Source organism: Opisthocomus hoazin, chromosome 14 (assembly GCF_030867145.1).
Source record: "Opisthocomus hoazin isolate bOpiHoa1 chromosome 14, bOpiHoa1.hap1, whole genome shotgun sequence".
Lineage (NCBI taxonomy): Eukaryota > Metazoa > Chordata > Aves > Opisthocomiformes > Opisthocomidae > Opisthocomus > Opisthocomus hoazin.
Window position 1 is genome coordinate 17,754,017 of NC_134427.1, and position 144,179 is coordinate 17,898,195.

The following is a 144,179-nucleotide window of genomic DNA, read 5'->3' on the forward strand; positions in this document are numbered from 1 at the left end:
CAGGGTGCTAACCGGTCACCAGTGTGACCTGAAGACTTCCAGACCTGACAACTGCTTACGCAGGTGAACACCCAAGGCTGTGGTCTCAGTGACATACCATGCTCCGTCAGAAGCCAGGCAGAGTCCCCTTTCTGTCAGGCATTGATCTAACCTGGTCAAACTAAACTGAGATGCTTTCACACCACTCAAAGCCAGCCACACTGAGTAACTCACCCCGTGTGTCTGACCAGCAAGCACATACTGAGGGCTCAGAAGCAAAGACAGAGAACACCCTCCCACAATTCCAACCAAGATCAAGTCTTCATAACAATACGTAAAGCAATAAAGTGACCACACAGAGAATGATTTACGACCCATTGAGAAAACTATTGTTTATTTAGAAAAAAAGTTACACTGGTAGAATTCAGCAGATAAAAAAATTCTTTTTTTTTTTTTTTTAAAAATGTCATTGTGAAACTTTTCAGACTAAAGTTCAGCAATACAAAGCTCCTGTAGCTGTAATTGAAATTTAATTTATTTCGGTTTTGAAGAGAGCATTTCCAATCAATCTAAAAACAACATGACAAACAAAAGGTGTGGCAAGGGACAACTGAGCACAGGTTTAGGTTGGGATGGAGGGGACAGGGTTCATTCTTTGTTTCTTTGAACAAGTCAGCGTTGTACACATAATATACAAATAATCCCTAAGCATTGCATGAAAACAGTGCTCCCACTTGACTTCTTTTTTTAGTCACTGATATTAAAAACAGGCCAAGTAATAAATAAAAACTGAGTTTAAATGAGGTAAATCCAAAAAGGTTCAATAACTGTTTATTTGTGGTTTTCAAACAACTAAAAGAATGCATTTCAGATTGAAAGAATTACTAAACTCAGGCAGTATTTTCGACAACCTAAAGTGGAACTCTGTACACATGAAACCTCATTTGCACTATGGCAACTGTTTGTTTGCAGCACATTGTGCTAAAATATGGAATAGGTAACACTTTCAGCCAGGTACTGAAAATAAATGTGTAAGAAACTAAGCAACAAGTTAAAATACAGTAATGTACAACTCAACAATTAAATCCTCAGCATGGGGAAATAAAGCAGAGAACTGAATAATTTAAGGAGATGCAGATGGGTCCTCTTCATTCACAAACTTCTGTGCAAGCTATACTCTGGAAAATACGTTTCTGGTCACAGCTGGATATCTTCCCATTTCAATCTCACCTGCAATGAAGGCATACATAACAGGAATTACATGTTGTTCAAATGAATACTGATCTCACAGCATTCTATTCCATTCACAATTCAGAGAATGAGTGGGAAAAGAAGACTATTTTCATTAGTCATTCATTCCCTAACTCTAGTTCAATCCACAGCAAGAACTATATTAATATGAGCACTGTATTGTAAGTAGTAAAACACTAACCTGAGGATACAAATAAGAAACAAGTGGTCACCTGTGAAGGTAAAAACTCTTTTAGAAGTACAATCCCCTCAAAATGCTACTATCTTGAAATTAGACAAGAAATAAAACGCAGTCAATCAGACATTGGACATGAGGATGAATGTTACAGAAGATTTAACAAACAGGAGCATAGGATTAGATTCCACAACTGTGTTGCTATAAAAAGCATGCAGACGACGGGGTGTTGTCAGTATTCTAGGCCAAGTGCTCCAGTTTAGCCCCCTACATAGCTGGATGTGAATTTTACTGTGCAACTGACATTTACCTAAGCACTTGTTGCTTAAATCATGATGTCGCCATAAAAACCCAGTTGGGCTTTTTTAGTTGATGACATTCCTCACCTTATAGTGAATTTCTGGTCAAGATGAAATTTCACATTTTATTATTAAAAAAGCTGCAAGTCCTCAGTAGTGAACTTCATCTACCAAGTTTGCCTTTTTATTTTTTTAAAGCAACATTTAAAGAAATGGAAAAAAACCCTGGGATCCATCCACAGTGCTCAGACAACAATGGCTATGAAGGACAAAGAGCTAAAAAATTCCATCAAATTCTTTCCAAAGAGTGCTCATAATTTTCAGTTTGGAAGCTATTCAGAGAAATATCTTCTATTATTTAAGAAAATAAAACAAAAAGAAATAGCACTACGAAGCAATAACCTGAACTCCTCTTCTTTTTTCTACCAACACTCTCTTAAAGAGCACCCGGTATCAGCATGAGCTTTTTTTACCCAAAACCCCTCCCACAGACTTGCCCTCAGCTGCCAGCAGCTGAATGAGCAATGTCACCAAATAAAACTCGAGACCCTTTTTCTGATAATGCCACCTTTGTTCTTTGAGGCCACAATCTACACGTGGAAAATTTTTTCAGAAGACACGTCGGGATGATCGAAAGATTTCAGAATTCAAATTTTAGTTTCTGTTTGTTTTGTTGGACCCTCATCAAAACACTCCTCTGCAAGTGTTATATAAGCCATCCTCCAGTCCTTAGGCGTCTTGGAAAAGAAATCCCAACAGCAAAGCATTTACACCTTTCACATTTGGTCTCTGTTGTTTCAGTTAGAGGCAAACAGAAGAACCTGGGACTATGTCATAGTCTTGCTCTGACACCTAAAGCAAGTACAGCCACACAAGGAGCAATGTTAATTTGAAAGTCCACAGCCAATAAATCTCTCCAGTAAGTTTTGCCATATAACTTCCCCTTAAGTATTCTCAAATGTGACACCCATATAATTGAATTCAAAACAATGAGGCTGCAGGGACCTCGGAAGACTGTCCAGTCCAACAGCCTTGCTCAGAACACAGAATTCACTACAGCAGGTTACTCAGGGCTGTGGCCTGACCAGTTAGGTTTTGAACGCCTTAAGGATGGCAGCTCCACCACGCCGCTGGGCAAACTGTTACAGGTTTTGACCATCCTCTCAGTAAAAAGCTCCCCCTCCCATATCTTTATATGGAATTCAGAACAAATTGTTTGTGAAAGGTAGCACCACTTTCTAGACCACACAAGACAGTCATGGAAACAAGACAGATTTTAAGCCTCACCAATCCTTATTCAAAATCAGATACAAAGAAGGACTCGTGCTTTTAAAAATGTTGTCTCCCCACTCTGTAATAGTATCAGTTTATCCGATAAAAAGGAAAACTCTCCCTTATATGTTGTTCAGTAGTCAGAACAAAATTACTCCATCAAAGCAAGTAATCTCAAACCATGAAAAACTGGTGACTGAATAAAAAAATTGTTTCTACTTCATTTCTGCTTGTGTTCACTTTGGGTGCTCACAGAATCTACAAACAAAGTTTTATGAGAAACAATTCATCAATTCTAAATAGAGAACAAATATCAGAACTACAAGGCACTTGGACAATTTGTGAACAGAAGCCATATTCTTTGATATTTGTTGAATACTACCAGTTATTTTCACGTTTACCCAACATATACACTTTTTAAAATGTAAAACTGTCCACTGCTTTACGCAGAAAGATTGGTAGTACTGTGTGACTCAAGTTGGGTAGGTCAGGTGAACGTATTTTAAGTTCACTGGGACACTTTCCTTCCCAAATAACTGAAAATGAAATATTCCGAGACTCTTAAAATGGCCAGATGCAAAGAGGCAATAAAAGCCTCACTCTCATACCCCTAAAACCAAATTTAAGTTTCTACATATCTGCATAGGTTTGAACAAAAATTCAGAATACTGTCAGCATCAAAGAACAATTTATTTTTCTAAAAGCTCAAGTCTGAATGTGTTACTTGAAATACTCTGAAGTTTCTTTTCTTTGTGCAAGTAGTCAATGCCTCCACACAAAAGTCTTCCTTTGGCTTTTTCCTCCTCAGATCTGATCAGATAAAACCAAATTGCTATGCAGTGTAGTAAGTCAGTTCATTATCTCTGCTTCATCTTTTAAAGCTAGTGCTTGTAAGAGCAGGATACAAAACCGGAGTTTCCAACACACTAGGCAAAATACTCTTAATTAACAGGTAGATTATCAAGACTGATGACTACCAGGATCACATGGATTCACCTTTGGTTTTATACGGCAACCTTTCTTGGAAAAAGTGCCAAACATGCAACTACACCAAACACTGCTGACTTTCCCACACCAACATGCCCCCCCCGCCTCTTTTTTTTGCCAAAAAAAATTTAAACCTCTATACAATCTCTAGGCTGAAGATGGGGAAAGTTCTTTCCATGGGATAGAATAAAACCGCAAAAAAAACAACCAAATAAAACACCAACCACCCCCCCAAAAATCCCCCCAAAACAATCAAAAATCCCAAGACCCCACCCTGGGTAATTTCAGCCCTTTCATGCTCAGGCTGTTTTGTCTGTGTATCTGTTACCATTCAAAAGAAGCCACAGGAGATACCAAGTCAAACAGAGGAAATCAAAAATTTTTACCTTGACTGGAACAATTGTCATTATCTGTGCTTGTCTGAAGATTTATGAGTAGATTCAACGTTAAGGAAAAAAGATATTTTACTATATATAATAAAAGGAAGCTAATTTTCTGTATTTTTCTGAAATGTTAATGTGTAAAAGGATATTGTTTCTTTTCTTCTTTCCCTCCAGTACTGTCTCTTTTTTCTTTCTTTTCTGCTTTTTCTTTATCATGTCTTGATTCCTTTAAACAATATACATATAGGAAATAGTTTATTATAGTATACATTGTACAGTCAGATTAGAAGCATTATACACATTTAAAGTTATAACTGGCCACGCTAAAACAAAAGATCAGTCAGAATGACAGTAAACAGCTTCTGTGATTTCTGAGATCATTCTAACCAACAGTTCTATAACCGCTGCCACGAAAGTGTTACAACTGGGAACTACTGTTCGATGTTTTACAAATATGAGTACAAAATACTTACTTGTTTTCACAAAAAAATAACTGAACACCAAACAGCTGTGCTGACACATGCACTTGAAAATCTGAATACAAGCAGACTAGTTTATATGTAAATAAACCTGCTTTCACACATTTGTTCACCAAACCAGTCTGCAAATATTCTAGATTATTCAAAGCCTAACATATAAGTTCTGAATTTTCCTGGCTACTGCCAAAATGAACTCTTCCTCCAATTTACCCTGCCAGGAGAGCTGAAATATTTAGAGCTACAAGATACCACAGTTTCCAGAAGCATTTTCCTACACACTCACAGCATATCTTTTTCATTTAGGCCAGAGAGCAGCAATAAAATTTAGGAGATAATCTGCTTGTTCTGTCAACAACAACAAAAAAATCAAACCAACAAAATGGGAACAGCTTGTTTTACCTTTTTGCTACCAGAGGAGCTCTTCTCCATCTTCTCTGCTTTAATTGAATCACCTTTCTCTTTTCCTGAAGATTTTGATTTGTTCTTCTCCTTCTCCTTTTCATTTAAGCGAGGGGAATCAGAAGGACTCTCACTTTTACTATGTTTCGAAGAACCAGCTAAAAACACAACAGAAAGTTGTAATTCACAGTAAGTAAAAGCCTAATACACATACACAAAATAAAATACGTACTTGTCCCATTTTCCTCTTTGCGTCGTTTAGTCGAATCCTGGGGTGCCTCTCTGTCACTGTTTGAATGATCCTGGCACCAAATACAATTATGCAGATATTAGCAGATTAAAACGTACTCTCGAAGTAGCGCCTGCTCATAATGTTATTTTGGAGAACTAATTTTTGAATACTTCAAATGTAACTGAGTTCTTACATCTTGTGTAAAGTTTCTTGAGATCGGTTTTGAAGGGAAAGAGTTCTGAATACATTACTATAAACCGACCTTTGGAAAAAGTAACAGAATAAAAGAAAAACAATACTGATATGGATCACTTCTGCTTGGATAGACTATACAACCAATTTATTAACTGCAGTGTCGCTGAACAGAAAGCTTTCTATGTATATACCAACTTTCTGAACTAGTTCACAAAAATTTCACCAACCCTTTTTCGATCTTTCCTGTCCTTTTCATCTTTCTTCTCTCTCTCTCTGGATCTTTCCCTTGACTTGTCCAAATCTTTCTTGTCCACTTCTCTCTCCTTACTCTTGGACAGTGTTGGAGTAGTGTGGTTAATGTAGTGCTGTTAAATTAAGGCAATACGACCAAAATATTAATATGTATTCCTAGATGCATAGATAAAAAGTCTTACTCTAACATAACAGATCTAGCTCAAAGAGTAAAATTAAACTTTAATACTCTACTAGCAAAAAAAAGTCATGGAAGACACTTTGAAACTTGTCACCTATAATTTAACCTATAGCTTTGTTTTCTCAACACTGGAAATTCAAGAACACTTTCTCTTCACTGAAACACTTACATTAAATACACACAATGTTGTTCACCAGTATTGTTTGATACATCAAAACATACCAGACAGCGGTACAACTGAAACAGGATATGCGGATTCCTGGACTGACTTAACACGTGCAATCTTGCCTGGAATGAATGAATGGAGTCAGCTGCTTAAACAGGTTCTAATTAATTTTTAAAGAATAATCTTAATCCACAAAGTATTTAAGCCAATACTTTGAATAATGTGTTTGTTCATCTCAAGTAATACAAAACTCCACTTTAAGTCTAAACTTCAAATGATAAAAGCAGCTGAATGTAGAAAAAAAAATAGTTTTGCTCTGTAATGCACAGGTTATTATTCCACTCTCTTAAAACCTATTTTTATAAGCTCTGTAAAACATACTAGTTTCACAAAGCTGAATATTTTTAATATAAACTGGAGTTGCAGGGGAGGAAAACAGAAAGTAAGTCACAATAACATGAAGTATAACACTTGACAAAGTTCAAATGCTACTGTGTGTGTATATATATATATAATGTAGCACATGTATTACATAAGTACTGATGCACTACAGTAACTAATTATTTTTAAATACAATGATGTAGTTAGATCTTTCTAAGAATATTTTTTCATAAAATACCAATAGGAGCACATGTTAAATTTAAAACAACTTAGTATTTTACATATGTAGGTTCAGCAACACACAGATTTAAATCTGTATACTTTAATCTTTCCAGATTTCGATACGCTATCAGTTTTATTTGGGGGGGAAAAAAATTAGTACTTTTCATTAAAATGCTCTCTCTATTTCTTTTGAGACAGCTTACTTAAAGGGACACCAAAGAAAGAGGTAAGTGGAAGACTAGTTTAGAACAAATCTAGAAATCCCTTAAACCAAACCAAGAACCATTTAAAATAATTTTATTCTGTTAATTAAATTAATCCAGTCCTCCTCCAGCTCTAGTAAATGTTTAACTTACCAAAACTTGATGTTACTGGTCCTATGTTAAAAGTGACACTGACAATGTCAGGTCTCTCCTCCTTTTACTACTTAACTGGAATTTCATTATCCTCCTAGGCCAGAGACTGACTTCAATACTCCTTTCACTGGATACTCTTCTTTCTGCTCTTTTCCCCTTACTCCTCTTTTCTTGTTCCGTTTCCTACATTGTCACTCCGCAAGTAAATTTATCCTTGCTCCCCCTTTTTACTGTCAACTTTTAACACTGACTTGCAAATACGTTTTTTCTACACAGCCCCCTTCAGTTGACTCCCAGAGATGCCCTCCATATGAGAAAGCAAATAGTAGCTCTGCTTTCTCCTACTCCATTTCATCAGTTCACATCGTTGTTCACAACAGATTTCACTGTTCTTCCACCACTCCAATGCAGACTTTTGGAAAACTGTATCCCTCCCCTCCCCCTTTACAAGAAAAGGCTGGATTTCGCTCATGAGGCTTCACCAACTTGCTTCTAGAAATGATGCTAGCTGAAACCACTGTTGTATGTCATGTCACTTGAGCAAAGGCCAAAGCAAGAGTAAACACAAACCTAACTCAAGTCTGCCACCATTTATTTTATAACCTGCAATGTAAATTGGCATTTCAGTGGTCTGGCCCCAGAAATTGAGTAAAATCAGGAACAAAGAAAGCCTGTAAGCACACAACAGCACTATACTTCTACTAACTTTCAGTGGAAGTTGAACTCTTAAATCTTACAGGCTTCTGAATATCCCATCCTTTCCCCAAGCAAGCACGTGGCAGTGAAGAGCAGTGTTTAACTTGTCTTTCACCACGTATCGGGAACATTGTCAAGTAGTGCCTTAAGTCTGTTAGAAGGGCACTGAGGAATGAAAGTTAGTTCATTAAGTGAGAAAGATTTGAAAACAGCATTTAGATGCAGAAGGAAAGGGTTAGATGCCCCTCATCCCCCGAGCACTTAAACAATAAATCCATTAAAAACTCACACAACTGCAACACACTTCCAGCTAAGTCTATACAAACAGATTATAGTTAATTCTAAAATTTAACTTTTCAAATTGACTAGAATAAAGCTGTTCATTGATCATTCAATTACAAATAGCTCCACTGCCTGCTTGATTACCACATGAACGTGTTAATAAGTAAAATAAATAGTTTTAAATAAAAATTTAGCTTAACTAATGAAAACTTCAGTGAAGTTTCAATTAACCAGTTGAACCCTGACTAATAGAATGAGGGAGGGAAAAGCGAGATTACTATACAGACTACTGTATACCACACTTCACATAGATGTGAGCTATTCCAGTTCTCTAATTTCAAAAAAATCAAATATAAAAGATACTGTGACAATGATTTGTAAATCATTTTTTGACAGTATATGGATTCAATCTATAGACACTATAATTTCATCAATTGTAAGAATCGAAGGATGCTTCCTATATACACTCTCCCTTAAGTAGGTATGGTTGGTACTGGAAAGATTCAACTAAAAACCCCATCAGCAAGCATTCATTATAAAAACAGAGCTATTTTAAATTAAAACATATCAAGTGTTCTGCACACTTTGTTTATACAAAGAGAGATACAAGTAAAACAGCAATGCAAATACAGAATTGGAAGTGATAATCCATTATGCATTTTTAAATTAAGTTAGTATAACCTGTAACTTATCCAGAAAGTCCAAATAGTCAGCATTTTCCAAGTGATAAACATTTATGCTATGTAGTTACACACTGATACTGACTGCATAATTAAAAATCTTTATAGCAACTTTAGAGGATTTGATCCATTTCCTATTAGCCACATACCTTAATATACCAGCAAGTTGATAGCATTTGTGACTATTACTATGTAAGTTGCTGAGTTTAAAAAAAAAAGGCAACATAATAGTTGCAGAATCTGTCTTAAGTACAATATTCCAACTCATCTCCTACTCTACTGAGTGCCTCTCAGGCCACATCTGGAATACCGTGTCCAGTTCTGGTCTCCACTACCCAAAAAAGCTGTAGACAGGCTGGAGAGGGTCCGGAGAAGGGCCAAAAAGATGATCAAGGGACTGGGAAGTCTGCCACATGAGGAAAGGCTGAGAGAACCAGGTTTGTTCAGCCTTGAGAAAAGAAGGGTTAGGGGAGACTTCATCACCATGTTCCAGTATTTGAAAAGTGGCTATAAAGAAGACAGAGCCTCCCCTTTTTACAAGGGGTCACACAGCAAAAAGGTAATGGGTGCAAGTTACTTCTGGGGAGATTCTGGTTGAACACAACAGGATATTTTTTCACAGTGAGAACAATTAGGCATTGGAATAATCTCCCCAGGGAAGTGGTGGATTCCGCAATATTGGACACTTCAGATTTGGCTGGACAGGGTGCTGAGCCATCTTGTCTACACCATGCTTCTGCGAAGAAAGGCTGGACCAGATGATCCTTGAGGTCCCTTCCAACCTGGTATTCTATGGTTCTATGAACTCTTGAAAGCATTCTTTAGCATACAATCTCATAAGATACTGAAGTGCGTTTACAGGAAGCAAACACACAAAGATGATCATTTAGTAGGTTGTATGTGATCCTCAGAAATATAGTACTATAGCACTAAAACATGAATACAACAGTAGTCAGGGGAAAGAGTATGGATATTCCAGAGATATGTCTCAAATATTTTTGGTTTTAAATCACTACTGTTTTTTAATTGGTACCAAAAAAGGAAATAACTATTCTATTTTAACTATTCTGTTACCTCTTCAGCCAAATAAATGGCTTAATCATAAGGACATTTCTACAAATTTACAAGTTTCAGAGAGGACCAGGAAAGATACTAACTCATAAAATTTCTTAAAAACACTGACAGAATGGTAAATTCAGGGAATTTCCATTATGTTGCTTCAACATAACTATCCCTCTCTCCTGTACAGAGGTTCTATGTAGCAGACTGAAAAAATTCCTCTGTTCTAGCATTTACAGGAAAGGAATTAGAATTTTCTGACAGGGTTCGCCACGAGACCAAAAGTTAAGTTCTCTCTGCAACATAACGTGATAGTAAACTTTGGTGATGTCTAAAAGATTCAAACCTTTGCTGAAGAGTCCTTGAGTTCGTTGAGGTTGTCCTGTAGAAAATGAATGGAGATGACACGTAAGCTGGAATAGTTTTCAGAAACCAGAGGAACTTTGGGAAGCATGGCCGTACCCTTGAAACAAAAACCAGCTCTCCTTCTGGAATAAATCTTATGTTAATACGGTACACTGAACAAAGCTAGGAACCAAAATACTTTTTAAAAAGAAAGAAGAAAGGGGGAAAAAAAAAAAAAAAAAAAAAGAGACAGTCATATCTATTCTCTAGACCCAATTATTAATTAAACTACAAAATAAGTTTATATCTAATTCTTCATAAAACAGTGAAAAACAGTCTCCCGCCAAGATAAATTATAAAGAAAAAATAGTCTTAACTCTAAATACAGCTGAACCACAGGTGAAACAGGTTTAACATTTCAGCCTGTATCTTCTCCACATTCAGTTAAGTGTGGTAGAAGTCACTCTAGAACAACTTCACTTTGCCATTTACAAAAAACAGGCAAGAAAAACTTCATTTTGCGTAGTTATTGCTGTCACCTGCTTCCTCAAAACTAGTAACAGCTATTCACGTTCTCCAAAACTAGCCAAAATCTTTCAAGTAAATCTTACATAGAAAAATATATACTCTTTGAAAAACCAGAAAAAAAGAAAAGCTTGTTCTAAAGTTGGTAAGATGGTGAAGTTTAAAGGCCCACATAATCGATCACAGTGCTCTTGACGAAGTATTAGTAACTTACAGTTTCAAATGTTCAACGTACTGCAAATTCAAAGATTCCATGAACACAGATGGTATAGAAATAAAACAAATATGGAGCAAGGAATGGCTACCCTGAGTCTTCAAGTAGGCTACGCCCATGGTTTTGTGCTGCGCTTGAATGCTTGGGGTTTCTCTTTGCTGGGTAGCAGGCTTGGTTGCCACATCTGGTTTTATCGTAACGCAGGGCTCAACATGGTGGGAACCCATTGGAAATAAACAAACCTCGAAGGGAAGGTACAACAGAAGCTGCATGCGCACTGAATATACACAACTACAGGAGAACTGATCACCAAGGAGACTTTAAAATGGAACTCCTTTCAAGACTCCTCCTTAGAAGGCACATATCGGTATGATGCTCATCAAGAAGCCTGATGAATTCAGAGGTATCGTACATCCCATATCATCCAGGAATCTTCAGTGCTATAGATTCTTCAATAGAAGTGCAGAAAAATACGCTCCACTCTGCTGCAAAGACTCATTTGCTTGTAGCTACCATTGCACTCCAAAAAAACTGACTGCTTAAAACAGTGAGGCACTTCTGTGTAAAAATTCTCTTGCAATTTCCAAACACTATTTACAAAACTTGTGCTAGGTCCTTGAAGCATTATTTTGGTTAATCAAAAATATTTTTATAGAAAAAAACAGTCCGCCAATAAAGAAAAGGAATGCATTTTCTAATGCAACATAAAACCTCCAGTGGTTCCAGTGTATACTTGGCACAAAACTTGAAGGAAGTCGAACATTGGCATCCCAAACTTGTGAGCCTAACATGGGTGCTGCCCTCCTCAGGCTATACTAACCTTTACTGTTGAGGAATGTGATGGAGAAGAATGTGTATCAACTTTGCGGCGTTTTTGTTCTGAGGAAAGAAAAGAACAATAGCATTATTAACGTACATTTAAAAGAGGAGAATCCAGTAATATGACCTGAAGTACCGAAATACTTTAAGCTAGAACTCAAATTTTACCACCATGTAAATTTTCATTTTCGTAAGCTAAAGCTACCAGCATGCCTTGACCCTTTTTATGAAAGCTTGCGGTAAAAGTGTAATGTGAACAAACCGCTGCAAAACTACACTCGCTCCAAGCTTCCACGTTATTTTAGTCTGCATCTCAATTTCAGAGTTGCTCCAAATACCCTGAAAAGGTGAACCCAATGAAAAGCATAACAACCCTCCTTTACTTGGTTTGCCTTAAGCAATGCAAGTATAAAACTCAACATCAGCCTCAGATTATAAGAACTTAAAATACCAGCATTAAGAACTGATAAAGCTTACTTCGTCCTTCTTAAGGACACAGAGGTCTACATCTTCCATATCGCATGTTTTCTTTCAATTCAAAGGTTACGATGAAACCCTTGCAGTTTTTGTGTTAAATTTTTGCAAAACTTGCAAGGCCACAGTCATACAAACACATTTTAATAAAAGATCATTTAGACTTATACCGAAAAGGCTTTATGAAAATGAGCACTTGCTGAAGACATGTGAAGTTCACACATACACACAGTTTCCCTTTTGGAGACACCCTGACTACTCACTTTGAGTGCTAGCCACACTTAAAAACCAATGTCAAAATGTATTGCTATTATGTAGCAAGTTGTTCTCTCCACCTCCAGCACTTCTTGACATTCCGTGATTTTCCAGTGACCCATTCTGTTTTTCTAGACAAGAACAGAAGTTAAATACACAAACTTACCCCTTTCAGATTCTGATGTTTCTGATCGGGGAACAGGTGACTTCAAGGACCCAGCTACTGGCATCTTTTCTCCTCCTTTAGCATTTTCCTTGGATTTCATTTCCTTCGCTACATCTCGTTCTCTGGACGGTTCCTTTTCTCTCTCCTTATCTGCAGTTGACTTCGACTCAACGATGGTAACAACTGTCTTGGATTTTTCTTCTTTTGAAGCTTTTTCTTCTTTCTTGACCTTTTCCTTCTCTTTGTCAGCTTTTGGCGTTTTCTCCTTGATCTCTCTTGCTTTATCATCTTTATTTGCCCTTTCTTCCTTTGGTTTATCTTTCCCATCCTTCCCAAGTGCCTTCATCTCTGGAGTGGCAGCTGGAGTCTTCTCTTTCTTTTCTTTATCTTTTTCCTTCCCACTTTTTTCTTTCTCATCTTTCTCTTTAATAATTTTGCTGCATCAAAAATAAAAAGGCCTATTAGCATGCATAAAAACCCAGCTCTAGTTTTGTCACGAAAGTTTTACTTCTGATGGTTTGATAGAACCTCCTAAAGCAGTCACTGTCAGATTTCAGATTTGCAGTCTCTTTATCAGAACAGCAGCAAGCAAATGTTCTCATTTGTTTTATCTTTATTTAGCTAAAACTGAATGCATTTAACAAGAGTGTCAGATCACTCTTGTTGTCACATCACTCTGATGAATTCAGAGGTATCATACATCCCATATCATCCAGGAATCTTCAGTGCTATAGATTCTTCAATAGAAGTGCAGAAAAATAGCTGCATATGTTGGAAGAAATAATTTCGTTTAGCAAACTTTAAAGAAATGGAAACAATTTATATGGAACCTCAAAGTAAAAAACAAAAGGCAGGTCACTGTAAAGTATAATTCTATGGTTTGGAAGGAAGAAAATAGAGAATGTCAAAGAGCAGTTTTTCTCACCTATTAGAAGCACTGTTTCCATTGCTTGTTGTCACCTTTGGTGTAGCATTGACAGCTTTATTAACAACTTTCACCACACCCTGAGACTTCTCCTTTAGTTTATCTGTTCAAAAAACAGACAACAGCTCTATTTCAACAAGTTAATATAAATCCTACTGGTTAAAATAAAACAAGTACCTAAGCATACCTAAGCATACCTAAGCATATTCACGTAAGATCATGTGTAGCTACCCCTTAAAATAGGTAATTAAACACAGAACACCCTCTCCCAAAATCAACTAAAAATAAAGAACACACACTGACCCTATTTAGCATCACATTTAGATTTTTTTCCTTTCAGTTTAATGAGCCAAACAGAAAGAAGCCTCTAATGCTGGAAAAATTCTACTAAAAGAAAAAAAAAAATAATAATCATAGGTTTGTTTACCAGTCTCCTCAGTAGTGCCTTCTTCCAGTCTAACCGTATTTATTGTGAGAGATGTAGGCATCCCAGCACCACCTGGCCCATTTTGTACTGTTGCAGCTACAGCATTCCTGGCAGGTGGGTCTTTGTGGTGGAATTCATTTTCAGGTATCATGAAAGGCTTCCTACTTTTCAACTGCCCAGAATAGCTGTAAGTCGCACAGATTGTTAAATATGCACAAACATTAAGCAAAACATGGGTTGAATTTTAAATGAGGATCTAATCTAACAGTTCATCTGTTATTTATTTCACAGTTTTTCCTAACTGATATGCAGTTTCTTTCCCCTTTATCGATGAGCTCAAAAGACAAAAACACCAGAACAACAAACAAAAAACCAGTAGACACAGAAGCAGCCCTACCTCCTCACCCTCTTCACCACCACGCACACACACCTGCCAAACACACAGGAGAAACAGCCTACTGACAAAACTTCAAACTTAGAGCAACCTGAATTGCTCCTCAAGCATACATGGATGATTCTGCATTCATCACAGAAAGATGTAAAACATAACTAAGCATTTTAGAATTATATAAACTTCCAAAATCTAAACAGTCTTGCATCAATAGCCCTTGGCTCTCTTCATTTTACTCTCCCTCCTACCCACTTGCCACTACACTATTTCTCTAAAATTAAGCTATGCTCTCGTGAGTGGAAATCGTTACTATTCAAAGTGTTTTACGAGTCTTGTAATTAGCGATCGTCCAGCACAAAATGAAAGTTTTCATTCACACTGCCAGCCCTGAGATGCAGGATAGCAAAATCTTCTGCGATAAGGTAAAAATCAAATGTTAGGACTGCAACAGTTCCGAGTCTTTAGAAGCCTTTCATGATCCACTTTTAACCACTTTCTTAAAGTAAGTTGTTGTTACCCCATAGCCAATGCATATAGATCAGGTCTCTTCTCTTTCTCTTCCTGACATATCTTATGTACTCTTCTTTCCAAGGCTTGGCCCAGGTTCAGCACTTTTGGATACCATGGAAGGATTTTGGTCAGCACAATCAGGATATTTCTGATGTGTGTATATTCACCTGTTTCAAGGCAGTGCACAGAAGCCTAGAACACAAGTTAAATCTAATTAAGTTGGCTTTTTTAACTAAAGCTTCCAAAACCCTAAATTTTTCAGCATCTTTACTTACCTTAGTCAATTTATAGTGCCATTTGTGTACCACATGTCTAAAATTCTCATAATCCAACTGATCAGCCTTATTTCCACCATCAAATCCAGTTGCCCGTAATATAGTTAAGAAGCCTGGATAGTTGCCACATTCCTACAAGCACATTAAAAAAATATTTTTTCAGGAAACTGAAGCACTTTCTCACTGATTCTGCTAAAAACTTAGACACTATCACATCTTATAAGACTTACACATACTTTTTTTAAAAAAAGCTTATTTACACTGAAACCTTAGTTCTAGGTGAATAAAAAGATTATTAGTAATTTAACTAGCTTTTGCAAGGAGTATTATGAGTCTCCATAGGCTCCCTAAATTCTCTTCAGGACAAGCTATGAGGAAATCAGATATGTAATTTTTTTTAGCCATTGTATTTTTTTGACACCACACAAAATTAATTCTTTTACAACTACATGAATTACAGAAACTTAATTCTAAGATTATGCCATCATAAAAATTCAATCACACAGTGTTTCAAATCTAACAATTTCACTAAATCCATTTTTATTGGGCAAATTACACAGGTGGCCATTATATATTCTCAGGAGCAAACTTGTTTCAATAACTTCAACATACCTTTTCATATATGACTCTGTCACTGTGCCATCTAGTCACAGTCTCCAGCATACAGCATAAAAACCTGCCATATCTACTAGCTTCATTTTCAGTGCAACTTGCAACTGTATATATAATATCAGAGAAAACCTGTGAACAGCAGTAATAAAAAGTTACAATGACTTTACTGAATTATAAAAGGAACAAGAACCAACAAGAATTTCAAATTTCTCTTATCTAAACTATCATTGATCTGGTATCTAAATATAACTCTCAAAATACACTGTTTGTTTTCTTTATTACCCAACTGCTGGTCCTTCACACCTACCCCAGATTCTAAGCACTGCATATAGCTGCTGCTGACACAGTTTTCCAGAGTTAAAGTGTACCTTCATTGGCATATAACTGTTTTGTTTTCAAATTAATGATATATCTGAGCAGGCAGAAGTAAACACCTAGCCAAACTGATGCAAAAAGATTTTTTTTTTTTTTTATTTACTGTCCTGCACAGGTTCATCAGATAGGGCTCATGCAGCTGCCTACTTTTGTCACCTAGAACATGGACTGAATGTTTGAGTAAGAACGCTCTTCTGGACCCATGAAATCAAGGTAGATACCTACTTAAAATGTCTCATCTCAAAGGACACCAGACAATCTTAATTGATTGTCTACATGAAAATAATTTTCACCATGATTTTTTTACATTATAGCCCCATACACATCCTTTCAAAATCAAAGGTCATGGTCAAATCTGTTATAACTGTACAGATGTTACACTAATATGTAATTTGATTTCTTATAGCAGTAAGTGCCAGAATGGTTCTGATACCCTGGAACAGTACAGTCAGCTGGTACTGTTGGAGCTGAATGCATCCTGCAAGATTCTTCCACCTATGTTCTCCACCTTCTTCCTTCACAGGAGAAAAAGAACGGCTATATGAACAGTGAGGACAGCCAGAACAAATGTCTTCTCCAACTGTCCTGTTCGACCCAGAAAGTCAGGCTGCTACTGCTATCAAGAGTACTTCCCATGTCACCACTGGAGTCCCTTCCCACATCTCAGCAGTGACACAAACTGTCCACTGTCTGCAGTACCATTCACCAGGATCAGAAGTGTCCTAAGGACGCTGCCTGTGGGGGACGAGCATAAGCAAGTTGATACTACAGCAGTAGGGCACACACAGTTAAAACGCGAGGGTTAGATGAGGCCGTAGAAGTGCAGACCACTGGAAGGCTGTAAAGCCTGAATGCAACCCCCTACAACTGCTAACGACTTTGGCTCTGAAACTAGTCTCATTAGGATAAATCAAAAACAAAATGTCTTGAAAATAAACCCCTGAAGCTCTAGGAAAGCTTGGTTTGTAGAATCTGAAGTACAAAAGGGAAATTTCAATTGTCACAGATTCTAGAATTAAACATAGGCAACGATTTTGTTTACCTCTTCTTGGAGGCAGGGGCGATACCAGTTCTGCATCCTCATAATAGTAAATAAGTACATACATAGACAGCATTCTAGCTACTTACTCTGTCATAGCAGAGAAGTGTGGAGAAGTTGGGTGTTTTCTGTTGATGCACAAGTTCCACAAAGTGAGCACAATAAACTGCATCGATTGCCGAAAAAATGCATCGAGGAAATATACATAACTGCAGAAATTTTGTGATAGTCTCGTTTTTGGTAGACTCTTCAAAAACAAAGAAGTTGAGAGAAAAAAAGGAAGAAGAAAGGTAATGGGTTAACACTTAACTACTCTTTTCCCAAGAAGTTCAGTATCACACATCCTTATTCGCGACTTTGTACATTAGGCCACTTGTATTCCAGACATATCATTGGTACTGCTCACAAAAAGTCAAAATAAGCTTAACTGTTTGAGGATGCAGGAGAGTGAGGGAGAGTGTAGAAGGGTGGTTGTAGCAAATCTTTATTTTCTCTTGGGAAAATTCTTCCACTACACAATGGGGGGGGGGGGGGACGACAGACTCAGAAAAAAGCTTCAGTAAACTTCTCAAAATTCTGCATATTAGCCAAAGGAACCAGATCTGCTATTTCTCTAGAACACTTGTTTTCTCCTTTCTAGATGGGACTGACTTTCAGCTCGATTTCTTTAGAAACAGATGATGCTGTCTATATATAATCCCTTAACAATCATTTTTTGAATTAACCAATTATAATAATCATAGAGGAACAGTCTTCAGTAAACCACCGTCCCAATCCATACACGCTTTATGAAAGTTTCATTGAACCACCGAGTCAGAGATTGCACTGTGTGCTCAACAGCTACTTGTTCCGTTTGACCAGCCGCTGGTTGGTAAACACAATGGCCAAACACATACGCAAACCAGTCCCATGGCAGCTCTTGCCCAGTTAACAAGGGGCATAAAACAAGCTCAGAGGGATATACAGCACAAAACAAAGGAAATAAACATACGGATGAAAGCACAGAACTGAAGACTCCAAGTGGATGCCTTCAGAGGAAGAACAGTCATGATCCTCATGAGGGTAACTGGTGTTTTTGCATGAGGATTCTTGCATGAGCTGCAGGGCACAAGCCATAAGACCCAGGATTTACCTGCCTCCATTCTGTGATGCTCATGGAATAAACTTGTTCAAAAAGGACCGTCAGCTTTTACTTAACTAAAAATTTTATGTTGACTTTCATTTTAGTATCTACCCTTCAAAGGCTATAACAAGCCTCTGACACTTACAAAATAAAAATAAACCAAGAGAATCATAGCTCACAGAACAATCAAATGTGTAAGTTTTACTTCAAAGGAGTAAAAGTAAACCAAGTAAGCAGCCAGGCAGAATAGCTAGTTTCCGACTGTTAAAACTACCAGCCTCCTTATGCTGCAAAAAATCAACTTACTCTTAACAAATCAACCACTCTATCAAAAGTATCTACACAAGCAGCCAGTCTTTTTCTAAAAAAAGTTAATAATTTAAAAAAATAGTAATAAAAAAATACTACTACAGTGAATGTGGTGTTCAGTTTCCTCAAACAGCACAATTACAGATAATTTCTTCTAATGGGGAAACTGCTGAAAAAGTTCAGTTTGTCTTCAGATGCCATGCTGAGAAAGTTCTTGCAGCTGAAGTCTGAGCACTCAAGAGCCAACAATAAGCTATTCCCTGTATCCAACAAATGCCTGCATTATTGAGAGTACATGTTTACATACAGATCATATCTACACAAACAATTTTCTACACACTTTTGGGTACTTCCTAAAGCAGACAAATTTATCAGTCAGCTCTACACCGTGCTTCAGTCAGGTAGTAATCTTTCAACCAGTAATTTCATGTAGCTAATGAAGTGTCTGTACCAGTACATTAAATATTTATAGGGGAAAAAACCTTTCTTGATTTGACTGTCAATCTTTCTTCATTAAATCAGCTGGGTGTATCTTACATGAGTCAGACAATAAAACGCTTTTCCACTGAATTATACTAGGCTCCTTCGGACAGATGAACAACTACCTCCAGTTACAAACTGAAAGTTTTTCCAGAGAAGAAAACTGACCAGAGAAATACCCTGGAATAGGGTTTATGGTAACATAAACCCTATTCCAGGGACAAGAGAAGTACTGTGCCAGCATGTAGATGTTTCAGGAGGCAGAACTGATCTTTTTCTCTGGTAAAGGCTCTGTGATGTTTTGTATTGATTGTGAACTCTACTAGTATGGTTAATCTGTAGATTTACAGATGTAAACATCTACATGCTGGCACAATACTTCTCTTGTCCCTGGAATAGGGTTTATGTTGCCGCCCTAACAGCGGCATATTGTTCCTAATCACAGGACTCAAAGTTAGTTAACTTAAACCACTCATCCAGAGTTAGTGCAATAGTTAATAAGGTCTTGATATTGCAAGAACCAAAACAAAACACCTCCCCTGAAAGCCAACTATTCAGCATTTGTAGCGAAGACACATTACATTCCAATTAAAAGTTTACCTTGCTCTCAGACCTCAAAATATGAAGAGGTCACATCTTAAAAGTCAACATTAAGTGTATTAGTGCAAGCAGAACTTCCAGTTCTGGGGACAACGATTACTAAAAAACATCCAGAGTGTTTCCCCTACACACACTTACTTGCCAGAAGCCAGTTATCCTTCTCTAGTTTCAGCCTCTGTAGAACCCTCTGCACATGCTCCAACTGCTTCTTCTCCTCTTCAAGGAGCTTGTCCTGAAGAGCTGTGCAACGTTCTTTTTCTTTCTTCTTTTTATTTGGAGGCTACAAAATGTCAATGCAACTCCCTTAGTATTCTAATAACACTTGCTATAGATAGAACAATTAATTCCTGATAATGTTAAAGAATACTTGAAAAGTTTTCAATTTCACTAAATAATGTTCTACTTTAGTAATCTGATTTTATGAACACTGGTTAACTAAAAGTAAGACAAAAGTGAACAGCTAAGCCACAGATACAGGTGTCAAAGATTGCCTTCTGAAACACAGATTCTCCAGTAGTTTTCGCTTAGTGAAGTCACTGGTACCTTTAACGTGGGAATTATAAGGAAGAGTCAATCCAAATTATGCGAGTGTGACAAAACAGAATGGATGAACTGGGTGACAAAACCTCTCAGTTCTAAATGACCCTAATATAAGATCTCACAAAAAGAAAAGCCTTTCAAGGTCAGAAAGTTTAAACTGGACCATAAAATGATATAAACATACCATTTCCTGATTGTCATCTATGGCTTTCATCTGGACTTTCAGTTTATTGACTTCTCTGTCATAGCTACTATGTGGGACAGCAAGGTCATACATTGTCAAAGACCAGAACGTAGCATAAAACTGAGGACTGATGTCATCCCAAACCTTGGGAAGGTGCAGAGAAATCACAGCATCATGAACAGGAGCCATCACCAGCTCACATGATGTAATGTATTTGTGAACTTTGTGCTGCTGTTTATTTCCCTTCTCGGCTTTTTTTAGTTCATCATACTTTGACTGTGAATAAAAAAATAGGCAAAATGAAAAATTTAAAATGTTTGTACACAAACAATATAATTTCGCTTTTCCCAAAAACCTAACGTTAAAAAACATTTATACACACGAAATATCATTTATGTGCATAAAGCACTGAAGAACATCGCACAGAACTTTTAGTATTCACCCATAGTGGGTGGATTTATCCTTCTTCCCTGAGGCTGCTACCTGCTGTTGTAGTAACACATCATACTACACCTAGTAAAAATTGCTCTTGATATTTAACATTTTAGATGCAGAGACAAATTTATTCCTGACACTTCCCCAGATACCACACCTTTTGGCAGCTGCAACATTTTCCTCCACAGCAAAAATCCATCTAGAACACGGGAAGAACATGCTTCTGATCACCCATTAGCTACAACTTCTGTCAGCTGTGCGAAAGCTAACACATAGGCCATATTTTCTATGAAGATAAAGGATAACCTGTTCCAGGCCACAGCTTCTCTCTACCTCATCTCATTAAGCTTCTGCAAGTTTTTTTTTTAGCAAACTTAAACTTTAGCAGGAACCTAACACGTGTTGATAACATGTAATGCTGCAGCACTAACAGCAGGCAAACAGAAGAGCTCTACTTACTGAAATATGGTGTGCATACATGGGTCTTGAGAGGAAAAATGCAGCGTCATGAGGGGTGTGAAACTCATTGCAGAGAACATCAATAGAAGGCACTCGCTTAATGTAATCCTCTGTGCTTAGATTGGATGCTAAAAACCCACCAAATTGTACCAGGGTGTCATGGCACTACATGTGAAAGATACAAAACATTAGGAAACAGTAGTATTCTGTTCAAAACTGAAGTTAGGGAGAGGTTTAAATCATCTTTTTTCTTTTAAAAAAGTTAAAAACACATAGTACAGCAAGAATTTTCTCAGGGGGAAAGAGATGCTAAATTTTCTGTGCCACACAGAGTTGAGTCAGCACTGAGTGAGAAAACTATCTGCACCTCAAAAAAAAAAGGGGGGGGGGGGGGGGGACACGGACGGACGGGGAACTCAACCCTACAAAAGCCAGCAGAACTGTAAGAGCATTCTGTTCTACCAGAACGAAATTAAACTAGTTTCTACTGCCTAAGGCAGCAAAAGAATTCAGGCTTCTTATTTAAAGAAAAGAAAGTTCCTTTAACAAAGTAAGATCAGAAAAACGTAATACTCAGCTTAGGAAATAAGAACTTAAATTTTTATGACAAAGGATGTTTTAATGTTTCACTCAGAAGTCACTTGTCAATACAGTATATATTTAATACACCCATATATTTTAATAATGAGATCACTGCAACTAATTTTGAAATTCTTACATTCATGTTTGTTGGGCTGAGTTCTTATATATTCTTATTTACTTGCTGAATTCTTACATATTGTGCTGATACACTAGAAGTTATCAAAGTGGCATTCTTATAAATGCAAGTGTTTTTACTTGCCTGATCATACAGTTTTCCCACCAGCTTCAGATGTTTTTCCCCTCCCTCTTGAAAGATCACACCATTTCTCTGTTGAGCCATAAGCAGGCACAGTGGAAGGGCAAGATCGTGGTCCAATAATGCCTCTTTTAATCTCTGAGAAGATTTTTTTGTGTTCCTGATTTGGCCAAAGTATCCACCCTGTGTAGTACAGAAAAAGTTGCCCAAATTTAGCAATAGTGCATCACAAATGGAAACAACGTGTGCTCCTGACTGCAGAAATACTGATGAATTAACATAAACAGTTTCTGGTCCAGCAATAAAACTCTCTCTCTGTATCCTATACCGCAATGTATGTATATAAGAATCAGAAACAAACTAGTCTTGCATGCCATTAATTAGTTACAAAGAGTCACATTTCATCTCAGGCATCATGACACTGCATTTTAGACCTAGGTCTGCTGTGATCTGCTCTAAGTCTCTTCTTTGTTCAATAGAGGAATTTCGTATTTTAGTTCTGATTATAGCAACTACAGAGTTGAGTTTAGGTCAGACTCAACTAGGTCTTTGACGCCAAGGCTGCAACAGTTTTAAGTGTTAAAATGGTTTGTGATGTTACTCCACCGGGAGCTGCCACCCCCAGAGCAAGGCTGAAACAGGGCTGCACAACGTACAAGCTCCCTGACTGCTATAACTTGCAGGTCCATCATATAACACCGGATAATGAAGGCTGCTTTCATTAATACGAGATGCTGTGAAGCATAACAATTAGGGCTCATGCACACACAGCCTTGGCAGCCAGGCTGCAAGTCTCATAAGCTCAGTGGAGTGGGAAGCTCTCTGATGTAAGCAGTAACACCTTTCTCAGCTATGCTGCCAGAGTTCATGAATCAGAGTCTTTAGATCCACCATTGATAAGCAATACCTATTATTAATTAAATTTAACATGAACACACCTCAGCTTTTAGTTGTTCTCCACCAGTCATGGCTTCCAATTGTTCCATTGTCATTTCTTCTGTTATTTCTATCCCTGCCATTTTCTGTACTACTTCTTTTAAAATAAGCAAATCAAAGCTGCACAAAAAACAGAAAAGTGGAGTAAAACCAAGAAAATTTGTTTAAGAAATGGAAGCTATGCACATTAAAAAAAAAACATTTTAATTATTTTTTGAAGAAGAAACTAGTACACTGAGCAGACAAGGATTTCTCTATTGCAAGCAAAAAAGAACTTATAAGCAATGCAGGCATTCAACAGCTCGGTTTCATGAACACTTCAAAACAATTTCACTGTTTTTCAAAATAATAGCAACTATGGTGCTATTAAATTGTAATTATGAACAAACTAATCGCAAAGCTTCTTGCTCCCTTTTGTTGTTTTACATGCTTCACGCTGTACCTATACAGTTATTTCACAAGCATGGAATATTTTAAATTTTATTACAAATTTCTACAATAGTAAACAGCCTTAGAAATTTACTAACAAAATTAGTCTGGAGAGGTTATTTGGAACATGGAAAACATTTTTTACTTAAAACACAGAACATACAAAACACTCCAATAATCGTCCCATCCAGAGACTAGGCTTTACTTCCTGCTCTGAATTCTGTAAGGCCAATGACTTTTCCTCAACAGAAGTATAGTAAATTGTATTACGATCATTCAAATCAGCAACATTTTCTAGTAACTTCTGAAGTTTGTGTGACCTCTTTCTAAAAAGAGTTACCTATGCCCTCCAAAACAAAATTTTACATTTAAATAAATTATATTGTTTATATTTTTGTTTGCTTTTCCAACCATACGTATACATTTTTTGTCTAGGAACTATGCCATAGCAGCATATACTCCAGTTCAAGTACTTGAATACTACAGCCCTATAGAACTGGTCATAGTGGTAAATCCATTTTATTTCTACAATTCCAAATACTAAACCAAATATGAATTTTATTTTTTCTTCAGAACACTTACAGTCTTAACAATACTTCATTCTGGGGAAAGACAGGAATCATTACTTACCCCTCCTCTGTAGCTCAATGTGATTGTACCATCACCAGAACACAAAACAAATTGGGGATAGGGGAGCACATGAGACTGAGTGTCTACATTGCAGGGAAGGGAAAAAACTAGACTTCTCAACACAAATATCCTAAAAACGCAGCATGTTATATCTCCACTGGTAAGCTGTCTTTCAATAAGCATATGGGGATTCGTAATAGAAAAAAGTTGATACTCACCTATGTGATAAAAATAACACATTAAAATTAAATAAATATATGAAACAATACTACTAAATGATTATGACGGAAGGACAAAAGGAAAAGAAGATTCAAATTGCAAGCCTTGTTTAAAAAAATCTTGAGTTATGATTAACATTGACATATCAAAAAGCAATTCAACTGCCATCAAATAAATTGGACAAAGTGTTTAAAATAATATTAAACTGTCAAGAGCCATCCCTGCAGAGAAGACATTATGAGAAACAAAAAACTAAAACTGTAACAGTCACGCTCTCTTAAATCACACTTCTTTTTTAAATAATGTACAATAATTTCCACTACAGTATTACAGACCAGCAGGGTTTTTTCCCCCTGTCTGGTTAGTTGTTCAGAAAACTGTATTAAAATAAGCTACAGATGAAAAATCAGTACTTCAAAAAACAGTATGTCACACCTATACAATTTGAGGTAAAATAATGTACTAAAGAGGGTATTATTCTTTCTGCTATTTAAATTTCTTAACCCTCTTGGTATTACGATTGGAGTTTTACTACTACTACTACTACTAGAGTAACTACTACATTGAGTGCAATATCAGCAAACACCCAAATAATACATTGTAAAAATTTAATTCATAAAAGATCAGTTGTGCAAGACTTGCCTTTTCCCAGCTTTCAGTTGGTTGGCTACATATTGAAGTAGACCAGCAAGTTCAATTGGGTATTTTCGGAAAACTGCACCACAAAAGCTAGCCAGACCTAAAGCAAGGAGAAACAGCTGTGACTGCACCTCAGGAGATACTAACCATTAAAGAAGCATTAATGAAGTATATGTGGAATGTTAGCAATATATGTATTACAAAGAAAAAATATTTTCCTGTTGATTAAGCTTCCCAAATCTGTTTTGTTTAAAAAAAAAAAAAAGTAGCTGGTGGATCCAAGTGAAATATCGATCATAATGATCAATAGTATGATAGATCACAGAGAAGGTGAAGTATTTTAAACATTGATGTAATAAATAAGACAAGAATACTAACTCTGCAGCCAGCTCGAGATTGTAGTGTCATCATGCTTCATTCTCTCCTTCTCAGGGTTTGCCAGAGCTTCAATGATACAGTCTTCAGTGGTGTTAAAGAGAATATTTTTCCCCTCATTTTGTAAAAACAAAAGTTACAGTGACCTGCTTTTCCAGCTCCACAATTTGTAATAAATGGACACAATATGCAAGTATAACAACCATGATATACGGGATCCATTAACACAGTTATGGTATAAAATAATAAAATCATGAAAGAAATGGTAACTTAAAAAGCAGTATTTACCTCACTATCTACAGGATCACTATGACGTCAAGAACAGAGTGAAAGTAGTAAAAAAAAAAAAATCATTGAAAATACAGTATAATTTTCACAGTGTGAAAGAACGAATAGAGAGGGTTCTGTAACCCACTAAAGAGTATAAAGGTATTTACAAATTTTTCAGAAATTTGCAGCAAAACCCACCAAGAACAGAAAACAACAGAAGATAATAATTACTCACAGACCACAGATTTAATCTGGCTACAACTGCAACTTTATCAGTACATAAAAGGATACATGCCAGAACATCGTAGTTCAGTGAAGTGAGGTATTTCAGTGAATCAACAACTGGAGTTATTAAGTTATCGTATTTCTGTATTTGTGATAAAATCTGAAAGTTACAAAAGACATTCAGCTGAACAGGAACAGTATTCCTTTTCTTTCACACAACAAGTCAAAACCATTTAACAATGCTTGTCTTCAAAACCTACACAAAACATCCTTTGGAAGTCATTTTTCAGAAGGTCCTAAGCCAGTTTCAAAGTAATAGGTCATCTCATTAATTTATGTAGTACCTTAGAGACGAGTGAAACATGTCTCTAACATGCAAGAACAATTTTGTATTATTTTTCTTTTCAATTATCAGAAAATAAAACCGCAAAAACATTCCACTCATTTTTTTCCTAAGATCTCTAAAGAATCCTAAACATTAGCAGTCAGAGTTTCTATGGCTACTTATAATAATAAACGGCTATTAAACAAATGAACCTAGGTCATAAACGAATACAAGTAAACTGTATTAATCAAATTTTAGCCTGTTCTCCTTGATACCTGATGCATGCATGTGTGTGTATTGCAGTATTAATTTCTTCAAGTACAATCTAAAAACTGGTAATCAACAATCAGAAGTCACACTTGTGAATAAGACGGAAGTCCATCAACATACTTTTACACCTCTCAAGCATTCTATAATCTTAAAAATCCTCCCCACCTCCATAGGTGTATTTCATACTTCAAAGCTTTATGTTTTCTTCTAATTGGCCCTGATGCAACTTCAACACACACACATACAACTGCCCAGAGCAACCTAACTTCTGCATAACCTGCTCAGCACATCCCTGTACCTCTGAGACCCACCTCAGCTATCTCAAATTAAACACTTGACTCCTATAAATAACTGGACATAATTCTCTGTGCAGTTGTGGTTATTCAAGAACTACTATCATATTTAATATCTCAGACCTGTGCACTACTAGCAAATTGTCATATTTTAAAATCTGCACCAAAAGTAAAAGATAATGAAATTGGAACTGCCCTCTCACTAAGACGGCAGGGTCCCTTCCTATATTTTAATATCTATTGTTAGGATGAAGTAGTGTTCAAATACATGTAACTACATACATAATCAAACAAAATTGTAGGATTGCTGTGGCTGAGCTTCCCAATTTGTCTTCCAGAGGGTTTCACATTTTCCTTAGTTAAACGCCTGTAGAAAAGAACATATTTTATTGCAATAGACAAGCTAAAAGAATACTAAACCAACAGGTTAGTTCCAGTGAAGAAACACCTTTATTAGTCACAGGGACTAAATTTTCACTGGCAGACACGTTTTTAAGAAATCTAAGCATACAAATATTACTCCTCTAGGAATCTGAAATTTATAATCCCACAAGGTGCACAGAGTACAAACAAATCAATTGCCCGTATATTACTATGGACTGCATTCTAGTTTCAACTCTGAGCACTTTGTATCTGGAAGTTGTCAGTGGGACCTATACAGCATGTAAAAATAGCACACGATGCTGTTAATCTCTCCCGCAAATTTAATTTAGCCACAGATCAGTCATTTTGCACTTCTTGCATGCTGTTCATTGAAAAACAAGACTAATTTCATTGTGTTGCACTTCCACAGCATACCCTACTGAAGACAGGAGCCTAATATGAAACCTGAAGTTGATACGTGAAACTAAATTGTACATGTAGCACCCTCAACAACTGACAGTACTGTGGCTCATCTGCACAACTGAAATCCACTGTGCAAGAGAAGGGATGTAAAGTTTTATGCTCTATGCTAGCTATGCAGCAAGTCAGAGGAGAATCAAAATCCTTGTTTCTAGCTTTCATAGCCTTTTACACAGTAACAGTTATTCTGTCTTGCCTATGTAGAAAGGTTCTAACTATTCACATTATAAAACCATAGCTTTGCTTTTGGCAACAACAAATGGGAAACCCAAATCCCTGGCAATGATGTCAGAGACATTAAATTTGAGATAAATCTGAAATTGCTGTGAGCCTGCTTGAAGACGAGAATAAATCTCAGAATGAATCATTCCATTCAATTCAACCTGCCCTACTTTCAAACCTACAGGAACTGTGACAAGATTTTTGGGACTCTTCAGTTTAAAGAGTCTCCATACCTAAAGAAAATACTTTGCACTCTGACATTTCCATAAGCAAAGCAATTTATCAAACAACAGCATACCCATGGAAAAGGTTTTAAAGAATTTAATGGGACATTTCTCACAGATGAAATACCCTTTTTGGTGACGAATTTGTCTGTATCCTTACTTATTTGACAGATTTTAATCACAGTACGTTAAATACTTCATGAACAAGCATTATCAGTGAAATTACTAAGTCATTAGGAAGAGAATGTATTTGTCAAGTTTTTTTTTTCTTCAGTTGGTGGCACACGGTATGTCGTACCACAGTTAGCAAATCATTTATGGAATTAAGACAACTTACTTCATTATATATTTGGCTCGGTCTATGGTTTGAGCTTTAACTTTCACTAGAAGTGGGTGACTATTGTATGTTTCATTCTTCCACTGCCCATAAAGACGGTACCTTGAAAGATTATAAAGGAAAACGATGTTTAGTACTGACAATTCAAGAGACCGCTTTCAAAGAATGGAAACAAATTATTCTACTCACCGGTACTGGTACGGAAAAGTTTTGAACATTCCCCATAATTCTTCAGACATGCACGCATTGCAGTCCATCAAAGAAAGAGATGGAAGTAAGACTTGATCGGTAATACTCAACAAACAGCTAAACAGTATCTCCTGAGATAAAGAGAAAAAACTCAAGGTAACCATCAGCCATCATCACAAGCAGTGCTATGCAGATATGCACAAATTGCACATCTGAGTAGACTGATAAAATACAAGTTTGCCACAACATTAAGACTTCCTAAACAAAAACAAAACCCTAAAAGAACTTAAGATCTCCCATCATAAATCTTTTGTTAGATAATTCATGGACCATATATACTGTCAATATTTTATTTGGCTATATAAGATATTCGAGCAAAGCTGCTGAAGTTTTCAGCAAGTTGCACTCACATTTTCAAATCAAATAAACCATTTAGAAATAGATATACTGTGGACTTGCACGAAGTACAACAGGAGGAAATAGATTTTGGCAACTGCTTTCAATTTATTAAGGTATTCCTTCCCACTACTTCCATTTTCAAAATCTCAGATTAAAACCTGAAAGCATTATATGTCTTCCCAAGTCACAGTATCAACTTCCACATTTTCATTATCCAATCCTCCCCCTTTCTTAAACTCTCTTCCCCACTGAGCTATGTTAGAATAACCGTAGCAGGTGGAAAAAAAAAAAAACCAACCAACAAAACACAAGAGACTAATTTTCTCTGCAATGATTCAGGAAGTCAGGAAATTGCAACAAGTGAGAAACAGGCATAATAAGTAATAATGAATGTAATAATGAAAACTGTGCAAACTTGTTGCGATTGGACAAGGGCTAATGGCTTTAAGCTAAAAGAGGGTAGATTTAGACTGGATATAAGGAAAGTATTTTTTACAGTGAGGGTGGTGAAACCCTGGCACAGGTTTCCCAGAGAGGTGGCCGATGCCCCATCCCTGGAAACGTTCAAGGCCGGGTTGAACAGGGCTCTGAGCAACCTGATCCAGTTGAAGATGACCCTGCTCACTGCAGAGGGGTTGCACTAGATGACCCTTAAAGGCCCCTTCCAACCCAAACTATTCCATGACTTTACAATTCATATTGCAAACTTGCTTGTTGATGTAAACCAAACAAACTTATTTTCATAAGTTAGATCTCAAAATGACACCTGGGTTTCATTGTGACCAAACTTGACAATATATAATAAATTAGAAAATTTAGAAAGATATGTTAGCCAATAATTAGCCAGTTATACTGTTAAACACTTCTCCTACTTCTAATTTCTCCTTTTCTCTATGCTTTTCCCCAGTAAATTCTTTAAGATACAAGGTGCCACCATGAAAAGTGTATTTATAGAATGAATAGCTGGAGGTACTCCAGCTGATTCTGAGAAAATACACAGTAGAACACACTTGACTAAACAAACAAGATTAGGTTTGAAGAACGCAGAAGAGAACAAAAAAAGAGAAAAGGACAGGAATACAAAAAAAAAACAGATTAAACCCCTGTGACTGGCTCAAACTTGGCTACAGAGATCAAGACAAATCTATAATGTGCACTTATTAAAACGCAGAACTCTAGAGAAAAAGAAGAGTTGTACAGTTATGAAGCAGTCGGTCTCATGACAATCTCGCATAAAAACACCTTCCTCTAAAATAAACTCACCATTTTCTCTTTATCTTCTTGTTTGCTTCCATCAGACTGAAACTATAACAAAGACAATCATGTTAATTGTAGCATAATTAACGTAACAGTTACAGAACAAGGCTACCTCAGCAAAAGCATAAACCTGAAAGGCCACATGCCTAGTACATGTTTTAATTTTCCAGATCTGTCAGCATTAAAATGTTTTTGAGCAGAAATTCAAACGCACAGATGAAATGCATTGCTTACATATTTAAGGGCTCTGTACACTTTTGTTCAAAAAGAGGTACTAACAGAAGTATCAAGGACACTCATTATTCTATATGAAATACTGAATATTCTTACTGAACAGAGGGGGGAAAAAAAAATGCCCTGAGCATTCACCTTTTACCTAAAAAAAACCCCAGGACTTCCAACCCAATTAGCCACAGATTATTTTTCCCATCTTTCTCCCACAATAATACCCTCTTCAGCTTTTAGTGTTCGTTACCAAATTACTTTCTTTTCTCTCTTCTTGTTCCAGTCACCATGAAAAGCATACTAAGCTATCACACCAGTAAGTGCACAATTATTTTGAAGGTACACTTGAGCATGAAAGCTGCAGTGCAATGTTAGTAGTCTAACTTCCAAACTACTGTATGGGTTAACTTGCAGTCAAATCACCTCCAGTTATAAGTATCTCTACTGCGTGTTAAATGTAGTTTCACAACTAGAACATGCTGATGGCAATAGTGCATTAAAAATAACTTTCCCTATGTTACCTTAACCACTCTGTCACTGACGAATTTCTTCACAGTTCCAACCTAGAGCAAATAGCTACAATGTTGCTCATTCTTGTCAGAAATACATTAAACTATTATATTCATATATTTACAGTAAAACTGCAGGAGAGATTCCTATAAGCAAGTAATCTCCATTAAACTGTACACACCCACAAAGAAACAAGGGCTTTCTAACAAACCTTCAGTACTCAAAAGTAGTCCTAATAATCTGCAGAGTTCTTAGCTCTGCATCATCAAGTACAGCTGGACATGAAAGCTTCCCCTCAGGTGGCACATAAATTTTGAACATTCCAAAATTTGTTAGTTGTAGTTGAAATAAAAAATGCTTTTAAGGAAAAAAAAAAAAGTCATAGAACTGGCAATCTCCCAGTACCATTTAAATCAACCAACCTCTCCAACTTTTGGTTTTAAGTTAAAATAAAAAGCTAGGTTAAAAAAACACTGTTTTTTAAGGGGGAGGAGGGGATGTAGACTGTAATAACAAGTTTAAAAAGTTATTTCAACAACTATGAGCTCCAAAGTTTTCTCTGAGCTGCTGTTTTTAAAAAAAAAAAAAAAAATTTAAAACCATCTGTTGTTGACTTGAAAACAAAACAAAAATTGCTAGTCCAATAGTGAACTGCCAGAAAAGCAGCAAAAGAAATCACTAGCCTCAGTCTGAGCTACCAAGTACACTCCAAGGGAGTTCAGAATATAAATTCAACTTGCAGCCTTTTAAAACAGGTCATACTACCAAACTTTCATATATACGTGGTAAAGATATGGTCAAAAGACAACAACAAATCTCAAGAGGCCATCATATTTCTGACGTTGCTGATGTAAGGCTTTATAAGATGTTTTAGATCTCCACATTGAACTCATTCTTAGTGGCAGCCAGAGATTTATCACTGACACAAGTTCAGGAATAGCTATGTTTTAACTTGCAGAACAGAGGAACACCCCACTAACTGGTAAGATGCAACATCTTCTACTCCCCAAGTAACCCAAAAGGCGGAACAGAAAGTACTATTCTGGGTACTGGATGTGTATTAGGTTATTGTTCCCCATTGTCTACACTGTTGCTCTAATAATGTAAAAGCTTCCATGCAATTAGTATTGTATGTCTGGGCTTTTTTTTCTTTTTAAATACCCATACACCGATAATGTTTTAAAACATGAAGACCATAATGAGAAAGCAGTCATCACTAAATATTCCTGGTTATAAACCTAAACTGCCTTAAGTTCATAAAAATTTTTATATTTATTGATCATAAAAATGATCAAGAACTAAGATAACACTCTCCAAATGTGTCCTTAGTCAAAGAAATTTTTTGTTTCAGTATTTGAATATATACACAATTAATAAGACTTGAACACTTCCTCACATCAGAGGAATTTGTATTTTTCAAGTTTAGACAAGCTGTTCTGTCACACCAACCTCTTTCATAAAGGCTTTTCCAAGGCGCACCACTTTTGCAAATAAAATGGGATCATGGGATAGATGAGGACCAAGGTAACAAAGCATGTTGAATACTTCCTTTCTCAAGTCCTCGAAGCTGTCTGCTTGTTTTGGTGCTCTCTTGTTTGGCAAAGGAGAAATTGGTGACCCTTTAGCTCCTTTAGGTACACCAACTCTGAAATATGAGAAATGCAGCATTTCACATGAAACAGAACTGAAAATTTTAGAAATGTATCAATACAGTTAGGCTCATTAGTGAACTCACGCTTATAAATAAACACTAGTTTTCCCCTATGTAGCAACAGAATTCTACTTTTCACTTTACCTGCGGTACAGAGGTTCAATTGTCACATGTACAAGCTGGCAAAGGGCAATTGCAATAGGCTTGTGTGAAGTAGCATAAAACGGAGGCATCTGATCCATAATACTTTGTGCATGCTGCCAATCACCAATTTTCAATAAGGCTTCCAATAAGCCAAGCTTCTGATTATCAGGAGGCTGCAAGATAACAATCAACTAATGAAAAAGCATATTCATAAAGTCTTCTTATTATTTCTCCTTAAGCAGTATGCAGCTGTAATCCACAGCTAGAGAAAAAAAAAACTAGTATTTCAACTATGTTCTAAAAAAAAATATGTAAAATAGAATTCAGCTAGACAACAAGCACACTTCAAAAGCAACAATAAACCAGTCCACACAGAACCTAACAACTGGATCAAAGAAAAAAAGTTTAAAATTAAGTTAAAAACAGAAGTTTATAAAGTTGTCTGACATATGTCTGATTAGGTATTTCTCAAAACGTCACAATCTATTGCAGCTTATTTCTTTACATGACAATTCAAGAAGAATGCAAGCATTTAAGAATCCTTTGCAGCTTATTTCTTTACATGACAATTCAAGAAGAATGCAAGCATTTAAGAATCCTTTGCATTGTGTGTTGTTCTGGATTTAAAAGCACAAATTTCTCTTGCAAAATCAGATTATGTAAAAAAACAAAAACCAACACAAAAAAGTCAAACCAAACCCAAAGCCTTTACCTGTCTCTTAGTTTGTCTGTATCGTAAGTTTCACATTAGCATCTACTCTAGGAGAGTCTAGTTTTAAGTCCAAGTCTCCAGGAAGTTTTCCTAATATCCCACTTCAAAATATAGGCATAAAAGGAAATAGGAGGTTACAATTAAGATCATGCCTTGAAGCATTTTTACATCGGCATGATATCGATAGATATTATAAACTGGTTGTCTCTGGTCCCCAACGTTGAAGTCTTACTAAATGACTAACAGTGAGGAACAGTCACTGCACACTAGCTGTACGTAACTATAATCTTAAGATGATGCCTCCACTGAGGGAGGGAAGATCACCAGTTTAGGACAAATAATTTAACCATTTTTAAGGCAAAAAACCCTCATTTTACTTCAATCATGCAAACAGACAAGACAGACTGACAAGAACAAAAGTTAGTTACAAAGCAGACACTTCTGTGGTTCTATAGTTTGCATGGATTTTTATGTTTTTTTCCTTTTTGAAACTTCTTTGTAACACTGCCAACTATTTTTCTGATAGTTTTGAAAATAGAAAACAGTCCAGAACACAATAACATGCAGAGGAAAGTTTCAGAACGAAACAAAATGCACAGATCTCTTCTATATTCATGTTGAACTGATTTAGTAATGAAATTTTAGCCTTCCCTTTAGGTGGAAGGGGAAAGAAGTATCTCTGCACATCAGAACAAGATGAACCTCTGAAAGACTAAAAACATGTATGCGCAATTAGAAACGCAGACACTAATGTTATTTTGCCATGTAACTCCTTCAGCTTCCTTCGGTGCCAAGGATTGTCATTTTAAGTCAATATGCACTACGTTAACAAAAGGGTACGCTGATGCTTTACTGAAGTGTTTGCAAACTTTATTTGTGCAGTCCATGCAGAAAGCTTGAAACCCAAGATCAATACAATAGACTTCTTAATTTAAAAGTCCTATTATTATTAAAAAAGAAATCATAAAACAGTTACTTAATTGGTATGAACATACCAGTTAAAGTTTGATACTAAACACCAAATTTTTGGCAATTTCTAACTATATTAGAATCCACGTTTCTACTCACACAGTCTTTCTAGGCTTTACAAGTTAGTATGCTGTTTCACTTCCAGAGCAGTCACTGCTCACATATATGCCTGCTACTTTACTGGGTCTCTCTTTAGGTAAGCATGCTCTTACAAAACACACTTTCTAACAGCGAAAGCATGCAAGGCAGTGTGCAGAGTCACAGAAACAGTTTTTGTTAAGCACAGCTCTCCATTTTCCCATCACACAGGCTCAGATGTTGTTGTCACTGTAATCCTTCAGAAAAATGTTGCAGTTTCTGCTAGAGGTTAAAATTCTCTAGTTCTTAATTCCAAAGCTTAGCCATAAAAACTGTCTTAGTGCTACCAACACCACTTGCCATATATACACTCCCCATGTCCCATCAAGAGTTTAGTCTTCCATCAGAACGTGGTGACATGCACGCTTCAGAGAATACCAGGCAGCCTCACCTGACTTCAGAGAAGATAAATCAAAGCAAATGTGGTATAATTAAAAGGCATATTGAAATAATGAATGGGAGGGAGGTCAGAAACTTAAAGCTAGTGAAAGGAAACAGTTTAAGCAGCAGATACGGCTGCAGACACGAGCCAGAGAGCAGTGACTGTATCAGCTGCCTGAGGGAAGAAAATGAAATTAAATTTTTTCAAGCTAGGCAAGAAAAATGGAAGGGGCAAGGAAGGTCAGAGATGTACACAATCAAGGTGGGGTAGAACAAATAGGAATAACTAGATAAAACAGATTGACATAATGTATCCAGGAGGATACATAAAATTAAGAACAGAAGCTGTCAAGACTGATGCACTCCTCTCCCCCTCTCCAGTACTCCACTTATAAAATGCAAATATCAAGCTTTTATTTTACTTTTTTTGTTTTAAATAAGATGGTTGAGCAGTACGTAGACACTCAAATGGAGATCCCAACAGAAAGGCTACTAAGAGATTAACCAATTCTAGACCTAGAGCAACATGAACAATACATGACATAGTAGCACCTTAAATAAAAAGTATACATTTACACATACAGAGATACAGATCTAATGGAAAGCACAGCAGACAGTTACAATTAAAAGTGTTCAATTAAAACCTTTGTCTACAACGCAGGATAATTATACCAGCATTCATAAGTCTGGTAATTCTTTGTGTTCCAATTCTTAATTCAGAAAAATAAGGAATTAACTCTTACTAATATCCTTGTTTTTAAGGAATCAGCTAGGATTATACTATCACAGGTTCTACAAAACACAGTTGTTAAAGACCATGAAGTACATGAGTGCTGGGACATACTCAGTGGAGCTGATATAACAAAAAGGAAGGAAAGAAATTCATTGGCTATTGCACCAAGAACATTAAACCTAGAGAAATCCAGAACAACCCCCGAACCATGCATTTTTGCACATTTACTACAACGGAAGTGCAATCGGAGGATAGACAGAAGCCTTCCAAGAAGTACGTACCTGTCTGTTTCAAATAAAATGTTTTCAACAACTATTATGTTTACTTTAAAGTAATTTAAATTAGTTTTCTTGGAAAGGAAACTATTCACAACATTCACACCTTTTCAGTTTTCTCCTCCTCTTTTTCTTTTTCCTTCTCCTTTTCTTCAGTCTTTTCAGAGGATAAGACGACCATTGTAAGTTTTCTGACGATTTGCTTAGCTTCCACTATCTCTCGCTTGTGTTCCTCAATGATGGTATTATCCCCTGGAAGCAGCTAAAAAAAAAAGGCAGAACAAGTATTGTAACTGAAAACTTAAGTGACCTGCTGCTAGTTTTGATCACTGGAGCTCGAAAAAGTTTGTCCTTCCTTGCTACTAATCAGATAAACTTACTCCCTGGAAGAGTCTTTTCCTTGGTACCATCATCCCAACAAGGAAGTGTACTATCAGCAGGCTATTCTGAAATCAAGGACTCATGAGAAATAATACAGTTCTACAACCATTAGTTGTGTAACTTCCCCTTTCCCTCTCTAAATTACCACTCAGCTGTATTTATATGGTGACAATTACACACATACTTGAGAACATTTACAAAATTCAGTGCCGTAAAACAAAGTGAGTATTCAAAAACATAAACTTTCACTTGCTCATCTAAAGGCAAAAAAAAAAAATACATCACCAAGGAAAACCAGGTAACCTACCTACACACACATTTTGACTGTATTTTATTTTAAAGGAATACTATTTAAAGCTTACCGAATTTCCTATTTATCAGTCACGTGGATTAAACATGTAACATCTGCTCCTTAAAAACCATCTTACATTAAGAGATACCTAGTACGATAAAGCCTCAGCACAGTCTTGTACTTGAGAATGATCAGGGTGAGGGGAAGATATCCCTACACTCGCAAATTAAAAGGTCAAGTTGTGAGACAGAAGAAAAGCTCTTCTGACAAAGCCAAACTTCAATTTGATTCCTAAAATCACGCTCAAAATTGAACTTCAAATAAGTAATCAAGACTTAGTAGAGTCATGACCTCTTTGATACAGTAATCTTTTCTTCTATTGCTTTTAATACGGGAAGATTTTACTGTCTTTTCTCCTCTCAAACTGACAGAAAAAGTAAAGACTAAGAATCACCTTCTTCAGAGACAAGACAGCAGAATTCCTTGATTTCACAGAAAATTGAGGAAGAAAGAATCCCGCTTGGAAAGGTACAAGGTTTAAAGAGCTACACTTTTCCCATTTGAAAACACAAGGAACCTACTAAGATTCACCAAGAAATACCTAGCGTGGAATTTCAATGGGTAAATCATATCTTCAGGACACAATACATACTTTATATGGTTGTGTGCATTTATACACAAATAGAAAGCAGTTCTTACAAGCTTGGAAGGGGAAGGGGGAGCAGTGGGGAAAGAACATTCTTTATATGAACGATAATTCTGACAGATGCTATTGTACAGGAGCCACACAATACATACCACTTAAGACTCAACACCTACACGCTAGTTATTTTCTTGAAACTCTCATAGCAAGTTAAATTAAACCTGAACTAAAAAGAGGAAAAAAATGCCATCCCAAACATGCAAAGACAGACAGGCAAGAGAGATTCTGAAATGAAAGTAGGTTAAAAACGAGACTGAGAATCAACATGACAAAGGTGAACAGTATAAATGAACGCAGGGACCATTCTAGCTGTGAGGCTGTCAGAAAGCATGCCCATACCTACACAGGTCTGAGCTGAGATTGCACAGGCCACTAATTTCGAGTCTAAGCATTTGTTTTGTAAGCTTACAAACATTCCTTAAGAAACCAGCATTACTATCATGCATCCCTCGCTCCACACCAATTATCTGAGACATGCACTCCTACTCTGCTCCACCCAACACATTTGTGGCCAAAATACTGTTCTGAAGCCAAAGAGAGTTCAGATTGTGACTAATGCTGCTAACTGCCACACAAATTAATGGCAGGACGGCATTCCAAAGCTTCCATAGCTGTAACTAGAGCTCGTTTCCTCGATTTCAGTGGAAGAGTTAAGAGTCTTAAAATATCTACGGATATTTTGAAATTAGAAACTGGTGTATAATATAAACTTCTTTTGACAACTGTAACAATCTGTGTACCAGCTGTGAAACCGGTATGTTGGTTGGTTGGTAAGACCTTCAGACTGAGGATGATAAGTCTCTCTGAGCATATAACTCCCTTTTCCTCATTCAACCTAACAAACGGTCAGAATTCTTCTAGACGGAATGAGAGGCCTATTCAGGAATATGCAAGAGTTTAAAAAAAAAAAAACAACCCTACTAGTAAACTAAACAACGAATGTTAGGAGTTGATTGTCCTACTACTTTTTTCAAAAATTGATCTTGTAAAGCAAAACACTCAAAGGGTTGAATTCTTAAGGAAGGTTACTTGGGCATTTACCTCCTATCTCCTATTCAGGCAGGAGGTAAACAATCTGGAGGATGCTACACCGTAATTCAAAAAAAGTGTTACAGCATTCACATTTCAGTGTGTGTCTATTTGAATCTGCAGCATTAGAAAGTGCTGGAAATTTTACATTACATTAAAACTGTACAAATTCAGGTATTACACTGTGTGTCCTAAATCTGAAGCTTTAGGAATAAATATCTGGCTTGATTTTTAAAATTTTCTTAGTTTTAGCATTTGACAGAGTAGCACTGTCACTCACATGAACATAAAGATCCTCCAAATCTATGAGATTATGTTGCAAAAGGACAGCAGCAACTCTGTATAAGGAGGAAGGTGTCTCACCACTCGGATCCTAAAAAAGACAAGATTGGAAATTTAAGAAAAAAGCAAACAGACCACTGCAGAAGGTCATGAAACAGAGCAGAAATTACTTCAAGTTCAGAAGAAACATATTAACACACTGTTCTCTTTGGTATCATGTTACTTAACTGCTATTACTCCAAAGCCACTAGAATTAACTGCAATACACAATCGGAATTTTCAGAAGCAAAAGACATTCAATTCTAGTCACACCTTATGGTGCTTGTATGCAATTTCTAACCACCTAACCACACATTTTCAAAAACCTTGAATATTTTATCAAGTATCAACCACGACAGCCATGCCCACATGCTCTTCACTGCTGGGGACAAGTCTTTTGCTTATAAGGCACAATATCTTCGTTAATGCCAGTCTTTACATAACTATACGTTCCATTTGAATTTCTATCAGGACTGTTTTCATCTGTCTGTCTTGGAGAATGCTAAGCACTCTTCTCTAAAACACATCAGAGACTTCCACACAAACAATGAAATTGCTTTTAACACCAGAATTTTACAACTTAGAAATTAATTTCTATGTAAAAAAAAAAAACTTGCAGCAAAAATCTGTTATCACTGACTGCAGTTCAACATCAAGTACAACCAATCACCAAACACAAAAATTAAGAATAGAAATGCATTACCTGATAAAATTTGAATTTGAACCCAAGGATATGGCATAGAGTCTGAGGTTCACACATGTACATATAAGACTCTATCAGTGGTACAAAGAAGTCGTCATACTCAGGCCTGCATTCATAGACTTCTAAGATAATATCCAAAACTCTGTTAGGGTCAAGGTTAAAACATCCTAGTGGAGAACAACAGAGTAGAAAATCTTAACATCGCTACTTTTCATCTTCATTCTGTTACTAAATCACAAATGCATTAGTTTTTAAAGTTAATTCCCTTCAGTCACCATTGAGCATGGATTTATCTACAGAAAAATAATCTGGATCACCTGTAAATACAGCATCAATCATTTTGACATGTGTTGAACATTGAACTAGGCAAAGATGCTACACAGGACTTTCACTTCAGATTACAGAAGAGCTAGGAGTTACCATCTTAAGGTGAACATTTAATAACTAAAAACCTACCTCACTAATACCAGAGTGCGAGCAAAAGGCATGGGCTGCTTCGTCTCCCCTTGTGGTAGCACACATATTCATCCAGTCACACAAATCAGCCAGCTATAAATCGTTCTACGCCCTAAAAATTGTTCTGGTTTGAGCTAGATCCTGATTCACCTGGCTGCACTATCCTGTCAATTCAGTATTATTGCTACCATTTGGGATAATAGTTTATTTCGAGGGGAGCAAGAGCAAGGATATAGATCAGCTTAAGCCAATGCTGTAATCATACCTGTATTTCACTATTTAAAACTCTTCCACCAAAACTCCAGGAGGCATGGTCGAGACAGAAATACTACTTAAACCAAAAGAATCCACACCTAGACTATTTTCTTCATTGTGCCATGAGAAGTTTCATCCAGGCACATCCACTATGCAGATACATAATTGCATCAGTCTTTCCTTCCCAAAAGCCATTTCCATTACACCGGGACATACTGCAAGTCAGTACTTTAAAAAGAACTGACAATTTCTAGGAAGTCTATTTGCAATTCCTAAAGGAAAAAATTCCAGAAGACAGAAAAATGTTTTGTTACAAAATACCTGAAACTGAGTGTGTACTTTTTACTGTAATAACTAGCAAAACCATCCTCTTCTCTAGCTCTCTTCTAAAACAAGTAATATTATTACAGGAATTTGACGGTCTCAGGCAAAATTCTATGCAGGATGAAAAACTGTCTTTCACAAAATAGTAGCATAGCCTGTTGACCATTACTGCACTGGCACCCTATGAAGCAGGCACTGGGGCAAACACCTATGTATTGCATAAAACTCTTTATTCAAAAAGGAAGTATAAAACATGGGGAATTACAGACATTTCCTGCTTTTAATGTATTTTGCACTTTGACTGTGACACTCTCACCAAGACTCAACTTAGATATACGGACAAACAACACTAGATAAAGGAAGAACATTCACTACTTTTAATTTCTCTTCATAAGGAATCACTTGTTCAACTTCTTCAATACTAAAAAAATATTCACGCATTTAATTGAGTACCTTAAAATAGCAAAATGCATTACTTCGTTATGCTCCAATGTGCCTGCTAAGAGATGACAAGCACATCCTCAAAAAATACTGCTGAAATCAATCAAGACCATAGCATGCATATTTGAGGCTGTACCTTAATTAACTACCTAACATTGCCAAAATTAATTTTGCCACGGAAACAGGAACTTCCAAATGTCACAACTCTATACAAGGTGATCTACCAATACGTGTTACTATCCCACTGCATGCCTGCATAACATTATTTCATCTGCAGATGATCTCAAACAGTAGTCTAAAGTCACTCTCCGTAGTCACAAGACCATGCAGGAAAAGCAGTGCCAATATTCCTTGAACAAATTCCTTACCTATTAAAGATTTGATATTTTCAAGGATTAAATCACTAGTGATATTTCCAGACAATTCTTGCCCAAGTTCTGCAATGAGCTTTGCATAACCTTCATTCTCCTCTCTTAGCAAATTAAACTTCTGTTGCTTGTAACTGCAAATAAACAGAAATGAAACACTATTGTGTCACACATGTCCACAGTGAAGTTTATTCATGCTCTTATCAACATTACATTTGTTATACAAAATGCTAATTTTGAACACATTTTTAAGAACCTGTAGTTTACTGAGCTACTCCAAAAATCATAGTAATTATAGTACACAGCACAACGAACATCTGCAAGGTAGCGAGCATTCTGCAAACAAATCCATCTCTCCTTTTATTTCAAATGCAGACCATTTAAAAGCAAGATTATGCTTATACTTAACAGTAAAGCTTGTTCTTACGCACTATGCTGGAGAACTGCTGCGTAACAGTCTGTGCTTAAGCACCTATTCTAGTTTCAAGTGGTGGTCTTTGAGATTGAGACTGAAAAATCAGATACAGAGACAAAAAACAAACATACACCCACAAAAATATATCCTGTGTTGCCAAAACTAACGTAACTACATTTGCCTATTTATGAAAACAACTGTCTATGCTTAACTGATGCAACTCCAAGAATTAGTTTTCTTACTTTATAAGTTCACATTTGTCACAAATAAAATTAAATATTAATTATGTAAGCTACACATGTGGAATCACTGTAGCAAAGCCATAGCAATAGGTGACATTAAAAAAGATTTTACATTTCTTAAGAGTTTGATAACTGAGGGCTAACAAGGTTCTTCTGCCAATGAGAAGTTAAAGTGCAACAAAACACATTTCCTAAAGAAAACTGAGCATTTTATTAAAAGAAACAGTACGTTGTTAGAAAACGTTGTTACCAGACTAATTACCATTGCCCCTCCCCAAACAACCCTTGCCCTAAAACTTACAATAGTTTTGTCTTTATTTTAACAGATTTCTGGTTGAACTGTTGAGACTGCTTGATAAGTCCTAATGACTCCAGTGTCTCTGGATCTAAACGCTCCTTTAGGACAGTATCAGAAACAAGATACTGAAAAACACCAAAACATACATCAAGTTAGTCAATTAAAGACCTAGGAACCATACGATTGTTACTTTAGGTTACATATGCATTTTGATTACAAAAAAAAAAAATTTCAAATATCATGCTATACCATGATACCAAATGCATTCCGCTTCAAACATATAGTGGACAAAACTGAGAAACTATTTATCTGAAATAAGAATTTTACAGTGGTAGATGTTATATTCAAGAGCATCTTGAACAAACAAGACCTAGCGACTAATTGCTGGTTACAAAGTATACCCTGCATAGCATCTATGGATATTATTACCAAGAACCGGATATTTACAAAGCTTACACTCATTCTCTCCCATATTCTGAGAGGAAAGCCTTATTTTCGTATGCCGAATTTTCCTACATATCAAGTTTATTCCATGTGGTTAGAAATGCCACTTCTAAAGAGAGAGGAGGCTGCATAAAGGAGAAGTCCAACTTAAAACATACTTCAGAAGCAAAATTTCTGTTACACAGTGAGGAAAAATTAAGTTCTCTCAAAATTCTTTAAAGAATTCAATGGACAACTATACTATAACACTCTACCATAACACTTTGAATATGGAAATTTGTTAAAACATTCTAATAGTCTTTTACTAATCAAAGGCAAAAAAAACCCCTAAACAGCTAGCTTCAAAACTCTGATTCTTCTTGTCAGATTTCGGCATACACTTTTACCAAAAGACCTTCTAAATGCAACTTACCAAACAGGCTAATACCAATTGGGTAAAATGATCCCTCTTACTCTTTTCTTCTAAACAGCTTGTTTCAATATCTAGTATAAAAGAAGATGGAAAAAAAGGAAAAAAATACATCATTACTTCTGGAATTTGTAAGAGTTTCTTCTTTTTATAACTATTCAGATAAATGCTAATAACACAATGCAAAGCAACTCATTTATAGCATGCTAGCTTCTTGCCACTTTCCACCTACTCATCCACCTTGAGGTCCACATAATATTTTGATGATGATTCTCACACATCCACAAATCTCATGAAAAGGTAAAACAGAAACCAGGAATGCCATAGTAATTCTTCTTGCTCTCTTCTCTGTTGCAATAAAGTTTATGGCAAGCATTAAGAAACAATAATAAGCACAAAAAAGAGAAATACGAATCGCTGAAAAAGAACTGCATGATCCTAGCCTTGATGTAAGAAAGTCAGTCTCTTTCCCTGTGTCTTCAGAGTAACTACAATTTATCGCTTGGTCTGCAGTCTTTTACTAGCTACGATTCTGTATTTCCATCCTCTTCTTTTGCATTGTCCACTACTGAATAGAATCCATAAATTCTCTGCTACAGGAAGACAGGCCACAAAACAATGGCCAACAAAGCATACCTGCCTAAAGTAGTTAAAAAATGCACATCACTACAGGAAGCAAGGAGCTGCACATGAAGCGGAAAACTCCATAGAAGAACGCAAGGCATGCATTACAAAAAACAATTAACAAAACCACCAACAAAAAACTCCACACACATACACACAGAAAAACTGGACCCAAAGAGAAAACCTCAACCACAAAAATCCACAGCAGCAGCCCCCAGACAGACTGAAACCCAATGATGCCATTCTCCCTCAGTATATGGAACAGATCAGGATCTGTGATAAGCAGACTGGCAAAAGAATTTCCTGAAATTTTTTGAGAAAAACAGAGACACAGAACAAGATAGAAACTGCCAGCAGTTAAAACTACAATCTGGAAAGCAGTATACAGGATTAAAATGCTAAAAACATGAGAGAAACAGCTTTGGATCAATATTACAACATAAAAATCCAGAAGTTATTACCAGAATAAGAAGTAAACACCTTTAAAGCCTGCCCAGTTGGCACATAGTAACTTTGCAAATGATGTCATTTGCCTTTAGATTTCTAGACAATTAGTCAATCAGTACAGGCTCCATTTCATTAACCGTGACTGTACAGATAAAGATATTTACAGAGCACATACTGAGAACAGAGGATCTACCTACCCGTAATTCAACTTTTATTTAAAATACTTATAAGAATGATAAAAACACTAAGTCACTGATTCCATTAGCTAACATCCAAAATTCTTAGAAGCTAGCTTCTTTAACTATTCTTGGCAGATCAGTTTCCACTGCCTTTAATAGGTAAACTTCTGGAAACTGTAACAGAACAAAGCAGAATGAAAAGACATTAACAACTGAGATACAGATACACTGAGGAAGAATCAACACATATTATGTAGAGCAGTCAGGCTTTACAGATTTAACGGAACTTCCTGAAGAAGTCAACAAGCAAACACACAAAGCATGTATTTCTCCAAATCTGTCACAATGCTGAAAGGAAGGGGACCCAACTTACCTAATATGCAGAATACATCAGCTAGGACAGAAGGCATGTCTTCCCTAAATTCCTAAAAATAAAACAGATCGCACTTAGTGAATACAGAAATTCCAATATGTACACTTAGAAAAACTCTTTTTCCATTACATAAAACAACACTTCATCATAAAGTTCGGATTCATTAATAATGCAGATCATTATTACTAATTATATTAATAATTCAGATGAATTAATAATGAAGAGGCTCAATTATTGACTAGTATCTAACTTAACTGCTGTAATAATTATCAATGCATAACAAAATAACATACTCTTCAATTACATGAAAATGTAACCTAGCAGCCAGGGACAAAAACCTCTGGTTACTGCCTCCATCTCTCCAGCACAATGGAATTCCCTGTCGGAAGAACAGCACCAGCCTGTACAGTCAGCTACACTTTCTCAGGCACCAAACAAGTTACAATTTCCTACAGTAACTCCACATCAAACATTATCACATGCTATCCTAACAGCAAGGTGCACTTCAGCCTTGACTTCTCTCAAACCCAATGCAGAAATTTAAAAACCTAAAATGGTTATCCTAGACTAAATTGCTGTAAAATGGTTTTGGTTTTTTGTTTCTTTGTTTTTTTTAATGTTCTATACATGTTAAAACAGCAATCTAAGAACTTACAAAGAATAAGAAATCATTTTCAGAAGATTTATTTAAATAGCTTTTTTTTTTTTTTTTTGAACACCAGCATCTGGTAACCTTAGAAGTTTAGAGAAAAATACTCTTCTCCCTGCTTTCTCTATTTATTCAAACTACTGTAAGAAAAACCTTTTTCAAACAAAAAGTAAGTCTAATGCATTATTTTAAAGGCAGTCACAGAACTCAGACATCTCAACAGTAAAATGGCAGACAGGCACATTGCTACACTGTAAGAAAGATGTGAATTATAAAAACCAGTAGGTGGCATTACAGACTCGCTGCATAAGCAAGTGAAATCTTTTTTTAGCATTTATTAAAAACTTCATTCTTCATATGCCCTTAAAAATTTACTTGATTTTTAATTTACGCTAAAATTAATATATCTATTCCTCACCACAAAAAGTACGGGAAAAAGTGACCCCCTGACAGACTACATATATTTCAAGTACACACAAACGAAGAAAAAGGACTTGACAAGAACAACTTTTTAGACACAGAAAAATAAGTCTGTTGAATATTATCCTGCTTGATTTTCATTCGGACTTTTATAACAAACTAAAAATTTAATAAGTATGCAATTATTACAAATATATACTTACTATGACATCACCAAGAACATTAGAAGCTTGATCATGCTTTAAGTTTCCTCTGACAACATGGTATGCAAGCTCATACAAAGCCTGCTGGATGTCTGCTGAAAGAAAACATGATTAAGAAACATATTAGGTAATCCTTGGTTTAACTTTTAAAGCAATGTTTACAATAATGCTGTAGACTTCAGACACCCTGCAAGTAAACAGGATATGCTTCTCTTACCAATGAGGGGGAATTACTTTATTACTGCTGATAGATTAAATTTGAGCATCAATATGTAAGACTTCAGTCAAGCAGACAGTAAGAGATGATCCACTTTCCCTACAGAGTTTATGGAATAACAGTGAAATTCAGAAGAAAAACTACAGTCCTGCACGTACTAACTTCAGTCATGGCAGCCGATTTAACAGAGATACCTTGAACTTATAGTTCACATAAATATCATATCATACATACATATACATAAAAATATAATACATAGAAAATATTCCAGTACTTTTTCTTAATCATCTCATCACAGATATGCTTTCAAAAACCATTTCTCTAGGAGAAAGTAAAATTTAATTGGAGAAAAAATGGTTCACAAGGATTTTTTTTTTTTTTTGAAGGAAAGTCTCCCATAACTGAAGAATGCTGTTTTACAAAAACTTGTATTAAGCTGAAACACTAAACAGAGGTACTGCATTTGAGAAACATCTTGCAGTGTTAAACATGGTGGTTGCAAAAACAGCTATGGTAAACTTGTAAGGAATTGTTCTTAAATATACAATTTATATTGTATGAATAAATGAATAAAACCCCACGCTTCCACCTTGCACTTGCACCATGTGGTTTGCTCAGTGAACAATATTCGCAATGGGTATACAAGTTACAGAACTTAACGACTTAAACTAAGTACTCAATAACTTGGTGACCACTCTTGATGCGGCTGGAGTGGTCTGTAGATTTATTAATTTTTTCAAATGGACCACTTAATTTTACCTACCACTGTGCTTTTGGCAAAGAACACTAACTGCTAAAGACCTGAATACAGCAGAACTGGTTTAGACATCAATTCTACATAAAACACAACTCTACTACTTTGAAGGCCAATTCAAGAGGACAGTTGGGTGCAGTCCCCAATTTAATAGTTTATGATGAAGCCAAACTAGCCATACGCATAGCCTCAGACATGCCTCTGCAAGTAACTCCCCCACATTGCGGAGAATTTGTTAGGCAGGTACACCGCACAATCTGACCTGTCTCCATAGGCCTGTGGTATATTGGACTTCATTAAATGTCTTTCTGGAACCAAAGGGGAAAATGCAAGAGCAATTTTCAGAACTGGGTCCAGGTCATGTGGACTCCAACAAATTCTTAGCAGTCCAGCATCTCTATATCGCGTGCTAGATTACCCACATTTTCAGGGTTTTTTCCATCACCAGGACTCCAACTATTTCTACTGTCTATTAATTCCTCCAACATAGCCACTGCATATATTTATCTAGTCATTCCCACTGGATCTTTTAGATCCTGACAGCAAGGACAGAGAAAAAGAAAACAGCGTACAGAAACTGTTAAACTATGTCTAGAACACAGAACATCTGGTAGCCTTTCTTCAAAAACTTAGGAATAGTGATTTTGCTTTGTTGAACAATAAATTCTTCTTACTCCATAACATTACTTATAATTTACATTGAAATGTTTTGGTTTATCTTTTCTTCTATTACAATTGCCCATTATGACTATTTTAGCAAGAACCCAAAACACAATCTGAACAGCATAGCACATTTATGGTCTTAGTAATATGGGACCTTTTCTTCCAACAGATTCTGTGAAACAAACAAAAATTTAATTTTTCTTTACACACCAAAGATTTCTTACTGTGAGAATTTAAAACTTGAAGACAGCAGTGTCTTTCACTAAGAAAGGAGAAAAAGTCTGTAATTCTGGTACTGCTGTAAAAATTACTTTCCTCTGTATACATTCACACTCGCATGCATTAGTGTTCATATATTTAACTTTCAGAATAAAATCTAATTGTATGTTGAGTTTTCAAAACCATGTTCCATCTTCTACAGCATATACCAATACCAGACAACCTTGCCACCACTTACTGCTGTCCAATTAACCTCTCACCTGGACATCTGAAGACAAACCTAGTTGTGGATGTTTTTACTGCCTTACTATCTGTAGTATTCACCTTTAGCATGCATTAATGGCCACCATATATGAATGTTCCAGGCAGACATATGCAGAGGTACCACGATCAAGTGTTTCCAGGCTTTTTTTATTTCTCCTTTAATTATAAACAACAAAAACCACACACAACTTACCTCTGAAAACCATATTATCATGGCTTTTGTTTTCACTGAGAGCGCGACACAGTTGCACACTGAAATAAAAGAAATATAAAAAAATGAAAAGAAACCAAAAATAGTTAGTTAATAACATACACAAATGTTTTGGAGCTCTGTTGTTGTTCTGGTAGAGCATTTTAAATGGCTGACTACATTTTAATTTTCATAGGGTAAACACTAATTCACAGAAGTTACACAGCCAAGGAATACAAGATTCCCAATAGATCTCATACACATATATACTATATACTTATAAAAATATAGTATGTGAAAGGAAGCATGGAAGTGCTAGCATTAACCTACTGTTGTCACCCAATGAGGAAACGCTTCTCAGAAATACTATGACTATGGTTGTTTTCAAATTGTTCTGTAAAAAAATTTTAACATTAAGTTATGTGCATGATTTCCTGATGCAATTTTTTTCTCTATGGTGAGACAGAATTTTACCTACTCTAGTCACTATGAGAATCCACTATGGGATGCAAAGACCTGTCACATTACATCATCTTTAGTCACTCAACTAAATCAGCCGTAAGTAAAAAGTACACCAAATACTGTATAGACTATTCCATGAAATAAAATAATAGTTCTGTGTGTTATAAAATAAACGCTTGAAGAGCAGGCTTCTCCACTAGACTGATGGTTTAGAAACAGACGTGCTTTCAAGGCACAAGGATTTTCCCTCTCCTCTACCGCTACTTTCACCCCAGCATGCAGCTTCAAACGTGGTTTCACATGTCAAAGCAACAGTATTTTTAAAAAGGTAGTGATTTACCTATAACAGACACCAATCAATATCTTAAGAACTTTCTTCACACTTGCAAATTTTCAACCAAAAGTTTCACACATTTTTCATCATAGTCTTTCATGTGCAGAAATTTAAGTATCAGAGCTACTCTGTATTCTTATGTAAGATGGCAAAACCACAGTTTCCTGTAAGAGCGGATTTTTAAGCATGTTCTCAAACAAGGCAGCTAGATACAATTACTACAGAGGCTTATCCTGAAAAATAAACAGTAAAAAACGGGTTCTGTAGCAATCCACTACTCACTCTATTTGCATCCTATACAGATTATTACCTCTCCAGCAGGACTAAACAGCTGTTCCACCAACCAAAGAATTATAACTAGCAAATACAAGGTATATGCACCCTTTAAAGACAACTGGAAAATGGGTAGTTTCACATATAATGTAATCAGCAGAACCACACAAGCTCAGCAAAAAACAGTGGTATGGCTAAGATGTTCTAAATGCTACTGAAGAGACTGCAATATATTTTGAAATAATCAGAACAGAGACAGCAAATTAGGGGAATAGGTAATATATTTTATTTTTCATGAAAAGTAAAATGTACTTTTGTTATTTAAAGAAGCAAGAGATTATTTTTTTTTTCCCCAGCTGTCCCAAAAGAGTGCATCAATCTGATCCAAGTTAGATTTTCTTAGATTTTAATTACTACTCCTCCATAAATAAGTTACCCTATAAGGACAAATTTCCAAGCTCTGTATATAAATAACCGTAAAGTGAAACATCTGATTCCAAAAAATTATCTACTGAGACGCACACTTTAACCCCTGTCACATCATGATATCATCAACCAGGTTGCATGAGCAACAACCCCATCTGCTTGGACTGAAGAGTTCACTTCAGTGTATCTTAATACAAAATAAGAGTTTTAACCTCCTACAATTCCCTTTCCAGCAATACAAAAATAGTACTATCAACTTCACGTTACTTTAAGACACAAACCTATCTGATCTATGTAACAAGAAACCGTATTAAAGATCAGCCTATCAAACAGCTTGCTTTCTATTTGTAATTAAAATCCCTTGAATTATTAAATTGGAAAAAAAAGTAAAAATATTCACTCTGTGAAAGTATATACAGGAAAAATTTTGTAATAGAAAAGAAGATGTTGGTGTTACTCTTTGGATCTAAATTAATAATGGTGCTTACATTCTTTCATACAGGTACTCTGTCTCCAAAGGAGGATGACCTTTTCTGAAGGTGTTGGCAGGCAGTACAGCTGAGCTGATTTAATGGCTTGTTGCTGCAGAACTGGTCACATTCATGGATACTTCTTCCCTTCTTGGCCACATAGCTCTAGCCCTCATATCAGTTAAATCAGTTAAATAAACTGATAAACCCGTCAGAAAACTGGTCAAAAAACAAGTCTTAAGCCAATTTTGCAAGTTGCAGCAGCTTACCAGTAGGTCAGATAAGCACCAGTGTAGAGAGCGCCCTGGTGAATGCAGACAAGGCAGAAGCCCTCCCTTCCGGTACCAACACTCTGTGAGATTAGTTCCATCCAGTTTCAACTAAGTGCATCATAAATTAAATCAAAATAGTTGCGTGTTCGCAACAAGAAAAATGTCAATATTAGCATAATTAATCAACTCAGAAAAAAAACACAATAATACTTTCCCACTTAAATTTCCGTTGTCCTGGGCATTGTTTATCAGATACAATTTTCAGTTCAACTGACCCAAACTGTCCGTTGTCTGTTAAGAGATCATTTGAAACTTTTCTTACTCTGATCTTGTAGTTCATTGCAGCAAGTTTAGGATGGACAACTTCCTTACTCTACTAAAACCTACATCCCTTCACCCAAAGATAAAACTGTATAATGCACGCAAAATACAACTAAAAAAACAGGATAACCTAGAAAGTAAAATCAGTTTAAGAACAAAAAAAAAAAAAAAAAAAATCACAAAATCACTTCTGAAAACCAAAGTTTCAAAACCAAATTTCTTTTAGACTAAATTGGGACAGATTTGCTTAAACAAATTCTGAAGCAGTGTTGAGCACCTATGAAACCGGTTTGTACAGCAGAGGCAGCAACTGAACCTAAGCCTCCCAATTCACATGCAACGCCCTCTACCCTCAAGCACACTCCCACACATAGTATATGGCAGTAATTATCACAAAGTGCATGCACACGCAAACATTTAAGTATATGCATAACTTACCTGACATGGATAATTCTTCAGTTGTGATAAAGTACAATCAATGGCATCTTTGAGTCAGGATGGCAAAACTACCACTAAACTCTGTTCTACCACCTCTCAGCCCTTTAATGCAACACTGTCACTCCTCACCCAAGCAGAGTAACAAACATGCTGGGAATGCTTGAAAGATCGAGTCTCAAAATTTCACATTCACAGAATGTTAAGCTTCTTCAGTTTATCTTGAAGCTTAATATATTGCATAAGCTGCCAGCGAAGTACATTATTAAAGCCTTATTTGCCCACTAAAGGGTCCTTGATGTGTTTAATTATCACAAAACAGGGTATCAGTCTAATAATAGTAGGTGCTTGCCATTGGATGTGTATTATAAACGTCCACATTGTCTACAGTCATAGACCAGCATCTTACTGCAGAAGATACTATACAAAACAATACAATTTCACTACAAAGGACAGTATATATACGCACAAGTAGGTCTACAAGGAGTTTAGACTGGTCAGCGTAATAAGCAGTCACACAGAGATTCCAACTCAATCTCTACAGTATTGATGTGGCAGCAGCAAAACAAATGCACATAATTTAGTAAACTGTATTTAGACAGAGAAGAGTCTGAACAAAACAGAAAATGACAGATAAGATGACCACATCCTGACCAATTTATAGTTCTGGCAGCTAAGATCACTTGAAACTACCATGTGATGTACATTTATGTATTTGTATTAGATATGATCACACATCAGTAGCTGGATTAATTAAAATTCAAAGTAGGCAGAGTTTTGAACAAGGTCTCCAAATAATTTCTAGCAAGTGAACATTAACTGTTACCTAAGCTCTGCGATGCTGCCTTACTAATTAACATTATGACAGCCTAAGACACAAACAAAATCCTTACCTTCTGGGTTTTGGATATTACTGTCATATCATGACAAATTGATCACACCAGCAAAAATAAAGTTCATTATTTTTTACAGCAAAAGATCAGTCAGTTTAAAACTGATTTCCTTACTGGATTTCTTTAAAACATCCCTATATTTTGTTTTCTTTATAAAACAATCAAACTTTTTATTTCCCACACACACTTCCTCCCTGCCCCAACAATAGCATCTCCCCCAGACCCCAGCAATATTACAAATCCTGTCTGTTTTCAAGCACAGGCAGACCACCACACCACTCAAAGAAAATATACAGCAATCACCTTAAGCATCCATTATCAACCACAGAAGCTGAAATGCCAAACAAAACCAAATCATTTATTCCTCTCAGTAAAGTTTCATACATCCCCAAAACATAAAATTGTGGTTCTATCTAGGTAATTAGTAGCTGTCAAAATACGATATTGGGCTGATCTAGTCAGACCATGTAAGCCATTTCAGGCTCCAGCAAATTAATATTTTTTCCCGTAAAACCTAATCTTTTCTTTCTGCTAATTATGAGGGCTTCTTTTCCTGTAATCCTCGCTTTAACAAAGTTGGTACGTGTCTCCCTGTGAATAAGCCCACCACTTTGTTTAAAAACAAAACAAACCCCTCCATACAAGAGCGAATGTTCTCTGACTTCATGCACAGACTTTATTAGACCAGGCTTCCATAGACTAAAAAACCAACCAACCAACTTTCTAAAATTTCCCTAAATCCTGTATTTGCTAGAATTGTCAGTTTTGTCCTTCTGCAGTATCCTTCTCCTCCTTGCTTTTCTAACTTGTTTATCCATATATGGCATTGTCTTAACTTTGAACCACAAACGATGAGACTTGAATCATGGTCTAGACTTAGGCCTAGACCTATTTTATATTCCTGGGCATGTTTATATTAGATAAATAATTCGATAAAAATAAGAAGTATCATGACATTTATCCCACTCTTACTTTAAGTAATATTTAAAATTATTTCATGTTCTTCATTTCAGAAAAAGAGCATCATAATTTTATTTCCCTCCAGTAAAACAAGAGATACAAAGTTTTGGAAGAAGAAACGAAAAGTTACACACTGAAGATTCCCCCAGTAAGTTAGTTTCCTAAAAAGTTCTGTAGATGTTAGCTACAAATACATTCTTTTGCCTCTAAAATATATATATATCTCATATATATTCCACATGCTTATAGATCTATCACTGCAGAAACTGAAAACTGTTATCCAGACACAATCACATTTCTTTTAAACTGTACAGCCTCTTTTGCAAGCTACTCATTAAATCATGCCTGGAACTGCATTCAAGCAGTATTCCGAATGAAGTGTAAATGTCACAAATACAGCAATTTCACCTATAATTTTGTTTTATTGGTCCCACAGCACATCAGCAGTTTCTTCTCACCATGGTCAAGAAGTACCGTTCTAGGGGCAGGGGAGAATCACAAAAGGTTTTACCATGGTCAAAAGGTAAGGTAACTTGCCTCTTGCACTGTTACAAGTTCTGAGAAGTCCATGCAAACAATGCCACTGCCATTATATGATGAACTATGAAATTTCTGTCCGCATGCAAACTCCATTCAATCTCAGTGATCATAACCGGGTTACAAAAATCATAATCATATGTGACTACCTCATGCAAAAATGACTTAACAACCATTACAGAAAAGATAGCAAGCACACCTACATGTGTATAATGTTATGTATAAAAACACAATCTGTTTTATTAATTCATGCATTTTTGAAAGGTATCAGTATACATGCACACATTTTACTCTGTTATTCATAAAGAAGTTTCTAAACACTTAAGTTCAATAAAAAGGTCTCTGTGCTTACTGCATAAATATTGCTATGCTGGATTTAAATTCAGCTATTGCCATAAAATCTTAAGCAGGAGATTACAAAAGCAATGCAAACCCCACCATTGTTTGGGGGCTCCTGAACACTTTCATTATTGTTGGAAATGCAAGTACAGAAGAGATTTTTCACTGGCCTTATATCATTCATATCACACCATGTTAAACTTACATGCTAATGCCTAGCACAAATCAAAGCCAAAAAGGACATGACTATAAAGGGGGGCCCCTCCACCACAAAATGGAGGTTCTGGGGAGAACAGCGTGTTGTGCAGGGAGCCTCTATGTCCTCTATTCCCTACTGCACTACCTTTTTCTGCATGCACAAGGAAGATCATGACCATAGCTTCACAACCTGTTATAACTGATGAACAAAAGAAAATAACAAAAAGAGTGACTACCAAGAAGCATTTCTCAAAGTGATCCCCCAAACACCCACGTTTGAAACTGTGGGGGTTTTCAGTTACAACAAAAAAAACAGAAGTGCATAGGAGAATTAAGTGCATTTAAAAACACATAGTACAGAAGACACTCTTGCCCAAGCTAACATAGTAACATGAAACAGACAAACTGGCCAATAACCCCTGAGCAGTTGGACTCCTGAAACACAGCAGGCAGCGCAGTCAGTGAACCTGTCAAGCTATGATTGCTTAAATCAGCTACACATACGGCCCTGAACGGGAACGCTCCTGGCACACCTGGACTGATTTAGGAAGCTGCAACCAGGTCCCTCAGCACACAGAGGCTGCCCCGTAGGACGGAAAGGAACGACTAAGCTGATCCTGCCTCACCCGAGCCAAAGCACACAGTGCTAGGCACCTTGCAACAGGCAGAAAGGTGGGAACGGGGGCCGAGACCCCTGCCAGAAAGGTCACCGCCGTGGAGCCAGCGAAGCACGGAGGCTGCAGGCTCCCCATCCCCCCGGGGGGGCGGCTAACGAGGAGCCCGACCCCCGGTAAACCCGGCCCCGAGGCAGGAAGGGGGCGCTCAGGGCCGGGCAGCGGGCGGCAGCAGAGCTAGGCCCAGCTCCGCGGGAAGAGTCTCGGCGCAGGGCGCCAGCAATCGCCAGAGGAGGCCGCGCCGGAAAGGAAGGCGGCCAGAGCCTTCCGCCCGAGCGGGGCTTCGTCCCTAAGTCCCGGCAGCAAGGACACAGCCCCGAGCGACGTCCTCCCCGCCCGCTCCCACCTCCCCGCCGCCCCCCCGCCAGCCTCCCTCGGCCGCTGAGGCCCAGGCCCTCCCCCCCTCCCGCAGGCCGGCGGCCCGCAGCGCCCCACCGCCTTCCCGCGTGAAGACCCCCGCACTCACAACTCGCTCTTGCCCCCCTTCTCCCAGTTCTTTATCCACTCGGCGGGGAGCAGCGTCGCCATCTTCCCCGTGTGCCGCCGAGAGCCCGAATGGTGGAGCAGCGGGCCCGGGTCAGAACGGACGCAAGGGCCGCGAGGCACGACGGTACGCGAGCTGAGAGCGGAGCGGAGCGCACCGCGCCTGCGCACTAGCGCGCCCCAGCCCCGCCCTCCCCTCAGCGCGGCTGCCTACGCGACGCTCGGCAGCCCTAAGTGCCGGCGGTGGGTCCCTCCGCCCCGCCGGCCTCGGGTACCCCTGCAGCCGGCCAACACCGGGGACCCGGGTGGGGAGGCCCAGAGGGGCGCGGAGATTCCCGTGGGTCGGGGGAATTGCGTTGCCGTGAGCGCGGAGCCAGGTGCCGCGCGTGGAAAGGTGCTGGGGCCAGGGCGTGCACAAGTGCGTGCTGTGGAAACGCCGTTCGGGAAACCCCCGAGACAGCGCGAGTGTGTGAAACGCGTTTAACGCCTGTGTGAGGTGAAACGGCCTGCGTGAGTTTCGTTTCGATCCCTGAGAAGACAGCTGAGAACAGTTAAAACCCTGCTGTTAGTTTTCAAGTCTTGAGCTTGCAGCTCAGACCCCAGCACCACCACTGGAAAATGGCAGGAGGTTTTCTTTTTTTAAAAAAAGCAGATTCTGTAATGGGAAAAAAACCTCTGCTGTTCCCCAAAACCTCACGGTGCTTGGCGTTGCTGTTCCCCATGCCACCGTAGAACCGTCAGCTGCGGGTAACTGGGATAACCGGGGTAACCAGGGCTCCGGCCGAGGCCGGGAGTCGGCCTGCAGCACAAGCAGGCAGCACACGCATGGCCTCTGTTGATCTACCACCCCTCTAATAAAGAAAATAAACTCTTTGTGGACGTTGCCTTCGCATGTAAGCAACTTCTTCCTCTACTTCACAGTGCGTAAGCGGCGTGTAGCTTCGTACAGGCGTGGGAGCAGCCGCCACAGAAGCAGCAGAGCCAGCGTTAGACTGACTCGCCAACAGAGAGCTAACACACCAAACTAGGGTTTAAAGAAAAGAGTTTGAGAGAAATGAAGAAGATGGTATGGTTTTCAGAACATCATGTGCCTGAAGCTCCTGTGGGCCTCAACCAGTCCCTTCAGGCATTTAACTTGTTGTCAAGCTCCACGCATTTGGAAAGCATTAAGCAAAACAGTGCATGGTGGGGGGTGTGCACGCATGTGTTCAGTTGTTCTGACTCTCTGGAAGTCTGGCAGATACAACCCTAGTTGCTCAAAATCCAGAGACCCCTGTCCGTGATGATGAACTACCTCAGCATCCCCCGCAAACCACGCTGCAAGATGAAGAGGCTTTCTCTTTCAAAACAAAAAGCAGATTTTCTTCATCTTTTGTCACAGCATATTTACCAATAAACTATGAAATTGGCTTGTCAATAGCAATTTAGGTAGTATTTTGAAAATTAAAACATTTTTCATTACCTCCTGACAAGTTAGTATTTAATAAATTATGTTATTTATTGAAGTTATTACATTTAGTAAATTCAGGAAATTCTTTTAATAAAAATTGTAAAAAGTTTTATGTAAAAATTATGAAAAATCTAAACTCTCTAATTATATTTTAACCTTTATTGGACATTTTTAATACAGTCACACTAATGTAACATCTTTGTGAGGTAATTTTTTTATAAATAAGATACAGTATTTAACCCTAAACCTGCAAGTACACATTTATTTAATTGATTATATTGCATTATTTATTCTGTTACAGCCTTCAACAGAAATTCAGGGTATCAGTCGTACTTCTTACTGTGTTTGAAATTTGATCGCTTTGCAGATGGTACATCATCTTCATTATGGGTATAAGCACTTATCTCCAACAACTATATGGATGTCTTCTGGTTACCATCCCTAATACATGTGCCCATTTTCTTGCATGTTACTCATCTCTGTAAGTCTCTCCAAGCTGTTCTCAATTTCCTTCAGTTGCTTATCAGGATATATGAGTTAACAAATACTTCATTTGGTCAGGCAGCACATGTTTCTAGTCTTTCTAGAAATTCCTCTTGCCTGTCAAGAAGTGTGTATTTCATCTGCCTTCCCAGTCTTGTACATGCTTCCTCCTCTATTGAAGCTTAAATCATTCCACACATATGATGAAACTGAAGAAAATTGAGAATTTGAAATTTAAAAGATAAAAAGAAAAAAAAAGATGAAGCCTAAGTGCACTTGTGCCTGTTTTGGTGCTAGCACTGCTGTCTTTCTCTGCTGCATGCTGTATTCTCCGCATTTAACAGAAACATACAGCATACAAGCGCTTTGTGTAAAAGTGTTGTTCTGCTCTGAAATTAGCCCTGATCAGAAAGTCTGTAGAATTTCAGCAAATCCATGTAACTGCTAACTGAGAGAGGAAATTGCGTTGTTTTAATTATTGTTCACAGCCAGTCCCTGTGCAAGCTGTATGCTGTACAGAATGCTGCTGTTCTTGATCTGTATGTGCAACACCTACTGCAAAGGGACCCATTACAGCCCCTAAACTCTGCAGTAACACACGTAATGAAGAAGGACACAGATTCTCTGCCTCCAGCACTTAGATTTTAAATTAGACACAAACTACATTTCAGGCATATAGTATGCAATGCAATAAAAGATAAGCTCAGTTTATAAGTGCCTAATACATTTATGATGGGTTTTTTTTATATGTTTCATGAAATAAATATATTCAAAACAGACATGTGAATGATAGAGGCGCAGAATTGCAAGCCTAAGGAATAACATGAGAAGGTATTGGACGAGAGTGTAATAGGTCTATTTAGAAGACAAGCCTAAGAGACGCATGAACAGAAAACAAGAAGTTAGCAAAAGGTATTAGGAACAAGGATTTACACAGGCGCAGAGCTACGCAAGGGCTGAATGTGAACATGTGAGTTTTGCCTTCATGATGAGGATGAAAGGACACTCATGGAGAAATACAGAAGAATAAAGGCATCGTTGCAGGACCAAAAGATGAGATCCCAAGTTTCTTCAAGGAAAGTGAACCACTTCTTCTGTGGAGTATATTGGTTACAGACTGGAATGGGCTGAAAATAAAGAGAACTATTACATGCAATGTAGAAATATATGTGACAGAAACAATTTGAAAATGTAATTGAGCATAGGCTAATAGTAATAGCTATCAAATCTGTGCGGCGCATGTACTTTTACTTGCTATGTTTCTTGCTAGAAGACAATCACTTCAAGATAAAGGTCATTGCTTACAAGTTCTAAGTGTAAGAAGAGTCATTTCAGGTCGATATAGCAACTTTATGTTTCTTTTCATTGTACCACAGGGATGTTTGTGTCTTCATGTGCTAATGCAAACAACATGACAGCAGTGTCACAACTATAAACTGCAAAACTCCAACTTCTCTTTTACTTGGATTTTGTAGTTCAACAATAGAAAAACCTAACACAGACTAATTATTGTAAACTGAAGTATGGGCTTACATAAATTAATTTTGTTTTAAAGTGGACAAGTTAGTTGTGGAAAAGACACAAATGTTCAGTGTTTCACCTCCTTGCAAAATACTGACTGCTTCTGCAAACGCTTGGATCCCTCGACCATCGTTGAGAGCAATTTCGCTAAAAATACTGCCTTTGTTCTCTCTTGGCTACAGCGCCAAACTTCTATTTAAAGATCCTAAATGTTGTGTTTTTTAAATGTTGACTTCACACCGTGCCAATACCAACACCAATACCAATGCCAGTTTTCACTGTTTCAAAGTCTGTGATTTTTGTAGCAAGTGCCTGTGGTGTGGGTCTGTGACAGCAGCAGAGTGCAATGTAGCCCTAATAAAGAAGTAATATTCTATAGCATTCACATTTTAGTTAGCAACCGCAATAATTAATGACATGAGAGCAGATTTTTCAAAGGTGCTAAAGATGCAGTTGGGACCGTAAAAAGATTTTGCAAACGTAGGTCAGATGCCTGGCTCCTGTGGCTTTCAGTGGGTGTCCCGGAACTCCCCGGTTTCAGTACATTTATCTCACAGGCACTCAGTTGCAACTTTAAACCTACAAATACATTGGGATATCTGAATCTTAGAATATATGCACTTTAAGTATGTATCATTAAGGTGTGATACAGCTTTTAAAGGACAAGAGGTTTAAGTGGTTTCATGGTTTCTAAAGCTTCACAAAGGGAACATTGTATTAACAAACAAGGAGGGACTGGTGGAGGATGTGAAGGTCGGAGGTAGACTCGGTTGCAGTGACCATGAAATGGTCGAGTTCAGGATCCTGCGTGGAGGAAGCAGGGCGATAAGCAGGATCAAAACCCTGGACCTCAGGACGGCTAACTTTGGCCTCTTCAAGGAGCTACTGGGAGGAATCCCGTGGGCCAGGGCTCTCAAAGGCAGGGGGGTCCAAGAGTGCTGGTCGCTCTTTAAATGTCACTTCCTCCATGCTCAGGAGCAATGCATCCCCCTGAGAAAGAAATCTAGCAAAGGAGGCAGGAGACCTGGATGGTTAAACAAGGAGCTTCTAGCGGAGATCAGGCAGAAGAGAAAGGTCCATGGAATGTGGAAAGAGGGGCAGGCCACTTGGGAAGAGTACAGAAACGTGGTGAGAGCATGCAGGGATGCGACGAGGAAGGCCAAGGCTCACCTGGAATTGAAGCTGGCAAGGGATGTCAAAAACAACAAGAAGGGCTTCTTCAACTACATCAGCAGCAAAAGGAAGGCTAGGGACAACGTGGGGCCGCTGCTGAATGAGGCGGGTGTCCTGGTGACGGAGGATGCGGAGAAGGCAGAGCTACTGAATGCCTTCTTTGCTTCAGTCTTCAGTGCTAAGACTGGCCCTCAGGAATCCCAGGCCCCGGAGGTAAGAGAAGAAGCCTACAAAGAGGACGACTTTCCCTTGGTCGAGGAGGACTGTGTGAGGGATCACTTAAGTGATCTGGATGTCCACAAATCCATGGGCCCCGATGGAATGCACCCACGAGTGCTGAGAGAGCTGGCGAATGTCATTGCTGAGCCACTCTCCATCATCTTTGAGAGGTCCTGGAGGACAGAAGAGGTGCCCGAGGACTGGAGAAAGGCCAATGTCACTCCAATCTTCAAAAAGGGCAAGAAGGAGGACCCAGGGAACTACAGGCCGGTCAGCCTCACCTCCATCCCGGGAAAGACGATGGAGCAGCTTATCCTGGAGGCCATCATGAAGCAAGTGGAAGAAAAGAAGGTTATCAGGAGTAGTCAGCATGGATTCACCAAGGGGAAATCATGCCTGACCAATCTGATAACTTTCTACGATGACATGACTGGCTGGGTAGACGAAGGGAGAGCCGTGGATGTTGTCTACCTTGACTTCAGCAAGGCTTTCGACACAGTCTCCCATGATATCCTCCTAGGGAAGCTGAGGAAGTGTGGGCTGAATGAGTGGTCGGTGAAGTGGATTGAGAACTGGCTGAATGGCAGAACTCAGAGGGTTGGCATCAGCGGCGCTGAGTCTAGTTGGAGGCTGGTAACAAGTGGTGTCCCCCAGGGGTCAGTACTGGGCCCAGTCTTGTTTAACTTCTTCATCAACGACCTGGATGAAGAGTTAGAATGTACCCTCAGCAAGTTTGCTGATGACACCAAACTGGGAGGTGTGGTAGATACACCAGAAGGCTGTGCTGCCATTCAGCGTGACCTGGATAGGCTGGAAAGCTGGGCAGAGAGGAACCTGATGAGGTTCAACAAAGCCAAATGCAGGGTCCTGCACCTGGGGAGGAACAACCTCATGCACCAGTACAGGCTTGGGGTGGACCTGCTGGAGAGCAGCTCTGTGGAGAGGGACCTGGGCGTCCTGGTGGATGACAGGTTAACCATGAGCCAGCAGTGTGCCCTGGCTGCCAAGAAAGCCAATGGAATCCTGGGGTGCATCAAGAAGAGTGTGGCCAGCAGGACGAGGGAGGTTCTCCTTCCCCTCTACACTGCCCTAGTGAGGCCTCATCTAGAGTACTGTGTCCAGTTCTGGGCTCCCCAGTTCAAGAAAGATGAAGAGCTACTGGAGAGAGTCCAGCGGAGGGCTACAAGGATGGTGAGGGGACTGGAACATCTCCCCTACAAGGAGAGGTTGAGGGAACTGGGCTTGTTCAGCCTGGAGAAGAGAAGGCCGCGAGGGGACCTTATAAATGCTTACAAATATCTCAAGGGTGGGTGTCAGGAGGATGGGGCCAAGCTCTTCTCAGTGGTGCCCAGTGACAGGACAAGGGGCAATGGGCACAAACTGAGGCACAGGAAGTTCCGTCTGAACATGAGGAAGAACTTCTTCCCTCTGAGGGTGACGGAGCACTGGAACAGGCTGCCCAGGGAGGTTGTGGGGTCTCCTTCTCTGGAGATATTCAAGACCCGCCTGGACAAGGTCCTGTGCAGCTTGCTGTAGGTGGCCCTGCTTCGGCAGGAGGGTTGGACTAGATGACCCACAGAGGTCACTTCCAACCCCTACTATTCTGTGATTCTGTGATTCTGTGATTCTGTAACATCACTGAAAAGAATTTTAGAAAACCTGTCAGTGTTGTAGATCCACCATTCGACAGTGACTCAGTAAAAGAGTATTTTGTTATTGTAAGGGTTGGGCTATTAATGATACAGCTTATTAAATACTTAAATAATTATGGAATAATTAGGCCTGGGATTAAAGTACAGTCAATTATTGTCAGACAATTTTACCAAATCAGTATTACTACATTTTCTATATTTTCTGTACATTTCATTTATGATAACTAAATGGTATAGTGAAATTGTGGTAAATAGTATAACTTCTATAGTAACTGAAATGCATTAGCTGCGGGTGCTGATATGCTGCAATTCCTTTGTGTGGTAGGTACTTTGTAAGTTATTTACAATCCATTTAGAGCCTATTCTTGTGAACATTTATTCTGATGAGTAATTTTACCTGCCAAGACTTGCACGGACTAGACATGAGTAAAGTTTCCCTCTTATATAAAGGTTTGCGAAGTCGTGTCCTATTATATTACATTTTTTTCATGTGTAAATATATCGATTTGTAGCTCAGAATTACTTACACTTTTCAACACATTGCAATTCTCTGTTCCAAGTTATTCTTTTCAGGTTTTTAATTAAAATAATTAAGATTACTAAATGAGCATAGGTAGTGAAACAGTTTTCTTATAAATCCACATAACATGAAGTCTTTTCTCAGAAATTGTCATCAAATGAAAGACCACATATTGCCAATTTCATATTTAGAACTGCAACATAGCAGAAATGAAAAGCATATATAAAAGTGTAACTACAAATGAAATGTACTGGGGTTTTAGAGACATATTTTTTCTAGACTCAATTTGCTTGCCATTTTTCCATTAACTCTACTGACACAGTTTAAGATAGATATGGAGGGGAAAACAGATATAGATCTTTATAAAGGACCTAAAAGAAGTTATTTAGCATTTGGCTAAAATGTGTTTTAGTAATTCTCTTGTAGATAGTTGAGCTACTACACATTTCCTAATAGCTATTATATATATATATATATAAAACATACATTTACATCAGCCATTTACATTTTTTATGGCTTTTACAGTCACAGAATCATAGAATATTTTTAGGCTGGAAGGGACTTCTAGTGGCCACCCGCTCTAAAGCCCTGCTTGAAGCAGAGCCTGAAAAGTTCTGTCAGGTTGCTCAGTGCCTTATCTCACAGAGCTGTGGATACTTTCAAGGAGGTGATTTCACTGTCCCAGTGTTTGAGCACCAAAGCATTTTTTCCTTGAGTCAAACTGGAATTTTCCTTGCTGCAACCTGTGCCTACTCTGAGAAGAGTCTTATTCCACAATATTTGTATAGCACTATAGAAAGCATTTTGTGATAGGATTTATATAAAATATGCTCCATTAAACAAAAATGCATGATATATAACCTCTAAAACATGGACACTCATACATTTTAATAAGTTAATACAGACAAAGCAAAATATTTTGAAAGTAAGTATGTACCAATTCCTCTTCAGATTATTATATTATTGACACAGAGTAGTCTTCACTCCTAGGCTACAAAAGCATATTTGATTTTGTCTTATCCTTGCTTATATGGTGGACATCTTTCTTAGTACTACCTGGTGTTATTTGAATGATGAGGAATTCCTAGGTTAAAAAAGTAAGAGCTGTACTTTACTTCTATAAAACCACCTTTATAGTTTATTCTCCATCTTTTAATGAGGCTTTTGTGTGCTAGAAAACATGCCATGGGCATCCTAAGATTCCTGTAAATGAGTCAGAGACCCTTGTTAGAATCTAGGACAGCTTTTCGTTCACTTCTGTTATTTCTAGAGGTTGGCATTTACCTTACTAACTATTAGGATAAAATAAAATTTTGAAAAGAAGGAAAAATGGTGATAACTGCAAAGGCATGGCATGTCAGACAGCAGTCTTAAGTCACCTACTGTGCTTCCTGCCTGAATAAAGAAGCAATCTGAATGTTTTGTCCCAACTACAGTAAAGAAAATGCCTGTGCTGGGCACTATGGTAACAGATGGATAGCAGGAGGAAGTTATTGAGCTTAATGGCAAACACAAGGGTTTCGAGGGTGTAGTATATTATCCCGCAAACACAAAAAAATGTTTTTATTCTTGGTTTTCTAAATAAATACTACTGACACCAATTAGGAGAGCTGAAAATGTACAAAAGCATAGAAATAAAACATCCAACAGCTTATCTCCTCTGTATTAACCCACTCCATGAATTTGTGTGACAAGGCATAACTTTATTATCTGCTCTGAGAGTGCTTTGCTTTTCTTGCATAGACTTTTAAAAATGACTGTTTGGAGTAAAATGTCCTTTATTATTTGGATTTTATATCATGTCCATGTAAGAACTAATTGCTCTAAATTCCTGATTTTTTTTAAATCATTGTTTGGCAATTGTTCCTGTTCTTTTTCTGGGGACATTTCCTAAATTCTCACGCAGAAAAAACATGGCACAAAGAAGGCATGCTTCCACATTTTTCATTTGATTTCCATTTGGTAAATGCTGTTTAGGCAAACAAGAATCCTAAAGATTATCTGGTACCAACTGTTTCTATTCAGCTGGGCAACTGAAAGGAGAAACATTCTCAGACAGTGATTGTCAAACAGATCTTACAACTTTGGGGTTTTTTTCGTAGCTAAACTCAGCATCACTTCATCATCCTGAGCTATAAAAATGTACCAGTTTTAAATAGGATCAGTGGATGTGGAGGAACACACTGTTTGGGTAAGGTTTGCTTGTTTTGAGCTCACAGAAAGCTGGGTTGTTTCAGTAAGAGTTGTTTGTTGTTTGCCTTTCTTACCCACTCTCCAGCGCAGGCAAGAGCCAACCTTAGATTTAGGTTCCGTTCCCAAATCCTATTGGCGTGGAAGTCTTCTGGTCAAGGTGTTGGAACAGTTGCATTCATCTTCTTAACTTGACGGTTCTGTGTACATTCATGCACCTGCTGGTGAAGAATGGAAAGCAGAAAGACTAATTAAGCTCTTCCACACAATGCATGTAAAGAAGGGGCTTTGTTTGTTAAAAACAGTGCTGGGAGCAATGCCTGGAGCAATTGGAACTGCTTTGGTAGGCAGCAGACTAGTTATTTGCTTGACAATATATTTCACTCTACTTCAACGTGTATTTTTTTCTGATCAGAGTATATTGCTTTGAAGAGTGCTGTTTGCTTTTTTTTTGATTAGCATGAACAAGGAAAGACAAAAAGCCCCCAACACCCCCTGGTTCAGCAATGGCTTTCAACAATGGAGAAGTACAGGAAAGAAGAGTATTGTTTCTTTAATCACAGTCTCACCAAATGGCAAAATATTAGTCCAGAAGTGGAGATCTGCAAGTCAGGTGCTGCTGGGATTTGTCTGAAGGATGGAGATGAGCTGTTGTTAAGGGGCTTTGGTCCCAGCCTGTGCTGGAACCATTGCATGGACAATTCCAGTTTGCCTGCTCTGAAGAATGAAGGCTCAATGAAAAACCAATAAATGAATTAAGAAACATTTTGTCTTCCAGTAAATACACCTTCCTAGAAAGTGCTGTATCAAGGTCAATTATTGGAATCTCAAGTTAATAGTATGTGAAGTCTGAGCAGTGGCAGTATCGCTGGCAATGCAATTTAGAGTCTTGCAGCATTACCTGAATTCACTAATGCAGAAAGGCAGAGTACAACTTGTAAAGCAGCTATTCCTGAGCTCAGTTCATTGCTCACTCGTTCGTCTAATAGCTGGATATTCTTCAGGATGGGCCTGGATCACTGCACCTCTTGGATTACATACATCCCACAGAAAGCGGTATTTGACTTGCTGCACTCTGCTGACAAATCTCTTTGCTAGCTTCAGCCCGTAATTAGCCCACAGTCACGCATACGAAGGGGCTGGCACAGCAGCTCCGTGGCAGTAGCAGTGGCTGTTCAGCAGCAGGAGAGCCAGGCGGCGATGCTGGTGTCCAAGCAGCTGTGCAGCATGTGCTTACAGCTTGTTCTCCTGCCACTCTCCTCCAGGATGTGTCCATAGAAACTCCAGGTGACTGGAGTATCTGCAGAGGGTTGGCTGGGTGCTGGGGATGCAGGAAGCGTAGGGAGCCAAAGTTTGCAAACAACAGTCACCGCTTCTCAGTGGGTGGGCAGTAGCTGCAGCTTGCCAGAGTTGATTGGCATGGCTGTTCGCAAGCACTTACCCTACGGCATATGTGAGAAAAAATGGTTTGAACGCCATAGGTATCTCGTGCTGGTTTATTGTGAGAGGTAAGAGTATCAGTCCTTTGAGAGAATATGGAAGTTTGAGTGTAAAACCTCAATTTGGTAAGTCAAACTCGTACCGACATGGTCCACACCCTTGTTTGGGTTGCATAGCTCAGATACCAGATATGTTAAAATGAAAGTGTGTCTGTGGCTAATGATAATCACATAAGAGAAAACCTGAATCCCCACCTAAACTTGGGGTTTGCAGACTGTTAGGAGTCAAGGAAGCTATTTCTGAAGCTGTCAGTCCTGATTCCTCATTCTTGATCCAACCTGGAAGGCAGTCTGGCAGCACTTTGTCCATCGTTCTCTGGTCTGCTGCTGCTTCTCCTTCTGGTACTTTGATTCTGAGAGAGTCTGAAGTCGGAATAGGCTTGATTAAACACACCTGCCTTTGACATGTGACAAATATCTTTTTTTAAGCTTCTGCTTAAGCAGCAATATAAAGCACTTAAGAACTGAAGAAAAGTTTGCCCAGCTAAGGTGCGGATGGTCATTCTGAATTTCTCCTGTGTGTAATAGTTTTCACACGTTGTCAACGGAATGTGGGGAAAATGAATGACCAAAGTGATCAGTTAAAATGGACGTGTTTGTTAACTGTAACGTTCTTCTTCACTCCTCTCTACCTCTTTTCTCCCATCAAGATAACATGTGGAAGCATGCAGGGAATAGGCAAGCATTGCCTTGAACTTGGCATTTTTCTATTTATTATATCACTGACTTACACAGTACCTGTGTGCCAGCACTAATATTGCAGCACGAAGGTATTATGAATAGAAAACCATGTATGTGGTCATATGCCACATGCTTGCTAAGTCCAAAGTCCCAGCTCTAGATAATTATTTCTCACATTAATCAGTTCAAACAGAATGAAAATAAATCACTAGTTGCATGTTTACCATTTTCCTCTTTATTTAGCATTTATCTTTGCTCGCCTGCTCAGTGAGTTGTGAAAGAAAGTAAACACTGCGTTTGGCCCTGATTTGACACCATGTGCAAGTGAAGTTAGAAGTAGTTTCAGCTAGCAGTATACCAAAACATCAAAAGAAGATTGGGTTTTCACATGCTTAAATGCTAACTTTTCCACAGGGCTTGTATTATCGGGTTCAGCACTGCCGCCATTATTTGGTGCTTTTAATTTTAATGAGAAGGTATTTTATTGCGTTGTCTGATCAGCAATGGATTTAAGAGTTATGGGAAAGTTTGTCCTGCCTAAGATTTAATTGCTGAAACTGAAAAGGCTCATCATGTTTTCTCAACTTTTCCTATTTCTGTACTATGATGATACCTCTAATTATCTCTAACTTCCCTTCAGACTTTTCCATTACCTTCACTAAAATGTAATGAGAATGATGTTTATCACCTGCTTGCAACGAAAGGAGATGAAGAATGTGCTGTGATAATAAGTGCTGTGCATAAAGGGAATGGGTATCATACTCTTTTGGAAGAGAGAATCAGATTTGATTTTCTATGCACCAGCATACAAATGCGAGGCTTTCCTATTCCCATCAAACAATTGCATCTCTTCTTCCAATGGTAGCAAGAACATTGGATGTAGTTCAAGGGAAAAACACAGCTTTCAGGCATCTGTTACTTATCAGTTATTCAATTTTCTATTGTCATATTCATGAGAAAATGTTCCTAGTTAAGGCACTGTTTTGTCATTTTTCTGCATTTGATTTTCTTTCTCTGCTGCACCTCTGAAATTCCAGCTCTGGATAGCATAGCTTTTTTCACTCCATTCATTAACCTGATAGTAATGGACTGATTAATGAGTCAATGAGATCAGTAGGAAACAAGCAATTACATTAATTTCTTAGGGAATATATCAACAGTTTCCCATATGAACCTCTGTGACTCATGACCTGTTATTGATTAAACTGTTTGTGTCAAGGAACTGTTTGCTAAGTCTGATTTATATTTATCTGACTCAAACAGCTTGGAAATGATTGAAATTTTTAACATGATTGTGTAAAAAAAGTTTCAAAGAGACCATACTTTTGCTATGATCTGATTTTTCAGTTTTGTATGGTTTGTTATATTTTTGAATCATAGACTCATCAAATAATTCAAGTTGTAAAGGATCTCAGGAGGCAATCTAGTCCAACCTCCTGCAGGGTCATCCATGAGGTCAGATCAAGTTGCTCAGGGCTTTACCCAGTCTGGTCATGAAGCCCTCCAAGGATGGGGACTGCTTGACTGTCCTCATGGTGGGAAAGCCTTTGCTTATACCCACTCAGAACCTCTTGTTTCCATTTATGCACATTGTCCCTTGCGCATCCACCACACACCACTGTGAAGAGCCTGTCTCCATCTTCTTGGTAGCCCCAATATAAGTACAACAAGGTTGCTGTTAGGTCCCCCAAAGTCATACCTTCTCCAGACTGAACAAGTCCTCCCTCTTCTCTTGGCCACCCCTGACCATCCTGGTGGTCCAGGAGCGCTGACCTTGCCCCAGTTGATCAGGGTTTTTCTTGTACTGGCATCCCTAAAATGGATGCAGTATTCTAGAAGTGTTCTAATGAGCGTTGAGTGAAGGGGGTAATGACTCCTGTAGATCAGCAGGTCCTGCGGTCCTGTTCATTCCATCCACCATGCTCCTGGCCACCGTTGCTGCCAGGGCACACTGCTGGTTCATGTCTACCAAGATCCCCAGGTCCTTTTCTGCAGAGCTGCTCCCCAGGCAGGCGGTCCCCAGCAGTTATCATCACAAGAGGTTATTCCTTTCCAGATGCGGGAGTTTGCATTTGTCCTTGTTGAATTTCATGAAGTTTTGTATGATGTGATTAAAAATCTCTACATTACACCAAAATATGTATTTAAAGATTGCAAATAGTAATTTTAAAAGAAATTTTTATTTAATTGTACTAGCAATGTTGTAGAAGGTACATTAAAAAGAAAGTAAAGTAAAAGTAGAAAATGTTACCAGTTCCTCCCCCAGAAGATGTTAAAAGATCATCTTTGCATGAAACAATTCGAAATATTTGGAAATTGTCCAATCTGAAAATTGTCCAAGCTATGAAATGTTCATGTTTCACCAAAAGAAAAAGAAAATCCAAACAAACCCTCCAGAACTCCCAAGCAGAAGGACATTGAAAGATCTCTCATTTAGGAGAAAATTCCCCCCCAATCCACCTGCTGGACTTCCCTCATTCAGACATAGGCAGCGGTTGGAAGCTCCCCTTTATGCCTCCAAATACTGCCCCTTCATTAAGCAAATGTGCCTTTTCAAATGACCTGCAGCCAAAACCACCATTCCCAGACACTGCAGATTCCTCAGCTGATTTGTGCTTACTTTTTAAAATGACATTCTAAATGAAAAACAGCATTTTAAATCAACCCTATGTAACAATATGTACGGTAAGTTTCTTCCCAGGGTAGAAGAAACGAATAGGATTCCAGCGTGCTGTGCAGTACTGGGCTTGGGAGAACAGTGAGTAACTATCACCATCTATGTTATAGAGCATCTACTTTTCAAGCTGCCTGGCTCGTTTCTTTGCATATTTATAGCATAAATTACATGAGCTGAAAAAAATACAATATGGTACATCATGTAGGGACACAGCACTATAGAAACCACGTTGTGCACATGCACATGTACACTTCTACACAGTAAGATGATTTTCCCTATCCATTCATTATAATTTAATGAAGCATATAAATCAGATTGAGAGGCATTTTGTTATCTCACTAAAGGTTCTTTTCATCTCTGTAAAATTTCAGGGTTTTTTTTTTCTTTTTTTTTCAATTTATCTGAGAATAAAATGCAAGACTAAGCCAAAGATACTCAAAAGTATGGAATTGCTCTATGGCCAGTTAAGGTCTATCAAGTAGTGGCTACAACTCCTTCCACAAAAAAGCAGACAGGAAAGCTGAGTGAAGCTACATCTATATGAAGTCAGTAAACTAAATTTTTTGTTTGTTTTAATACAGACTGTTCAACAAATTTTACTAACATTTCAAATGAAAGTGGGAATACAGCAAATATGAATATTTGTCTACGGTCAGTTTGTCTTGACAAAGATATTGCTTGAAATTTTCAGCAAAGTTTGATTCCTCTCTGTAGCTGAAGTACCACCGTTGCGCAATTATATCTGCAATCAAAAATGCTGTGAAGTAATACAATTAGTTTTAGTGCTGTTGGTCACCAAAGGCACTCTGTTGAATTCACAGTATGGCTGTACTCCTTGGCTTACCGTTCCACTGGCTGATTCAGAACTTGATTCAAACTGAACTTGAAGCTGTTCAAACTCAACAGAAAACAAAGGACTAGCTTGCTTAGAAAATGAATGTTTTATGAGGATGACTGTCCTTATTCCAAATGTTTTTCTTCTCCATTATGTTTTCTAATTCTTCTAGGTATTGGTGCTAGAGCTATTTGAGTTTGTTTTATCAAAGATGTCAATTTAGACATCAAAACCTGTAAGTGGGTCACTGTGAAAACACCTTGTGATCTCTAAAAAGAATCTGCTTCATTTGGAAAAGTATCAAAACCTCAGCAGAGCAACGGCCTTCGTGAAAATAATTGCTAATTAATGTATTAATAATGTGGTATGACAAGGATTTAAAAGATTAAATATTCATGTTCACATTGCAGTGTTAAGGTACAAACCTCTTAAAGTGTCATATTACGCCAAAGGCCCTTAAATAAATGATCTTGCTTTGGACTGATGTGAAATGAGTTTAGATTGATGTGAGTTACACTACTACAGTGGAGCTATTTCTCAGACAGTGAAACATGTACAGTTATAATCTTGGCATTTTTAGGCAACCAAATTCTGTCTGGCTCACACAAATATTGCCTGTAATACTCAAGCCTTTTACATTTGATTTTTCTTCTCTTAAGGAAATAGAGAATGCAAATGAAAAAAGAAAAATGTTCTGTGCAGATATTACAGAAAATACAGAGAGGTTTAGACTGTTTATTTGAGAGGTGTGTTTTAGAAGCTCAGTCAGTTGTGTGTCTAAAGCGATTTGTTTCCATAGCACATTTCTTGAGGCCATCCTCGTTCACATTAAAGAACATCCCTGAAATACTTAAATAATAGTTTTGTAGTATTTCCCTGGAAAATGGTCTGCATTTTCAGTACAGTTTTCTTGTCTAGAAATTACTCAATTTCTTGTTTTTACTCTGTACAGATACCCTGAAGATTTAAAATTGAGAGAAATGCCAAACCCCTGAGAAATTGGCCCACACGTTATCTGTGTGGGACTGGAAATTATTCTCGTGAAGGAGTGAGGACCATAGTAACCTCACCAGATGCCAGAAGTACGGAAACAAGTCTACAGATTAGGTTACTTCGAAGAGCTTCTGTAATTTTTGCAGAACAACAAGTATTAAAACTACAGGAATTAAGTTAGATTGTGAGCTAAGCAGATGACTTTGCCTGAAGTTAATTATGGGTGTAATCACATCTTTGCAGTATCAAATTACAAAAGGTTTATAGCACTGCTGTCAAATTGTTTAAGAGAAATATTATCAAGAACCTATCTGTAATAATATCTTTTCTTATAGTTTTTCATTAGTCTCAATGTATTTCAAAAGTCTCAGACCTTTTGAACTACTTTTCCTTTAGTTCAGGAAAACCTTTTGTTTATTTCCTGTGGGCTCAGCATCACCACTAGGCTGTATCAGTACACATTACATTTTAGGGTTTGGGTCATTTTTCTTTGAGCAAAGAGCAAGTAGTGGATTTGCAAGTTGTGGACTTGCATCCTAAGTTATTGAGTATTGTTGTTGGTTACTGGATATTCATTATGATTTTTCTCTAATCAATCAAAGGGAGTTTGTTACTATTTTGTTACTTATTTTAGTGGATTTTACTATAGTTACTTATTATAACTAGAAGCTATGAATCAAATTGGGGTCTTAGTAGATGCTGGACAATATAAAGTGAGAAACAATCCTTATACAAAAGGGCTTTCAGTCTAAGCCTTGGAATCTGCAAACATTTTGGCACATGGTATAGTCAGACTGCTTCTCCTGAAATTCTCCCAAACTAACTGCCACAAATTTTCGCGGATACATGATTTGAAATAAGTAGGTTGCTACTGATCATGTGCACAGTGGGAAAACCAACAGAGTTTCAGAACATTACTCCAAGTAGCTGACTTTTCTTGAGGATAGCAGGAGGCAGGTTCCCTACATAAAGCCAAGTGTCTTGGCTACATTAAAATTTGTTGGATCAATCATGAGGGCACCTGAGTTTCTATAAAAGAGAAAAAAATCAATGGAATACTTTAATGTTGTACAACAACCATCTTAGTCTTGAAAATTATTAGGTGATTTGGGCTACAACTACCAAAGAAAATAGCCTGCCCTTTCTGTCTGATTTGGAAAACTGTAGTCCAAATACGTGAAGTTTGTAATAGCTAGTGAGAACACAATGTGAAATAAAAAAAAAAGCCAGTCCCTGGCAAACTTATTAATAAGCAGCTTTACTTTAATATCCCTGTGATTTATGAGCAAAGATTAGGAGACAATTATAATACAGCCCAAGCTGTACGGAGAAGCATTGCCGGTGGGCACCTCGCGTCTCCCGCGAGTACTCAGGTCAGCGTCTGGCAGGTGACATCTCAGTTCCCTCACGCAGCCAGTGAAGAGAAGTAACTACACTGTCATGCAGTCTGTCAGCCAAGGTGGTTCTTTAGAACCACACCTTATTTACGTCAAACTTTCGACCTTATTAGTATCGATCGTGTCAGTTGGCCGGCGACAGCATCTGTGAGACTTCGCCAGACGCGGCCAGGCCGCCGAGAGCTCCCCGCTGCACTGCCCTGCGCTTAAGAGATGTGAGCCATAACAAGCCGTCATTGCTTGGGGTTACCCAAGGGTTACAAGCGGTCAGAGCAAGGAGAGCGCTGGGATTAGCAGGCTCCAGACCAGAAACTGCCGGCAGAAGATGGTGTGAAATGAAGGGGCTTGTTCGAGATGCTGAGGGAGCAGAGGGGAGCCTCCGGCCAGGCGAGGCGGGCGTGGAGCCGTGCCGCGGTGGGAGCTGAGGCACTGAGGGGACGGAGGAGGGGAAGGAGCTGAGGCGGCTGAGGGAGCTGAGGCGGCTGAGGCGCGGGGCGGACGTGGCTGAGGGGGCTGAGGGGGCCGAGGGAGCTGAGGCGGCGGCAGCCCGGAGGCCGGCGGCGAGCGCTTCCCGCTCTGCGCTTTCCGCCTGCTGCCGCTAGGCGTCGCCCTCCGCCAGCGGGCACCGGCCTGCCGCGCCCCCCCAGCCCGCCAGGGGGCGCTGCGCCCCGCTGGCCTGCGAGCCGCGGAGCGGGGCCGGAGAGGCTGCCGGGAGCCGCCATCTTCTCGGCGTGCGCTGGCTACCGAGAGGTTTCTGCAGCCGGTGCCGGCGAGGAGGCGGACGCGGCGCGGTGAGTTGTCAAGCGGGCGCGGCCGTGGCTGTCGGTACAGCGGAGCAGGGGGCAGGACGGGCTGCCCGCTCTGGCAGGTCTTGCTGCCCCGCGCAGCTCGGCGGGGCTCCTCGCGCGGGGCAGGGGGCTCGGTCCCTCCGCGCTGCCCGGGGCGCTCCCGCCCCTCACGCAGGTGGTGCCGGGGGTCCGGCGGGCTGGCGGGGGCGCCGCTGGCCTCTCGCAGGCGGCGGGGGCAGGGGTGGTCGCCAGGGCGAGGTGTTGCCATGGGAACGGGGCGCGCCCCCTCCGCCGCGAGCTGCCAGCGCGGCCGGGCCGGGCCTGCCCCGCCGGGCCCCCCACGCGAGCCCTGTCCCGGGGCCCCCCGAGCCCCGTCCCGGCTGCCGGCGGCCCCTCCGCGGGCCGTGCCGCGGCTGCCGGCCTGCAGGCGGCTTTGCTCCGAACGGAACAGTTAACGTCGCTCTTTACGTTAGCGAAAGAAAAGTTTGCTGTGCTGATTTGCGCGTCTGTGGTCATCTTGGGTTCTTTGGACGTGTTTGAATGTTTTCGTGTCTCCCCTTGCCCACTCTTTGTTTTTTTCTTCTTTTTTAGTAGACCCATCAGTTTCTAGAATGTATTTCTACTTCTTAATTAAAATGCAATTTTGTTCCCGGTAAGAACTGAGTAGTTATTCAGAATTCTGCAGGAAGAAGTTCACTCAAATCATATCTTTTCAGCTGTAATTCAGACTTCAGTCCTCTTTTGCACGCTGGCCGTTAATTTATGCTGATATATTTCTCTTCAGCTGTCAGCGTATTTCTGTTTCTGTACTGCTGTCTCTCTGATGCTCCTGTGTTCCTGATTAGGCGGCCCTATAAAGGGGTGTGAGAACTATTTTTAGTCTTGGTAATTTGTGTTCTTTTTAATTTATTAATCTGCATCTATACTATAAAGAGTATAAATTGGTTCTGCAAAAATATCTAAAATCAGCATCAAGAACTGCTTACATGATCCATTCATTGCTACAATTTTACATTGGGGTTTTAGTGCTTCGTACAGTCAAGTGGGAAGATTTTGTGTTTTAAATGAACAGTTAGAAAGTGCAGGATCTTACAGTAGACCAATTTGGAAGGAAAAGCAACCGAGGAGAAAAAAAAAACAAACACTTTTTTGTCAAATACTTTTTTTTAATATAATACCTTAACAAAGAGCAGTAGGATATACGTTAACTTAATCTACTCTTTGTTTACCATTAAATAAATCATCACATAACAAGACAACAGTGAAGTGTTCTCTTGAAGAGAGCAAGTTTTCCTGTGATGAATTTGTTGATTAAGCTTTTTTTGCGTATTTTTCATTTTCCTAAGTGCTTCATTTTGCTGTCTACTTGGTTGCTTTGCAGTTTTCTTTACGCCCTTTAAAGAACGCCCAACTGCATCCTTCCGTAGAGAACTTGGCACCTACAGAATTGGCCAAGAAGGGCAGAGGAACAAGTTAATGATTGTTCTGTAGCTCCTCTGACCTTGCCCTTTGTAACCAGCAGTAAAAGTGAAAGAATTCTGATGAGGGTTGTTGTATGGTTGTGGAGTTTTTTTGACCGCTCCCACTGATACAAGGCAGACTTGTATTTGTTATCGGATCAGTTAGAAAATATATGTTTATATCTAGATTTTCGAAGCATGAAGGTGGGTTTCATTTCAAGCCTCTGAGTAGGTGTGATAGTGCTGCTGTGTCTGTTGCCGTCCTCCCAGGGTGGGCAAGACAGCTGCAGGGAGCTGAAGAGTTTCAGAAAATCCAGTTTATAATCAGATGCAGAATTTCCAAGGAGAGATAAGAGAAGCCTGGATCATTGGATCTTATTTCATCTGCTGTTACAGTCTTTCCCCTTTTTGCTGCCCTCTAGTTTTTAATTCCCGAATTTTGTTTTGTTCTCTTTGGATCCTCTGGAGTCTCGCCAATCTTAGGGCCCTTGGTAGTTTCAGTAAAACATGTGAATTTCAGACTTTCCTTGATGTCAAACTCTTTCAACTTTAGAATATATTTTAATTTGGATCTCTTGGCCAAGGGATAGATTTTTAGAAATTTTTTTTTTTATCATTGTTTGGGAGTTGTGCCTGCATAAACTGTGCTGAAGGTTATGTGAAAAGGAAAATTTTTAACCTTTCTTTTTTCTACCAACAGGAACGTAAATACTGGAATTTGTTCTAAAGATTGGTGGAAAATAGAGATGAAACCAGTATCTGCTTTGATTAATCTATTACTAAACTTGGTCTGATTGGATACTAATCTTTTAGGGAAGAACTATTGCAAGTACCCTTTGCATTTTTTTGTTTCAGGAGTTAGCAGCGTACAGTTCTTTGCTGCTTTTTATTTTTTGTAGCATGTGGTCTGTCTTGCAGAGTTCTAATCCAAAATATTCTGACCACGATGATTGACAGTCAGGCTGCAGAAATAGCAAGATTTTTAAAAGTGGAAAAAAAGTAGCTGTGCATGAAGGTTGAAAGTATGTTAAGACTGAAGAAGGCATGCTGCAAAACCTGAACATCACTCCCATAATATAAAACGTAAAATGAAGCTGCACATATCTTGCAGTTTGTTGTCCTTCCCCTTCTGTGTTTCAGAGAGCTGCTTATTGAACAGAAAGGCAAGCAGAGTTTTCAACAGATGCAACTGTCGTATTTCACTTTTGGTACAATATTACAGTTAAAATTAATCCCCAAGTCATCACAATTTCCTGACAAAATTAAAATACAGAGTGTGCTTCAAGAGAGATTTCAGAGTGTAGAAGATGAGGATTTGCATGTGTATAGATATACATAAAAATATAGACACAAATTCACCTCATTCTTTAATGGCGAAACATTCATACTAGGGATACCAGAAAGTATCGTGATGCTGCTTCTGTAACAGGCTGCAGTTAAATGAATGTGAATAATGAACTAAGTGGCACTGGCATGGTTGGGAGTATTGTCTGGGTGGCAGGGAGCACCTTCACCAGTGAGTGAGGCAGGAGGTGACAGGCTCTTTGCACTTCTGTCGTTTTACAACTTGTTTCCTTAGAATCCAGAAGATTCAGCAGTTTTGCTGTGGCCTTAATCCCGTTGCTGTAGCTAAAGTCCCATGTCATCGTGTCTCCTTGATGAAAGACGCCCTCTTCTTCCATCGTCTTCTTCACCTGTAAGTTTGAATTATTTGTGAAAGGATGTAACGCTAAAAGCTGGAGCACAGCTCGTACTCAGGAAAGGAGATGCATCTCGGGGCACTGCAGATTTTGCTAGGTGTTTTTTTTACTATTGGCTGTTTCACTTAATATACCCCCATTAACTGGGTAATTTTTCATTTCTTAACCAAAAGAGCAGTAACTCAAGTTTTGGAGGTTACATTTCTGTAGTGATACAGTTCATAATCACAGATTTAAATTGTTTTGTGTTGTTATTATTTAGCTCATCTGCTTCATAGTGTCAAACGTAGCTTGTGATTTCTGCTTCTGGGAGAGTAGGAACTGTGTAGCTTGCATAGCCCCCAAAATGCAAATATTATATAAAATGTAGATTTTATATTACCTGAATTATATGTCTAAGATGTAAGTTTATAGTATAAAAATGAAGAATATTGAAAAACTGAGATGTTTCCACACCCCTCTAGATGGTTGTGGTGTAGTACTGAATTTGAAATGCATTTTCACGGTGAGTTGTGTTAAGCCTTTTAGAAGAATGGGAACAGGAAAATAATTTAACGAATGAAGATACCGGTAGGGGATATGGAAACAGGATGGAAAAACTAATAGACTGATTTTCCAAAGTTTTGGAGGGGGGGGGGGAAGCCAGAAATCTGAAAATTATTCTTTTCCTATGATTTGCCTGAAAGAGTGTTAGAATCTCAGTAAGCTTAAATGGTACAATTCAAGCGACCTTGGAACTAAAAATTGATAGCTAAATCATACAGAGACTTCTGTATAATTGTAGGAGTACAGTGCCTTTCATGAAAAATACTTCATTATATTCCTGCTTGTGTCATGAATAAAACATTCATCTTATTGGAACTGCCAGAGAAATTTGAAACAGGATTGCTCCTTCCTTTTTTATAGTTTTGGTTTGGTTTGGTGGGGGTTTATTTTAAGTCTTGTGCTCTTGGTGTTGGCTCTCCCATTCTCTACTTTTATCTTTAGTGTCTCTTTATATCTCTCTCTTAGTATGCTTCAGGTTTAGGGTTTGGTAGGATTTTTGTGTGTTGGTTTTGGGTTTTTTTTATTGCGTTTGGATTTTTTTTGCCTTATTTTCTACCTTATTTTTAGGTGCTGTTGTCTGTAGGCAGTTCATTTCAGTGGCAGCAATTGTCAGAACTAAACCTTTGTTTTAGATAGGTTTTCCTTGTCCAAATTAAAAATGCTAATATCTCTTTCTCATTTTGCTTTGTACTAAACACTTCATAAGGTGTGGTATAGTTAAAATTATTTTCTTGAGACCTTTAGTCCTTTCTCTTCCTTGGTCACGTTGGGTAACACTGATTTATACGTTCATTAATGGCTCTATTTGGTTATGTCTTAGTGTTTGCCTTTTGACATCTCTGTAGGGCCATGCGCTTAAGGTACAGCACACCAGGTTTTTCTATAGTAGCTGCTATTTATTCCTTGCTTCTCATACATACAGCTAAATTTCCTCTCAAGACATGCATCTTGTGAGTTCACGAAAACTTTTTTCTTCTCTCTGCCCTTGGCAGATGCAAATTTGTCCCACTCTCATCTACTGAGAGCACTGCACTGCCATGAATCCATTCTTCTTGTTTATTGCTCTATTCCTTACCCATACGATGTCTTCATGGAGAAAAATACAGTATGAAAATCATTCTCAAAATGGTACATTTCTGTTGGCATGGTCATACTTATTTCGAAGATGAAGCGAGTATAAAAGTCTTTGTGACTGAAGTAAAGAATTAGGAGGATCTAATAGCCTACTATAACCTGAGCAGCTGACTGACTTCCTAGGATGATAAACCCTGATTGGAAGCTTAAGTAGGACCTGTTCGAAAAACAGACAAATGAGGCTGAGCTGATGGATTTATGTAAGCTTTGGCGCTGAATCAGTAGATGATGTGTAGATACATACCCTCTTTATAAAATAAAGTAAAAAAATTTTTAAGCAGAATTTTTTTTAAAAAGGCTCTAAGTAATTAGATGCAAGTAAATGGGGTTTACAAGTCATAGCATAAATAATTCCTATGATTCTTGTGATTTTAATCCTTGTAAGTATGCTTTCAGTTAGCAGCATGTACCTTGCTTGATCTAATTGCAACTGAGCCGGCACAAAGTGAAATTCAGTGAAGTGACATACGGATAATCTGTGTGTCAGCTGGTACAGTATGTTCTGTTTGGTATTTACTTGGTGCACTACTCTCACATTTCAAAATTCAGTCAACAGTAAACACGAACATCGCTCTCATAGTCAGCGTGTCAAGCAGTAGAAGCTCCATGTTTATGTACCCTCTGGTCAGGAACAAGAGGCTGTGCAAGTAGGTTTCTGACTTGGGGTTACTGCCATCCCCGTCATGTGCAAGAATTAAAAATAACTCCTTATAATGCCAATCTTTTTGAGGATTAAGGATGGAAATAATCCTGTCTAATAAAATATACTTGAAAAGCAGGTTACATACTTTTCCTTTGAAGCATTTCAGATCTAGATAATGCAATGATGTTGTATTTTTGCATAAAATCATACCTGTTCATATTTTTAAACCTGAATTGAATATGTTTGGCTTGTAAAACTACAGTGCACAATTTTGCATTTTGAATAAGTTCACAGTTTTGGTATAAATTCTTGTCTGGTTTTTTTTCTGAGATGTAGTCAAGAGACTATGTAAATTGGTACTTTAGCTTGGAAGCGGGAGTTGTGACAAATACCTTCAGACGTTTAAAAGCAGGATTAAACGTGGCTCAGCTTCTGGAAGTCTTTGAGGCTAAAATAGGCTTTGTTTACTCACTGCATATATAAGAAGGAATTTAATGCTTCATTAATAAAGTCTCCTGGGTTTTATAAGCAAAAATGAACTTGAACATTTCTGGACCTTTGACTTTTAATTAATATGTGATTAATTAAATCTGTGGAGAAAGTGTGAATTAACTTCCATATACGTAAAGTATACTTTCTGAACTCAGGTCTGCTGCTGGTATGTATTGTGAAGTCTTGTGTAGGTGTCTTAGTTGGCTGCTTTTTGTGAAGTTACGTTTTTTTGCCATAAACCATTCAAAAAATTACCTTCAGTTATTTTTCTTCTGCAGTTAATGTTTGAGTGCTGTTATGGTGCAAGATATTGTTCTAAATAATTTTTCTAGTTAGTTCGAGTAAGGCAACTGTTAAAATACCTGTGTAAAAATACTATTCCTAAGTTAGTTTTAATTTTATACTTTGAATAGTTGCTTTTAACAGTTGTTTGAAATAAAAGTAATTAAACTTGATGCTAGTTTTAATTTTATACTTTGAATAGTTGCTTTTAACAGTTGTTTGAAATAAAAGTAATTAAACTTGATGCTGCATTCAAAGTAGTACTAATGTTGTATTTAAAGCAGTACTTGCATAGCAAGTTTGCCTCAATGCTTAATGAATATATTAATGTCTTTTATTTAGAAATTATACTGAAATGTAAACTGGCTATGTTTAGAGGGGCTGTCGTAAGGAAAGGGCTTCATAATGTGGGTAGAGCATTGTTAAAGCTAGCAGGTACCTGTGAGGGATTTGTCCTGCTTCTGTCATTGCAGGATTTAGACGTGGTTTGAGAGGCTCCTAGAAGGGTGGCTGAATGTTTCTGATCCGAAAGATTAAATAATGTGGTTGATGTAATTTGAAACAGTTGCTTCATATTAAAGAATTGATCTGTGGTGATTGGATCTTCAGTCAGTACTTACTGCTCTCCTGGTATGTGCTTTTCACGCTGTTTAGATGGTGAGGACTGAGATAAATTGCTCAACTCCAGAGAACCCAAATGTGGCAGATACTTTGGTTATCGCCATGTTGAGAACATAATTTTTTGGTTTTGTTCACTGTGTTAACAGAAGGGGTATTGAAGTATTCATAGCACTGTAGAAAAAGCTGTTTGAAAGAATAAAGCTGCTAATCTCAGTGTTCCAAGTGAAGAATGCATTATATGCAGGTTTTTTTAGTTTTATCCTAATGCTTATTTCCAATTACATTTTCCCTTAATTCTTGGAACTTCCAGTACCGTACAGAGAAATATTTTTTTTTCTGCTTCAGATACCGCTGTTACATCTGACTGAAAGGCATTATCCTATGATTTCCATTGCAGTTGAGGGTGGTACAGATACTGAATTTTAGGTAGCTCAGTTGGTTTATTTTTGCATAGCATTCACAGTTAATTAAAAGTAATCAATAAAACTGAAAAATGACTTCTCAGTTAATTGAATATCATCTCCATCCTGATTTATAATATTTCAATTTAGTCTTTCATCCTCTCCCTTCCCTCCTTGTGTCTTTGCTCAAGTGTTTCCTTCTCAGTTCCATAATGTTGTTAAAACACCCACATATCTTTCCAGGAAACACCAAGAAGATCAACAGAGTAAGTGGAGTAAAACTAATACAAACTGGTTTAAGTAATAGTTTAAAACTTATGCTGTTATTTTGGTTAGGAAAGTCTGTCACGCGTGAGACGTACCACTGTCCTGGTTTTGGTTAAAACAGAACCAATTCTCCTTTAGTGAATTTTCCTCTCAGTGAATTTCTTCTAAGTAACTGCATTTTTCTGAAGTTGGCTGCATATTTTACAGTGTCCGCTGCAAAGCTGGTAACACCTGATGGTTATAGTTTTACTGAGCTAATGGTAGGCATGGAATGCGGAAAATGCCCATGCTTACAATTGTTACTGTAGCAGCCAAGGCCGCTGATGGACCTTCTGGGTTCCGCAAGCGAGGAGTCGCAAAGGGTTGTACTTGCGGGGAGGGGCAGGCAGAACAGGTGACCCAGCATGGACTAACGTGGTGCCATACGACTCGTACTCAGTTTAAAGCTGGGGGGTCACGAGGGTCTCACTCTCTTCGTCCATGGCTGGATCCTGAAGAGGACCCTGCTCCTTGTCCTGCTGGTGAGCCTGATCCAGATTCTGATCCGTGCATTCCTGAGTCCAGTTCCCATCTGCTGTGGTGTCCAGTCCAGGGTGTCCTGGTGCCTGCCCCTGTGGCGCGCAACGCTCCAAACTCAGAATCGGTTTTGTGTATTTTGCCTTATTTCTCTTAGTGTTATTAGTGAAGCTGCTTTCATTTCCAGAGTGTAAGTCTCTCTCACTTTTCCTCCTTTTCCCTTTCCATGGTGGGGAGGGCAGGGGTTAATAGTGAGCATCTGCCACTCTCTTTATTGCTGCCCTGCTCGAAATGGTAACAACCACCTACATGGTATTTTGAGGTCTGCAGCCCAGATTTGTAAAGGTAAGAAGCTATTTTGGGAGGAGAAAATGCGCAATGAAACACTGTATCTTTATAAGCACTCTGAAGATGAAGCCTGCTTCAAAAGAAGTGGACGTTTTAAAATGAAATTATCTAAAAAGTAGATGTTTGCTAATTGCATGAAATAAAATTTTTCAGAATTTTCAGCTTATTTACTAAAAAAAAGTTACGAGGTTTCTGAAATTTTCTGGTGTTTGAGGGAGAGAGTGTTAGTGAAAGAGTCCAGAGAAGTACTACAAAACCCAGGCTTACTCACGAAGCACAAGTTTGATTTGAAGATCACCCCTGTCAGAGGGCACTGGAGAATTTGGGCCTTACTTAAGATACAATATTTATTAAAATTGCTTTGGTAAAATACCTTTTTTAGCTTATGAAAAATAGCAACTTACTGTAAGCAACACATTCATATTATAATGAAGTTTTTTACATATACGAGCAGCTGGTATGTATTAATATATTTTTTTATTCTTTATGCATATGATACTGCGATATCATACTTCTTTTTAAGAATGGCAGATTTTAAGATGAGTTCTGATAATGGAGCAGTTAAGTGGTGCTTAAAACAGAACGTGTAGGTAGTTTATGAGAAGTGGGGGCATAATTAATTCTGTCTCTTAACTTTTTTTTATCTTCATATGTCATAGTCATCATTGTACTATGTGGTCACCCCATATGGCATAAGGAATAAAAAAAGCACAAACCAAGGGTGATCTTTTTCTCTCCAGTAAGTTCTTGAGATTTGTCGGGCTTGAACTTTGGTGTCTTTACCCCTGGTTTCAGTAAGGACAGGGAAGGCAAATTACAGAGAATGGCTCGATAGATCGTCTGTGATTTGCCACAGTTATTTTGTATGCAACAGATCAAAGAGGGATGTAGAAGCTCTAGTCTGATTTTGAAGTAAATATAAACAAAAAAAACTTAATACGTAAAAATTTAAATAGGATGAGGGGTTTTTTTCACTATTTCTGAACTCATTTCTATATAAGTAAAAAAATGTATATAATACTACATATGTATATATATAATATATATGTGTATCTAAAACAATTTTTACAACAGAAGTTTAAAAGTTCATGTTTATTTTAAAATCTTATTTTAAATCATTTAGGACTGTTTTGTAAAGATCTCAAGTAACCTTATGGGTCTAACATCATTACTACTACACTGCATTCATAAAATAATTTGTATTACTCAAATACCATTAGCTGCAAAATAATTTTCTTATCTGCATGCCTAAGAGACTTTCTACAAGGCAGCAAACAAAGCCTACCTCACATCCTTCAGAGATTCCTTTTCAAAATATCCATTGAAAACACAAAACAAATGCATGTTTTCAATGTATGAATAGCAGTATATATATATAATATACAGATATGTATATTAAAACTACATGTATTGTGACAGCTTTCATATTACTACATGTAATTACTGATTTTTTTTTCCCTTCAAAGTCAAAACAGGCATATAGGTCAGATTTGTAGGTCAGTCAATATAATTTGTTCAGAAGCCATTTTTGAATTTGCTAAGCTAAAACAAAAAACCACGGTATAATTTCTAATGTCATTACATTAGTCACAAACTGACTTACAGAAGGAATTAAAACTGGTGCTCAGAAGTAGTCTTGTATCCTTGATTACATGATGCGGGGTCTTTAAAGTCATGTTTTCTTAACCTGCTTATAGGTTAATTATCTTTGTCATCTTGGCAAAGGATGCAGCAATCCTGCAATGCATAGTCATTTTAACTTTCCCCTCCACCTTCTGAACTTTAAAAAAAGTTTTGTCCTTCCTGTAGCAGCTAAATCTGGTATTACATAAGCAATTACTACAACATCTGTAGTAGTAACATTTGCATTGACCTTACAGAAAGTATCATCAATATTAATGCAGATGTTGAGGAAGCTGAATTTTTGCCTGGTGGCCTACATGATAAAGGTGAGGATTGGAAACATACATATAGAAAATGGAGATGGACAGTTGTTCAAATAAATGCATACTCTGTTCTTCCTTACGTGCATTTCTTTTTGCTTATTGCTGAATTATTGCTTTGTGCTAGGAAGTCCATTTGGGCAGTCTCATAATAATTTAATTTACCGCTTAATAAAGGAGTCAGTTTAAGATGTGTATCCGCAGTAGCCTGTCTTCTACCCAGGACTTTCTAAGTCAGTAATATCACTGCACTTGTCAGGGCGAGAGATGCATTTGTACTGTGTTCTGACTTCATCCGTCTTGGGATGAAGGCGAGGACTGTGTCAGTTTGGTTCTTGCACAGGACCTGCGGGAGCCAGATTGCTTGCTTTCATCGCCATGAAAGAAGGGGCTTGTCTGAGTGCTCTTGGAGGCCTTCGGGCACAGAAGGGCATGGGGCAGGACTAGCAGTCAGTGCTGCCCCTGGAGAAGTGTAGGCAGGAATAGGAATGTGGGGCAGGTGGTAAGGAGAAGGGCGTTCCTTCGGGAGGGAAGGGAGGAGAAGCTGAGGTGATGACAGAGGCACAGGAACTTTTGGTAGAGTGTAGGCAGGGTGTGCGGAAGTGGATGATGATCATGGCCTTCTTATGGGCAGAAATATATTGTGTTTCAGAACTGGACTGTAAAATCTTGCAAATGTGGTCTGGCTTAGATCAGTATTTTAAATTCATTAACTTTGTATTTCTGGTTCAGAAGCCTTTTGGCAGGGTTTTGCTTTTGTTAAGTATTTTGTTGATTTCATTCTTGCAATGTTTGTTTGTTAAGAAGCAGAACATACTTTTAAAGCTGTAAGTGTATAAACCGTGTGTATTTTCCAGGTAAATTTTTATTGGCCTGTAAAACTATGATCTTTCTGCCTTACTTTACAGTTTTGTTTGTTTTATTTTTAATGTTCTGATGTTTGCCTCTGCATGGCAGAGGAGGCAGGCAAGGGTGAGATGGGAGGGAAGAGGAAGAGGCATTATTTTAGTACATAAAGGGTGGCTAGTTGAATTTAGCCAGTTTCCAGGCTTGCATATGGGTATGATCTATTCTTCTGTCTGAGTTTTAAAACATTTATTCTTTGTTTAGGAAGTCTGAAAGGAGAGCCCTACTTATGAAGAGATGACGTGTAATGGCCCAGGTAACTCGGAAGCTTGTGCCACTCCAGACACTGACTGTGACCAGGAATGTGCACAGGAACACTACCGACTAGGAACTTTTGTTGAATTTCCACTTGGCTGTCCAGTTTCAGCATCAGCACTAGCACGAGCTGGCTTTCTTTATACTGGAGAAGGTGACAAAGTGAAGTGCTTCAGTTGCCATACAACTATTGAAGGATGGGCACCTGGGGATTCTGCAGTTGAGAGACATAAAGAGCTTTCCCCAAATTGCAAATTTATTACTGAATCTACATTTCTGGAAAATAACAGACATCCTCTTGCCCTGAACTACCAGCATAGAACTGAAAATGGTTCCAGTGATTCAGCCCTCCCATGTACTCTGGATGACCCATCTGATGTGGAGGCAGATTACCTTCTGAGAACTAGGCAGGTTGTGGATATGTCAGATAGCTTGTATCCTGACAACCCTGCTATGTGCAGTGAGGAGACAAGACTAAAGTCTTTCCACAACTGGCCCCTCAACAGCCAGTTGACACCGAGAGAATTGGCTAGTGCTGGATTCTATTACACAGGTGTTGGTGATAAAGTGGCATGTTTTTGTTGTGGTGGAAAATTGAAAAATTGGGAACCCAGTGACAGAGCTTGGTCTGAACACAAGAGGCATTTTCCCAAATGCTTTTTTGTCCTGGGCCGGAATGTTGGAAATGTTCCAAGTGAATCTGTTCCTGTTGAGCATGGGAGAAGTGGTCTGCACAATGCACAGCATCCAAGAAATCCATCTATGGCAAAATATGGAACACGTTTACAAACATTTTTGTCTTGGATATATCCCGTTGACAAGGAGCAACTTGCTGAAGCTGGGTTCTATAGCATAGGTAAGCCAAACCTTAAAATGGCTAATCCCTTTTACAAAGAAATTTTATATGAGTATCTAGTTATGAAAAAATAAACTTTTTTTATTCTAATATGGAATGATTTGCCAGAATTTCTTTACTCGGTAAACTACGCATAGTTCTTGTGTAAAATTATATACATTATATGAAGTATTTTTAATAGCAAAGTATAAACTTGATTGTAAATTAATTTTTAGCAGTAAAGCATCCATGTGTGAAATATGTTTTATGAGGGTTTTAGCAGGCGAGGAAAACAATGACAATTATTGAAGTTAATATTTTTTTAAAGAATGAAGTGCTGTCCTTCAGATATCTGTCGCAGGTCTGAGGAGTGGGCTTGTGGCCCGTATAGAAGCCTGTGGGCAATACAATCCGGGTTGTGTGCCATTTTATTTAGTCCATGTGTGTTTGCATTACCATAGCATTTGAACACCTGAAACTAGCAAATACCATTACTAGCTACTGTAAAAGTTTTATGAAGACAGTGACTCCAGTGGAGGAGCTTTTACTATTAGACATGTAGTGTACGATTTGGATAAGACCCAAATGTGGATGTCTTTGTGCGTTGGTTCCCAATCAGACTGAATGGCGCAGTGCTGTTGGAGCTCTCTGAAGTTCTTCACTGAGAGATGCTGTACCAGTGCAAAGTGTTGCTCTTACTTGGTCACAAAGAAAAGGGGATTATCTGGGATAATTTCTCACTGTGGTCTTAATTAGTTAGTCTCTTAGTAGCTCTCAGAAGAACTTTTAAAATCTGATTCCATTTGTTTTACTTGTGGCCATAAATAAAACTTTTGATATTTTTCATATTGGTGATACTATGGGCAATATTTGAACCCAGCAGTACTGTTTTTACTGATTTTTTTTTTTTTTTTTTTTTTTTTTTTTTTTTTTTAAATTCCTGAAAGTACCTAGCTTTTCACAGGCAAGTGAGATCTGTATTGTGGAGGTGCATTAAATTGGCTGCAGCTTACCAGAGCCAATGGCTGTTCAAGGGACTGGTGTGAAAACTCTGTTTACTGTGGCCTGAGAATGATTTAGCTCCTTAGGAAAAATCTGTCTGTGCCTCATTTCATTTCAGTAAATGCTGTCTAAGCAGTTTCTGGCGCAGTCTTTGATTACAGTAGGCACAGTGCAAGAATAGAGAGAATGCAGTGTCGCTTAATAACTCCTCAGCTGGTCATGCTGCTGCTGTATAGAGCCCGTTAATGGTGAAATGGAGGACCAAAAAGGCACATAAATGTCCTTAATGCTTTGTGGTAGACTACTTCATGACTTGTTTACCAGTGGATTGAGCTATTTGATAATAGATTATTTTTAGCTTTTGCTTTTTTATTTGTATGATTACTTGCTAAAGTAAAATTCAGTAATATTTCATGTGATATAAAATACAAATACTTTGTATTTTTTAAGCTCATGTCTGTCCTGAACATTTCTTTCAAAACATACGTATTATATCCTCTTTTAAAATGGAGTTCCTTTTAGTTACAATTGTTAATCAATAAAGTAAGGGTTTTTTTCTTAATAACGTAACATTTTAATTGAAAATTATTGTTATGCCTACTAGAAATATGTAACTTTTTTCTGATGTGTTTCCTCAGGTAATGGTGATCATGTTGTGTGTTTCCACTGCGGTGGAGGATTGCAAGAATGGAAGGAAAATGAAGACCCGTGGGATCAACATGCCAAATGGTTTCCTGGGTAAAGTATTTTTTACTGTTTTCTTGTTGCATATCTGAGTCTTATTTACAGTATATTATGTTTTAATGACAGAGCATATTACTAGAGGTTTCAGAAGGTTGACTATGGCTCAACATTGTTTAGATTTATGAAAAAACTTACTTTTTTTCTCATTGTTCTCCTCCACCACCTCCTCCTTCATTTTTGTCACGTAGGCACCAAAGGAATATCAGTTATCTTCCATGGTTTCTATTTTTCCTTTTCAATAAGTATAAAAGGTTTTAAGGAATTTTTTGCATGGGGTCCTTATTTTTTTTGTTCCAGCTGTTGTGCCTTTTGTAGTCCTGCTATTATATGTATAATCGTCAACATATGCTTTAATGTTATATTGGAGACCTCAAAAGAGGACATTAAGCTAATGTCGTCTTTGAGAGATAGGAGGGAGTTCCTCTGAAGTGGGTGGGAGAGAGAACTAAATCTCAAGAGGTTGAAGGCACAACTAACTCATTAGAGGTGATCAGTATGAAAAGGTGCCCTGAAATTGTACCTTCTGAATAACTTTTAAGTCAGTGTTGTTTGTATGTCAGCTTGTTTGTGGGAATTTTTAAAGGGAAGAGAAGATTTCTGTGTCTGGACTTAACTGATGTCTCAGCTAGCAGAATCATCAAGTTTTGTGAATGCATATCTGATCCTCCCCCCCACCCCCCCATTATACAAGCACTGCATTCTATTGTTATTTTAACAGCTTCATACATGCTAAAGTTTGTAACTTATGTCAGGATACAAAATGACTAAATTTCTGTCACGGTGCAAACCAACCTGAAGTAGTCAGTAGTGGTACTGAATTCAAAACATACTTCTGCATAATTTTAAAGGACTGAGGATTCCAGACCCAGAAGTAGTTTTTAGAAAGATTGCCAATTCTGTCTAAAATCTGTCTTGCGGAAAGGAGGAATAGTATATGACTCATTCTTTCTTACAGGTGGATAAAGTCTGTCCAAGTACAAAGACTTAGTTACTTGTATAACATTGATAAAATCAGTGTCTTCTCTGCATTAGCTGCCAAATTTGTCTTCTGTGGTGAAAGGCTCTCTGGAAGCTGGAAGTTAGTACGCATCAGCTGATCCTTTTCTCAGTAGTGGGACAGGCAGCTTGTAATTATTAGTCTCTGCCACTTGGAAGAGACATTTGAAGTTTTTGGCTTGGTGCAGTGAATGGTTAAGAAGCATTTTCTTGCTGCGTTTCACTTCACCTTATATGGGTTTGATTTCGTTTTAGGTTGCATAAATTATGTCAGATTTGATTACTTCCTCTCAGATCATTAACTGTCTTATATGGGGTTTTTCTTTCCACATCAACTTCAGCGGCAGGGTGTCAGTCTCACAGCATGCTGCCTGTGTCCATGAACAGGAAATCGTGAAGGTGAAGTAGCTGCTGAAGCTAGAGAACTATTGTCGAGGAGTTACGGCATTCCCTAAGTCTTCTGGTTGGGAAAAGCTGTGCCCTGTGGCTAGGACTGGTTGGAAAATAGTGAAAGAAAGCACGTAAGGCACCTGTCTGACCAGTGGCTGCTTTTCTTTTATTGCAAAAGACTAAAAGAACCAACATTTTAACATGTTGTTTGTTTTTCATTGGAATCTTTACTTTTATAAACCTGTGGCATTAGCTGTCATGGCCAACAACTTCCAAGCCTTCCATTTCACCAAAAATGTGAGCAAGATAAGTACTGCTGAAGTGATTAAGAAGTTTTCATAAATGTTTAAATGACATTATTGATGTTGACTAAACATGCAGAGATTTCAAAAGCAAGCATTCTGTATTAAGTAGGAAATGTATTGAAGCATTCCGAAGTTATGTAGTCAATTTTTGTTTGCTGCTTATGTAGTTTTATTATAACTAAATATTTTCATTTATAGGTGCAGATTTGTGAGAAAGGAAAAGGGGCTAGAATTTATAAATAATGTTCACTTAAGAGATGGATGTAGGGATTCAACAGTAAGTGTTTTGCTTATTAATCAAATATCATTTTGTTAAAATAGAAAACAATATTAACGTAATTTTCATATCAAGTTATTCTTCTAAGTATCTGCATATCATTTAGTCCTCCTGCTGCTTCTTTCATTGCCAGAAAGTGAAAGGCATCAAAGTATGTGTTGGTTCTGTCATTCAGGGTTTATAGATCTCACAGTTGTCCTTAGCTGGGGTGTGGCTCACAGGCAGGGTGCATTGTATATGTTGTATATTTGGCACTGAACAAGTGCTGTTTTTTCTGTAGGCTGGGAACCTAAGGTGAATGAACCTAAGATGAATACTTTCCTTATTTAAGTATAGTAGATAACTTTTCTTGTTGGTAGAGCATTGTTAAACTGGTATGCAGTCACTAAAAAGTAAAACCGGTGTTATTTTAGAATTCTTTGATAGACTAAGAATCGTGTACATATGATTATAGCAAAGATGGCTTGAAAACAAAATTTAAAACAACACGAAAGATGTAACAAAACACTGATCCCTTTGCAGTTGTTCAGAGCAGATTTAATAGTTTTAGTCAATAAAATAACTGAAATCAAATAGCTATTTTCTGTCTTGTTAACTGTACAGGTTTCCTTCAACAGAATTGTAATTTTGTCTGTTTGTGTTTCACTTTTAGACAGAAGCTGCTGAAGAGACAATGCTTCCTAAAGGTATCTGCTTAGAGAAAAAAAAACTCAGCGAACAACCCCTGCTATTTTGGAATATCCATATATGCATGTGTAGTAAAGGAAATGGTTAATTTTTTAAAAACCCTAATACATTTTTAAATAAAGCATGATAGGCAAATTGTTGGATAATACTCTTCCATTGCTTCATCGCTTCTAAACAACTGCAAAATGAATTTTATTTCTCTTAGGGGAAATCTAATCATGCTTGGATAAATATTGTAAAGTAAAGATTGTAAAGCATGAAGGAAGTATGTATAGGATGCAGTCTTATTTTTATAGCTAGTGAGTATGCTCAAGTATTGAATTAGTAGTGCTGTCAGATGATAGTAAAAGAATACTGAATTGAAACAATCGTCATTGCTTTTCATGAGGCTGGAAGAGTTGGTCTGTTAAGTTGCAAGGAACAGTAAGCTGAGAAGGCTTAAATAGCTTGTTATGTGTTCCAGTATTACGCATTCCTGCAATGTTTTTCATAAATACCAAGCAATAAAAAGATGAGACAGTTAAAGGGGTAGTAGGAAGACAGTCACGCAGCTTCATCACAGGGAATGATAGCTGTTGCTAGTAAGAGTGGTGACACAAAACGTGATTTAGAAATCTCTTGCACACTGCTCATTCGTGAGAGTGAAAATTAGGTTAAAAAATTTTGTTCTTTGAACAATCTTGTTAAGAAATTAGTCATTTACATGTAATAGAAGAACTGGAAATAAGAGACACTGCTGACAGATCTATTAAAAGAAAAAAAAAAATGAAAAGAGGAAGGGGAGGTCCAACAGACAGAAAAATGGTTTCCCAAAGTAGTGTTGTGTCTTGTCGGGGATAGGCTTACTGATTGTGCTGTGTTTTGGTTTTGTAAATTCCGGTTATTTATTGGTTTCTCTCAACATATGCGTGATTTTTTTTTTCTTCCCTAAACTGAATTGAAATTAATGTAATGTTACCGAATACTTAAGTATCTGTTGTGCCTTGGAATTTTGGATGAATTTCAGTTAACATTCAGTTACAGAATTTGTGATGTCAATTATATAAGAAATTTTATTTAAGAAGCTGAAGTAGTTGATTTGAACAGCAGATCTAGGAGGATTTCTGTATTAGAAATATATCAGCTGAGATGGGGAAAGCCAGGACAGAAGACATCTCAAATCTGCAATTTTGGGTGTTTTGACAATGCAGTTTTTACAACTAGCAAAATTCTCAAATCAGAAATATGGTTTCTTTGGCTAGATATTTGCAAAGGTGTCTTAGAGTATTGTAGTGAATAGTGGCCAATAATCAGATTCATCCTTGTTAAGTTGTTGTTGTTGTTGTTTTTTAATTTCTTGTTTTAGATGATCTCTTGCAGAATCCTTTGGTACAAAGTGCCATAGACATGGGATTCAGTTTGTCTGAGATTAGGAACACCATGGAAAAGAGATTGCAGATGTCTGGAGAAAGTCACACATCTGTTGAGGATCTGGTAGCAGACTTAAGTGCTCATAAAGAAAATACAAGGGAAGAAGAATCAAATGAAACCCCAGTTCAGCAGGATGAGCTTATTCAATTACAAAACCTCTGTGTGTACTTTCGTATCAGCTCTTTAGTCTGTGAAATATATCTTACTGTTATCTGTTTATTCTGCCCTCTGATCGAAATCTTACCTAAGGTGAAGTTACAATATTGTAACTTAAAATTCAATAGTTTCATTTTTGGACATTAAAAAAAAAAAGCTGAATAAAGAGTGTGTGACAGTATTTGAGCGTAGTGGCATTTATAAATATAATCTATAAAATATGTAGTATTAATAGCTCAAAAGTGTATAATATTGAAATAATAGTCTAGCATGCTTCTGGAAAATGTTATACATGCTAACTAAAAAGCCAAAGCTATTGTGACAATGACATTTAAAAACGAAAGCAAGAATAACTATAGATGTGGGGACTCTGGCAACAAAACAAAATAGATCCAGCAGCATACTGTCAAATATTCAGTATACTCAAAATGAAAAAATATCTTAGTAGAGGATTATTTATTTTTCAATTTAAAATTTTGCATTGCACAGAAACATGTTCTTTCTTGGTCAATAAGAAAAAGTGTACTTCTTCTAGATGGTATTTCTTTTCAATTATTTGTGTTCAGCTATGTTGCGACGTGCAAGTTATGCTCAGAAAGCCTTTGTGGTACACTCTGCAAATAGACCCAAACTAAGGATTCTCACTCGGGAGACTTGTAGCTTAAGCAAGCAGATGGGTGAAATCATAGAGAGGGAAAAGACCATCTAGTTGGCATGATAGGCAGAGATCTTAACAGCCCACTCTTATTAATGAGATTTTTAGTGGACATTATAGGGGAAAAGAACTTGTCATGATGATGGACTTTGTGGTTGGCTGTGCAGAGCTTTCCCCAAGTGGCAGAAGAAGGTGTTTAAAGTCTGCATTTTCAAATGGGGCATAGTGGAATGATAAAGAGCTAATGTACAATGCAGAATTGATTCTTTCTGTCTGATAAATTTTAAATCTTGTGAAGTATGGGCATTTTGAAAACAGGGGCAGGGAAGGAAATCACATCCTCACTCTCTTCATTGGGGAAACTCTCTGGAAAAAAAAATAAATTAAAATTACTTACCCACTATCAACAAGCCTTCTCTTCGCTTCCTTCAAGTTTTGGGACAGTTGTCAATGGGAAGTCTGTGAAAAGAATGGTTCCTGAATGAAATATGCATATCCTAAACTCTATAGACATTTCAAGCTCTTGCAAATACAGATAGCTGAATTCCCTGCTTGCATTGGACTGGGAGATGTAATGAGGTGAGAGTGAAGAAGAGAAAAAAAAAATAAAAAGATTCCATGCTGCAGCTTGGTTTCGTATCTTTTTTTTTTTTAAAGGTGTGACATTTAATTCATATGAAGAAAACTTTGTCCTTACATGTCAAAAAAAAAAAAAAAGCTAGAGCTTCAACAGTACTGTGTTAACTTCTTTTTATGTGTTTATTTTTCTTAGATCTCAGTACTGAAGAGAAGTTAAGACGCTTGCAGGAAGAAAAGCTTTGTAAAATCTGTATGGCTAAAGACATATCAGTCGTCCTCATTCCCTGTGGTCACCTGGTTGCCTGTAAGGAATGTGCTGAAGCACTTAATGAATGCCCTCTGTGTCGTGTAAATATTATGAAAAGACAGGAAATTTTTATGTATTAGTGAAATACACAGCACTGGATGCAAACATTTCCTGCTTTATTGCTTTAAATATGTGTAATGTAATGTGAAAAATAGAGTTAATTCCAGGATGTAATCATAATGGCAGTATTTGGATTTTTTTGCTGCCAAACGCTACATACATTTTAACACTTTAAAAATTATTTTCCTTAGGTGAATTTTTTGTATGTCAAAATCAGTACTGAGAGGCAAATATATATATTCTGTAACTTAAATTCATAGACCTGATTTGCAAAAGCCTAAGTAATGCAAAGTTTTATTTATTGGTGGGACTCTGTATGACTGAAGGTTATGCAAATACAGTTGTATAAAGAGTCCAGTCCTATATAAAGTTTGTAAATAAGTAAGAGAATTTTAAAAATTATTATATACGTCTATATTGTATCTGAGATTTCAGCTTCTCAAAAACATGTAAAATTGAAAATGTTGTTTCTGTAACTTTCATAGTGACATAATTCAGAGAATATGTGTAAACCTGCTGCTGGAAGATTTCACCTTATGTTTGCTATGACTACTTGTAAGTTGGTCTGTTTTGATACCTAATTTCTGTCTCCCTATTTATTTTTTTCTGGTTAAGATGTATAAGTCAGCTTCAGTAAACTGGTTTTAGTCATCTGTTTTTCACAAAAATCCCTCTGTACATAAAATGTACATTAATTTCATTCCTTAAAAGAGAACTCAGCAAAATTGAAGGAGACTTTTACATACCTTATGCCCTTCATGAAACAAGTCTCATTTTGAAATTGTACCCCTGCACAAAAATTTGTTCATGGTTTGATTTTTTTCTTACGTTTTTTAACATTTAGCATTATCCTGATTAATTTATCTGCTAATACTTTGCAGTGCTTCTGTTTGTTTCGTTTTTCGTAACAAGATTAAACTGTATCTACATGAAAATGCTTTATTTTTGTAGTTTTTTTCATCATTTACCAGTAGTGTTAGAAATACTTCCTTTTTGTTCTTGTAAGTTTGCAGCATTCAAATCAAATCAAAAAGTTAATAAGTAGTCTAGTGACAGTCACTTTAAAACACTTAATAAACTATTTCTTACTGGACCGATCCTCAATTCTCGAATTAAAAAAAAGAATCAGAGCTTTGTATTTAAGTACAGCTGGTTTACGATCATTCTACTTAATTATGTGACTTCCTTATTTTGTGGAGCTACTAATATGTTCTGTGTATATATTTTTATCTTTGAGGCTACACACTAATAGATTTAGAATATACAGAATATAGTTTTTCACATGATAAAAGTTTTAAATGCAATAAACAGAAATTTAATGTCTAGTTTTTCTATTTTTTTAAATACGTGCTGTGATTCTATGCTGGTGGAATGTTATGGATATTTAAAATAAAGCGCAACCCAGTTGTTCCTTGATCAGCATATTTGATTCTCACATGCAAAAAAGAAAAATCATAATGGAAGGTTGCTTTCTATTGCTTTTTTTGTTTTGTAACTCAACTGTTACTAATTTAACCTGAGTATTAGTAAGAATATATTTTAATTGGAGAGGAAGTAAAATCTATTGTTTGTATAAATTTAAGTTCATTAATTATAAAATTAAAATATGCTAACTGCTATTTTGTGTAATAAATTAGAATTTGGTTCTTAGGAATTCATAAAGGATTCAGCACGGAAAGGTTTTATTTTGCCTCTTTGTGCCGTTGTGAAGAGTTCAGTGCTTCAGGTAGTTCACGCACATGGGGATTTTTCAGGAGAGCTACGGACTGTCGGTTCCGGCAGCCTGGTCCTGGCTCCCGGCTGCGCTCACAGGGAGGGTTCGCTGGACTGTTCAGGGGGCGGGGGCGTGTTTGCCTGTGAGCTGCTATGTCTTGCCTGAAATAGCTTGGTCAGTTCATGTCGCAAACCATGTTCTGCTGACTTGCTTGAGCAGATGTTTTGTTACCTAACCTTGACCTAAGTCATGTGAGAGAGACTATCTGGACGAGCTGGATCCAGCTTCCAGGCTGCAGAACTTGGCCTGCAGCTCGACAAAGCCCTGTCTGGGAAAGAGATTGAGCAAATTTTACTTAGAACTGTTACAAAACTAAACCCTAGTAAGGAGCTGATTTTGGATGTGAGTATAGCGTGTAGACTGTCCGAGAAAAGCCTGGGAGCAGGTCACAAATAATACCTCCGACACCGAAACCGAGAGCAGACACATTGTCCAAATAATATGCGAGCAAATAGCATACATACTTCATGTTAAAGCTTGCTAACATTTTAAAGGTATACTGTAACCCTTATTGTAACTTTTTGATAAATGTTATAAAAGGTCTAGCTATAATAGCTAGTCAAATGTTAATCACTTAGGAACGTTAAAGGGTTAAAGCCTGTTAGCACGACGACAAAATAGCTGCTCTGTAGGTTTAGGTTTTTTAAAAAAATATAATCAGAGTTCTATTAAGGCTAAATGTGAAAAAATAATTAGCATAGTCATCAAATTTTGACAGCTTGAATTAGGAAGGTATTTCTTCAGATTACTTGGATTTTCAGTATCTTAAAGAACAGCAAAGAAATTCCATGGACACCGATACTGGGCTGAGCGTAAAAAGAGAGAGAAATGAAGGATGCAAATAAATGGAGTAGAAGCAGAGGTGCTTTGAAAAGGAAGTTAGGAGCAGGACAAAGATGCCTTGGGAGCTGGTTTTTGTAAAAGAGTTCCCTGGAGTAAAGAGCTATGGAATATATTCAAGTATCGGTATTCAGCAACTTTCTTCTAGTAGCTTCTACGTAAAATCTTTCTTACTTCCATTTTACTTTGCTGCTCGAGATATGTGGGAGATTTACAAGGGTTTTTAATAATGTGTTCTGGAATTGTTTTGTGTAGAAAACATGGAAATTACATGCCTAATTTAAGGACAGAAGGCTAAAATAAGGAAAACCCATAGATTCAAATTTTTTTGTTACGCATTTAGCTTTTTCTCAGTGCCTTAAAACACGGGGCTTGCCTTACTCTGCTGGTTGCTGTAGCTTGTATCTCTACAGATACTTCGCTGTCTGTACGATTTTTTTTAATTTCTTTTGGGGCTAGATTCAAAGCTTATAGCACAATAAAACAATTTTCAATTATTATAGATTTTTTTTTAATTAGAGTATTTAAACACTTATTTTAATATTACCTGGTTAGTTTTGACCGCAGTGCTCCAGTGTTTATTTCTGTTAGCTGTATGTGCAGCCTGAAGCTACAGGATGACTAGTTTGTCAGAGTTTTCAAACCATTATAGTTAACCTAAAACATACGGTTTTGAAGTTAGCTTCGGCGTTTGCTTTTCTTGAAATTGACAAAAATCTAAATACAATGGGTTGTTAGAATTGAATTGTAACTGGGTGGGAGGTTAAAGCGGACACTTGGTTGCCGTGTTCACGTGAAACTCCAAGCTGAAGTAGTGTATACTGGGGTTAAACATTACAAGGGGTGACATTTGCTGCCGCCATATTTAGTAACTACTCAGAGGAGAATCTGTTCTGCCTTTCAAGGCGTGTAGGTTCTAGCATATGATATGTAAGGCCTACCCGAAGGGAAGGTCGGCTCTCGTAGAGTGAAGAAGGAATCGAAGATTTTTCCAGCTTTTGCAGTGTTTTTCTGCGCCGGTGAGTATGCGGACGGTGAGTTGTTACGTGGGGTCCTTGTCCTCCCCCGACTTTGTGCACGCTTGGCTCCCATGAGCAAGAAGGCTCGAAGCCAAAGGGCGGGCTAGAGCAGCTCTTCGCTGCTGCCCTGAGGCTTTCCAGTGCCTGTTGAGCGCAGAGCGGCTGGCTGGCCTTGTCTGGAACCTGCGTTGTGAAGGGTGGCGGCCGTCTTCTCCATTCAGTCAAAGGGAAGAGCCAGTCCAGTGAGATAACCTTCGTTCCTCACGGAACTGACATAGGAGCGAATAGTCTGACTGGGTTTTTTGTGTGCTTTACCTGCATTAGTTTTACTGAGTAGCTTGGAAATTTGATCAAGAAAGTCTTTCCTGCCCCATGACCCTGCCATGCCTTCGTGTCGATACAGGTTGTTGAAAGCATCTTGCCGTCTGTGCGAACGCCACTGCGTCACGTTGCTTCAGGAGATGCGCTGGTGCCGCTGCACAGCAACTAGTGTCCCGTCATTCTAATGCAGCGTTCTGTGACGAGGCCAATGACCTGGGATAATAAAGAACCTTTGCTGAAATTCAGAATTTAACTTTTTCTTAGCAGGAATTCCTGTTAAGCAATACTGACATTGATCAATATGACCGTGAAACTACAAGCCTTAATTCAGAGAATATGGCTCTGTGACCAACTTGTCAAAAGAACTTGCTTTTTTCTAGGGCAGGAAAGACAACAGTGTACATTCAGTTATAAATGGCTTGGATAAACAAAACCCCCAAGGAAAATCTGAGGGGGAATATGGTATTAATTTTATTGTACGTAATGTTTCAAGGTAGGTGAAAACTACTTGGTTGCCTTTGAATAATTACTAATTTACAGTTCTATAGCTTGGACAGCTATTAGTCATGGCTGAGAGAAAATGCTTGATAAGGTAGAATTGATGGAAATGTATTGGAGAGAGATTTGAATTAGGGTTTTGCTCTTAGACTGAAAAATGGTGTTTACAATAAAAAAATGAAAAACACTTTTGAAGAGTCCCACTGTGAAAAAATCTAGGAGAATCATTACAATAATTAATGAAAAGCCAAGTTTAGTAGAGAATGAATTAAACTCACTTCCACAAACTACCAAGACACAGAACGTTTAAATTTATTCGTTAGGTCTTTTTCATCTTACAGAGTTAGATCTCACTGTAAAAGTCTTGACACAATTTCTCTTATGTCACACAGTTTTGCACGGTATAAGAGTCGCCACTTAAGCCAAATAGTTAATCTTGTAAATACAAGCTTTTCGAAAGCGGGTGTCAAGCTACACTCGTCTCTTCTTTTAACTCTTGCCTAGCAGAGGGGCTTCTGAGTCTAGGACTGACTTCACCTCCCTTTCCTGCACAGCCAACCTGTGTGATGCTGCTGGAGGCAGTCCAGGGTACAAGCCACTGGAAAAATAACTGTTGCTCCAAATGTCTCTTTGGGTGTTTTGCAAAACAGAATGTACCGAAAGTGACATTAATTAATTGGCAGTGGCAAGTTTCTGTAAGGAAGAGGCACATTGCAGGTTGGAAGCTTCGCCTCTGCTGGGCTCACAGCTGGAACCAGCAGCACACAGAGCAGGGAGGTCAGGGTGCATCCCCGGGGGAGTGGGGCTGGGAATCGCCGTCCTCGGCGCTTACGGTGAGCATCCAGGAGAGCCCTTTGCCCGGGAGGGGAAACACTTCAGTCACAGCTGCTGGCACCGAGGCTGTGCAGGACTTCTAGAATTGTGCTAAAGGAAGTTAACAGTCTAAAAGAAGTATTTTTATCTTAACGGTTTTGAACATCTGTGTGAGCCACCAAGATGTCATAAACTGTTGTATTTCTTGCTACTTGTTATGCATTGTGCCACGTATAGAATCATAGAATGGTAAGGGTTGGAAGAGACCTTAAAGATCATCTGGTGCCAACCCCCCTGCCATGAGCAGGGACATCTTCCACCAGACCAGGCTGCTCAGAGCTCCATCCAGCCTGGCCTTGAACACTGCCAGGGAGGGGGCAGCCACAGCTTCTCTGGGCAACCTGTTCCCGTGTTTCACCGCCCTCATGGTGAAGAATTTCTTCCTAATATCTAATCTAAATCTGCCCTCTTTCAGTTTAGAGCCATTCCCCCTTGTCCTATCACTACACACCCTTGTGAAAAGCCCCTCTCCATCCTTCCTGTAGCCCCTTCAGGTACTAGAAGGCTGCTCTAAGGTCACCCCCGAGCCTTCTCTTCTCCAGGCTGAACAGCCCCAACTCCCTCAGCCTGTCCTCATAGGAGAGGTGCTCCAGCCCTCTGATCATCTTCATGGCCCTCCTCTGGACCCGCTCCAACACATCCATGTCCTTTTTATTCTGGGGGCTCTAGAGCTGGATGTAGTACTCCAGGTGGGGTCTCATGAGAGTGGAGCAGAGGGGCAGAATCCCCTCCCTCGACCTGTTGGCCACGCTTCTCTTGATGCAGCCCAGGATACAGTTGGCTTTCTGGGCTGCAAGCGCACATTGCTGGCTCATGTTGAGCTTCTCATCCACCCCTACCCCCAAGTCCTCCTCAGGGCTGCTCTCGAGCCACTCTCTGCCCAGCCAGTACTTGGGTTTGGGATTGCCCTGACCCATGTGCAGGACCTTGCACTTGAAAAAAATCTAAATCACAGCTAATGACAAGATCACACTTTGCTTTGCTTCCACCTCCCACTGTGTCACAGGTGAGGCAGCAAGAATGACCTTGGGCCCCAGATGCGACTGGAAGAAGAGGAGACTTCTGTGAAGCACTGTCTGAAAGAAAACCTGGAAACTGCTTGATGATGAGACCTAACCCAAAGGAAACCATGTTAGGGATGTATGTAGGACCTTGGGAATGTGGTGGGTCAGCCCCAGAAAACCACGCAGGCTTGTTGTCTGAAATAGTAATCTGTTCCTTGACCTTACCTGTCATGTCAGAAATGTCATGTCAGAAATGTAATGTCAGCCCCCCATCGCATATACTCCCAGTTCAGCCCTCTAAGGTGTAGCTGCGGTAGTTTGTGGGGAAAAGGTCAAGACAAACCACTGTTACCATCCCAGCCTGGTGTTTGCCGGCAAATGCAGACGAGAGCTGTCCCATTCATTTGATGGAGGATTTTCTTTGAAGCTTAAACATAAGTGTATTTGACTTTATTGTCTATAATTGTTTTGCTCTATGATCTGGGGCAAAGGTTGAGCCGAATAACACCGTTTCTGTCCCAGTTCCACTCTAACCTCCTCTACCCACAAGCCAGCCTCCTTCCTCCCCTTCTCGGGCAAGCCCCTGGCTCTGTGTCGGTCTCAGGGGGGCTGCAGGCCCTAGGAAATCCGCCCAGCTGAGAACTGCTCTCTGTTCCTGACGGGTGAGTTGCCCTGCACACGAGGGCATGATGAAGTTTCACTGTTCGTTTTTCAGCTGCCGCTTAGCTAGAGCTGCTTCCCCTGCTCAGCGCTCGTTGCTGCTGTTTGGCCCGCTTGACCTTCTTTCGGTTCTTGCCTGCTTTTCACCCCAGCCCTTTTTCTGTCATGCAGTCTGTTGTTTCCTGCCTCTGCCCTTCCACTCACTCAGCTTACCCAACGTGAAACATGTTTCTCTGGTTCCTCTGCTTCTTCCACAGACTTTGTCACCGATGCTGTCATGGTGCCTGACTCATAAAACGGTCCTTGATTCTTGATCCGTCTGCCTGGACTTAGCTACAGGACACAAACGTGTCTCGGTCGTGTCTCCCAAAACCTCCCTACGCCTGGAAACTGGAGCAGATCGTGTCCCGGCTCCAAGAGAGGTGGCTGAATGGTAATGCTTACTCTCACCTGTACATGAGGTGGGGTGATGCCTCGAGCGAAAGCGACTCCTCTTGACTGAAGCTAGGAGAAGGGCTTGTCATTATTTCCTACCAATAACTGCTGTGGCCTTTACGCGGTCTGGTGATAAAAACTTTCAAACACAGCTAAGGGATTTTTATCGCCATGAACGAGACACAGCAAGAGCAAGAGCACTGCACCTCAAACAGGGGAATGAGTGCGGGGCTTCAGTACCGAGTGGCAGAGAATAAAGTTGCTGCTAAGGCCATCAGCAGGAAGGCATTTGCCACTCACTGGGGTTCCATTCCTTTCCAGAGCTGAGAATGAAGGGGAGTTAAAACTTCCTTTGTGTTCGGTGATAGGGGACAAACTGTGATTCTGTGCTGCTTTACAGGTCCGAGAGCACACGGTAGGCAGAAACTTACTGAATCAAAGAAGACTGAGACTTGAGTTAGGTGTTCTGGAAAGGCCAGGCGAGATATAGGGGCATACAAGGGAGACTCAGGTACACTGCAAAAGGAAGAAATTACTCACAGAACAAGGAAAGGCCTAAGGAGGTAGAATCATTAAGGTTGGAGAAGACCTCTCAGATCATGAAGTCCAGCCGTCACCCCAACACCACCACGACTGCTAAACCATGTCCCAAAGTGCCACATCCACACATTTCTTGAACCCCTCCAGGGCTGGTGACTCCACCACCTCCCTGGGCAGCCTGCTCCAGTGCCTGACCAAACAGGTCTGACACATGCAATCCCTCTCCTGCAAATTAAGGGAAAGTAACCCATTTTTTGATCTTTATTTTTGTTTCTTATGTAATAGCTCATCTCCAAAAGGATTTAGAGCAGATTTCCCAAGTGACTAAGCCAGTTTCAAAAATCTAGAAAACAATCGGACTAGGAAGACTGCGTTTCCCCTCTGTACCCAACTAAACAGCTAAAAATATGGCTGTGGCTTATTTAATACAGGCTGTCAAGGTTACTACCTCACCTTGGAATGAATCCAGTATACAGATTCCGGTTTGTTTTCCAATTCTTCGTTAAAAAATCCTTTTAAAAAATAAAAGGAATGGTGAAGGATTGTGGCTTCTTTTTTTTTTTTCTTCTCCTTTTTTTTTTTTAAGTAGAAAAGAGGAAATGGAATTGCAGAGGGGGTTCCTATTCCACTGCCTTCAAAGAAAAGGAAGCAGCATGAGCATGAATGTCCTGCCTGGAAGAATGAATCACCCATCTGTCAGCTGACGTTTATTCTGATCTTCTCTAGCAGTGAACCTCTGGCCATTAATTCAGACGTGGAATCGGTATCTCCCCTCTCCTTCCTCAGTTTCCAAACTGGGTGACTGATCAAGAGGTCTCTTTGGATGAAGCATAGAAAAAGTCCCTGTTGCAAAGTCTTTCTTAAATCATCTCTGAATTGAGCTCAATATCAGAAATGGTGGACTTTGAAGCTGTTAAAGTGTAGTTGTTATGAGACAAGTGACATAGTCCCGTAGAATACTTTCTCCTACAATGTTCCTCAGAACTCTTTTCTATCAGACACAAATCCCTTCTGCGAAGGTCAGAATTTCAAATATCTCTGTTTCCCTATCATGCTTGGATAACTCTTTTTTTTTTTTTTTCCCTTTTACATTTTTTCATTGTACTGGAAAGGATGCTATAGTGCTAAAACTACATTGAAAGTTTGGGATGTTCTTTTATTTCTTCAGAAAGTCTGAACAGGTGGTCAAAGCCCATTCTGGAATTGTGTTAGCTTACAAAAAGTGGTGTGCTAGCAGAGGAACTGCTTTTCATCTCATCTTCCACGTCACACTAACTGGAAGGCTCAGTCCCAGAAGCATGATCAGTTCATGGGGAAAATGCAGACGTTGGGCTCTTCGGAGAGTCGGTTTTGTCCCCCGTAAAGACAACACACACAAGGGTTAAGAACTTGATCCGCTCCTCTGCCCCCTGTGTTCTTACCCACCGTTGGAGAGATTGTTGCGTTCGCTCCGTAGACGTGTGCTATATAAACTGGTTCACGGTGCTTATCTGCATGGTCCCAGTGCAGTGCTGTGTCGGGAACCCTCTCGGGGCACGGCTGGTGTCAGGAATTCCTACCTTGTCGTCCCTGGAGCAGAGCAGAAACACCCCCGGCCTCTACACGGGCGCACCGCACCTCCAGTTGCGCTGACTGAACTGCGCAGGTCGTCGTACTCTACATAGCATCCGAGAAATGGGTCTGGTTTAGGGGAAAAACAAAATGAAACCAGTCCCTTAGGAAACAAACGGCCCTCCCCCCTCCTCTGATGAGGCAACAGTTTTGCTCAGGCAGCGGCCAGCAAACAGCTGAATGGAACAACTGGGAGGGAGGAAATGAACTGGGGAGTGCAAAATCCTCTCGGGCAGGCTCCGCGACCAACGGTTCACAACACGCCGCTGTACCTGGGCTCTGGTCGCCTGCGCGTTTCCATCTTTTGTTGTCACAAGTTTTAAAAAAAGTAAATTCCGTCATGTGAGTCAGTGTTACGAACCCGGGCTTCCAAGGTCTGAGTCAGCCTTGCAAACGGGCTGAACACGGCTCTGCCATGGCATTGTCAGCACTTACACACTCCTTCCTTCAAAAACACACCCTAAAAACTACGTCACGTTTTATTCTGTTAATTACGTCTACCGAAAAAAATCTCAGCTATGGGGTCAAGTGTGAACTACAGTGTTTTCAGAGCAGACCAAGTATCTGGCGCACGTGCTAATACGTGGATTTTGTGCACAGCTGACTCCAAAGCTGCCTCAAGTGTTGTGCTTCTGCCAGCTCTCCCAGCAGACCACTAAAATCTTACAAAGTCTTGGGTTTGGGCTGTAATATGAGCAGCCCTACAGTATCTCAAGCAGAGGATACTTCACTGGAATTCTGTGTGCAGGCAAAATGTTAGTTTTGGAAGCGTGTCGATTATTTTCATGGGAAAGTTGTCTATTTGGCAGTTGTCAGAAGCTGACTTTGTACAGGGAAGGCACGAATGGATCCAGCTCCTTTCCTTCTGTTTCTATGTGTAATTTAACAACTGTGTATATCATGGGCAAGTTTAAAACTTACCTGTGGTTTGGGTTGTTTTTTTTTTTTTATTTTTTGAACAATTATCTTTTATTCACGATTATTCTACAATTTCCAGACAGATATTAACAGATTCAGATTACAGATCACCATCTGTAGCTGTTACCGAAACCTTGAACACAGTTATATGACTAGGTGCTCACGGTACGTTTTTGAAGTGTCCCCTAAGAGGGAATCTTTCTCCTAATCTTCTTACTTTTCCCCAACCTTGACAGGAGGTGAAAAAAAACCGCTCTGAAATGCGAATTCAAGCTATAGAATATGATTTATTTTTGTAAGTCTGTCTCACATACCGACTGACAGGTTATATCTGGAATTGCTACGTGACATCAACTCACATTACACTAGGTTTTTTTTTATTTTAAACACTCCTTATCTGATCACAGCCTCCATTGTAAGTGTCACTCGTGATGCCTCATCTCAGTTTTAAAAAGAGTGGAACTGATGGATGCTCTTCTCTTAAGCGTCCTCCCTTTGTTAGGCAGGTGGGCAGAGTAACTCAGCTTGGTGCCTGCTTAGTTATGCTAACTCTCTCCCCAAAATTAAAAGCAGATAGACACAAGAGGATGATTAGAGACTAATTGCCAGGACAAAACTACTCTTGTGCTGACTGATCCAAATATAAGCTTACGTGCCACGTGCTTCGCATTACACAACACAGAGGAAAAAAACCAGTAGAAGGAACTACTGAATTGTGTGTTTAGAAGCAGCAGCATCACAGACTACATGTCTGGGTACTTTAAGTATTCCACACTGCTTAGATGCGATCACAGATTTTCCATCTGGTTACTTTTACTCGATATTGCTTAGATGCGATCATTTCAGCTCCAGACGAACCTTCCCGCAGGGAGAAAAGCAGGACTCGCACTCGGGGCCTGGCAGCGAGTCCCAGTTCGAACTGGGAACGCGCACCGTGACGGGCAGCGGCAGAAAACCTCGCGGGGACACGCTCCCACCCCAGCCCCGCCGCTAGCCCTGCCAACGCGGCCCGTGCCCAGCGCGGGCCTGGAGCGGAGCCTCCGCAGCAGCACCCTGCGGGGCCGGGCCCGGCCGGGGCAGCCCGCCCGCCTCTCCGGCCCCCGGGCCCTGCGGCACCGCCAGGCGAGGAAGCCGCGCCCGGCCGATGGCTGATTCCTGGACGGACCGAACTTTGCCTCAGCCGAACGGCGGTCCCGCCAATTACTGCTCCGCTATAAGGAGGAAAGGACGCCAGGCCGCGCGTCCCACCGGCTCCGCTCTCTCCTTTTTAGGCCGTCCAGCGCGTGTCGGTCACCCAATCCCGCCCCGAGCCATGAGGCCGCCGGCTGGGCCTACCCCGCCCCGCCCGGCCCCGCTCCCCTCGGGCGGCGCCGCCTCAGCCGGGCCCCGCCAAACGCCGCGCTGTGCAGGGGGGGAGCGGCCGGGGGGCGGCGGGCGCATGCGCGGCACCTTGTTTACCCCGCTCCTCCCGGCCGCGCCGCGGCCCGCCGGCAGGTGTCGCCCCACGCTCAGGAGAGCGGCGGCCGGCGGGTGGCCGGCAGGTGGCGCCTGCGCCCGCCATTCGCCCGCCCGCCGCCGCGCAGCGAACACCCCAAACAATCCCCGGCGCCGCCGCCAAATTAAAGAACCTGCCCGCGCCCCGCGGCCTTCCCGCGGCCCCCCCGCCGCCGAGCCCGCCGGCCGGGCGCCCAGACCGCCAGCCGGGCCGGGGGTATAGGAGCGGAGCTACCAGCCCGGGCCTCCTCGCTGCCTACGCCGACGTTCGGCAAAGGTAAGTTAGAAAATGGCGGCGAAGCTTCTGGAAGTTTGGAGGGGGGATCGGGGATCGCGGTGCGTGGTTGAGGAGAGGGGCCCGGACGCGGCCCCGCGCTTCCCCGGGCCGGCGGGGACGGCGCGGGGCGCTAGGCCGCCTGGCCACAGGGACTCCGCGCAGCCAAGATGGAGGACGGTGGGGCCGAGCCGCGAAAACACTCCAGCCCCCCGCTTCCCCACCCCCCCCCCCCCCCGCTTCCCAGCGCGCCTCGGCGGGGAGGGGGCCCGCGGGCGGGAGCGCCAGTGAGAGAGCGAGAGGGCGCCGAAAGCAGCCCCCGCCGCCCGCCCGGAGCCCCCCGCTCCTCCTCCACGCAGCCGGCCGCGGGCAGGCCGGGCCCAGTGCTCGGCGAGCTAAAATGGAGAACCGCCTTCTCCTCCTCCCCCCTTCTCCCGAGCCGAGCAGGGGCTGCCGGCAAGATGGAGGACTCGGGCATTGTGTGTGTGTGTGGGCGAGCCGGGCCGGGCGGCTGGGGGGCTGGGGGGGGGGAAGCGGGGTCAGAGGCGCCGCGGACGGAGCGGGCCGCGCTGGGGGGGGGGGAGGGAGCGCTGGGCCTGGCGGCGCGCAGGAGAAAATGGTGGGGCGGCTGCCGGTGTCCCGGGGCGGAGTGTCGGAGGGGGCCGGGGGCAGCGGGCTCCCAGCCCTGACACCGCTCCCCCTCCTTCCCGCCGCCCGGCAGCTGGGCTCTTCCTGCCGCGGAGGAGAGCGCCGGGGGAGCGGGGTTTCTCCCCTCCCGTCCTCTCTTCCGAGCCTGGGGCAGCTCCGGCCGCCTCTTCCCCGGTGACCGGGCAGGAGCGAGTTCCCTCGGCCCGAGTGAGGACGCGGGGACTGACCTGCGCCTTCCCCCCTGCCTCCTTCGCTGCCTCCTCCGAAGGAGCTGGCGACCCCCCCCCCCCCAGCTCGGGGAAGGCCTTTGTGGGGCGAGTTTTCCCCTCCGAGTGACTTTGGGCCAGCTCTCCGGCGGCTGCCCGCTCAGAGGAAGAGTTGTGGCAGTTTCCGTTCGCCTTGCTTCATTTATTTATTAATTTTTTTTGGTAAAGAAAGGGCGCTTGCCAACTTGTGCCGGGGCCGCCCGATGCCGGGAGCCGCGTGTTGCAGGAACCCCGCTGGGCTCTCGCCGGCCGGGGCGGGGGGGGGGGGGGGGGGAGGAGGAGGAGGAGGAAGAATGCTTCTTACTGGGGGGTTTTGGCGCCACTTTTGTTTTAGATAGTGCTCCTCTGCCCCCTCCTCCTCGGCACGCACTGAACCGAGCTGAACCCTGCCCAGGTAGGAAGCGAGAGCTCTCCTGGCGTTTCTCTTCTGGGCGCTCATTTTCTCTACACGGATTAAAAAAAAAAACAACCCCGAACTGCAGCTGTTGCCGTGGTGAGGGACTCGGAGGTCGCGGACTCGTGGTGAGGGTCTCGGGGGAGCGAGGAGAGCGGCAGCAGACGGCTGGGCCGGGAGGCCCGGTTTTTCGGGCGTCCCCCCACCCCCTCGTCCCGGGTGCGCCCGCTCCCCCCGGCCGCGCTGCCTCCCCGCCCGCCCCTCGGACGATCCCTCCGGCCCGGGGAGACCCGGCAGCCACCGGACTCGAGTTTGGGGTGTTCTGTGGGGGTTTTTTGGGGTGTTTTTTTTTCCCCTTCTCACCCCCGAGGACGGGGGGTGAAGGCTCTGGGCTCCCACTTTGGCCGCTTTATATTTATTGATCGATTGATTGATCGCGCTGCCCCGGCTCGGCTCGCGCCGCTGCTGCCTTCCCGCGGGACGCGGTGTTGGGAGTTAACGCCAAGTTTCAGTGACCGCCGAGTCCGGTGCTGTAGTTGCTGTGGCTGCTTTCTGGTGGGGTTTTTTATTGTTGTTTGTTTGTGGTTTTTTTATCTTTTTTTATTTTTAATTACTCCTTGGCAGCGCGGGTAGCCGTGCCCCCCCCCCCCCCCCCCCCCCCATAAGTGCTCCCTTCCCGTGCGCTCCCCCGGCCACACCCTGGCGTGTCCCGTCCAGTCTCGTCAGGCCGCTCTCCCGCCGGCGTGACCCCGCGTTTCCCCACCCGCCCGCAGCAGGGGTGCCCGGAGGTGACCCGGGCCGGCCGAGCCCGCCGCCCGCTGCCGGCTCTCGAGGAGGGGCCGCGGCGGCTCGCGCCGGGGGCGGGCAGTCGCGTTACCGAACTGCGTCACGCGCGGCCCCGCCGGGCCTGGGCCCGGGCCGTGCCTCGCCCGCCGCCTGCGCCCGCCGCCCATTGGCCCGCGCCCCGGCGGGAGGCGGCGGCTTCCTGGCGGGCAGACCGGGCGGGCGCGCTCCCGGCGGGGCTGCCGCGGCTTCCCCGTTCCGTGGGGTTGTGTTGGGGGGGGGGGGGGGGGGAGGTCGCTGCCGTCGGGGACGGCCGTACGGCGGCTGCGTGCGGCCCGGGGTTCCGGTTAGTGCCGCTCTCTGCGCTAGGATGTGCTCCCGGCGGGGCTCTCACGTCAACTCTCAGCGGTTCGGTCTCGGGTTGTGATCGACGGCTGCTTTCCAGTTCAGAATGCTCGGCCACCTGAAACAACTTTTTGTCCTTTTCATACCCTTTTTTCCCCTGTTATTATTATTATTCCTGGAGTGTGGATACAAAACACCCATCCGCCCAGCTGGTTGGTTATGTGCAGGTAAAGAAATGCCACGAGTGGTTGTGCAATTCGCAGACATTAATCTCTGGTTTCTTGGTGTTACTTGGTCATTATCCCCAACTCTTAATTTTGTGGATAAATCCTGGTGGTGATCAGTCGCGGAATCACAGGTCTTGCGTGGGGCTCTCTGCTGGGTAGCGCTGTTTCTGTTCCCTTATAACTGTGGTAACAGTTTCATTACAAAGTGAAACAAGGTGTGAGGAGGCAGCCGCCATGCTGGTAGTGTAAACCTTAATCTCTTTGATGCTTTCAGCACCGAAGCTGAAAGGGGTGGAATCCCCATACCCTTGTGATTAATGAAACAAAGGCTAAGAAAGCTTTAAAGTTACACAAAGGAGGAAAATATGAATTAATTCCCAGCTCTTGCAGCTAGAACTTGCTCTGTAGCCAGTGGAGTTTGTGTGGGTCCTTCTTAACACAACCAGGGACGCTGTCGTCTGCAGGTGGGTTTTATGCAACTTGAAAGAGAAATCCGTGAATTTCTGTTGCTGTTGTTTGTATGAAATGAACTTAAGAATTTTGAGAGTTGGAGAGTAAAAATGTACTTTTAATCATATGTTGTTTTAATTAGAGTTTATTTTCTTGAAGTTTTCTCATGTTGCAGTTCATAAGACTAGTGGAGTTGGATTTTTTTTTTCTTTTTTTTTGAGTAAATACAAAGTAAGGGAAACTTGTGAAGGTGGCCTTCATTTAGATCACCCCAGACAGATGTAGGGCTAATGCTGACTTGTTGAAGTTGGGAAGCTTGGGGGGCTGTTGTCTGACTGGGCTCTCTTGAGGGAGATGTTTCACTGTTCAGGTATCAACACAAAAACTGTGTTATCTTGTCTTGATCCTCTCAGGTTGATGGCCTGGATCTTTAAGACTAGACCAGAGTCCTAAATTTGATGGGTTATGCCACTGCAGTATGTCGCATTATGCTCTCTCCCTTGTTGGTATCTCTGTATCTCTGAGTGTTGCACTCTTAAGAAAATCTCAGATCTGTGAGATATCGAGTAGAGAAGAAGGGAAAGTGAGATGCTTCTTTTCTCTCATGTCACAAACATTTTCCCTCAGCTGGTCACGTTTAAGGAGAGATCTGGCACCCAATTTTGGTGATAGAGATAGGGAAAATTTGATCTGGTAAGGCACCCCCTTGGTTTTCATGGGGCAGTTAGCTTTTTGTAGCCTTTACTGGCTGCAGAGTTGCATGGAGGACCACAGGCGCAATCTGTTTTTATAATTTTTTTATCCCAATATGAATAAGAAATGAAAGACGTATAGGACTACATTTGTATACAGTTACCTCTTGTCTTATTGTGACTGCAGAGGGAAATCGGGTTAACTGTCAGGTAACTGCTTTATCCGGGTACACATGTTATGTCCAGGTGTGGACTTTGTTGTTGTCTATTCTGTATATTTTTTTGGTCATGTAACTAGCTGTAGCTTCCCCCTCTGGAGGGCTTATGTTTGTAAAAGAACATCATCAAAAGAGTGAGAAGATGTAAGACGATTGGCATATATTTGAGGGTAGATTGTGATCTGTGATTGAGAAGTTGAATCGCGATACCCACTCAAAAGCAAGGATCTGGAAAGGAGAGTGTGTGTGTTTGGTTTTTTTTGGTAGATGAATGTTCTGTTTTCTTATGGCTCTGAATCTTACGGTTTATTAGTCCTGTCCTTACACAACCTTATATGTGTTTTTCTTTTGTATGCTTTTATTTCAGTAAAGGTGAGTTGTATTAAAGCGAGGGAATACATGTGGCACTAGAAGTCAGTGGAAGATGATTTGTTTTCTACATCAGTTTTTTGTTAGTGCTTTCTGTGTGGTTCCTAGAGAGGAAAGTATCTTTGCATCTATTCCCGTTGTTGTAGGGTTGATAGGGCAAGCCAATGACTTTTGCTTGTATTTTGAAGAAGGTCTCAAATGGTGCATGTTGCCATGTAATACGTATTTTTGCAGTGGTCTAGACTGATACGAAGAGTTACAGCTGGAGTCTGAATTTCAGGGTTTTCTATTAGCAAATCATGAAAAGAAATGGAATATACTGACATTTCAGAAAGCACAAAACATTTCTGAAACTACTGACCACTTAAAATAGAAACAACAAATGTTAGGAATGCACATTTTGTTTAGTTGGCTTTGCGTTCCAAAACTGGCTCCAAGTTGCTGCCAAGGTTTGATGAAAGGTTGCTCAGCTTTGGGCCAGTGAGTGAGCTTTGGGTGATTGACAGGACAACTCACCAGCCTTACCTGCAGGCTTTTCCCAGTAGCACCCCGCTCCCACCGAGTGACAGGCATCATTTAGTGTATGCGCTTGTTGGTTTGATGCTTCCTGGGTAGATGTGGTGATTTAATACATGTAGTCATATAGCAAAGAGGATTTAATACAGTTACTTTTCTATTGCTTAACATGTGTGATCTGCCTAGAAAGAGATGGATATTTTTGATTTGGATGTAGTGTTGCAGTTCTTGGTTATGGCTGAATTGCATTTTTTTACTTAGCATGGGATTTCAGCCTAAATTTTATGAAATAATATCTTCCTTGCAGCATGTCATCTGGGGAAAAAAAAGATTGACTTTGCAAATAAAAATCAGCTGTTCAAGATAAGGCTTTTTTGTCTTTCCTATAATTACCTGTTATTCCTTCAGGTATTCCTTCCTACCAGTTCATCCCTTAAGAAGGATCAGCTCTGGAAATTTGAACCATATCAAGTCTTAGTAAGCAGATAACATGCAAGTAATATAATTGGCTGATTTTGTTTGTGAGTGTGTGATCTTCCAGCAGGGAGTGTTCAGTAAAAGGGAAGTTTGTATGGAGTAGGGGTGTGAATAGTGAAGATCCATATTTTTTTATATGTGACTTTTATTGTCTTACTATTGTTAAGTGAATATATAGATAACTGAAGTTACTAAAAAAACAATGTAAGTAGTAAATGTCATAAACACATTGTTGTAATTCACGTAGTGCGCATTTGAGGTGTCTAGTTTTTAATTTGAAGGTGATTTTATATGACATGAGTCCTAGAATAATAGATTTTTTTAATTTAGTTATGGATATAGTGGCTAGCTAATTTAATTTGAGTAACAAGGTGGTACATCCTGACCACTGACATTATTTTTCATTTCCTTTCTGATCTTCTTAGAAACGGAGAACTTATTAATGATGATGTTTTTTCCAAGGGATAAAACTGGTGAAAGCAAGTGGAAGACAAGAAGGTTATCAGGAGTAGTCAGCATGGATTCACCAAGGGGAAATCATGCCTGACCAATCTGATAGCTTTCTACGATGACATGACTGGCTGGGTAGACGAAGGGAGAGCCGTGGATGTTGTCTACCTTGACTTCAGCAAGGCTTTCGACACAGTCTCCCATGATATCCTCCTAGGGAAGCTGAGGAAGTGTGGGCTGGATGAGTGGTCGGTGAAGTGGATAGAGAACTGGCTGAATGGCAGAACTCAGAGGGTTGTCATCAGCGGCGCTGAGTCTAGTTGGAGGCTGGTAACAAGTGGTGTCCCCCAGGGGTCAGTACTGGGCCCAGTCTTCTTTAACTTCTTCATCAACGACCTGGATGAAGAGTTAGAATGTACCCTCAGCAAGTTTGCTGACGACGCCAAACTGGGAGGTGTGGTAGATACACCAGAAGGCTGTGCTGCCATTCAGCGTGACCTGGATAGGCTGGAAAGCTGGGCAGAGAGGAACCTGATGAGGTTCAACAAGGGCAAGTGCAGGGTCCTGCACCTGGGGAGGAACAACCTCATGCACCAGTACAGGCTTGGGGTGGACCTGCTGGAGAGCAGCTCTGCGGAGAGGGACCTGGGTGTCCTGGTGGACGACAGGTTAACCATGAGCCAGCAGTGTGCCCTGGCTGCCAAGAAAGCCAATGGGATCCTGGGGTGCATCAAGAAGAGTGTGGCCAGCAGGACGAGGGAGGTTCTCCTTCCCCTCTACACTGCCCTGGTGAGGCCTCATCTGGAGTACTGTGTCCAGTTCTGGGCTCCCCAGTTCAAGAAAGATGAAGAGCTACTGGAGAGAGTCCAGCAGAGGGCTACAAGGATGGTGAGGGGACTGGAGCATCTCCCCTACGAGGAGAGGTTGAGGGAACTGGGCTTGTTCAGCCTGAAGAAGAGAAGGCCGCGAGGGGACCTTATAAATGCCTACAAATATCTGAAGGGTGGGTGTCAGGAGGATGGGGCCAAGCTCTTCTCAGTGGTGCCCAGAGACAGGACAAGGGGCAATGGGCACAAACTGAGGCACAGGAAGTTCCGTCTGAACATGAGGAAGAACTTCTTCCCTCTGAGGGTGACGGAGCCCTGGAACAGGCTGCCTAGGGAGGTTGTGGAGTCTCCTTCTCTGGAGATATTCAAGACCCGCCTGGACAAGGTCCTGTGCAGCTTGCTGTAGGTGACCCTGCTTCGGCAGGGGGGTTGGACTAGATGACCCACAGAGGTCCCTTCCAACCCCTACTATTCTGTGATTCTGTGATTCTGTGAAACTTGGTAAGGACTTTTTTTCCAAAATGAGAATGACCAGTGGCTGCAGTCTACATATGGCAGTACTGTTTGTGGCAGACAAATAGGAAGCGGAATTGATACGGACTGTTGCATCTTGATACAGAGTAAAGAATACAGTTTAAATATAGTTGAGAAGGGAAAACTGATACTAATAGTTTTAGATCAATAACAAAAGTATCTTCAAATTTTTGTTACTTCGTACTATTTTGGGATAGGAACTACATTCTTGCAGCAAAGTTCCTGTTTGGCATGCTGCCATATACTGTTTTATTTTCGTTGTTGCTTCATGTACCCGTTTGAAAACTATATGCAAAATACTTTCTTATAACCCCACATAAAATAAAGCTTTGCATTGTGGATGGGCAGTTGCTTCCTAGAAGTGGTGCCACAATGATAAAATTAATTTGTGTTCTAGGTCACAGAATCATATAGGAGGGAAAGACCCTCTGGAGGCCCAGTCCCACCTCCTGCCTAAAGCTCATCCAGTTAGATGAGGTTGCTCAGGACTTTATCCAGCCAAGTTTTGAATATCTTGGAGGATGGGGTTTCCACAGTCTCTCTGGCAAGCTATTACGCTATTCTTGTTGGAAGGTCTTTTTTTTGTTATTTCAGGTCTTGAAGTCATCTTAAATTTCTATAGAGATTCATGCACTTCCACCCCCCAGTATATGTTTGGAAAGTAGACCTTGGTGATGGAGGCTTGGAAAGCTAATGGCCTGGTTTAGAGCTGATTGTGTTTTTTATTTGGTATTATTGAATGAGAGAGAGAGAGAGGTGAATGACTACAGAATGATGTTTTGGTGCCTACTTTCTCTTCCTTCTGGTTGCTTTTACTATCTTTATTCTTCCCTTCCTGTCCACCCTCAAGATTCACCGCTGTGTCTATGACAAGGTCTTGCAAATAAAACTTCCTTTCCTAAGCAAGTTACCTGTTCATTTGAGTGTCATTCATACACTGATCAAAATGATTCTTCATGCAGTTATCATATTTAAGTGGTGATATTTTTATTCCTTCTCATAAGTATTATTTCTGGGAATGTACAGTTCATTTGAAACTATGGTAACCAGAAAGGAAAGCTGCACAAGTATCTCTAGCATCTGTGGTATAGGTCTGTTTTTACTTGCCTAATAAACAATGGTCCAAAAAAAGGTGAAACTGGCTTTTACATGTTGATTTACCAAACATAAAATGCTTTAAGGCAAATATTTCAATGATAGTGGAAAAATGTTTGGGTTTTTTAGCATGTGCTGCTGAATTACATTTTTGTCTCCTGTATTCCATATTTAAGCTGCTCTTATTTTGAGTGGGCTTCCATTAGACTTGCTTTGAGTTGTATTTTCAAAACTGATGCATTTTTATTGATATTTGTCTAATTTTTAAAATGTCTATCAGTGAAGAAGTATTGCTGATGTAGCAGTGTGTGTATGCCATATTACTACTCTATTGTCAAGTAGAACAGATTTTTGTAAACTAGAAGACCTGTGGCTTGACATTTGAAAAATAATTTTTATAAGTCAGCTTTTGGGTGTTTTATTTCTGTTGCTGCATTCATTGTCTTTCTGTTTGTGCTGCTGAAGTTCTATTCAGCAATGTCTTAGTTTTATGAAAGTTAATAAAGTTGTGTACTTAGAGTAGGTTTGTGTCTCAGAGCAGTAGTTGCTGCTAAGCAAAAATGTTCAAAGGTGGCAAGACACAGGTTGTATATATCAGTACGATGTAAAAATGACAAAAACATTTTTAGAAACTTTCAGTTTAGTAACACTGTGGATAGAAGAAAAGACAGTAAGTCATCCTCTTGCTATACAGTAGATCAGCCATTAAGATTAGTCATGTTCACCCCCAAATGCAGTAACAATATATATAGAACTGAATTTTCAAGTTTTTTCTTTTTTGTGCCAAGGGGGTATAAACTATGCGTGGTGTATGTTGCACTCAAAACTGGTTAGGGAAGTTTTGTTTACAGAGAGGATTTATGCATTCTTGCATAATCCTACAAATGGGCTTAGTCTTCCCTATCTCCAGTGAAGAGAAGCATGGAAAAGTTCTAACAGTTGTTTTGGATGCAAGATTGTGTTCATATTCTTAGTACCTTGGGGATTCAAGAAACTTACTGAAATTTTTCAGTTTCCTTACAGTGAGGACTGTTTGACAGTATATAAGGAATTAAGCATCCTAGAAGATGAAATAAAATTGCCAGGATGAAGTAAGCTGTACCAAGGAAGATGGGAAAGATAGGAAAGTGTAAGAATATGTTGATGTTTACTAGAACTGTTTCAAAAGTATGTTCTGTGTTTGGTTGCATCACCTTCACTTTTTTATTTCTGTTGTGGAATATGTTGGCATTGAGTTCTTAGCTGCATAAAGAACTGCTTGTATTTAAAATCTTAGTCTTGGAATATGTTGTCCTGGTAGATGTGGAAGGTGCAAATGTTTGTCTTCAATGGGTGGTAAAGTTAGGAAATCAAAATCAATCACTAAAGCCTTTTGTTGGGGTATCTGGAGAAATCAAGCTGGCAATCCATCGAAAATAGAGTTGTTTTTTATTCTGAGGGGGATTGGTGGAGGGACTAGTTACCTGACTGATGGGAAAGAGCAGGATTGGGCACTTCAGTAACTGGAAGTAATTTTTGAACATAACTCCGCTTGCAGAGTTTCCTCCCTCTTTAATAGTCTTCTTCCTTCCATACTTGTTCCCTTCAAGCTACTGAAGATGTGCCTTCACCATGTGACTCAGCCAGTTCAATGGCTAGCTGCTGCTGCCGAGGTGGTCCTGTCTCCATGTCCTGACCACGTGCTTCTGTTATTTGCCGTGCGCCTGTGTCTTCTGCCTGTTTGAACCCCATAGGTGAACTGGCTTAAGGACTTAAATGATGAAGAAGGGTAGTTTTCTGTGGGTTAAATTTCTGTGGAGTCAGACAGGTGCTGCTCCTGCATGGAACAAGATGCAGGAGCTTTTAGCCAGTGGGAGTACAGAATTGAGGGGGGCTGCAGCTTTCAGTGGGTGAAGTGGTCTGTTGCCTGGTCCAACAGCAGTGGCAATGTTTTTCCGTGACTGTAGGACGAGGAAAATAAAATTTTACTCCTGCTGTTGTCTGCTACTTTTCTACATGATCTGACTCTTTAAAAACTGTTTGGGCAGTATGCCAGTTCAAAAGTAATCCTCTAATCTTTGTAGTGATCTCTTATCCCCCCCCCTCCAATGTTACATAGTCTGCCATAGATCAATTAGAGCTCTGCAAGGAAATTCAGGGCTGCTCTTGATTTGCATGAATTTATGCAGACAGGAAGACCAAGTACATTTTTCTTTTATTTCAGTTTACACACTGGTTAGAAGTTGTGCAGGTGTTACTTAGGATGAGACGGAAAGGGTAAGAGAAGATTTGGGAACGGTTATAGAAAAGTTTCCTCCCCTCCGTATTTTCTTCCGGCCTTAGCATGGTTAATCAGAAGCTGTTGTCAAAACCCTGCTAGACCTCCTTCTTCAGTTGGATGCTTACCAGCCTGTTGTGGTTAGATCTTATTATGAGCCTTTGCACTCTCGAGTTTTCTGTGGTTTATGGAAGCTGCAGTGCCAGTTCTGTACATGAGGTCTGTCTTTGGCCTTTTTACGGAATGTGGACCATCCGATGCGATTGAAGTCCCATCCCTCCTCACTCATCTCCCTCCTAGCTTCTGAGGTTTTGCGGGCATGCTGAGGCTACAGGTTTCATCTTTCAGAGCACCTGATAATTAAACCAGACATATCCTTTTTTTTAAATCTCATTAATATTAATATTGTCCTTCATGGATACTGAGAAATAGACCAAATAATGCCTGAAGACATTGCCTGCCTCTACTCTCTACCACATTTTAAGCTCGGTTCAGAGCATTTTGTTTTCTTCCACTCTTGGAAGAAAACTTGCAGAGCATTTTTTACTATGGGGAACCCTCTGATATTTCAGCTTAGCTATGCTGGCTTTCTTTAGGTGTTCTGGAAGAGCTTTACTGTTAACTGATCAGAAACTATTGCATAGTGATTCAGTGCTTAATTCCTCACCATTTTAGAATTTAGAAACTGGTCTGCTTAGGCAGAAGCTATGAATTTTTGAAAATAAGCTTCAATGTGAATAATCAAACTGACAGCTACACTGTAGGCTGCGATTTTGTTTTGTGAAGTTGTAGTCTGGTCAGAAATACTAGACAACGGGAAAGCCGCATGTGCAGAATCTTTGGAGTTTTGTAGATCGTTTTGGATTGTACAAAGAATTACAGAGATCCAGGTTGTGCACTATCCATTTAGATAAGCCATGTTGGAACAAGAGGTACTTTTTTGGCGTTGAATTTGCAGAAGGCCATAAGCTTGGCTAGTAGACATTGATTCTCCCCAGTTTTGCAGGTGCTCAATAGGACTGTTGTGAATGTAGCTGCAGTTGCCTGAGCTCTCTGTTTCTCCTTACTGCTGTTGAAATGTTTCTGTGGGACTTCCCTGCTTGGAGGCATGCCAAAATGAGTGTGTGGGAAGACTTAATACTTGCTACTTACATAGCATTTTGTATGTTCAAAGTCTTCTGCAAATATTAACTAATCTTTATTTAACATTTGAGCCCAAGTTCTGTCAGTATAAATCAGTAACAGCCAGTTATGACCCCTACTTTTTTGATGTCAGAAGAACGAACTGCTGTAACTAGTGTAGTTAAGAATAATCTTTACCATCTTATTAACATACCATTTTTGTCACTCTACTCTTCTGGCTTAGTGTGGTGTAGAGAAAAGTTATGAATAGAGTATAGTACTACTCTTCAGGAGGCCCGTGCGTTGTAGGATGCTGACTGCTGGAAAGAATGGCATTTCATTCGTTTTGTGTGTGGTGTCTCAAGGTTTTCTCTGCTAGTTTTTGTTTCTGCTTGTATTAAGGTTTATTTCTTTCCAGTCTGGGGAGCCCTAGCGTATTCATAACAAGTGATGCTGTGAGAATAATGTTCATTCTGAGCGTGTTTCTAAAGAACTGTCTGTCATTCATCTTAAAACATAGTCTTAAGTTGAAAATTATTTTAATTGCTTACGGTATACTTGTACTAAAAAGTTAGTAAGGTTTTTCCTGTTTGTGGTCTGGCATTATAAATGGTAGTTTTCACTTACACTGATATTTATTAAATATAACTGGTATGACAAATTCATTAAGCTGTTAGTGTTCTGATTACAGTAAGGTTCTCACAAGACCAACCTCAGAGTGGCTACGTACGTTTTTACTCTGCTGTGAAAGTTACTGTTCTGTTGCTTTTTGTCTATGCTGTTGATCAGCTGCAAATGACCAGTGTGTTGTATGAAAGTATCTTGCTGCAGCAGTGTCTGAAAAATCAGCATATGGATTTAAAACAAACAAATCTATAATTTGTAAAAATGCCCCTTTTGAGTGGGGGTTTTTACAAAAAAGTTATGTAGTTGTATATTTTAGCTTGTATTACCCAGATTTTCTACTGCTTGTTTTTCTTTTGAAGAGATTGTAAAATATTCTTTTCTTCAGGTAGTTTACAAATGTAATACGCATGAATTTCTAAATGTGTGTCTTTGCAAATTGGATTTGGTATGTTTTCACGTTGAGCATCCTTTTAAAGAAAGGCTTCAGCAGTTCTGACTTAAGCTTCGAAATCTTCTCATTCCAACTTTTCCTTAGGGAGTTAAACATGAAAATTTGCAAGAATAGGTCTATACAGTAAATTGCATGCTGGAAACAATGTGAACTAATAGGAAGAAATACTGTGATCAGGGCCATCTTAGTGTAGGTGGGGTACTGTGCTGAAAGAACTCTAGTTTTCTGCACCTGGAGTGGCCTGGATACTTTGTGGCGTTGTGTTGCATCTTGGAGACACTGAACGGGAAGGAAAATGAAGTGGTGGATAGGGCATACTGGTCTTAAACTTTCGGCAGAGAGCTGAAAGAAGTTTCCTAAATGAATGTAAAAAACCAAAAATGATGACAGTAATATCATCTCTGGGAATACATAGTTTGCAGAATTTTGAGAACGAAATTCTGTTAGTCCGTAAGAAAGTTTGAATTGTAATTTGTAACACATTAAAAGCTGACTAAAATTCAGAGAGTAGTAGTCCTTAGAAGGTGGCCTAATCTTTTACTTGATTTTATGTTTTGTCTTTTACCAAACAGTTCACCGATTTTAAATTGGCTGTTCTGTATTAACTTGCTGTTGAGTTTTAGTTAGAGGTGTTTTTTGCTTGTTGTAAAGTTCAGTAGAAATTAAATGGCTCCATGGCTTTTGACATTCACTAAGTGTCTAAAACATAGATAGCTTTTTAAGGCAAGTGTACTGTTGTACAAGATTAGTAGTATGCATAAGTATCCCATATGCAGGCCTAGTACTGTTGTGAGAATTCTTATGATATTAGTTAAAATGGACTAAAACTATTTCTATGTGATTATCATCTGACAAAATGCTAGTCAAAACAACTTCAGTACGAACACAGTAAAATTTCTGTTTGTTTTCTTGTAATAGCATGATTTTTAAAAGCTACACAGATCAATGAAGAAAATCATTAGAAATAGGACTAGTTCTCATTGCATGCTCTTACAGTATTAAACTACTCAGTGATGAGTGCTGCTGTGATTGAATAAAGCTAGTCCTGGTATACAGAGTAATGGCAGATTCTAATCATGTCTGATACGCTGAAGAAACTTTGTAATGGCAATGGATTATACAACCTAAATGAGACAACCACTCTTGGCTGTACTTGGTGAAATGAGCTAATGGTGCTTTCTTCAGCAGGGATATGATGTCTTTCTATTCCTGTCACATCTCTGCTGCTTCCATTGCAATTTTATGTAGGATTTGGGCGAAGGTGATCAACTATCGGCTTGTCAGAACATTTATTCAGACACCACAGAACAGAGTGAGTTATGAATTTCTGTTACTGTTGGAAAGCAGCACATTTGGGCCAGGCTTCTGTGTTTCGTAGCTGGCTAGATAACGCTTGGTACTGGCGTTTTGGTGCTGTGCAATGTATGTGTCATAGTGCTATAGCCAGCGAGGTGAAGCTAGATTTGGAGCAGTGTATGGTAACTTTTAAAACAGTTATAGCCTAACAAAACAGTACGAGCATCTCTGTTTTTCCTTTGACGTAATTTGACAGTTGATCATGTCTGCTGTAGTGTCTCACTGATTTTGAAAAGAGCTGTTTTCTTGCACCAGCCACAGGACTCTTTTGTCGAGCCAGCTCAACTTACTAAACTGTTGGAAAGCCAGTTCATTTGAAAAGAAATTAATAGATTGTTGCTCAACAAAGGGTCTGACAAGTGCCCTTGACTATGAGATATAGCCAGAAGTAAATGCAGGGAGAAGGGGGCTGTGGGACTATTCCTTTCACCAGTAGTAACCCATCTATTTTCTTGTATTATCAAACTACTGTGGTTATTGTTTGTGGTTTCTTTGTTATTTAGCTAAAAAAGGGATAGATGTAATTAATGCAGTCTGTTAAAATTGGTAGAAAATGTGCTCTCAGTTGATAATTGAAAGGAATACTGGGAAAAAATTTGACATTACTAGTACTCAGCCAAGTTGTTTCTATCAAACAGCTTCCTTTTCTAAAGGTGAATGACAATTTGAGAAGGCATATAAAAGGCAAAGATTATGAAATAGGGGAGTAAGTGGAACTAGTGGAAGTGTTTAAGTTTTAAAAATGGGTTTTGTATAATGTATGTGTAATCATTTTATATTCTAAGCTTTCAATATTAGCAGTGTAAAACCTTTAACTGCTGGAAAGCATGATGGTTTTAAACATATACTTAATTTTTAGGATTTGATAATGTCATCATTAAGTCTTTTGTTCAGAAACTAAGAGTTAAAGAATATGTGTTGCAGGTCGTACATGGGGACTTGTGTATCACAGCATAGTAGAACACAGTCTAGAGTGTTAGAAATTTGGGATATTTGGGTTCTTAGGCTGCTAAAACTTTACCATATTGTTAGTTCTATTTAAGTGGTTCTCCAGAGCCACTAATCCAGTAATAGATTATACTCCAAATAAAATGGAGGAAGATTCTGCAGTTTATTCAGGGAACACGTAAATGATGGAATTAATTAGTTAGACATGTCAAACAGTTTAAGCTGCATATTGCTGTAATAATACTGCTATTTTGGGCATCATACAAAAGCTTATCTATTACAATTGTTATGTTCAGAAGTGATATCTTACAGTAAATCAGAACAGTTAATATCATTTTATGATAATAAGCAATAAGCAAAAAATGTTACTGGCATGCCAAAAAAGTTATTTGAAAAAATGCATTTCACCAGTTTTGTTACTAGATACTCAAATCTTGAGAAAGCAATGCTAAGGAATGTCTTTGTGTGGCTATACGTGGAGTGAGATCAAAAGGAGAGGAAAAGAAGTTGTTTAGTTTGAGAGAAATATAAATTACCAAGAAACAGAATTGTTCAAAATCGTAAGAAAGTATTTATTTGGAATATTTTAAGGATATAGTATAATGATAAATCAGCATTGAGAGAATTGCAAACTTAGGGCAGTAAGGAGTGTCTTCAAGAAAGATGTAGTAGAAGATATTTGGTAACAAGACTGGAAATACTATTTTGCATTGCTGTTGGGGTGTCTACTAGAGTATTCTGGTTAGTTATAGTCTCATATTGATTTTAGTGGACAGGTAATGTGTTTCTCTGTACTCATGGAGATATTTTGTCCTGCTGTGTAAGTTAGGGTTGGTTTTCTTTTTAAAATACAGTTGTATTTTAACTTTAATACTTTAGGGTAACAGTGATGTTTGAAACTGTGTGCTCTGTGCCTACTTTTGTATCTCTTCTCCCTGCCTCCCCCTTTTTCTCCAGCTTTCATTGTCTGTAACACTGGGTTTAGTATTGCTTCAGTTAGTGTTTTTGTAATTTACAAAACAATCGTATTTTGGTGCCTGTCCTTTGTGAAAAAGGCCTGGTAGCACTCTTAAGTGTCAATGAATCAAAAATGCCACAGCTGCATGTTAGGAAGGTGCTGACTTATCCTGCCTGTTTGTAAAAGCAACCTGTAATTCTCAAACAGGCTTAATGATGAATCGTGTATCTTCTGTCCAGGACATGTCTGGCATTATGTGTTCATGCAGAATGAGCGGAAATGTAGCTGTGTGCCTCAGTCTAACACATGTCAAGTTTTCATGACTGGGTGATGTGGTACTACTAATCCAAGTATTAAGAATTGTGGCTTCGCTGTCAAACAACTCTTGCGATGTACTTCTGTGTCCTGTTGGCACAGAAGGCAGATGTTCATGCAGGAACCTGGAAGACGGTGTGATTTAAGTATCACGCTGCAGTTTTTGACTGTCCTGTAAATTAGATCTTCCTGCGCTTAGACTCTTCCTCTGGTGACTTAATTTTGGAAGAAGATGATTATTTATTCTGAAAATGCCATACAGTTGCTTAAAATAGACTGGGTTATTCTTCCCCTGAGCCTTATTCCTTCTGAAATGTGTATGGTGACAGTGTAGGTGAGTATACCTGTTGGTGTGTGTAAACCACCTGTGTGGCTTGATGGGGTACAACATGAAAATCGTAACTTATGTTATTCAGGTTTGTAATGACTGTCAGTTATTACTAGAACACTAAACTTCACTGAGAGCATAATTAAAATAAAGGCACAAGATATTGCAGAAAAGCCAGTACTACTAATTTTGCTTAATAAAGACTAAATTATATGGTAGGTGAACAGTCCATTTCATAATGGCTGAATATTAATCTTCTTAGTCTAATTTGGTAGCAGTTACCTTCCTGAATTGATTCTTTATCCATGCAGTTTTCATTTGTTTAGCCCTCCCTCGTTCCTGCCCCCACATATTTAGATTTATGAGTAGCATCTGTCTTTTAACACTGTTAACTGCTCTGTCTTTTGGAATTCTCTGAAAGACATGGTAGTGCTGTCCTATTTAGTTGCATTAAAAAAAAAAATCTTGCATCGATCTTTTCTAATTCTTGAGGTAAACGCGCTTCAGCATAGCAAGGAGAAACAGGGGAGTTGTCAATAATGGAGATGTAGGCTAATGGGTCCACATTAAAAACTACCACTGACAAGGCACAGGAAACTCCATCAGGACCTTTTAAAAAAAAAAAACACTTAAAAACCTGAAAAAAGCCTAGGGGATACACTGGTTTGTAAGGACCCATTCATATCTATGGAAGTAGACTTGATCAGTTAGTATCAGTGGGGACAAAAGGCTGGAAAGGGAGAAATAAAATGTTTTCCCTCTTTTTCTGTCACTCACTGTTATTTGGTTAGATGTGCAGTTTCCTGTGTAGTATTACAAAGGCTTTTTTTTTTCTTTTTTTGAAATACATTGCTAGATTTCGACAGATTTCCCTGCCCGTAGAAATATGAAGGCCCAAAATCAACTTTGTAAAGCACTTCTTGGACTAAAATTTAATTTTGGTCTTGTGTGTATTGATGGAGAGGATGAAGACCAAGCATTTTTTTGCTAACTCCGGAAAGGTTTCCACATTAAACCAGTCAGCTTTAATTGAAATGATTAATTACCTTGGAGCAGGAGGTACAGTATTGCACTCTTGAATAAATGTTTCTAAGATTTTTTCTGTTAACATAATTATTTTTTTAAAAAAATGCATACTGCTTCTAATCGAACTTGGACATGCAATAGCGTGTGCAACATGAACTGTGCTATGAAAGCTCGAGCTGAGAGGAGTGCTTGCTGAAGGCCATAGATGGGTTGGAGAGCAGGCGTGTTGCTGCGTTCTTGAGGGAAGTGGGGTTTGTTAGGGTTAAGTTAGACGAGCGTTGTAGCTCCTGCATGAGGGCAAAGCTAGCGGAGGAATTTTAAAAGAATGTGTGAGTGTGGGTGATCTTGCTGTCTAGTTTATGCAGTTTTAGTGAGGGAAGCTGAAAACTGGGCTAAGCTATACTGTTTTAGCTGTTCTTCAGAACAGCCAAAACCACCTTGGTAGGTTGACTGTAGTGGATGGTCATCCAGTTCTTTATGCTTTGGCCAACCATATTTAACTGTTTGCATTTCTGTGTAAAATATACCCGACTCAAAGGTCTATTTTAAAAGTCATATTCCTCTAAGAAATCCACTGATTTCTTGTTAGTAGCATTTGTTCTGGCATTTTTATGGAAACTACACTAGTGTTCAGTCGTGGGGAAAAAATTGCTTTTATTTGGGTTTTTAATGTTTTCTCACATGACTGAAGCATGTGAGATTCAAGTAGGTAGCCTCTAGAAAAATGTTTTGGATTCCACAGTATTCTTAGCAATTTAGCAGCTTAAATTAAAAAAAAATAATTTCTTGTCTTACACCATTGATTGAGAATACCATAGCTTTTTCAGGGAACAGTACAAAGCTTGCCTTGTCTGAAGGGCAGCTGTTACACCAAGAGCCTGTTTTAAGGAGTAAGTTTGGTGTAGTTAAAAGGCTGTCCTTTTTAAATAAATAATGGTTACATATCTGCAGATATTTGTGGTGGGCAGCATTTTTTAATGTACACACATTCTGCAAATGGATTTCACTGAACATTATTTTGCTTGTAGCGTTAGAACCATGACAGAACTTTTCTTACTAACCATTGATAAATCAGCTGATGAGTTACTGCCTAGGTTTTGTACTTTGACTGCATGTACTCCATGTGCTTGTAGGATTTTTAGTTCATTAGAGAAGAATTGCAGAAGCTTTCCAGAAGTTCCAAGCAGGTTAAAATCAGATTCGAAAAATTTTGTTTAAATGTGTAGCTCATGATTTCCTTCTGATCCGTAAGGGATCATAAAGGATGTAAGAAGCCTGTGCTACAGGGGCGGGTGGATGGATTGGCAGAGATGCAGTTTGGGTGCTGTCTGTATGCTAATACTCAAGGAGGTTTTGAGAACTAGATAGGATGTTATGATGCATTGTCCTTTCTCTTTCTCCGCACATATGAAAGTACAAGCAGCACTGGGGCAGACATAGCAGAATTTTTGTCTAGTGTGAAATGGTTGGGGGAAGACCATTATTCCAGCTCTGCATTTTGCTTTGGGCTTTGGGTTGTGGGTTGTGGGTGTTCATTATTCTTTCTGGTTTCAAGCTGTAAGGTAACCTGTATCTGATGTCAGGTATAAAAGTTTGTGAAAGGTTTGTTTTAAATGACTGGAAATTAATATATCAATTTATAGTATTTTCAGTCCTTCTTAAAACACTGCTTTGTGTGATTTTTATGTCTGTATTAAAAATACTCAAATACCAATATTTTCCGTGAAAGGGGGAGTTTTGCTAATTGTGGCTTAACAAACGCTTTTAACAGTAAGTTCTCTGCACTGATGACAAAAGGCACATGCATCCCTTCTTTCATGTTACTGAGGAGACTAGAATACTGCAGTGTTGCTGATTTCATGTTTGTTGGCTTTTGACTGCTAAGGTTAACACAAATCATGTGGTCTTTCACTTTTTTTCCTCTCTCACTAGCAGTGTGGGGTGATTGTTAACCTGCCTGTGCGTAGCTAGATATGTGTTACTGATGCTGCTTTAATCAACCATAAGCAATTTCTAGAGAACATCTTGAAGACATATTGTTTCCTTGGGGATTTATTGCATTTGCAACATCACACCTCTGTTCCTGCTGCTTACAGAATATGATTATCAGCTATTAGTACTGCATATTTAAACATGGTCACTACATAGTGTTTCCTTTCTCATTTGTGATATCCATCCTGCTCATTATTAAGGATCTCTCTAGTGTGTTTAGTTTTTGCTGACTTCTTTCATGTGCTGTGGTTTTTTCCTGTATTTGGCATTCCAGTGTAAGTTCTAGTTGCTAGTCTTGCTGACTGAAATATTGATAGATTTTTACAAAATGAATTTTTCTACAAATGTTTTTTCTTCATTTTCATAGGGAAGATAGAAATTCCTTTCTTTTCTCTAGTGATCAGTCAGTCTCTTTCAAAAGCTACTTAAGATAGGCGCTTTATATTGGTTTTACCCTTTAGTGTGCTCCATAACACTGAAGAATCACGTCCCTAAGTTTCGGGTTTTGCCTCCGTGTTGCCTAGGTGAGAACTGTTAACAAGTAGCGTGTCACAGTGCACATTAGAGACTGTGTGATATATGGGAACAGCAAAGTAGTGTTTCAGCCCTGATGGTTTAGATTTTTTTTTTATTCGTTTGTTTTTGTTGCTTACAGCGTACTCCAGTATTGTCATAGTTTGATTACATTCTGCTGGGCTGGAGATGGACATGTTTTAAACCATTGCTGCTTATATAAAAAGAGATTGTGATTTATTTATAAATAATAATATTTATGTAGTATGTTATTTCAGTGTAAATTTGGGGAATGGTAAGTATCAAAACTTAGATCTGTTCATTTCAGGATAGGGAATCATCATAGTGCGTGAACCTTGATGTGTTAATTGATGGGAGATGTGGTTGAAATAGGCAGCCAGGGCACTTCTTTGTCTTCTCTCCCTTGACAAATACTAGCTTCCATTTTGAACAAGAATATTGTTGTGGTAAAGGGAAACCATTTAATGGCATCATTCTGTGCTAGTGCTTGAGGGTTATAAATATCACAATCCAGCAAATACTTGGCGATTTCTTGAGCTGGGAATTGCTGCTTGTGTTGCTCCAAGGAGTCACCTCATATGTGAAGTGAATTGCTTGATGAGTACTTCACTTTCTTCAGGGTTATTGGAAGAGGTGAAAATATTTTGGTATCTGCTTCTGGAAATAATGCTGGACAATTGTCTTTTTCTCTGCAAGAGCATATTTTCCCTTCTACTTAAATTTAAGGAAATTGATTCTTGGGGAATTCAGGTGAAGATAAGGTGATAACATTAGAACTTTCAATTTATACTACACAGTTTTTAACCTATTGAAGCCAAAGCAACTTAAATTTTCTCCCTAACATGTCCTTTTGGGGTATCTGAGGGGACTGGCTGTGATTGCAGTTTTCAAATGTGTGTACTCAGTTGGGCTCTAATACAGAATTAAATACAGAAGTACTATAATGTAAAGAATGATTAAACCTTCGTTGCTGTAAAATGTAACTTCTAGTCTGTAATCATCATACAGTTAATAACATCATTATATGGTCTGGTAGAGAATGGCATACAATTACTTTGCTTGTGAAGAAGAGATTAGTATTTGTATGTGCTACGGAGAAACCTGATGACATTCTGTTAGGCCTACACTGGTACGGTGTCCTTTGTGGATTGGCTGCTTTTGTAGTCAGTGTAAAATGCCAGAATTATTTCCTTAACTATGTCCTAGGTGTTAAGAGTTCTATGCATTTCTTTGAGAGAAAACTGTGTGAATGACCATTTTGATGGAGTACTTTATATTTCTCTCTATCACTACTGTGAGGGTGAAAAGGCTTCTTTAGAGTTTGTCACTGGTAATATGCTTTCACTGTCTGTAAATTCAGTGCTAAGATTTGAAACCTAATTTTTAATACTTACTGTGCTTTCTTATTTTTATTAAAACACATGGATCTTAATTGGAGTTAATTCCCTGGGAGACAGATTTCTGTAAATCGAGTGATATCTCTGGTTCTTGTTTTTAATTTCTCAGATGGCTTTTGTGTGTTGTCATCTTACTTTGCTGTTGAAACAGCTGTGACTTTGCCATTCGTGTGCTTTAGTCCTTCAAATGCTCTAGCTTTGTTCTTAGACCTTCCCTTACTGTGTGAGTTAAGTTCACAAGTAGCTAACTACTGCTTGTTCTTTGGTCCATCATCAGCCTTCTCTGACCTTTTTGAAGGTTCTGTATTGCTGTCTGACTCCTCCTCTGCTGGTCTACTGTTGTCACCTTTGTTCCTTCTCTGCAGGTAAGACTTGCAGAAGACGAATCTTACTAGTTTGTGGCCTAGCAAGTGTGTCTTGCTATGGTCAGCTGCAAGAAGTGCTCATGTACCTTTCTGGGCTTTTTCCCTTCCGCCTTGTTTTCTTAGTGGGCTGTGTATTATACCAGATTCTGTGGTTCTAGAGTAATTTTTGCGCTTAGCGTATAAAGTCTTAAGTTAATTCACATAGTAATAAACTTTATGTTCTGTAATTAATTTTTTTGGCAGGCATCTGTTTCACAGTAATGAATCGGTAGCAGTTCTAGAATGTCTGTTGACTGTCTAGAGAATTGTAGGAAAGCTGGCATTTTAAAATTTTGCATAACTGAAAGAAGTGGGCAGCTTTATATTAACCTATCTTTTCTTACCCAGACTTCCAACTGAACTATATGCATATAAAATTTAAGCAGTGGGTTGTTTTTCTCTTGACCTTGGAATTTAAAGGGTAATTATTTTCCCTTAAACTCAAAACCATCCTGAAGTTAAAAATAATATGCCAAGGGTAGAGATAGTAGTTGTGTTTCTTAAAAAAAACCAAAACAAAACACAAACACAAAACACACCAAAAAAACCCAAAACAACAAACAAAACACACCAAAAAACCCAGACAACCAAACAAAAAGTCCAGCTTGACATGGTGTTACCCATTATCACTGTTGTCTATTTGGCTCTGAACAGCAGTTGAAAATCGTGGCTCTGATTGCAGGTTCATTTTAGGTTGCTTGCAAGACTAAATTCATAGCATTTAATGGTCTAGGATTTTTGTACCCTAGGGCAAGATTATCGTAAGTGGAGGTCAAGCTGAACAACCGCCAGACCTAATTTACACTCGGATAAAAATGTTCATGTCTGACAATTAGATGGAATGTTATAATTTCCCTAACTTTTGCTAAAATTTGGTTTATATTGTTTCAAGACCGAGGCAGTCTGGTGCCAAGAAAAAGCATCCTCTGAATGGAATATTAGTCTCACCTTTCACGTTTATGAAATTGTGCAGGATCAGGTATCCATATTAATAGCCCCCAGCACACTTGCTGTAGAGAGGATGGAAGACTTACTCCAGACAGAACATTTTCGTAATAGATAAATAATGCTGAAACTGGGGGAAGAAAAAAAAAATCTTGGAAAGATGTAACCCCTTTGGTTATTTACGTTGGAGTCTTCCAAGACAGATCTGATAAGTGTGTTTTGGTAGCATTATTATAATTAATTCTTTAAATCAATTGATTTTTCAGTAACGTATGTTTTGCCAGCTGTGTGATAGATCATGATCAAAATAGCGAGAGATTATTCATATAGGTTAGGTGAGGAATTAAAACCTTACTCTGAAACATTAAAACTGATTACAGTTAGTTGTATGTGGGCAAACAAAAGTAAAGGAAAGATGATAAATATATTTCAGCCAAAGCATTGTGTTATTGTAACTAAACATTATGTGTAGCTATTTTGTCAGGTGATGTTAACTTCCAGTGGCATGCCTGCATAAGAATTTCATTTACATTTTAGAAAATTTTGAGTGCAAACCTATGGGAAACAAGATGATATACTTGTAATCCTGAGTAGTGGTACAACAGCAAAAGATTCTATACTGCTGATTTTATTGTAAGAGCAATTCTGAATGTTAAGTGGCTTTTTGAGCAAGCAGGACACAAAGTTGGCAGTTTGCATTAGCAGTGTGAAGAGATTAATACAACATGGCTTATTGCTGATCCAGTGTTCTTATGAAATGAGTGCCTGGGGCATTAAAACCATGACTTGTAAAAATTTGCTACTTGATGATACTTAAGTACGCTTGGTTATTTTTTATATAAAGGTATTTTAAATGTAGGTGAATCCAAATCCAGTTACTTAATTTTTGGTATCTTCTGTTTTCCCATAATGAATAGTCAGCCCTGTGATAACAGACTATATGTAATCGATTTTTTAAAAAATTATTTATTTTTTAAATAGATACTGGTTTCAGGAGCTGTGAACTTGATGTAAGTAGTAAATGATTTTGCAGAACCTTACCAGGTGAAAAACTTATTTGCCATTAAATGTTACAATCCTGAGTGGTGATCACAACCTACTGGTAAAAACAATCTATGAGAACAAAATCGGTTAGCCAGAAGTAAGAGCAGAGTCTGCAGAGTTCAACACAGGAGTCATAAATAATTATGTAATTGATGGATAGCTAATTACGTCAAAGAAACACTGCTCTTGAAGAAGTAGCTAGGACAACTTAATAACTTCATATGGGGAATTCAACTAGATTTAATTTTGTATTTCAGAAATTTAAATATGTGGTAAAGAGAAAGTGTGTTGGCTTATTTCAGCTTTGCATCATTGTACAATGTAAAATGGAGTAGAAAGATCAAAGTAACATGAAGGAGGTATTGCCTGTTTTAAATAACCCCTCTTCTGTCCAACTGTTCTAAAATAATTGATTATTTACTGAGAAAAGTCAGAGAAACTAAACTAGGACTGAAAAAGTCCTGTACACTTAATAGTATGTTGTGTTCTCAACTGCTGAGTTACCCATTTCTGATTTGAGTGCAGGGAGCGTGATATGTGTTTGGTACAAAACAGAGGAAGAGAAACCTGTGCTAAGAGTAGGAATGCAGCTAATTATGGAACCGCAAGAATTGTTGGGGAAGACACAGTGACAGATACAGCACTTGCAATCTAGCAATTCTTGTTTTAATAATTAGAGGTGATTTCAAACAGATAAGTCTAATATGGTCATCAACTGAAAACCACAAGAAGATGATACAGTTGAGATAATAAATTAAAAGCTGAAATTACAGCGAGTGACTGAAGCATTTTTCCATGCGATTGTTGGGCAGCTATAGGCTCTGATAGTTGTCCTCTGCGGGTGTCTGCCGCGGCAGTTGAGTTTTCCATCCCTGTGTTGGAGGTCACCACCCAGGTAACGAAAGTCAGCAAAATAGGATTTGTCAGCCCTTTACTCCTCCCTATTTGTGGTTCTGAATATTAGTTGTAGTTGTCAGTGAGGATGAGCTGTCATTACTAGATTGGAGTGTAAACTGGAGCATGTGAAATGTGAAAATTTGTGCGCTTTTGTTATTTTTTGTTGTTGTTTTTCAATGGACTGGTAATACTTGATCTGGTTAGGTTCACCCCACTGGGGTAGCAGCCCGTTAGGAGTCTTAGAAAAGGATCATTCAGCAGCAAATTTATCTGAATTTGCCACAAAAAATCACAAGTATTAAACTGCTGTATGAATTAAAATATAGCTACTGTAAATACAGTCAACACTGCAATGAAATGTTATTCGGCATTTTATACGTACTTACAACTAACTTTTAACAGAGAAAAATAGTTTTTGGTATGCCTTATATTAAAGGGGCTGTGACGACTAAAAGGAGGTTCCTTTTGTGTTTAAGATACGGTGAAAACAATAGCTCTAATTCTTTGCTTATGCCCAAAATTGCATTTTTGTTTTAGCTGTAAGGAAGAAAAAGGGAAAAAAAAACCCCACCGCAAAACCTAGCATTTGTTGTGTGAGATTTGTTTGATCTGTTGGAGGTGAGACTATTAGTAAGTGATTGGTACCTCAGAGTCCTGGAAGTCTGCTGCGAGTTTCATGCGATTCCAAGAGTATGGGACAGTTCTCTGAATGCAGCAAACTGATGCTATAGGGTGTACCCTGCTCCAGAATGCCGCTCTTGGAGTGGGGGAAGGGGGAGGAATCATAGCACATGTAGCTTGTTTGAGACATCTGGCACTACTGCTCCTTTTTTTTTTTTTTGGTCTTCTTTTAAAAAGAAAATACAGGAAAGAGCATGACAGTAACTACCTTATCTCAACAGCTTCTGCTGTGTTGCTGAGCTAATAAATGCGGTAGTTTTCTAGGTATCGAACGTTGCTCAAGTAAAATATTTACTACAAATTATGGTCCTTGCATAAAGTGATGTAATGCATGTTTTCAACAAAATATAAATTTAGCTGTAGGCCATAACTGCCTTTTGAAGGAGGGGGGAGCTACTACCTTTATTTACCTGATGAATTTACTCAAGAACAAGCGTGTAAGGATATAGCTTTTTGATATTTTTTATCAAAAACCGAAGGGTTTATTTTGGTTGATTTAACAAGCTGTACATTTTGTATTTTAGATCTGTGTGGAATGGATGCTCCTGTATCCTTATGGTGCCTAATGCACAGTATTTGAGAGCCTTAGAAAGGAAGATAATTTCAGAAGGACAAGTCTCACTAACCTTTGCTTCAGATATTTTATACCTGTCGGGAGTTTCTCAGTATTTGTCACCTTACTTAGTAAAATGAGTTTGGTCTCTAAAAAAAGAGGTTAGCTTTTTCAGGTTAGCTTTTCATAGAACAGGCATCGTATGTTACAGCTCTCCCAGTTGTGATTTGTTATGTGCCATAAGTAAGCAACTGGAGTTGAAAGAACTTAGCAATTTGAGTAATGCAAGTATTTTTGCGGTGTTTTGGGTAGGTATACAGGTGTCCACACTGGTTTCCTCTGGATGTGCAATGAATGTCAGTAGCTAAGTCGAGGTCTCCGTACATGAGGCTTCAGCACCAGTCATCTCACACAAAATTGTTTTGAGGGCTCTGTTTTAGGATGAGTGAAGAAAAGGAAAGAGAGGGTGGTTTTTTTTTTAGGCTTCGTGATGATAATATGTATTTTTTTCCATCCGGTAATGAATTCATTAATGGATTATTAACATTCTGCCTTGTGGATGTATTCAGTCCTCTAAATTGTGTGTGGGAAAACCATGCACATCGTAACTGCTGTTTCATATAAAATTAGTATTCAGTGCTGCAGATCTCTGAACAAACCAGTTGGGATTCTGGCCCAAATGTTATGAGGGGAACAAGAACAAAATATTGGGTATTAAAAATCTTTAAGTTATGACTGAGGATGTGTGGAGCACAGATGTTCTGAGGTTGGCAGAATTGCAGAGATAACATTTTAATGAAGGATAACAAGGTTTTTATCTTTATTTCTTCTGTTTTAGAGGTGAAGCCAACTTTTGCATACATGAGTAGTTGCTTGAATTTTGTTTTGTAGGGATGATTATTTAGATTGATTGTTGAAAGAGCCATAATCCACTTAAGAAAGGCTTAGGTTTTAGCTGTCATACTACTTGGTTTGGATGCAGCACAACATTTATTCATTTTTTTTTTCCTTAAATACTCCTTTTCCTTTCTAATTGCATACATTTTTTCATTTGAGCCGGGGAAGGATGGACAACTGCTCTTGATTGTTTACACAGGCACCAGGGTGATGGCAGTTTTTGGAGCTTCACTATAAATAGAGTTTTACAGTGCAGTTGTGAGACCGATGGTGACAGTGGCCCTCTGATGGCAGGGGTGACAGGGGAGCACCCCGCCGTGGGGTGCAGAGCAGCTGTGTGCCTGCCTGAGGCCCATGGGGAGCCCCAGACAGGGGTGCCCTTGCTGTAGTCCAGGCCTGTTAACAGAATACATGGGCTGGTGCTGGAGAAGAAAGCAGGATGGAATGGGGCATGAAGCATTCCTGCATACCCCCACCCCCCCACCCCCCTTCCAAATGATTTTAAAGATCCAGTTAAGACTAATGCAGTTTGATGTGCTTATATTCTTTTCTGTTTGTTTCTGTGCTGGACTTTGACTCTGTAGTTATCATCTTGAGGCAGTTCAACCATTTTTATGTAGTGTGAAGCTTCAGCTAATGAACTCTGGTGGATCTCGGCTGACAAAATGCCAAACCGAGCTGGTTCTCCTTTTCTCTTCTTATGTGAGAAGGCTTGGGATCCCAGTGCAGAGGGGTACAGTGGGCTCTTCGAAGGACTGTCCAAAGTGTGCGATGACCTGGGCTGATACGAGCCGACTCTGGGAGATGTGCTTGAGAGATTTTACTTTCCGCTCTTTGGTAGTTTTATTGTATGGGGTTTTCCCTTATTTCAGTCATCCAGTATTGATGGTCTCTTACAGTAGAAGCTGGTACTATTGCAGTATGTACTGTGTAGTCCCCCCTCCAGAATTTATGATCAAATACAGTTGTTCTTAGAAATACACAAGCAAAGTTTTGGGCACAAAGCCCTAGTGACCTGGACTTTTCAAAGGGGAAAATCTATATCGTCGGAGTGGAAGCTGTGGCTCCTATAAAGCGAGGCAATGTGCAGGCTCGCATTGATCAGTGCAAGAACAAGAAATAGAACTTACCAGATGGGATACCTTGTCTGTTGGAAAACTCTGCCTCTGCCGTGTGTGCTGAAGTAATTCATCACTGTTGGCTGCATGTTTGAACAACGCTAATTCTGTTCTAGGCTTTTACTGTGTAGCTGGTTACCTGCATGCTGTGGACAGTGCGTGTGCATCTTCATCCCTAGCTCCTACAAGAGCCAAAATTTTGGGGGGACATGTGAAGGACTAGGTTTTTGAAACATCAGTGTGCGAGGGGATGTACTGATCTATTCTGTAGTTCAGTTTGGAAATTTAGGGCGTTAGGCAGCTGGGAGGTGTGCTTGCCTTGTATCGCAAGTGAACTAGTACTCCTCCTTTGGCTTGTTTAAGTAGGCATATGTGGCTCCCCCCCCCCCCCCCCCCCCCCCATCTTGGTTGTCATCCGACTTGGCTTTTATTCTTCCTAAGAGCCTCATTTTCCACACAGTCAGACTGCAACATCTGGAAGCCATCTCTTCTTTGGCAGGGAAAGATGTGGCAGGCACAATGAGGTGTAACTTCTACTTTTGTTATCTTACCTTTGCCTTTTTTTAAAAGACATTCAAAGCCAAACCATTTTAAAGATGTATGGAAATTTCAGGTGCATTTTAGCAAAGCCCAGAAATACTGTTGGGCAGAATCATTAGAGAGTAATATACGTATTTTTCCCTCTAATAAGGGCAACAGTTGCATTTACTGTACAGTTGATTAATTTCTCAGTATTTTGTAATGCTTGTATCAAGTGTTTTAAACCCAAGTTTTACCGGACCATGTAAATTACTAAATACTAACATAAAAACCTCCTATGATTGAAACCATAACAGTATGTTTATTTTTCAAAACAGTATTAAACTTACTGCATTAAAGATACTGAGGTTGTTAATGGTACTTTAACGAGTAATCCTGTGACTGTGAAGCACTGTAGCAAGCTTTCTTTCTTCTGGAGCAGTAGCTCCACATATTTATTTAATAAAAGCAGCAGAAGTCCAGAAAATACTTTTAATGAGAGGGAGACTATTTGAAGGTGAAGTTGAGGTTGGCAGGGTTATTGGGATGGTACAGAGGTCTTTGTACTTTATTCACTTTCCGAGTATCTAAGCTTGGGGTAAAGTCTCAAACTTCAGTTTTGGTTTTAGCCTGACATTTTTCATATGGCTTTTAAATCTTAACCCACCTCCCCCACCCCTCTTTAAGCTTTTGGTTTCACAGCAATAAACTGGGAAAACAAATTTTTCTTTCTGTTTACCAATGTGTGCGTTTACCTCTGGGGACCTGTATTTTCCATGTGCTAGGCTGTTTCCTGGCTGGTAGACTCCTCAGGTTCTGGCGGTTGCCGTCAGCTGGGCTGCTCGTCTGGAGGCTGGGAAGAAGCAAGTGGTTATGTAGGTGATGGCGCAGTCTGCTATGTAATGGGAATGTGGGAATTGGGTGTGAAAAAGGAGTAAGGAGAATGCTTCTAGAAGGAGACAGCTGGGACTGGGCAGGTGCCCGACGCGTTTCCAGGTAGGAGGTGCCGTGTCCCTGTGGCGCGGGTCGCAGGGTAGGAGCGTGGCTGCAGCGCTGCGGTGCCCGAGGGTCTGGCCCTTGCCCCTGCTTTGCCCCCCGCAGCTGCAGGACAGCAGGCTGCTGGCTGCGGCCTCTCCCGGGGGAAGGGGAGGAATGTTAGCAGTCGCTGTGCGAGGACTCCGGTTTGCCACTTCTCTTTGAGGTGCTGGTCCTGGTCCTGCGTCGCAGCAGAGCTCTGGCCCAGCTGGTGATGACTGACATTGGTAAAGCTCGCCATTGGCTTTGTTGTGAAGGGAGCTCAGCTGCCTCCGGTACTGCATCCCGGTGCCTTGTGGGGCGGCCCGGGGAGTTGATTCAGTTGGCTGATCCAATGGAGAGCTAATTATGGGGGGAGGAAATGGTTTTGTTTTCATAATTTGCTTGCTGCTGGTTCATTTGAGTGCTAAAAGGGAGGAGAGACTTTCCTCCATGTGTGGGGAGTGAGCAGGAAGACAACTGCTTTCAGCAGCAGCCCCGGTGTCAGAAAAGCATGTTCTGAGATGGCTCTTTCCGACTTCATTATCAGACTTGTTGCGTGAACTAATGAACAAATATGATAAAAATTGGATAAAGAGCAGGCCGAGGAATAAAAATGGTAGTGTGATGGCATAATATCAACAGCCACTGTAACATTGCTTTTTCATTTGTTAGAAGATTAAAAGAAAGAGATGTGTAGACAGAAGTGGTGTGGAAGGGGTGTAAAAGCTGGACGTTTAGGAAAAAATAACTTGAGAAGAAAGACTGAAAAGATAAGACCTATATAAATTAGGTCATTTCGGTTCTTAGTTGGAGGGTTAACTGTTCAGTGACTTTGGCCCATGGACTGTTATTGTATACATAGACTATGTCTCTGTTGGTAAGCATAGAAGAATGTAGAATGATGATGTCTAGTTCAGGGCTTCTTGTAAAGCAATTACAAAACTCATTTGTTAAGCAAACAGCACAAAAATAACCACACATCTAAAGGTATTAATTGCATTATTGTTCAGTTTAGTCTTGATTATACTATCATAGTATCATCAAAACTGCTGATACAGTTATAACTAAATCTTATTAAAGAACAGTTGTTAAAATACAGAATGCTACTTGAAGAATGTTTTATGTATTTTACTCAAATTACAGAATTGCTTTAAAGCCTGTTGGCAGCTCAGGTATTAGGTTGTGTGATGTTAGTAGAAATAACACACTCTTTAAGGCCTGTAGGGAATGTCATGCAGTTACTCAAAATCTTGCTTAAAAATCGACTTACTAAGATGAATGCAAAAGTAATATGAAGCAGCGTACTTATATGGGGGGAAAGAACCTCAAACAGCCTGTCCTTTATTTTATAAAACAAAATTTTAGACAAATTCTATTCTGTCAGTAAAGGAGTGAGGGGCATAATGTAGTTGATAGCAGCTTTCTGTTCTGAAATAGTTAAGGGAAAATATTCGCCATACTTCTGATCCTTTATTTAAATTTTATCTGACTAGCATTTTAACTGTTGCTGCTGCATAATTGGTTCTGAAGCATCAGCATCTCTCATTCATGGATAGATAAATAATTCAGGGATGAACTTTAGCCACACACTTCAGCATCACAATTTTAGAAGTTCTAATTTTCTGAATTAAGAAAGTGAAGTCCTTGATTTTATAGGTGATAACTGAATTATAGGGAAAAATCAATACACTTCTGAACAGCCATCCTGCTTTTCTGAAACCTGTGTCCACCTACCTGAAACACCTTGCTATGAGCTTGTTAAATAATACTCTGGTGAGGCATGTACACAGGTGTATGAAATACGGGCTTCTGGGGCAGATAGTGTGATTCTTTGTGTTTCGTGTGTGTGTGTATGTATATATGCATATTCTTTTAGCAAAGGCTGCTTGCTGATTTATATTCATGTTTTGTTTAGTTTGTCTGTGCATCTAATAGCAATTATGAGAGAACAGGTAGCGCTCAGCAGCTGCTGTTTGCGTATGTGGTGTTGTGTGAATTTTGTCAGCTTTTGCCAGATCTCAACATTTGGCCAATATATACGAGTTAATCACAACCATACTTAAATTAATTATTCATGTATTAGGGAAAAATAACCTTTTAAAATTTAGATCTGTTTTTCAGTGAAGACACATTTGAGTTCTTCATAGTGTTTCATGTTTAGCTCTTGCATTTATGAGTCAAATTGTTGTAAATAGAAGCTCCTCTTACATTTAGAGTTGGCAACATTATGTACAATTAATGTTCCTGGACTACTGCTGTTGTTCCAGTGTTTTTTTAGTTCATTAAGTTTTTGTTAGCAGAATTTTAAATGACAAGGTACAATCAAGGGATGCATTACTTCTGCTATTAAAATGTATTAAATATTCTTTTCCTTGCTTTTGAAAACTAAATACTGAGACTAGTCAGACTACAGCAGCTGTATGCATTTCTGTCTTTGGAAAAGTCATTGAATCAAATATGTATATGCATTTATTTCAGAAAAGATGCAGGAAGCTTCTGGTGTCTTTATATAATCTAAATATAAATCTAAAGGAAATGTGCTACAATATTATTGCACTTTTAGCAATCTTTTATAAAGTTTATTGCACAGAAGTAACTAGGTCAACCTCTGGATGACCTGTCTTTTGGAGTTTCTTCAGTTAGCTTTAGGCTAGAGCTCCACCTTGTGATCTTTCAGCAGGATACATTTTCTTTTTATAGTTAATAATTTAATTACGATTTCACAGAGTTGAGTGACTTCGGAAAGTTTTTTACAGACGAGAGATTTCAGTATCTGCTTGGGAAAATTAAAGTTGAATTGTGTGAACATGCAAAAAAACCTGAAAAGCAGCTGCTTTTTATGATGCACTTCAGTTTAGATTTAACTTATTAAAATAATCAGGTTATTAGAGCCCATTTAGTAGATAACGTAGAATTTCACTGTTTAGAATGGCATCTGTAGGAATTTCACTCTCCTCTTTTCAGACTGCACTGTGATGAACTCAGTATATTTTAAAAGTTCAGGTAGGGTTCTTACATGGACCATTTTTCCTTTCTCAATGGTTTTCCAAACTGTGTGCTTGAATGAGTCATGAAGTGTGTTCGTGGAGAAGACATGGCTGGCAGTAGCTGTGAATTTCCAGAAAGCATTGACTGAGATCAAGGATAGTGGGGAGTGACCACTGCCAGTCTTCTCCCACACCAAAACAAGAGAACATTAAATAAAACTGGAAAGGAATAAATTCAAAGGGAAGAACATGCCTCTTGGCAATGTGGAGTTTGGCTGTGGGAACTTGTGTGGAATACCATCGCTGCTGAATATTGAGTTCACAAAGTAATGAAATTGAAAAAATATGAATGAGGGGTTATAAAATATAGGGACAGCCTTTCTGGCTAAAAAAATCTGAGTTATTTCTGGATGCCAGGAAGGTATTCAAGGAAAACATTGCTAATATGAACAAAGCAAGTGTGGTGTTCTTGGGCAGCTTCTGTTGGCCACTGCCAGAGGGGGCATGCTGGGCTGGGTTGACCCTGTTGGTTGAGAGTCAAAAGTCCATGTCATACTCTGGATGTATGGAAATCTTTTAAAATTATCCCTTACTGGAACAAATGTAAGGTTTGTTTTTTTTTTTTTGTCATTGCTGGAGTTTGAGCTTGATGCTGGAGATCCCTTACAGTCTTATATCGTGTGTTCTTGTAAGGCGTTCATCTGTAGCTACTGTTTTCCATAATACCAGTATATAGTTGCACTTATGGGGCCAAGTTGCTTCTTCCTTCAGGAAAAACGATTCTTGAAACGTAAATCTTAGTAACTTAACACTTCAGCATCTAGCAAGAACTTGATATTTCTTTCCCATTTTACGAGGTGATTCTGACCAAACCATGCCAAGTTTTCTTTATGTTTTATTGTTTGTACTAAGGTGAGCAGTTCTTACAACAAGTTCAAGCTCGTATAAACTGCAGACAGCTAGTTTTGTCCAGTGATTTATTTGACTTGTTTGATGCAGAGAATAGATACTTTAATCATTTGCTCATCCTTTTTCATAGTTTTGTTGCAGATTTTTTCTTTAAAATATTTCTGTGATTATAAGAAACTTTATTGAGAATTTTTGCAAAATTTGATAGGACAATAGATTTGCTTTTCATAAAGGGGGCTAAAAATGTGTTAATTCTGTGAACAAGTGGTTAACTTGATTTGTTTCTCGATACTTCCAAAGTTTATGGAGTAGGTATTTTTGGTGTTGTAAACAGGTAGTACTAATGAGCCATAATACAAAATTTACATATAAGCATCCCAAATGTCACTTCAGTAGATGTCTTGCTTCTCAACATTGAAAAGTATCAACTAGAAGAAGTCAAATAGCATGTTGATAGACAGGTTGAACTCGAAACTGAGAGCGGTGTGGGTTTTGAAGTTTGCATCTTTGCTTTGCACTGGGACTGAGTCACAGGCTTGCTCCAAAAAGGACTTGTGTGGCTGGATCTCTTTTCATTTCTTTTTTTTCTTCATGTTTCTTTTTGCTTTTTCCCCAGCCCCGAGGTACAGCTCTGAGCTGGTTCTAGCCTGATGACCAAGGCACTAAAGTGTGCTGTGCTTTTTTTGCAAGTTCAAGATGCTGACAGGAATCAGAGCAAATTTTTTTTTTTTTTTGAAAAGAAAGTACATATATACACACACATAAAAAGTGTAGAACATCTTGATATGTCGCCAGCTGAGCATATAGTTTTACAGACAGCCTGGATCGTAGTAGCTCCTTGCCACCAAGGAAGGGAGTTGGACTCTTCACCCCTCTGCCCATGACTGCGCAGTCTTGTGTTTCCCTTGCATTGGCTCCTGCTGCTGAACCAGTTTAACTTGATAATCCAGGGGAAAAAATTCTTGAGGTATATTTTGTCTATTTTATAGGGGAATTTAATCAGGTGATACTGAATGGCAGAGCCTACCAAGGTGAATGGCTGGGGAGGGGATGTGACCCTGGCTGTTAACGATGGTTTGCTCAAGAGAGTGTAGAATTGGAGCAGGAGAGGGTGAAACACACCAGTTGTGCGCCCGTGTGGCTTTAGAGAAGGGGAGAATGGGGTGACAAATGTTGCTGCCATTCTGCAGCAGCAGTGTTTTTGAAGCTTTTTATCTTCTACTGTGTTCTGGATGGAACGTGCTGTAGTAGTTGCAGACTGTCTTGAGTTTCACCAGCCTATCAGGGACCTCCTCTCTTTTTGCCACTATTTCTTTTCGCTCTGGTTCTCTGCTTTTATGTAACTGTGTGAAATGTGAAGAAATTAAGTTCAGGGTTTATGGTTTCTCTCAGCTCTCTAAATTCTGGAAGCTACAGTGGCCCCTAGCATTCAGAATAAGCACTTGCAGGAAAAAAAATGTACGGCCTCTATCTCCATGCTCACTTGAAATGCAGTCTCTGAAGCATAGCTACCAGACATTAAGCAACATGTGCGTAGCATGCCAAAATTAAATATTTCCCTCAAATACCTAATCACTCTATCAAGCTGTGGAGTCAGCAGACTTGGACTCTAAAGGTTTTTCTCTTTGCTATTATATCTTTAAAATACCTTAACATCATAGTTTCTTAATTTAACTATATAAAAGTTAGCCTGGGGCAGACAATTGACATAGAAGAGTTTAGCCTGTGTGGTTAAATGGTGCATTTGAACTATCTGGTGAGTTTTTTTCCCCTTAAACATACGAAAATTAGATAAAGAAAAAAAATTATGAAGAGGTGGCAATATTATCATTGAGTTGAAAAGCAAGTATTTCACAATCTTATGTTTTCTTGCTAAAATGTCATGCTGTTTCTGATATTTTTCTTTACAACTTGTGGATAGTATTATCTTTTTTGATATTCTTAGAGTCTTGTCAAATGCTTTAGTGTTAAAACTGTTGTAAGCGTGGTTTATCGGCTCTGGAAGTCAGGGAGTTGTGAAACATCTGGTTATAAGAACTTGTTGTAAGAGCTTATCTTTATGGAAAACGTTATGGAAGTTTACAAATGGGAGATATGAAGTTGGTATGTATAATGTCCTTCAATGTACACATACAGTGCTTTAAATTTAACGTAAAAATCTGGTTTCAATCTGATTACCAGAAGTATCCTAGTGTTGGTAAGTCTGGGCTCTGCAGTGCGTGGTGTTACAGTTCCAGCTTAAACCTAGGATAGCTTTAGAAAGAAAAGCTATTACTTGCAAGGTGTTAATGAAAACCATTCCAGATTGCTTATCCTATTCAGAAAATGTGTATTTTTGCCAGATGTTTGTCTTCTGTTTTACTGTGATGCTTTCAAGATTTGTGGAGATACTTTGTGTGAAGATCATGGGAGGAGTCAAAAATATAAAGTCTTTCAACCGGAAAAAGCTTGGCTGGAAACAAGAGGGTGGTGTGATGTAATTTTTCTCTTTTTTTCAACTTTTTTACCCCTTCACATGTGGAAAAATTTTCAATGTATTTATTTATTTTGTTATAGAAGTTGTCCACTGCAAAGGAAGAAAGAAAAGTAAGCTTGTACTTCAGACTGGTTTTTGAGTATCTTTCTAATACAGTGGTGTTCCAGAAGATGATAAAGAAATGATAGCAGCTCCAGAAATACCAACTGATTTTACTCTCCTTCAGTAAGTGTTTTAAGAATTTGTAGTTTCATTTTTAAATGTACGGGCTCTTTCTAGTGTTAATACATATGGTTGGTTTTCTCTTGGAAACAAGGAAACTAAATGAGGGAGTAGGGTTCTGGATTTTTTCCTGTTGAGATATTGATACAGCTTTGTCTGAATTATTTCTTAAATATTCAGCAGTAATTAAAATTTTAAAAAAAATTAGAAAAATTCTAGAAGTGCTTGATTATTTTAAATGAATTTTTAAACTTTACTGGTAGGAAGCCATTGTGACAGACCTTTTTTTTTTTGTTTGTGATGTACTTCTCAGGATTTTGTCTTCCAAAATGAGTTTAAATAAGAAACTTTTTGATTAGGAATACCAAAAAAAGTTTCCTTCAGTAAAGCTTCTTCGTGGAGAGAGACGAAGTAGTTGAGGTATTTGCCCTTAATAGCTGGGGCAGGTCACGTAGTATTTTAAATACCTCTTGCCAAATGTTTTAAAGTCAAAGTCTTAGCTTCCCTCGGGCATCAGTTCCTTGGTGTTTTTGACATAATTTTATTAGCTTGCTAGTCTTCCTACAATTTTTAAGAAGCAGACATTTGAATTTCCAAGGTTTAAAATCGGGTGTGGATTATATTTTGAACAGTGAAATAAAATCAGTATTTTAAGCAGACAAAAAGAATGCCCTTCCTCACCTTTTAATTGTCAAGAAATTGTTGTGAATATGTTTCAAGAGACTGTTGAAATGGATTGAATTGGTATAAAATTTAAAAAGATACAAAGATGCGCTTGTGTATCTGAGATTTTTTTTGTGGGCTTTTTTTTCCTTTGAGAAATAAAGGTAAATTAGAAGATGGTTTAATATGAAATACTATTTTTACAGCTGTTCATAATGGATTTTTACTCTTGGAATTTGTGTTCTGTTCTTTCCTGTGAAAAGAACGCTTGGGAAGTTTTGAAGAAGAAATATTTCTCACCTTTTTCTTTATCTGTTGCACACCTCACCCCCCCACCGCCCCACAGTTGGAGACTTTCCCAGTCCATATCACAGTACATAGTCAACAAAACCCGAGATAGCAAAATACATGTTAAAAAGCAGAAAGCTTCTTTCAAGCACTTGCAATAGTTAGAGACGTAAGGTTTCTGGGTTGTTTTAGAAAGTTATAAAGAAATACGTAGGAATGGGTCTTCCGTGCCCCCCAGTCATCTTTATGATTGCATTGTTAAGTTGAAGCAGGAAGTGCGTATCAGAAATTTGTGGTTACAGCTGGAATTCAGGTATGCATGTCTGCGCTGAAACGAGATCTGGTAGCATCGTTGAAGTTTATTCTACAGGAAAGGTAGAAATGGACAATATATAAGCTGAACATTCTCTAGTAATAATTGAGTAATAATTTTATTTATTAATAATAAACCCTAGTGTTGACAATAAAGGTTTTTTATATTGATGCAGCATATTTTAATGATGTGGGAAATTAAACAAATGACAGATCATATATCGTTTAACATCTTTTTACCTGTAAGCCTAAGCAGAACTATAGACTATCTTTTTGATGGAGAAACCTCATCTAAACTTTCTTCGGTACCTTTTGACAGAAGTGCGTACCTCTTGACTGTTTGTTTAGTTTGGAACAGCACGAAGAGATCTGCTGAGACACTTTGGTTGTGAGGGAGGGTGGTGGTTTCTTTTTTTGATGTTGAGTTTTTCCCCCTCTCTTTTATTTCGTTTTGTGTAAGTATCGGTGACAGCTAGTTACAGTTTTCTTTGCTCTTTCAGATAGTGTAACGTTTGTCCCATGCCAAAAGCAAGGTTCTCAACCTGTTGCTATTTTCTACCCATCTTCACATTTTTTAGCCTTACTTCATGGCTTTCTTCGTAGGTAAATTGGGTGGGGTGTGAGTGTGAGGATACGGTCTGATCTGTTTCTCGACAGCAGACTCAAAAAGAAGAAAAAAGCAGTTTCACTGTTGGAGTTGGCTTACTGAGCTGAGAGCATAATGTGACTCTATTTAGTATATTTAAGAATGTTTCTGATGAAATGTGTAAATGGTTTGTCTTTTTATCCTTGCAGGGAGTCTGAAACACACTTCTCTTCCGATACAGACTTTGAGGATATTGAAGGAAAAAACCAAAAACAAGGCAAAGGAAAAGTATGTTCAGTTTATAGAGATACTGAAACACTTCTGCTGTTACAAATTGAAGAGTTCAGCACTTACTTTGAAGCTGAATGAGCTAGAAA

The 144,179-nt window shown here is 39.3% G+C and overlaps 3 protein-coding genes across 13 annotated transcripts in view; 2 read left to right on the forward strand and 1 right to left on the reverse strand.

The window, feature by feature from the left end:
- Nucleotides 1-358: 358 nt before the first annotated feature.
- On the reverse strand, nucleotides 359-55,554 carry THOC2 (THO complex subunit 2). 4 transcript variants are annotated; one of them, XM_075435571.1, is made up of 40 exons: nucleotides 55,410-55,554; nucleotides 48,353-48,411; nucleotides 46,043-46,134; nucleotides 44,771-44,822; nucleotides 43,151-43,221; nucleotides 42,298-42,419; nucleotides 41,340-41,473; nucleotides 39,496-39,662; nucleotides 38,752-38,844; nucleotides 36,173-36,328; nucleotides 32,859-33,031; nucleotides 32,513-32,708; nucleotides 31,075-31,116; nucleotides 30,335-30,376; nucleotides 28,673-28,803; nucleotides 28,484-28,585; nucleotides 27,140-27,224; nucleotides 26,036-26,129; nucleotides 25,478-25,558; nucleotides 25,103-25,199; nucleotides 23,185-23,302; nucleotides 22,250-22,429; nucleotides 21,409-21,573; nucleotides 20,515-20,790; nucleotides 19,929-20,070; nucleotides 17,368-17,525; nucleotides 15,865-15,993; nucleotides 15,253-15,384; nucleotides 14,985-15,169; nucleotides 14,077-14,261; nucleotides 13,650-13,752; nucleotides 12,725-13,161; nucleotides 11,831-11,889; nucleotides 10,273-10,308; nucleotides 5,879-6,016; nucleotides 5,457-5,526; nucleotides 5,225-5,382; nucleotides 4,496-4,572; nucleotides 4,350-4,397; nucleotides 359-1,209 (listed from the first exon to the last, which is right to left on the reverse strand). In XM_075435571.1, the coding sequence occupies exons 1-39, from the start codon at nucleotides 55,469-55,471 to the stop codon at nucleotides 4,370-4,372; spliced, it is 4,827 nt and encodes a 1,608-aa protein (XP_075291686.1). In that variant the 5' UTR covers nucleotides 55,472-55,554; the 3' UTR covers nucleotides 359-1,209; nucleotides 4,350-4,369. The 4 variants fall into 4 exon arrangements, with proteins under 4 accessions (XP_075291686.1, XP_075291688.1, XP_075291687.1 ...); XM_075435573.1 differs by lacking the exon at nucleotides 31,075-31,116; XM_075435572.1 differs by lacking the exon at nucleotides 31,075-31,116 and having other exon boundaries at nucleotides 46,043-46,137.
- Nucleotides 55,555-73,406: 17,852 nt separating this feature from the next.
- XIAP (X-linked inhibitor of apoptosis) lies at nucleotides 73,407-95,040 on the forward strand. 3 transcript variants are annotated; one of them, XM_075435147.1, is made up of 8 exons: nucleotides 73,407-73,507; nucleotides 76,544-76,660; nucleotides 84,968-85,874; nucleotides 87,494-87,593; nucleotides 89,489-89,567; nucleotides 90,220-90,253; nucleotides 91,600-91,824; nucleotides 93,248-95,040. In XM_075435147.1, the coding sequence occupies exons 3-8, from the start codon at nucleotides 85,001-85,003 to the stop codon at nucleotides 93,439-93,441; spliced, it is 1,506 nt and encodes a 501-aa protein (XP_075291262.1). In that variant the 5' UTR covers nucleotides 73,407-73,507; nucleotides 76,544-76,660; nucleotides 84,968-85,000; the 3' UTR covers nucleotides 93,442-95,040. The 3 variants fall into 3 exon arrangements, with proteins under 3 accessions (XP_075291262.1, XP_075291264.1, XP_075291263.1); XM_075435149.1 differs by lacking the exon at nucleotides 91,600-91,824; XM_075435148.1 differs by lacking the exon at nucleotides 76,544-76,660.
- Nucleotides 95,041-105,491: 10,451 nt separating this feature from the next.
- Nucleotides 105,492-144,179, forward strand: part of STAG2 (STAG2 cohesin complex component) — a 79,138-nt gene continuing 40,450 nt past the window's right edge. For 3 of the 6 annotated variants that reach the window (XM_075435170.1, XM_075435171.1, XM_075435165.1), the window contains exons 1-3: nucleotides 105,492-105,685; nucleotides 141,812-141,956; nucleotides 144,012-144,090. In XM_075435170.1, the coding sequence (XP_075291285.1) occupies nucleotides 141,913-141,956; nucleotides 144,012-144,090 (123 nt within the window). In that variant the 5' untranslated portion in view covers nucleotides 105,492-105,685; nucleotides 141,812-141,912. Of the gene's footprint in view, nucleotides 105,686-105,950; nucleotides 106,164-106,971; nucleotides 106,991-108,186; nucleotides 108,346-141,811; nucleotides 141,957-144,011; nucleotides 144,091-144,179 lie in introns of those variants that run through there. The other 3 variants (XM_075435166.1, XM_075435169.1, XM_075435167.1) reach the window with 3 other exon arrangements.

What these genes read in the sequence shown, in the direction of transcription:
- XIAP (XM_075435147.1), top strand. Translation starts at nt 85,001, where the DNA reads ATGACGTGTAATGGCCCAGGTAACTCGGAAGCTTGTGCCACTCCAGAC. An exon ending in CATGCCAAATGGTTTCCTGG is followed by an intron (nt 87,594 to 89,488) that starts GTAAAGTATTTT and finishes TTTCATTTATAG; the next exon opens with GTGCAGATTTGTGAGAAAGG. An exon ending in TATTCAATTACAAAACCTCT is followed by an intron (nt 91,825 to 93,247) that starts GTGTGTACTTTC and finishes TATTTTTCTTAG; the next exon opens with ATCTCAGTACTGAAGAGAAG.
- THOC2 (XM_075435571.1), bottom strand. Translation starts at nt 55,471, where the DNA reads ATGGCGACGCTGCTCCCCGCCGAGTGGATAAAGAACTGGGAGAAGGGG. An exon ending in CAACTGAAAGCTGGGAAAAG is followed by an intron (nt 23,303 to 25,102) that starts GCAAGTCTTGCA and finishes TTTTTTGTGCAG; the next exon opens with CTTTGATTTGCTTATTTTAA. An exon ending in GGCACTATAAATTGACTAAG is followed by an intron (nt 15,170 to 15,252) that starts GTAAGTAAAGAT and finishes CTTGTGTTCTAG; the next exon opens with GCTTCTGTGCACTGCCTTGA.